We start from the raw sequence: 109,428 nt of genomic DNA on the forward strand, positions 1-109,428 counted from the left end.
GATTCCACCCAAAGCCTAAAACCACCAAAGTTGTGACAATTGCTACAGGGAAGGCAAGACCTGTAGAGCAGGGGAAATTCCTTCCCGGCTCTGAAAAACAGCAGCCATTGTCCTACCGTAGCAACGCCCATGAACCTAGAAAGGAAATGGTTAGCCTGAAAGAAAAGATACAAGTACGGGGGGGGGGGGCTGGGGGGGTGATGCCACAGCTGCAACGGATAGGGATACACCAGTTTAAAAATGGGTTCTGGTGGGAATCCAAACAAAAAACTCCACAGCAACCATCGGGGGCGGAAACCTCGCCCACCATTTGACCTGGTAAGTGGATATTCCAGTGCATGGAAAGCTGACAAGTCTTAAAGTTTGTAAGAGCCTTTCTCCCTGAGATTAAATTTTTCCATGTGGAGAGGACCTGAGGCAGCAGGTAGGGAGATGCATTCGTTCATAAGCCCCTACCTTGTCCCAAGTGATACACAGCATTGTTCTAGTATTATTTCAGTTGGGGCAGCTGTTGAGAATCTGTAGCCCTTCAGATGATATTGGATTGCAACCGACATCAGCCCCATCTGGCATGGACAATGGGGCTGGGATGATGGGAGGTGTAATCTTAACAACATCTAACACACTATGGCCTCACCTCTGGGCTAAGGCTTGTTCACCCAATCAAGATTTAGATGTTATTACCTTAGGTTATCCTCCTTAGGATAGCATCTCCTTCTAGCTAAATGGATAAGTAATTCCCAGGTAGAAAAAAAGACTGTGCTGATTTTCTTGGGTCATTCACTGTTCGTTGCAAATGTTCTGTGCAAATATGACCCCCAACCACCAGAGCTAAAAACAACAAGACACCCTGCAGTTTGTTTACGGGATCACTTTATCGCAGGCTGAAAGTAAGCCGAGTCAAGAACTGGTTCTGCCAAGGGTGCTGTCTCTCCCTAAGCTCACCCTGACCTGCGCTTCACCCTTCGAATGTAAACAAACCAAGGATTGAAGTTGATTCACTGCGCTGTATCCCAGGATAGTTGATTCTGTAAACAGGATGCTAGAATGCCAAAGTGCCTAATGTGAGCCTTGTTAGCATTCCACACACCAAAATAGTTTAAATTGCTTCAAAATTGGCGACAGATTACTTAAAAGGTCCTTGTTTGTGATAGCTTTCTAATGAATACTGTTGGCTTTTCACATGACAATTTTCCTGTAAATGTTTTTTTTATTTAAAAAATCTCAAAATAATTTTTAAAATGACATTGACCTGCTGACCCTTCTCCACAATTCTTTTTTGAGGGATAAAAGGAATTGCACACCCTGTTTGTGTTTGATCATGTTTCTAGTCACGGGAAGACTCTTCCTGCAAAAAGTGAGGTTCCTTCATATGTACGTACTGTACTGAGGTAGCTATAGAGTGCAGTTCTATATCCACTGATAACTCGGCAGCTGAGGAACTCGGCGAAGCCTGCTTCAAACTTCTCAGCTGTTGACAGGCTTGACTTGCTGAGAACACTGGTTAAATATAGCACAAACGAGCTCAGCTCAACAAAGTCATTGCTCTCTGAACAGTGTGAGAGGAGACCAGGAGAGGGGAAATGCAATCTCAGAACTTGACTGCCAAAGCTTAGCACCACAGAGCAACAGTTGTGGGTGGGGGCAAACCAACAGCAAAAGAGGCTTTCAGACAAAAGCCTGGGGGGGAGAAACATAACTGAGAGGCTGTACCTCCTGTTTCTTCTGCGTGGTATTTCTCTTAACAGGAACTACGTTCCTCTTCTGCTCTCTTCCCTATTTCCTGCATTACTTCAGTCACTGATAGATCTAGAAAGAAAGCGAGGGGAAGCTTCTGTCTCTGTGTTCTTCTGGGCCTGATTAATACCTTCAGTCTTGGTCATGCAAGCTAGATTCCCGAAGCCTTCCAAGAGCAGAGTGTCTTTGTAAAAGGAAGGCAACTCGGTCTTCTCTTCCACCTGGCAGGTAAGACTGAATTGACTTCTCCAGTGGAGTTTTTCATTGAGAATGATTGTTTTTGCTTCTTGTTTGTGAATGTTCCCTTGTTTCTTGTGTGTTTGCTTGCCTTCTGTGCTTAACATTCTGCTTAATGTGGAAAGTTGAGAAGAGAGACACTCTCTTTACAAAAAAAAAAAGAAAAAAAAAGAGAGAAGATAAAAAGACTGTCTTTTTTTGCTTTTATCAGTACAGGAAAATTGTCACGTTCTTTTACGCTATCTGTCAAACTAGCAAGACTAATAGTCACATTCTAAAACCATAATAGGACAGGAGATGGGATATGGAAGCATGGAATATAACAAAGGCATCAGCTATGTTTGTGTAAGCACATGCTGTCAGAAGGCACAATAAGATTGGGGTTTTATTTTAAGAAGACTGGCTGGGGCTAGTATCACAACAGCTATAAAACCTAGTAATGAAGACTGGCTGGTCAGCAGGATGAAGTAGGCATGCTGTGATATTCTGAATTAATTGTGAGGCTCTTGTCTGATGCTTTCTAGCTCATCTATCTATTTTTCACAAGCCTGTAAGTGCTTTTGTACACCTGGTACATTTTGTTCTGCCCTTTTGACAATAGTCCCAAGTCTTGCTGCTGCCATCAAGAATATCTGTCTTATTAAATCACAGTCCGAATGTTTATTCTGTGTGAATAACTCCATGAGCATTCATAAACAGGATATTTTTGGACATAACAATGCCAGGATTTATTTAAGTATAAATATATCTTTACAGAGAACTGACCATTCAAAATATTACCACGTTGCTAGAACACACATTCTATTTTTTACTATGACAAAAAATAATCCAGTTATAAAAACATTACTTCCAGAGTACATGGAACTTATTTCCATGCAACTGATAGTACTCTGTAAAAATATGTTTATCATATTTTATTTTGTGTCTTTGCATTTTATCTTATTTTTGTAAACTACACTGAAAACTTAGTTGAAGGGTTTAAACCATGGAAATAAGTAATGGAGCAATTGTGTTTAAGAACCACAACTTGATAGGATTGTATACCCATATGACCACACCTATCTAACTAGTAACTGCCTAAAACCAGCTAACAACAGAAAAATCAGGCTAACAAATAAATGCAAGAATAATTCATAACTTGTTAGAAAGTGTTATTTTAAAAGAAGCATTCAAGACATTTTGACATTTACCTGAAATACTTCCTGTTTCTTAAAAAAGATTTTTCTAGTAATAAAAGAATACAGTAACAGAATTTTCTGTTGTGTGCCCAATGCAGATCATTTGCTCAGTCCTAAGAATATGATAATTTGTTGCCTTATTTAACTATCTAAAGAAATAAAATGACAATCTGATATTTCAGTCATTAGCACATCTAGTCTGAATTACATCCCAGCAATTAAACGACATCTTAGTGCCATGATCCTAAATTCACTTACTGGGAAGTTTCCAGTAAGTGGACTTAGGATCATGACACTAAGTTATGATGCAAAAGTGGTTATTTTTGTTCATGGGTATAAACAAGAAAACAGTGAGAGAAATGAAACAGTAAGAATGAGACACAGTTCCAAAGAGTCACGAGAAAAGTACTGTGCATTATTTATTTTCCAGAGATGTATCAATTAAATATTTAGAACCAAGATGATCTACAGTGCCTATTCATGGTCTTGGTTTCTCTTCTTGTCAGTATGTTTAGGAAAGCCTGCAGCTGTCTATCTCTTTCTTCTAGTGCATGCCTTAGGCCTGCCCTAATAGGAACTATGACATACCTACTCCCAACCCAATAAATAATCAACTTCCACCCTTCAGCGCCAGGAACAAAACTTTCATCCATCCATATGGAACAGGTCAGCCATGTTGCTCTGTATCTATTCCTTAAAGAATACTGGCTAGCACCTGCAAGGGAAACTTTTTGTTTTCAATACTGCTCTTTTGTGTGAATGCATTTCTCTGCAAAAGAGCTGTTTTAATTGTAAAAATTGAAATACCATAAATGTGCCTTAGAAACTGATTGTGGGAAAAGGCAGACTGCAGCCTTTCCTCATCTGCATGTTTCCACCGGGAGGAGCATAGAAAGAGGATGATGTCAAGGAGGTTTAACAAACTGAAGGACACCCGTCCTCTTTCTGTGCATCTCCTGTACTCCTGTGGAGCTTTTAAAAGGATTTCCTAATGAAAGGTCAACAACTTTGATTTCCTAAAAAAAGCTTAACTTTGGCTGCCCCCCCCCCCCCAAATCCTGGCTACGCCCATGCTAGCAAATATCAACCATGAAGGCTGTCATGAGAGGAGTCCCTTAGTATAACTCATTGAATGTAAATCACTATAATTAGCAGCATTCTTGTTATTATTTTTAGGTGTGTAATGGCTGCTCGCTAAACACATTAAATCAAACTGAACTGAGCTGAATTGACTAGCAGACCCACAAAGTTTCATGTAAGGAAAGCTGCAGGGTCTTATCCTGTGGGATAAAGTACTATAACTCAAAACAAGAGAAAGGTTTGCATAGTCCTGGAATAGTTTGGGTGCTAGAAACTAATTCATTCCACCATTTACCTCTTTATGATAATAAAAAGAGGGGGAGAAGTTGGTGAAGCAACATAAACGAAGAGCTTTGTGGAGTTAACCTTCTCATTTTGTGGGAGGGATCATTTGTTTCCCCTTGTCACAGCAAATAGCTTAATGTGTGCTGGCATTTTTGATGGCTTCATCTTAATATTTTCCAAACAGGAGTCTGTCTGAATAAAATTCACCAGCTGATATGTGTAAGGAGCAAAACAGTGCAATGACCTAGTCACCTCTGTATGTTCCCTTCCCCTCCCTTCTAAAGTGGGCACACTGGCTAAAACTACCCTTCTAAACAGGTGCCCACAAAGGCACTCTGGGGGTTTCCTATCAAATCTATGAAATATGGAACATGGACTTTACAACAGCTGGGCCACAGGGATTGTTAATAGCTGGACTGTTTTTGATGTAGATTTTCATCCCAGGAAAATATATTGACCTAAACACATGTTCTTTCCTCCCTCCTCCTTCTTCCAACACCCCCTGAACCAGTTTTGGGGGGCAAACAGTGGGAGGAGAGTGGGGAAACCCCACTGCCCTATGTGGAAATCCTTGTGTGGGCTCTGCTATTGGGACTCATTATTTGAATCTTGCTCACAGCCATCATGGCTAGTCACCATTGACAGTCTTACCCCTCATGAATTTGTCTAATCCTCTTTTAAAGACATCCCAACTAGGGGCCATTACTCATCTCATGGGATAAAATTCCGTTGTTAAGCTATGCACTATGTGATGAACTATTTCCTCTTGCCTGTCCTGAATCTTCTGATATTCTGCTTCGTTGAATGGCCCTGAGTTCTGCCTCAAAAAACTTTTCCCTATCCACTTTTTCTACATCATGCATGATTTTTAAAGTAAACTCATTCAAAAGGCCTGGATGAACTTGGTGCAAAAATGGACACAAGGATAGCAGCAGCCAAGCTTACCTCTGAAGGCTATTATTCCTTATCTGGGGTGCCACTACTAAAAAGGTTTTCTCCTTTAAGGGGTTGACTGCCTCTCTTCATCTGGTGGGGCACCCAGAACAGGGTCCCCCATGTTTTGGCTAGAAGGTGATATTTCAGGTAGCCTGGTTCTAAACTGCTTCTGGAGTTTGGGACCAAACAAACACGTAAAGGCAGGTGCTGCTTTGGCCTCCTGTGTCATCAGCTAACATATGGAAAGGCTGTTAACTCTGAGCTCCCACAGCTGCCCATGTAGCTGTTGTCCTGGCCTGATCAAGACACATTCCATAGGTTCAGAGAGAAACTTGTCCCGACCACAGCCCCTTGGCAACTGTCCACACCTGCTCACTAATGCCTGCTTCACCATTTTAGGCACAAGAGCACACTGTGTTGGGGATGTAGATGCAATCTGCTAACCGTGTGGAATCCTCTGTCAAGGCTATCATCTAAACACATCACTCACTGGTTACCTCTGCTTATCACCCTTTCCAAAGAACAAATAAAGCAATCTTTGTCATCTACGAATAAGCCTTTTGCTGGCCTCCTCTTCTGTGTTGTTCCCTATTTTCCCATTGTCCACTAAGCTTTCTGCTCCTTAACCCATCAACTTTGCGAGCCCTTCCTTTCTCCTTCAAAGCTCAGCATGCTTTTGTCTTGTATTCCAGTTGTCATTTCCAGCTCCTCTCCCTTCCCATGGGAAAGGCAGCCTACATCTTTCTCTTTCATTTCCTTGCTGTGGCCTTATTTCCTCATGCCAACAGATGGTTTCTACTCCTGGAACAAGCATTTTCTTTTGCTACATAAAATATTAGTAATTTTCAGCTATGCTTTGATCTGGGTTTTTTTTTTAGCAGTTCTAAAAACAAAAACAAAAAAACCCATAAATAGTGGTGTAGTGGTTAAGAGCGATAGAGTCATAATCTGGGGAACCGGGTTCGCTTCCCTGCTCCTCCACATGCAGCTGCTGGGTGACCTTGGGCTAGTCACACTTCTCTGAAGTCTCTCAGTCCCACTCGCCTCATAGAGTGTTTGTTGTGGGGGAGGAAGGGAAAGGAGAATGTTAGCCACTTTGAGACTCCTTCAGGTAGTGATAAAGCGGGATATCAAATCCAAACACTTCTTCTTCACCAAAACAAAGAGAGACTGTGAAGGCCTCCTTGTGGGGTCTGAACTGGCAGTGAAGGACCAGGGATGAGACCTTGGGGTCATAGTAGATAGCTTGATGAAGATGTCAACCCAGTGTGTGGCAATGGTGAAAAGGTAGGGTTGCCATATTTCAAAAAGTAAAATTCCTGACACCTGCGAAATTGTTAAGCTTTTTTGGGGGGAACAAACCCAAATGGGGGAACCTAACCCCCAAAATAGTGATTTTAAGCTTTTTGAGCTGTTTCCACTGCCTTTTCCATCGTGTTTTCCCTGACATTTTGCCGATTTGGTAAAATCCCCCCAATGCCATTTTTACACCCAAAAACTAGGATATGTTGGGAATTTTCCTAACATATGGCAAGCCTATGAAAAAGCAAATTCCATGCTAAGAATCATTAGTAAAGAAATTGATTAGAAAACAGCTGATACAGTATACAAATTTGGAATACTATGTCCAGTTCTGCTCACCTCCCCTCGAAAAGGATACTGTGTAGTTGAAAAGGTTCAACCAAAATGTTCGAGCAGATGGAGCAACTCCCCAATGAAGAAAATCTTGCAATGTTTGGGACATTTTAGTTTCGAGAAATGCCAGGCGAAAGGTGACATGACAGACACTTATAAAATTATGAACGGCACGCAGAAAGTGTTCTTAAAACTAATACAAATCTAGCTAGTTATTGGCTTTCTGTAAGGCTGGTTCTCAGAAGGGATATTTGCAACTAGCAACTTTGGTTTCCAAATGGCACATTTGCAACTGCACCCCCAATTCAGCTGACGTTATTTATGCTTGAGTTCCACTGAAATGGATGGGACTGAATTTGTCACACTGATTCTAGCTGGATTAAAGTCAGCAATTCCAACTGATCAAAGTGGGGATTCTATCTAAACATGGGTAGGGTTGTAATTTTATCCAGATTGAGAGTTACATGCGAGATGAGGGATTGCCATGTGAAAAAGGTGGCATTGATAGTTGTGGAGGAGATAGAATTTTGGCAGGTGTAAGCTACAACCTGCTGAAATCTCATATTCTGCACAAGTATTGACGGCACAGGACAATAGCCCTCTCCTTTTTTTAACCTACCCACCCTGTTCACCAATTTGGGATCTTACCTATTTCCTTTTAAGAACATAGGAACATTAGTCGTTTCATTTTAGGGTTCCTGCTCTCTAATGTGTTACAAAATACTTATTCACTCAAATTTCCTAAAAATCATAGTCAGCCATTAGGATACACAAGAAGTTTCTGTCTTCACTGCTTTTTCCTCAGCTTCTTCCATATTGCTTTTTCTTACAACATGTTCTAAAGTTACAGTGATTTCTTCTTGTGCTGAAGGTCAGGTTGCGTATATACACTAGAGGAAGGCTGTGGAAGAGTTTTGTAGGAAATAACACAACAGAGATTAGATTGCCATCGGCTATTAAATACAAAAGGCTGAACTTACTGAAGTGCCCAGACCCTGATCCAGGATAAATTCCTATGACCCCCAAAAGTGCACTTAAAATGTGGACTTCTGGAAGGCGAGCCAAATCTGTATGAGCAACATAGCAGTTGTGTGACTAGTCTCCAGGAGGATAAGGAACCACACAGATCAGCGGCTGTAGCAAAAGGGATCACAGGGGAGAAAGATGACTACTTTATTTTTTGGAAAGGGTGATAAGGAGAAGCTTCCTGATTTCTCAATGCATATTTACTGAATCACCGCAAAGTCTTCCAAGGGTTTGTCAGTTGCTGGGTTTGTGTATGGAGAATGATGTAGACATCAGAGTCTCCAGGGTTTTCCCACTCTCAAGTTTCCCCCTAAATCTGAATTCTTTCTGAGATAGACATAAACTATTCCATTGCTACATTTCATGGATTTTTAGGTGTGACTCTATCAAGCTTTTATGGATCATAGTTTGAGAGTTTTGAATTGCTTTTGTTCCAAAGATACTGTAACCTGACCTCTTTGGATAAGGGAGCACAGAATCTGGTTAATTTAAGAAATAGCTAGAGGATGGCAGCAAACAGAAAACCTTGCATTTGCCAAAAAAAAAAAAAAAAAGCATTTTTGATGTTGGACAAACTTATAAGGCTACAATCCTATACCCACATATCTGAGAGTAAGCACCATTAAACTTGCTGAGATTTACTTCTGAGTAGCCGCATGACCTGGAAGCTGTCTGCAGACAAACGCTGGCTCCCTTGGTCTATAGAGCAAGATGAGCGCGCAACCTCAGAGTCGTCCGTGACTGGACCTAATGGCAGGGCCAGATTTAGATGAAGAGAGGTCCTAGGCTACTCCACTTGTGAGGCTCCTCCCCATCCCCCACCCTCACAACTAGAAGAAAATGGAAGAGTATTATAAACAAAATTGAGTGAAGCCAAGGATAATGACGGGTATCTAAAATTCTACAATTCACAATTTCTCCTCTAAAGGACATTAGATATTATTGTTAAATACCATGGTGATTTTAAAAAATGCAAAAGATTAACACTGAAAAACTTCTGCAATAACTGAACTTTGTAAACCTTTTGTGGCCTGGGCAGGCCTGGAACTAGTTCCCACGTCTTGTTCCTCTCTAAGGAATCAAGTTCAGCCTTTGTGGCATTTAACCATGGCTCGGCATCCTCTGAGGTTAAACAATGGACCTCTTGGAACCTTAAAGGTTCCCAAACCTTCACTGAGTTACTAACAACAGCTGGATCTACTGTGACTGTTTTAGCAAATTCTTCAGCATACATTTTGGGTGGCTTACCCTTTGTGGCCCTTTCAGATCTGCATACTATACCCAAGTCTTCCATGCTAGGCTTCTTCTATTTAGGGCAGGCCGCAGTATATATATTTTCTGCCTCTGATTAGTTATCATTTAACTCTTAGGGGGAATGATTAGCATCACACATGTGCATGGAAGTTGCCGAACCAATTAACTAACCTGAAGGATTACTGTTAATATCACCAGTTTTCCTATAACCTGATGTTGCTGGATAGTTTTGATGAACTGCAAAAGCATATTTAGTTTGCTTTCTGTTGCCACCCTAGAACTTTTCTTTATTAGTGCCACTTTGTTTTGTTCAATTCCTTGCAAATGAAGGAAAACAACTTTTCTGCTTGTATATGTTGATAATATAATTTTGGTTACTGAGGACAAACAAGATTGTACAAAAACAAGATTAGTGCAGGCCTGGCCAGGACATAGGCATCCTGACTGTAACAAAGGTGACCTGTGTGCTTGCTTGCTTGATTAACAGCTGTTGGGAACTTCAGGGTCCCTGCTCTCCTTTCTTATGGTCTTTTACTGGACCTGGAGACTCCAATAGAGAGCACTCCATGTCAAGAAGGAGGGCAAGTGGGCACTCTATCAAATGGCAGGGCAGGAGTTACATGGAGCAGGGCCTTTTCACTGGCGGTGCCCATTTTATGCCTCACTCTTCCCAGACCTGATCTCTTTTGACCTGTATTTTGGAGCTTTATAATTTAAGAAGACTTTGGAAGAACTGGTTGACAAGTCTTATCAGTTGCTGACGTATGGGCAGATTTTATTTGCTGCTATTATGTGCTTCTGGTGCACCAGGGTTTACACGAGTGTAATAGAGTTGGTCAGGATGCCAGAAGGGCTACAATTTACGAGCTTTCTCTATTATCTGCACAGCAGGGGGTGTTCAGTCAACAGTGCAAAGGCTGAGCTGAAGCATTCCCTGCTGGTTACCTGCATTCAGCAATAGGGGTCGCTGTTTGGTAGCACCCAATTGGTTAGCTGTCAGATTCTAGAGCTCCCTATTGGTGGTAATTCACAAAATACAGAGTCCATTCATAAAACACAGTGTTCATTCATAAAGCAGTAACATAAATCTCCATTGTTACATATTGGGTATATATTTCAGTGGTTGCACGTACAAGTTTATGGCCATGCTGTAGTGTAGTGCTTATGAGACTCTGAATAAAAGGTGGCTGGGCTCATTGTCTCGGGGTTTTTTTTGGGGGGGGGAGAGGTGACAAAACTGATTTCCAATAAGTGCCCCCCTTTATTTCCATAACAATTCCTTGAGTCTGTACTCTAAATGGTGACACCAGGGACCTAGAAGATGCAGGGCCTGTCAGTCCAACCCCTGCACAGTCTCATCAGGGCTGACCTTAAGGCAATTGGAGCAATTGGGCCAAATTGGGCCCCGTGGGCCACTCCTAAGGGGTCCCCTGCACCAGGGCAATCTAGATGGATTTTATTTATATCTATAAGATTTTGCAGACTTTGGCTGTGAACTGGGGCCCTACAAAAAAACAACAACAAGTTGCACCCCACTGCTTCAAATTGGGCCCCACTGGCTAGCCCTGAGTCTAATAGTTGCTGGGCCTGAATTGCCCTGCCCTTGCATGAAGTCTTGGGTTTACAATTTTGGGAGAGGGGAGACTGCGGCACTGGGGAGACTGCCTCTGGGGAGGCCCCCTAGATTTAGAGGCCCTAGGCTTCAGCCTACTTAGCCTATACATAAATCTGGCACTGCCTAACGGTCAGGGGTACCTTTACCTTTACCTAGGCACGTATACCACATTACTGCTTTAGAATTCTTGCTGCCATTTAAGTTACACACACACCACCCTTCTTCCGAGGATTACAGGGCAGTTTACAACATAAAAACACAAAAAAATGCACAACTGTCCTGCACATGCCTACTCATGGCGACCACCATGTATGAGTGGCATGTGTCCAGGGTGCTGGCATAGTCCCTGATTGGTGGGCTTTGGTGTTGTTTCTGGGGATGTGGAAGAGGGAGGAGCATCTGTACCCTTTTTGTGCCATTTGGGAATGTTCCAAGATGTAAATCCTTCTCTCCTCCTGGGCTGAGCAGATACAACATACAGGAGCCTTTGTGTCAGTGTAGCAGTTACAAATCTTTCACTCCCAGTGTAACTGGAGAATAGGATTCCTTTGCCTTTCCTTTTTCAACTGTAGGAATTCACTAGTGGTGCAAATCAGATTTTGCTATCTTTAAAATAGAAATATAAGCGAGGGCGGGGAATCCCAACGAGGAGATCATGTATAAAGTAGACATAACTAGTAAAAGTGTGGTAGACTTGTTGATGTCAGGAAATCATTGAAATCATGCTGTGTAGGATATTGAAGCAAACTCTGCACATCACTGTAGCATCCCAAACAAGAGGCTGTCATGGTCAATGATCAGTTCATGAGATCAAAACCCAGCCCTTTTCATGCAGTAAGTAGTGTATGGTGCTCATTACAGTTGGCCATGTGGCAAAGTGGTAATCTGATTTCTCCACGGTGGAGCCAGTTTGTTGGGACGTATATAATCTTTCACCTCAACTTCAGCACAGGCTGAAAATCAATTCAGCCACGTGACCGAGCAATTAGATGGTGGTGGTGTGGTGGAAGCACACAGAACTCTCCATGAGGCCAGGTTTTTTAGGCTGGAATCTGTCATAGAATCGTAGAATTGTAGAGTTGGGAGGTACCCCAGGGGTCATCTAGTCCAATCCCCTGCAATGCAGGAATCTCAGCTAAAGCAACCATGATAGATGGCCATCCAGCCTCTGCAAGGTCGCTTGTGGTTGCTTTTCAGTGTGGGACAGAAAGTAGCATTGTGAAACAATGCAAGTTTTAATGATACAGACACAGGAAATGCAAAAACACCATTTAAATATAGCTTGTGAAGATGACCTGTATGTGCAAACAGTCCTGAGTATGATTTAAATGTCTCCAGGGTTGAGAGAAACCGCTTGTCTTTCCTTTTTGGGGCAAATTATTACATACGCAGTTAACACTATTCTGAAACTTTGTACTACAGAGACAGATAAAATTATATTCTAAAAGTACGGTCAGTTTTTGTTTTGTTTTTGTACAGAAAGATATGTGAATTCTTTCAGGCTCATGGGAATTAAATGTTTCAGGGTTTATTAGCCTAATTCTTCTGTGGCACATGGGAAGAAAACGATCTTTTCTTCATAAGCAAAGGATCTGGCCTTGAAATAATGGTAAAAAAGTAGCAATGTTAGTTGCATTTGGTTAAATGGTTATCTACTGCTGTATTTTTGTGAACTCTTCTTGTATGTGGGTGGCGTTCTCGCCTTGCTCTCATGGTAGTTGCCATTACAGTTTATCAGACATATTAAATTCCCCCCTTAAAACAACAACAGAAGAAACATGCAAAATAAACAAGGATGTGATTGAAAGCAGTAGTGAACTGACGTCATCCTTTTAAACTGCTGCCAGCTTGCTTTGTTTATTGATGAGATCTTTGTGAAAATAAGGTCTTTTCTATGCCCAGATGAGAAGCAATGGGGCTAAGTAGTCTTTACTTTTGTTTTTCCATTCCCATTTCCCTCTCTGCTTCTAATGCACTTAGGCTAAAAGTAACCTTGTAATGGGCTGAGTTCCGGTAACTGAGTAAGATACAGGCTGAGAGAAGGAAAGAAGCATTGTAGACTTCATGACGAACTATTTCAGCACAGCAACCTGAGTGTTTAAGGAAATGAAGCAATGCCCGTTTATTATATTTGCAGTTACTGTGACAACAAACATATACTCCCCCCTCGCCTCCCCCAAACCCTCATACATCATTCCTGACTCCGTTCAAAGCCTTTGAGTCCGGCAGACAGAATTTTCTCTTAAGCCCTTTTGCATACCTGACAATATAGCTCACATGGTGTTATTATTACCTCCGTTGCAAGGACTGAATTAGGTTGTTTATTCAAGTCGTTTTGGAAGGGTAGCAGTTGTGCTGTCTGTTGACACCTGAGTGCTAAGCCTAGCAACACAGTGCTTAGGTAAGAGAACGGCCATTTCCAACTGCAGGTTCTACAGTCTTGTGGCTTTCAGGATTTTGAGAGCAGCTGCTTTCACCATTATTATTATTATTATTATTATTATTATTATTATTATTATTATTATTCTAAAAACACTGCTACTTTTACCATACTTTTTTTAAAAAATCAAGTGTCTAGGCATCATGGATGTGGAGGGAATTTTGAAACAGTTGGCAGGAAGTATCTATTAAAAGAATTAAAAAGAAGAGATATTTGAGATTTCTCACCCACCACACCATCTCCTGATCATGGAAGTATCACAGAATCATAGACTTGGAAGGGACCACAGGGGTCATCTAGTCCAACACCTATAGTAAAATACCTGCAAACTACAGATTCTATAATCAGTGCAAATACAGTGGTTTAGGTTGTTCTAACTAAGCTTTCACCGGTAAGATTGGTGGGAAATGCCAGTTTATTTTATTGGAGCTCAAAGTTCCCCTCTCTGCATTTTATCCTTACAACAACTCTATGAGGTCAGTTTAGGCTGAGAGATTGTGACTGACCCAAAGTCACCTCGTGATCTTCGTAGCCAAATGGGGATTTGACCTCGGGTCTTCAACACTATCCACTACACCACACTGCTTGGCAGTCATGATAACGTCTGCCTTGAGAATAGATCTGACTTGTGTCACTCTGTTCAACATTTCTTATCACCCAAGTGAAAGAAAGTAGAATGAACAGGCCTTAGTTCTTAATGGGACACACTAGAAGCACACACTGTCTGAATTTCAAATCTGTTTTGAAGCTAGGCTTGCTCCACTCCCCTACTGGTGGTACGAAGCAGCTAATGTTTCTTCAACGTTTATGCTGACAGCTACAGCTGACAGCTACATCTTGGTGAACCGCAGTATAAACCCTGCCTCCAAGCTGTTGCTTTGATTATAAGTGTTTGATTCCTCTCATAACATATTCCCGCAAACGCCGCATGAATCCCCTTCCTTCCCAAGATAATGGTGCTACAATTCCCTAGTGCTGATAGTCATGTCTTTGGAAATAATTGTGCTGATTTCAATTAAACTGCCTTTCATTTAAAGCAGATTAGGATTGTAGCCTTGATCAAAATAACAGTCCAGTGCAGCGTGGACAGTGGATTCACTTAAAGGGTTTGTCGTATAGGAATCAAAAGAGAATGATGCTGATTGAAAATGATATGAGATATAAGCATTCCAAGAAAGGCCGTTTGGTGAAAGACGGCGAAAGAGCCTGTCTCTATGCAGTGCTGGCATTTGCAGGGGGAAACATGTTGATCTGCGTTTGTTCGGAAAACAAAACTTCATCCTCCATCCATATAAATTTTACACTGTAAGGACTAAATGCCACATCTGTTACCGTATAGCAGATGAAACTGAATAATCTCAGTCTATATCCTGCCCTCTCCAACTAGACTTCATGTTGAAGGCTCAAATACAGGATATGCAGCACAATCCTATGAATGTTTACTTAGAAGTTATTCCCATTGAGATCAATCTAAAATGGCCCTAGGGCTATTTGGACTCATAAATATGCCCAGGCAATTTTAACAGACTATTAATGGGAGAGATGGAGATCATCGCACTACACATTCCTTCCGTCACCAGTGTGCCAAGGACCAAGTGATAGGAAGATGAGCATCCATCAGATAGAGCCCCTGAAATTATTGAGACGGTGAAGATGATAAAACAGGAGAGTTCTCGTTGCTCACTAATCTGCATACATCTTCTTTCACTTTATTGGCTCTCCCCCACCTTCACCTTGCCATGAAAACAGAAACAATGAGAGAGAGAGAGAGAGAGAGAGAGAGAGAGAGAGAGAGAGAGAGAGACATGGAGAAAGCGCACAGGCAGGTAAGCAACTGATCCTCCCTATCTAGTCAATTCACCCACCCATTCCTCCCTTGCTTCCAGGAGAAGCAAGAAATGGGCAAAGAGATTGCCAGCAGGCACCCAAGGGGAGTACTCTCCGGAAATAATATGGTAGCAATGAGTGGATGCAGAAGCATGAAGTTCAGGATAGCTGTGGATGTGGTGACCCACATGTGTCATTTTGTCCTGGCTGCACCTGCAGTCCTGCCAGTGAAGTTGTGATGGCCTGGGATTCCGATTCGGAGGATGAAACAGAGGAATCCCAGCCTGCACAGGAGTCCCCGCCTCCAGGGCCGGCTGAACTGGGGCAAGGCCTAGATGCTGAAGAGCCTGCACCTGTGGCAGTGCATCAGGAGCTGGCCCCAGGTGAAGCCCTTCTGGCCCCAGAGAGGCTTGACGACTCAGTGGCCACAGGTGAGCCTCCTCCAGGGCCCAGTAACCCTTCGGCCTCTCCTGATCTGCAGAGGCTTAGAGCAGAGAGGCGAAGGGAACTGGTTGCCCCCAGGAGGAGTGCTCGCCTTAAGGCCAGAGGAGGCGGGGCTCCTGGGGGCCGGGACCGCCCCTGGCCTTAGAAGAGGATAAAAGCCCAGTCAGCCCGGCCCCAGGTTGCGGGAGCAACGTCGTTGTTGGCTTCGGACCTTCCTGCGTTCCTGATCCCTGCTCGGCCTCCTGTTCCTGACTATCCGGTACTCCTGTTCCCTGCTCGGCTTCCTGTTCCTGACTATCCGGTACTCCTGTTCCCTGCTCGGCCTCCTGTTCCCGACCATCCGGTGTTCCTGTTCCCCGCACAGCCTCCTGTTCCAGCGTTCCTGTTCACCGCCCGGCTCTCTGCCTCGGACCTTGCCCCTCTTCGTGTGGACTCTGCTACACCCAAGGTACCTTACCCCCGGGACCAGCACAGTTTGCTCCCGCCACACCCGCACTCCCCCTTCGTAGGGGTGCGTTCGGGAAGAGCCAGAGGCCATGGCTGAACAGGCGGCTGCACTGGTGGCTTTGGCCCAGGAGAACCAGGCCTTGTCTCACACCGTGCAGCAGCTCAGTGACGCGGTTGTGGCACTTCAGCAACGCTTGGAAGCCCTACCGGCTCCTGGGGCCGACGCCCCGGCTCCGGGCAAGTACCCAGTGGCTTTGCCTGAGAAATTTGATGGAGCCCCGGCCAGCTTTCCCATGTTCCTGGCCCAGGCCAAGCTGTATATTCAGGGGCGAGCCCGGAACTTTCCTGACGACCGCACCAAGGTGCACTTTTTGATTAGTTTGTTAAAGGACCAGGCGGCCAAGTGGGCGTTGCCGCTACTCAGGCAAGACTCCCCCTTGCTGGCAGACTATACGGGGTTTTGCAATCGTTTGGAGGCCGCGTTCGGCAATCCCCAGAAAGAGAGTCAAGCCAACCGGGCGATTCGGCATTTGAAACAGGGCAAGTCCACGGTGGCCACATATACCACGGAGTTTCGGCTGTTGGCACAGGACTTGACCTGGAATGACTCGGCACTGCGGGACCAGTATCTCGAAGGGCTTTCGGACGAGGTACTGGACCAGTTGGCCACAATGGAACGCCCCACCACGCTGGACACTCTCATTCAACGGAGTCTACAAATAGACGACCGGTTGGAGGATCGTCGTCAGGCCCGGGGTCGCCGACACTTCCAGTTCACGGCACCAGCTTTTTCCGGCAGCCCCACGGTCACAACTGATTTAACGGAGGAGCCTATGCAGCTCGGGGCAGTGCGGCCACGCCTTTCCCCCGCAGAGAAGGCGCGGCGTCGGGAGGGAAATCTCTGTCTTTACTGTGGCGGAAGTGGACACTTCGCTCGGTCCTGCCCTGAGAAACGCCAGCCGCAGGGAAACCGCCAACCCCAGTAGCTGATGGCCCTAGCTACCGGGGGTCCCAAACCGTACAGAATGGGCCCGCACCAATGGACTTGCAACATCTTATGGTTTCGGTACGTTTATACCCTCCAGGTGGGCCCTGGATCCTCACCCATGCTTTGGTAGATTCAGGGGCAACCCGCTCCTATATGGACGCTGCTTTTGCCGCCCATCATCAGGTGCCACTTCGGAACAAGCCAGTACCGGTCCAGGTGGAAGCGATTGACGGACGACTTCTGCGTTCAGGTGCCGTTACTCAGGAGACCCAGCCCCTGGTCCTGTGTCTCCAGCAGCACCGGGAGTTGCGAACTTTGGACATTGCCTCTATGCCCCGCTTCCCCCTGGTGCTCGGGATGGACTGGCTGGAAGCCCACAACGTTCAGATTGACTGGGTCAAACGGACCGTGCACTTCCCAGACCCATGTTCCCATGCTCAATCCGGAACGCTGGCGGCCGCGCCCTCAGAGGAGGCAGCACCCACGCTCCCAGCCGTGTACCAGGACTACCAGGACGTGTTCGAGGAACGGGGGGCAGACCAGCTGCCGCCGCATCGGCCTTTTGACTGCGGCATAGACCTCCAACCCGGAGCGCCTTTACCAGTGAGTCGCTTATATTCCCTAACAGAGCCAGAGCGCGAGGCTTTGCAGGACTTCTTGCGCAAGAACCTGGAGCGTGGGTTCATTAGGCCTTCCACCTCGCCTACCGCGGCACCAGTGCTTTTCGTTAAGAAGAAATGTGGGGAACTCCGCCCTTGCCATGATTACCGAGCCCTGAACAAAATTACCGTCCCAGACCGGTACCCCTTGCCCCTTATCTCGGAGCTGCTGGAGCGGGTGCAAGGGGCACAGGTGTTCACCAAGCTGGACCTCCGGGGGGCCTACAACTTGATTCGGATCCGAGCCGGGGATGAGTGGAAGACAGCGTTTGGGACCCGGTACGGGCAGTTCGAATATTTGGTTATGCCTTTCGGTTTGTGCAACGCGCCTGCTGTGTTTCAACGCTACATCAACCACGTGTTTCAGGACTTGTTAGACAAGTACGTGGTGGTGTATTTGGATGACATACTGATTTACTCCCGTGACCCGGCTCGCCATGAGGGACATGTCCGGACCGTGCTGCAGCGCTTGCGTGAGCACCGTTTGTACGCAAAGCTCAGCAAGTGCGAGTTCCATCAGCGGACTGTGGACTTCCTTGGTCACCGGCTCTCTCCAGATGGGGTGCAAATGGACCCGGGGAAGGTGACAGCGGTTCAAGAATGGGCGGCACCCCGGAACCGCAAGGACCTACAGCGTTTCCTGGGGTTCGCCAATTACTACCGGACCTTCATCGCTGATTATGCTCATCGCACCACCCCGTTGACCCGGCTACTGCGCCCAAAGACGCCGTTTTCCTGGGACAAGGAGGCAGAGGAGGCGTTTCAGGGGTTGAAGGCCTGTTTCCAGAGGGCACCAATCTTACAACATCCTGACCCCTCTCGACCCTTTGTGGTGGAGACCGACGCTTCCAGTACGGCTCTCGGTGCCGTCTTGTCTCAACAGATTGGTCCTGAAGCGCCACTCTTACCCTGTGCCTTCTATTCCCGCCAGCTCCTACCAGCGGAGCGTAACTATACTGTGTGGGAGCGGGAACTACTGGCCATCAAGGTAGCCTTTGAGGTCTGGCGCCACCATCTTGAGGGGGCACGACATCCGGTGGAGGTGAGAACCGACCACCGGAACCTGGAGTACCTCCAGACCACCCGCAAGCTGAACCAAAGACAGATCCGGTGGGCGTTGTTCTTTTCCCGGTTCCAGTTCCGGATCCGCTACATCCCTAGCTCTCAGAATCAGAAGGCGGATGCCCTGTCCCGGAAACCTGAAGACAACGCAGACACGGTACAGCAAGCAGAACCCACCACGATCCTACCTCCGGCTGCATTCCTGGCCACCCAGGAGGCGCAGCCACTGCAGGTTCGGGTGCGGGAACAGCAGCGGGTCGACGCTTGGGCCCAGGAACGACTCCGGGAGCTGGCTGAAGGGTCCAGCCCACAGTATCCGGGGCTGGTCCTGCATCAGGGCCTTCTGCTGCACCACGGTCGTCTGTACATCCCGCCAGGGCCACTACGGCTGGAGGTTCTCCGGATGGCCCATGATGCCCCAGCAGCGGGGCACTTTGGACGGTATCGGACCACCCATCTGGTCAGTCGAGAGTTTTGGTGGCCCCGCCTGAAGGCTGACGTGGCTCGCTACGTTGCTGGTTGTGATGTCTGCCGGCGCGCCAAGGGACCTACCGGGCGACCCCCCGGCCTACTTCAGCCATTGCCAGTTCCACCGCACCCTTGGCACACGGTTTCGTTGGACTTTGTAGTGGACTTACCCTCGTCTCGTGGCTGTACCTGCCTTCTGGTTTTCTTCGACCATTTCACCAAGATGGTGCACTGCGCTCCCTGTCCATCTGTACCCACAGCCAAGGAAACTGCTCAGCTGTACCTTCAGCATGTCTTCCGCCTGCATGGCCTACCTGAGCGCGTGGTGTCCGACCGGGGCGTTCAGTTCACATCCCGGTTCTGGCGAGCACTACACCAGACCCTCGGGACGGAGGTCTGCCTCTCGTCAGCCTACCACCCACAGACCGATGGCCAGACGGAACGGGCGAACGCGGTGCTGGAGCAGTACCTCCGGTGTTACTGCAGCTACCAGCAGGATGACTGGGTCGACCACCTGGCATTGGCGGAGTTCGCCTACAATAACGCGGTGAATGCGTCCACCCAGCAGACCCCGTTCCAGGCCAGTTATGGTTATCATCCACGGCTGTTTCCAGAGGTGCTGCCGACATCCGCAGTCCCGGCGGTGACGGAGTGGCTTCAAGAGCTCCAGTCCCAGCAACAGCTTTTGGTGGAGCAACTGCACCAGGCCAAGGAAGCGTACAAGGCCCAGGCCGACCGCCACCGCCAGGTGGGGCCGGAACTTCGCGTCGGTGACCTGGTTTGGCTCTCCACTCGCCACCTCCACCCCTCTCGACCTTCGCGGAAGTTGGACGCCCGCTTCACCGGCCCGTTCCCTATCGTAGACCAAGTCTCTCCTGTGGCATTTCGTCTCCGGTTACCCGCAACCCTGAAGGTTCACCCGGTCTTCCACAGGTCCCTTTTGAGTCCGGTGGCCCCACCCGACGAGTTCCACCCGAACCGTCCCCGACCGCAGCCAGTGTTGGTTCGGGGAGAGCCTGAGTACGAGGTGGAACGCATCCTGGACTCCCGATACCGCAGGGGAAAGCTGCAGTATCTCATTGACTGGAAGGGGTACGGACCGGAGGACCGTTCCTGGGAACCAGCGGCCAACGTCCACGCACCTGCCTGCCTCCGCGAGTTCCATGCGACGTACCCCGGCAAGCCGGGTCCGGACCCTCGGTTGAGGGGGGGGCCTGGGAGGGGGGATGATGTGATGGCCTGGGATTCCGATTCGGAGGATGAAACAGAGGAATCCCAGCCTGCACAGGAGTCCCCGCCTCCAGGGCCGGCTGAACTGGGGCAAGGCCTAGATGCTGAAGAGCCTGCACCTGTGGCAGTGCATCAGGAGCTGGCCCCAGGTGAAGCCCTTCTGGCCCCAGAGAGGCTTGACGACTCAGTGGCCACAGGTGAGCCTCCTCCAGGGCCCAGTAACCCTTCGGCCTCTCCTGATCTGCAGAGGCTTAGAGCAGAGAGGCGAAGGGAACTGGTTGCCCCCAGGAGGAGTGCTCGCCTTAAGGCCAGAGGAGGCGGGGCTCCTGGGGGCCGGGACCGCCCCTGGCCTTAGAAGAGGATAAAAGCCCAGTCAGCCCGGCCCCAGGTTGCGGGAGCAACGTCGTTGTTGGCTTCGGACCTTCCTGCGTTCCTGATCCCTGCTCGGCCTCCTGTTCCTGACTATCCGGTACTCCTGTTCCCTGCTCGGCTTCCTGTTCCTGACTATCCGGTACTCCTGTTCCCTGCTCGGCCTCCTGTTCCCGACCATCCGGTGTTCCTGTTCCCCGCACAGCCTCCTGTTCCAGCGTTCCTGTTCACCGCCCGGCTCTCTGCCTCGGACCTTGCCCCTCTTCGTGTGGACTCTGCTACACCCAAGGTACCTTACCCCCGGGACCAGCACAGAAGTGAATTTTGTAGCTCTGTTGTGTTCTGGTCTGATGCCAAAACCCACAGGGAAACCAGTGAGATTGCTTGTCCGTGACAAAGATTGGAAACAGACTAAGGCCTTTTATGCCTCTGTCTCCAGACTCCACCACCTTGAGAGAGCTTTAGAGCCTCGATGGGTCAATCCTCTGGCCTGTAGATGGGTACACCTCCTCCTCCTCCTCCTTTCCATAGTCTCCCTCCTGGTGTGCTCCCCACACTGCTGGACTGGTGGTGTGCAGTGAGAGGCATCTAGTTTTTTGGGCTCAGGGGAAGGTGTGTGTGAGGGGCTAGGCTCTGGCCTGTAGGCCCTGGTGGTCTGGGAGGTTCCTCTGGGAGTCTCGTCCAACCACCTTGGGCACACTGGTCTCCCTATCTTCCGCAGTCTTATCTCTGAGTCCTGACCCAAATTCTGCTCCCTATCTGGTTCCCCTGCAGCCTACAGCATGGGTAGGCAAACTAAAGCCTGGGGGCTGGATCTGGCCCAATCACCTTCTAAATCTGGCCTGTGGACAGTCCGGGAATCAGCGTGTTTTTACATGAGTAGAATGTGTGCTTTTATTTAAAATGCATCTCTGGGTTAGTTGTGGGGCATAGGAATTCGTTCATATTCCCCCCCCCCAAAAAAATATATAGTACGGCCCTCCACAAGGTCTGAGGGACAGTGGACCGGCCCCCTGCTGAAAAAGTTTGCTGACCCCTGGCCTACATCTCTGTGTCCAGATCATTGCTGGTCACAGAGGTCATGACAGTCTGTCCCAGCAAGCACTTCTTTTCCTACTAAACTCCTGTAGCAGTTAAGAAATGTATCTAAAACTGGGGTCCCCACTGTGGGGCTCATTGACACCCGGGCATCTCAGGCACCCCTGACATAAAAATAATGTTGTTTTAAAGGATTGCCTAATTCCACACATACCCTGTCTTTTATTTGTTTAGATGTGTGTAGATGTTTTGCCTGTTTTGAGGGAGTTCCAAGCATTGCTAGTCATTCTTCCATGAAATGGATATTTAGTGGTACCCATAACAGTTTCTCAGATTTTCAAATGTGCCCCCAGGCCAAAAACAGTTGAGGAACTCCTGATCTAGAAGGTAGTTTATGAAATCCAACTTTAGAAAATGGGATATCGGAGCTGGGCTTAAGGCAACGCAAAGCTAGGCCTCTGGAAAATCCCACACCGTGTGTGGGTGAATTGTGTGAACTGCAAATTGGTAGAACAGATTTACACCCCCCCCCCTATAGTTCCTTGAGTTAAAACAACATTTAATATATATGATTGTGAAAATAGCTTTTCTTGATCTTTCTGTGTGGCTGAAACAGGGCTAAAATTCCAGAAGATATAGAAGATAGCAGTGGCTAAGTGTCAAATAAACACATATTTTAAAATGCTATCATAAAACATTACAGGAAGGAAAACAAACTGTAGCTGTTACATTGTTCTTATATGTTTCCAGCACGCTGCCAAAATGAATTCTTTTGGAGGTTAAGAAAGGGGCCAAATTCAAGCAATGTCTGGGTATGTTTTTGCTTAAAGTGGAAATCTATCTTTTGACAGGACGTGAGGTTCTCAACCTTTCTTTTTATAAATTAGCCATTGTAAGTGTCATGAAGAGAAGGTAATGGACAACTTCACAGCAGACAATAGCTTCAGAGTATAAAGGTAAATTAGAGTAAGTAACACTAAAACTGAACTTTATGCATAATAGCTTGGAAAGCTACAGAGTCTTGTTTTATGCACAGAGAGCTTCAGGTCTTCACTGTAAAGTGTTGTGACATTCTAGCATGAGGCTGATTTGAATTCTCAGTGACATTGTTATTGCCCATTTGCTCATCCAGAATCAGCAGCCTTGATGTTGAAGTTAAAGAACCGACAAACACCTCTTATTCCCACCCTTCTTCTTGTAAACACTTAAAACTTCAAAAGTGACAAGTATTTACAAGAAGGAGTTTTTGTGTGCTTGCAGGCATACGGATCAGGCCAGTTTAAATTCCTCAAACATCCCTTGCACCCACTCTGCAAACAGTCATCTGCATACTGCCCCCAAGAAATTTGCAGCAGAGAGAGGCCAATTCTTTAAAAAAAGAGGCTATATGCATGTACATTTAAACATTAAACGTGTGCTAAATATGCTGCCTAATCGGTGCAAATAATGTACACACCCACAATGGAACCACTAAATAGTTAACACTGTAAGAAGTTGCTCACTGTCTTGGAATGTGAGGAATATTTGTGGCAGTTGATAAAGGAGAGGCCACAATCCATACAGGATACATGATGGGTTTCCCCACACTTCCCCTTAAGAACTGAGTCACCGCTGTGGCCGACATTCTGATTGATTGATTGATTATTGATTAAGCATGGATTGATTAAGAGGAAGAACCATTTGCCCTGCTGCCTTTTCTTTCGTTCCCTTGCTCAGCCTGCTTTAAGGAAACACTTGCAGAGTTGGTTCTGTGTGGTTCAATTACCACTTTCTACAAGGCAATCAATGTACAATGCCTTGAATGGTGAGGGTGAAAAATGCAAATATAGTAAACAAAGAAACAGCATAATTTGTAAAATACAGAATGTTGGGTAGTATTCAATGAAGTTTCGCTGAGAGTAAAGGTAAAAGTTAAGGGACCCCTGACCATTAGGTCCAGTCGTGACTGACTCTGGGGTTGCGGTGCTCATCTCGCTTTACTGGCCAAGGGAGCCGGCGTACAGCTTCTGGGTCATGTGGCCAGCATGACTAAGCCGCTTCTGGCGAACTAGAGCAGCGCACGGAAACACCATTTACCTTCCCGCCGGAGTGGTACCTATTTATCTACTTGCAGTTCGACGTGCTTTTGAACTGCTAGGTGGGCAGGAGCAGGGACCAAACAGGAGCTCACCCCGTCGTAGGGGTTCGAACCGCCAACCTTCTGATCAGCAAGTCCTAGGCTCTGTGGTTTAACCCACAGCACCACCTGCGTCCCTTCCCTGAGAGTAGGCAACTTCAAATTAATGAACATGGCTAAGTTAGGACCATTCATTTCAACAGGTTTACTTTGAGTAAAACTTAGTTAAATTCCACCTGAAGTGTTTAATTTACTCTAGTCATTACCTGGGTTATCTGGAAGTATGCAATGGATGGAGGTTACATGCCTTGTAATACAATATATTGATGTCTACTTCGTTCTGATTCACCTACTGCAGGTTCAATGCAGAAGTTCATTTTTTTTTTTTAGTCATCGTTTAATAATTACATTAGTATGTTCAAGATACTTGGTGTATAGAATGAAGGAGACAGGCAAACATATCTTGCTGTTGCTTTATAACCTTGAAAACAAAAGAAAAATTGAGTGTGGCCCAGATACAGCCTTTACCACATCTTGGCCCAATAAAATAGACGGTTCGTGACACAGGCTAAGCCTTTAATGGATCGCGGCTTTAATGACAGCATAATTTTATTCAAGCTCTCTCTTTGATCATGGAATTGAGAAAGTATTTATTTAGCATGCTATTTCATCTCACGTAATAAGACACAGGTTTACTTTTCTGGTACCCAGTCCAGGCCAGATGCAAAAATAAAGATCCATTCAGATTCAGATTCAGATAAAGATCCATAAAGATTCATAAGAAATTCTAGGGGAATGTTGTAGACAGTTTAAAAAATGATAGATAGATGATGATAGATAGATGATAGATAGATAGATAGATAGATGATAGATAGATAGATAGATAGATAGATATAGATAGATAGATAGATCCATCATCTATCTGATGATAGATAGATAGATAGATACCATATTTTTCCGTGTATAAGACAATGCTTTTTTATTTTTAAAAAATGTTAAAAATGGGGCGTCGTCTTATACACGGATAGTGCGGGGGGCGGGCAATTGGTAGCTGCCACGAGCAGGAGTTTGTCAGCTGCGATTGGGTGGGTGAGTGGTGGCTGTGGCAAGGCCTGCTGGTGTTTGGCTGCTATAGTGGCAGCAATTGGGCGGGTGATTGGTGGCTTCAACAAGCCCTGCTGGTGATTGGCTGCTGCTGGCAGCTAGCGGGCAGACAATTGGTGGCTTTGGTGAAGTGTGTGATTGGCAGTGGCGGTCAGGCAGGTGAGCAATTGTTTGCAACGCCCCCCAAAAAAGCTTAACAACTTTGGGCAATCTCCCCCCATTACCTTAATTTGGGGTCCCATAAATTAGGGGTCGTCTTATACATAGGGGCGTGTTATACATGGAAAAATATGGTAGATAAAAAAGTGAAGTGTGTGCCGTGTGTGTGTGTGTGTGTGAGAGAGAGAGAGAGAGAGAGAGAGAGAGTGCAGAGCAGGCCTTCAGGCAGACCAGTGAATAGTATTCTCTTTTGTAGGGTACCACTCCTTCTTTCTATCAGCAAAAGACAAACAAATAAAATACATGGGGGGAAAAACAAATAACAGCAACAATAATGTATTAACTAACTAACCATTGGTGGCCTTTTCATGACATCTGAAATCAGGTACCTGAGGTTGCCTCCCTCACTTTACCTAATGGTAGGGTCTGCCCTCAGTTGTGTATAGTCCCAGATACAGAAATTGCATACGTATAATTTCAAATGAGTGAATGTTCATTTCGCTAAATATTTCAGAATCGTGAAACAGCTCTTCCTCTCTGTTTAACAGAAGTTGAGGCACAATGATATGACCCATTTCAACCCACCCTGGGACCTGCTGTTGAAGGGTGGGCATTGGGTAATAAATGGGATGATGACGACAGACATTGTCGTGGCTCAGCCTGTGTGTTGCTGGCTCTCTCCATGTCCACACTGCACTGAGAGTCACAACGACAGTCCCTTTGGGGTGAAATGTGATGGCATTCCCTGGGACGACTTTGATGTGTCTTTCAAATTTTATTTTGTTTATTTTTGTATTTTTTGCTGTTGTGTGCCTCCCTCCACCCCCACCCCACCCTGCCCCCCATCCTGGTACTGGGCACACCTTGGGTATTTCAGCCATTTTGTCAGTGGCTTATATCTCCAATCCTGGCACAATGTGATTGCATTAATGCTCTGTGAGGCAGGTATTGGGTGATGAAAGAGCATAGAAAGAAAAGCTTCGGAACTGGACAATTGGAGACCAGGCAATGTATTATTTAAAAGTAGACAGAGCAGCTTCTGGATCCAAATAATGTCAGGAAGTCAAAGGTCTGAAGTGGTTCCCCTTGGTTTCCTGTTGCTGCAGGTTTCTATTATCCAATGGTGTTGTCTGCTGTAGTCAGACAACACCAAGAGCCATGCTAGAAATCTTTCAGGAGCAGAGCAGCTGCTACTTCATGTGCCAGGAAAGCAGCTCCAAATATCTACTGCCCTGTGGTGGCAAGAGGAATTGAAACTTGGGATTTTGGGGACTTCTAAACCACATGACCATATTTCCCATATTCCCCCCATTTCCCTGCCACAAGTGACATTGACTGCTTTAACTGGTTTGCTTCACAGCGCAGCGGGAGCAACATTAATAATTCATATCCTGAAGAGCAAAAGCTTATGGAGAAAGTGTTTTGGCTCTGCAAGGGGATGTGTGTGAGAGAAAAATTGGTTTGATTCCTCTTTTCTTTCTGTCAGTCTCATTCTGCTACGTCAGGTCTCTTGGGCTGGCAACATAGAAAGAGGCCTGATACTTCATACTTGAGGATGAGAGACCATAACAACACAGGCTGAAGTGGCTACAGAGACACGCAGTGATAAATAGCAGCAATTAATAATATATAATTAAGTAACACCCACACCCCATTTGTTAAGCAAACTGAGAAAAACTTATGACTTGTGGAAAACAGTTTTGGAAATAATTTTTGGTGAAAATAGTGAACTGAAGAGTTTCTAGGCAAGATAACTTTATCAAGAGCCACATGCATATCATATGCATGTGTTAATCGATGGAACACAGGTTCCACCATAATGTTTAATGAATTAAAACAACAACTTCATTTGTGAGGTAGACATATCCTTAGGCCAATCTGGAGTTTTAGGATGGCAGACCCAATACTGACCTTTTCATACCTTCCAACATTTCTCCGATGAAAATAGGGACATCCCATTCCATAATGATAATTTTACTATTTATGCCCCACACATCTTACTGGGTTGTCCCAGCCACTCTGGGCAGCTTCCAACATATATAATAACATAATTAAACATTTTAAAAACCCTTCCTTGTACAGAATTGCCTTCAGTTGGCTCTGGTGTCGGATAACTCCATACCCTCTAACATTTTCCCAATGAAAATAGGGACACCCTGAGGAAAATTGGGACATTCTGGGATCAAATCAGAAACCAGGACAACTTCTCTAAATCAGGGACGTCTCTGGAAAATAGGGACACTTGGAGGGTCTGTCTTTTTGCCAGATTCTATCACAAGATATATATTTAGCATAAACAGCAATGGTGTTGCAGAAAACAAAACATTATGTCATAGTAGCTGTGACTGATGCCTGAAACTTTTCACCAAAATGCACAGAATAAAAAGGTTAAGTTAGCCTCTCTTCTAGTTCACTCTGCACAGGGGTAAACTTAATGAAAAGCAGGGCCTATGGATCTGCTGAACAAGACTGTGGAGTGCCAGAGAGTGAGTAAAATATCATTACATCATCATGGTATTTTTGGCCAGCTCACATCCCCATGGAACCTGCTTGTTTGTATTGGGGGCCTTTACGTAAATGTCTGTGACAGGTTTTAATTAATGCATTTATATATATATATATTTTTGCGTGACCCTGAGCATTATTCTCCGCGTGTACAAAATACGCTGAATCCTTTACACTGTGAAGAAAAGGGATTTGGGGTTTCCTTATCACTTCTGTTCTTATACTGACTCGCCTTTGTAAGACTGTGTGTTGCTTCTTCTCTTCACTAGAGGATGTGGGAAAATGGAGGAGGGAAGGAAGAGAATATTCCTCGAAATTACCTTCGTAGGTGGAAAAGAGGACCACCCACTTCTTAAAATATCTCTGCGCCTCTGGACAAGCTGTTAGGAAGTTTCAGAAATGCTGCTGCAATGGGTGGGGCGTGTAAGAAAATGTTGCTGCATTAGTACAAATCCTTGCGTGTACCTAAATGGGTTTTTTTAAGACCACGGCCTGGCTTAGCCCATCACAATCTCCTTATAACCACTCGGACCATTTGCCCATCTAGGCTAGTGTTGTCTGCTCTGGCAGTGGTTTGCCATGATCTTAGGCAGTGCTTTTCCTCATCACCTGCTATTTGGTCCTTTTATCTGAAGATGCTTGGGGTTGAACCAATGCCTTTCTGCGTGCTCCACCACTGTGCTCTCTCTCCCCTGCTCTCAGATGCAAGCCAATGTCTCTGGCATAACTGGTCCTTGCAGCAATGGCAACTGCCCCACTGAGTATGCTGGACTCCAGCTCCATCAGTCCCAGCCAGCACAGCCCATGATCAAGGATGATGGGAGTTGTAGTCCAACATTTGGAGGGCCATAGGGTTGCCCCTGCCCTGGACACAATCTTATTTTTCTGCTATTGATGAAATCATCATAATCAAGTTATATCAGCTGAGTTTGAGGTTTACATTTCATCAAGATTTTAATAAAAAGCATATGGCAAGATATGTAACAGCCATTGTATGATCTCAGAGGTATCAGAAACATAATGGCCAAAACTGAACTATGGTGAGATGGAAAATATGGGTTGCATCCAATTAAGTTCTAATCGGACTAGACCCTCTGTAATGAATAGACCTAAGTTAGTCATGTCAATTAATTTCAATGGATCTACTCTGAGTAGGCTTAACATTGGCTATAACCCAATGCATTAAAAAAAACCACAGTTCCTTACCATTTATCCTTGGACATAGTAATAACAAATATTTTTTATACTTATATTCCCAGATCCAAAGAAGTTTCTGTGGAGCATTGTGCCAAGTTAAAATTGCTCTGAGATCAGATTTTGCACTATTGCCATTGCTGTTCAATCAGAGTATCTGTGTACTCTCTGGAGTGCTCACATGGTGGTATAGAACAGTACTTCTGGGATGTATTTCAGAGATGTATATGTTTTCTTTTAAAGTATGGTGTGCTTTCCCCCCTGGTTCTTCCATTGTTAAGCATGTCCAGAACACGCACAATGTCTGTTAACAACAGTGTTCCCACTCCAGGCACAGTTTCGCACAATAATGCAAGCTTGAAACAATGCCTGGGGGTTGTTGTGCCATTTTCTTTGCAAACTCTAATGTGCTAAAGAGCTAAAGAGCGCCACACTAGATGTGTTTGGTAATACATCCAGATGTACATTCATATACAGCCTGTGTCAGGCAAAGGAATTTGCAAACAAAACCAGTCTCTGCCTTTGTATCTCCCTTCCTCGGAATTATGGCAGAGAGATCCCTTCCTGGAAACAGTGAACATTTAAATATCTAGTTCAATAGACAGAGAGCAAAATAAGAGACCCAAGTTCAGTTTGTAAGGGTTATGAAGTCCGTTACTCAGAGTACTTTCCCAAATGAAAAGAATGCACAACTCAGTGGGAATTGCAACAAGGAGATACAGATAGGATTGGGTTCCCAAAGGCATATTTTGCATTTACTGTACCACATCTGCCAGGCAAATGAAAAGCCCAAAGTGGTTTTCAAAATAACTTTCTTTCATTTAGCATACCTCACAAGCATAGACACCAATAGCATAGGACCTCTAATGAACTAGTAACTAGTTAAGGAAGAGGAAGCTGGGAATAGGAATAAATGGACAGTTTTCACAGTGGAGTAAGGTATGCATTGGGGTCCTTGAAAGATCTATATTTGGATTGGTGCCCTGCAGTCTGGAGTGAGCAGTGAGGTAGTCAGGTTTGTGGATACTAATGTATTTATGATGGTGAAATCCAAAGCAAACTGCAAAGAACTCCAGGGGGTTCTCTGCAAACTATGGAATCTGATCTTTGCCAATTCCAGTATAAATCAATCTGATCTGTATCTCCTAGTCCAGCAGGTTAGACTTCTGCTCTCCATCAATTTTCATACTTCCTGAATGCTCCAATGTATTTCTTGGCTTAAAAAAAAATGAATCGAAATGTATATTTGGAGAGAAAGTAACACACACACACATGCAAAATTTAAATGTGTAGATTTCCTTTATCACTTCCTAGTGATTGAGGCTGCAGTCCTATGTTCCCTGGAGAAGTATCCCAAAAGCCATAGGATATTATCAGGGAATCTGAAGGAGATCTGAGTCTCCCATTCCCAAACCATTGGCCCAACTGACCAAGGGCCAAAAGGGGGGGGAGGTTCTGGGGGTGTGCTGGTGAGACTAGGCAGCACATGCACTAGCCACTCAGCCAGATATATGTTGGCATCCTTCAGGGGCCGAGATTCTATCTGGCTAGCCCCCAGCTGGATCATGCCCTTCCAGCCGTGACGAACCCCCAACCTCTGGTCCGATGTAAATCAGCAACTCAGACTTCAAAAGCCTGAGGACGCTATATCAGCAGAGCATACTGCACAAACAGAACAGGCATGAGGCTTGTGGAAACATACTAACAAGCTACGGATTTATTAAGCATAAATCAGGACAAAAGAAACATGTTGTCTCGCTTTCTTCTCCTCAGAGAGACAGTCAAAATCAAAGGCTATACACACAACGGAAGTTCCCAGCAAGCTGTGCTGGTATGTAAACAGACATGTGACATGCAACAGTTCCATGTCTGCAACTAAAGGTGGAATGGAATTTTCCAACGATATATTGCTTTTGAAGCTTTATAGGGGATTATGGGGAGGAGGGACCAAGGCAGCTGTCAGGGAGCTGCCATCGGTTCAGGAGGGAGAGAGGAAAAGCCGGATGGATTATAGAGAGCCCCCAAAGATCGATTATAGAGAGCCCCCAAAGATCGTGGGAAGCAGCTCCTCCTCAGTGGAGGAGAGTAACCACGCCTCCAGTGGAGAGGAGCTGCAGGGCTCGGAGGAGGCGAGGCAGTGCCAGGACACCTTGCCTGGGCAAAGCGGGGAGGAGAGAGGTCCTCCGTTACCCACACCCTCCTTGCGCAGTAAGCTTTCGCGCCAAGAGGGGAGGCGCAGACTGGGCGTCAAGAAATTACTTTGCTGGGGAAGGTTTAAGGACTGCCCATTCACGGATTCTGTCAGTGAATGAGCCAGCCACGGGAGAGTGGCGCTCTGGACAGATAAAGTTTATTTTGGCATCAAAAGCAAGGCTTCATGGCCGAGCAGGGAGGTATTTGTCGGCTTGCTCTCGAGCAACCCCTTGGAAGCCTAACAGCAGCATACAGCCCCCACACCACCTTGCAAAGGAATCTGCTGGACTGCAGATTCTGAAGTGGACAGTGATCCCCTTTAGCCTAGCTAAAGGAAACTGCTAGGCCTAAAAGGCTCCCTTTTAAAAAATAATAGCCCATCCCAAGACAGTGGGGCCTGCTTTCAAGTAAACATGCATGGGACAGCATTGTGGGATAGCAACTCCAGCTGGTGGTGGTGTGGGTCTAAGACCAAGGCTTGTAACAAAGGACTCAAATTCCAGGGAGTGGGGAGGGAAGCTGACACCCTAAAGACCAGCAAATGGATTTTACAAGTACTGTACTACAGTTCTAAGTCAAATCTTCCTGTTGAATAGTTCACCACTGTCAACTATGTCCAGTCTTTAGACTGCCACACAACTGTTGTTTTTATTTAGAAACAGGGTTCTGGAAGTAGAGAAGTTGGCTTTTAAATAAATCATGCCTCGGTTTTGTTCCTTATGAGGTTAGATATCAGGCAGACTCTGAAAAGCAAAACGTATTACAAAACCACCCAGGAGTTCATTCCCTAGGTACTCACATTATCCGTCTCCTGTACTGTCTCTTTTAAACCATCACATTCAGCTGAAGGCAGATTTTGAGTTATACCTTTAAAGTAATAGATGGACTTGGCGGGGGGAAAATAGTGTCTTTTATGAAATATATGCACTGTTTTATTCTGGAACTGGTCATGCAGGATTGAAGTTTCCTGCTTAAACGTTCCAAAATGAAAATTTTTATTTCATTATCTGTGAAATGCTCTGCTTTCATCCGCGGCCAATATCTTCCTCTTTCTTACAGTGTTGCAAGCCTTCTGGTTTCAGTAAATCTTGAGTTTGGCTTGGATTTTACCATGGCTCTCTCTCTCCCCCACCCCTCTGCTTTTCAATTACCCTTCAACACAGACTTTTTTGAGCGTGCTCTTAGATTACATGTTGATTGTGTTGACTGTAAATGTCAAGTTGTTTTTCAGCTCTTTCCTAGCACTATACAGCTTTCCCCAGCCCCTCCTCTTTCCTTTCCTTTTTTGTTTTGTTTTGTAGCAAGGATGCACAAACAATTCATTTAGAAAGGACATGGGGGAAATGTGTCTTGTGCTATTATAACTGCTACTAGCCTGGGTGGCTATCCATTATCCCCAGGGCTATTACTTAAATGGTGACTTCATTTGATATGACCTTGCCACTGTTAAGCAAAATAACATTCTCTAGAGGTGAACAAACAGTGCAGGTCCTGTTAGCCAGTGCAGAGACAGCTGGCACTGAGTTTGCGATTGGAGTCAATGGACTTGACTCTCGTTATGCTTCCAGGCAGAATGTCTGGAGCCAGTCACCATCCAAGAAAGTTAATCTTGAGGGCTTGTGTACATTCATTTTTAGCACTGCTGTTATTGTATCAAGCCTGGTTGGGTAGCATTAGTGAGACAACTGTTCAGACAAAATGGAGACAGAAGGCTGCCAAAGGGGCTTGCCTTGTTCTTCTCCAGGAAATGTCTGCTCACACTAGAGGTGGGCACAGCCCTGAAGGGGTGGAGGGCATCTCCTTATTTATTTATTTTTAAAGCAAGGAGGGGAAGCCACTTCATGCACTAGAACAGAGAGGCATGCTTTTTCCCTATTAACACTCATCTCTCATTGCATGTTAATGTATATTGTGTATCACGGTGTTATATAGGAGCATAGGAAGTTGCCTTTGGTCCATCTAGCTCAGTATTGTTTACGGTGACTGGAACATGTGCAGATGAGGGCAACCAAGATGACAAAGGGGTCTGGAAACCAAGCCCTATGAGGAACAGTTGAGGGAGCTGGGTGTGTTGAGGAAGAGGTGATTTGATAGCCTTCTTCAAATATCTGAAGAGCCATCACATGGAAGATGGAACCAGCTTGTTTTTTGCTTCTCCAGAGGTTAAGACCTGAACCAATGGATTCAAATGACAAAAAAGGAGCTTCTAAATACAGTGGTACCTCGGGTTACATACGCTTCAGGTTACAGACTCCGCTAACCCAGAAATAGTATCTCGGGTTAAGAACTTTGATTCAGGATGAGAACAGAAATTGGGCGGCGGCGGTGTGGTAGCAGTGGGAGGCCCCATTAGCTAAAGTGGTGTCTCAGGTTAAGAACAATTTCAGGTTAAGAACGGACCTCCAGAATGAATTAAGTACGTAACCAGAGGTACCACTGTATTAGGGATAGCTTTCTGGTGGTAAGAGCTGCTCAACAGTGGAACGGGCTGCCTCCAAAAGGTGGTTGACTCTTCTTCATCGGAGGTTTCTGAGCAGAGGTTGGATGGCCATCTGTCAGGGATTCTTTTGCTATGATTCCTGCAACGCAGAAAGTTGGACTAGATGACCCTTAGAATCCTTTCCAAGCCTACAACTCTACTATTCTATGAGCAGCAGTAGCTCGCCAGGGTTTCAGAAGGTGTTGCTGAATCCAAGGCTGCATACATGCTATGCTTAAAGCACATTTAAAGTGCATCCCCCCAAAGAACCCAAAGAACCATAGCTCAAATCCCCACAGAGCTACAGTTCCCTGTTACATAGGGATTCGTCTGTTTTTCCAAGCAGCCCTCCGGAATCTGCCTTGCAATTCATAAGTTCACTGGAGGCAAGGTTGCTTGGACTGGATATTCATACAAAATGTGGCTTGGATGTTCATACAGATGTTTGCAGAAGACTCAGCTCATGCCAGAATCAGCATGGTGGTGAAGTCCTCTTCTGTGAATTAAAATGGCCCCATGTTGCAGAAAACATAGTGGATTAGTCACATTCCAAGGAACAGCAATTGTGCCCCAGGGATGCCTGTCTCATACTCATTTGCCCCTTCAGACCAAAAGCACTTCCTACCAGCATGATAAGGCAACCAGCTTTATCAATATCTAGCAAATTGGGGATCTTTAAAGAACATTCCTATCTGAGCAGATAGGGATCCCTTCTTTCACTGACACACTTGGCAATTGCTTCAAAAGTAAAGGTAGCTGTGCTGGCCCATAAGGAAAATTCCAAAATCCATATCAGGGAAATACCAAATGTCGGTTTTGCAGTTAGTAATTAACAATATACCCGAAAGGGTTTGCTTCCAGCTACCTTCCTCCTTTGTTGTTGTTTAGTCATTTAGTCGTGTCCAACTCTTCGTGACCCCATGGACCAGAGCACGCCAGGCACTCCATTCTTCCACTGCCTCCCACAGTTTGCTCAAAACCTTCCTCCTTAGCTGAGCCCAAATTCATGATATTTCACCTTGGCCCCCAGGCTCAGTTGACCTAGGTGATATGAAAGCTCTGTTTATAGTGGTTGCTGAGTGATCACTGTTTCAACACATGCAGATTATCACAATGGTTGCAGGTAGAATTTGTGAATGCTCCATAATTACCTTATGTCAGCCTTCCCCAGTGTGGTGCCCTCAGAATGTTTTGGGGTTGTATTCAAAGTAGCACCATGGAGATTGTTTCATCGGGCAAGCATTTCTGCTTCCAGATAGGATGAGATCTCCCCTCTCCTTCTCACAACCCATGCTCTTCTCGGAGTTCTCCCGAACCCCTGGAACAGATTTGGGGAGGATGCAGAGGGTGTGTAGGGGGAGAAGAGGGGGTAAAGTCCCATTACTGCAGTGTGACACATTGTGCAGGCTTCTGCTAGTGCAGCAAGTTAATCAAATATTGCCCATTGACTACAACTCCCATGATCCTTGACAATTGGCCATGCTGGCTGGGACCAATGGGAGTTGTAGCCCAAGCCCTCTGAAGGACAGTAGTGTTAGAATTCCTGCTCCATGATTGCAGTCATGGGATTTTTGTCTATCACATGACGGTGCATATTTTGACTCCACAAAGTGGGAAGTGACGGAGACAGGAAGCTTCCGAACGATCGACCAGGAGGGAGAGAACATGCCAGTCGGGCATGTTTCTCTGCCAGGGTCCTACTCGAGAGTAGGATGAGCGGCTGACAAGTAGGTAGGGGATGGCCACCCAGCCTTCCAGCTTTGGAACCTTTGGGGTACATTTCATTTGTACAATTGTACAATTAATTGGCTTCAGGCACACATCAGTAAAATACTGCTGTAATTAGTTGAGCCGGTAAGAGATGAGTGAGTCTTGTATTTTAAAATATAGACTTTGATAAGCTGCATTACGTAGGTGCAATAGGTGACCAGATGGAAAAGGAAAAATGTAAAAACAGAGCATGTGCCAAGGTTTGAACACAGTCCAGAAATTTGCATTGACATTACGCTTCCTACAAGATATGGACATTTGAAACCACAAAATCTGTGAAGGGACTCAAAAAGAGGGAACCTCATAGGAGTTCTTGCTCTCCTGGTAGTTTAAGAAATATAGCAGTTACAAATATAACATCTAATAAACTATGGCTCCATGGACCGATCTTGAGGATCAGTTTCTTTAAGAAGACATTCATACAGAACCATTATGTCAAAATGTGATTAGCACTGATTAGTGTGTTAATCTATTTCAATGTGTCCTAAGAAGGGCTGGAACTCTGCAGCAACTGAATGGCTGAGTTATGAATTAAGAATTCTCTGGCTCATGTCTCACTTCTGCCATGACCTCAGTAAATGGCTTGAGACAAATCACTGTTTCTTATGCTATGTAAACATTCCCAACTTAAAAAGCAGCAAGGTTGTTCTTTTATCGCTGCGTTTCAAACCACATTTTCAGGTTGTTGCACACATCAGCAAGGTGTGATGTAGAGTGTTACAAAGGTTGCACGCTACTCCCAACCTCTGCCAAGAGGTATCAAAATTCAGGTGGGGTTCCAGTTGCTCACCCAGGATTATTTTTCCGTTGGGAAATCAAGGCACAGCAGAGGCTAGTGTCTTTTAAGAAATATGGTATATTGTACACATATTTACACCTGGGTCTACTTTGGAGTTCAGAGCATTGGATCTCAAGAGGGGCTTGTTCCCCCAGCATTCCAGCCCTGGATTGTTGAGCCATCCTGACCGCCATATCTGACTCTGCCCCAGCCTGCCAAACTGGTTCCGGCCTCCACAGCAGCTCATGAAGTCCTGCCCGCTTCCTTTCATCTTCCCAAAAACCCCTGCTCCAAGCAACTCCTCCCCATCTGTCTTCTCGCCTCCTTCATCCAGACCTCTGGTTTTAAAAAGGACGGCATTTTTTCTGTGTGACATCCCGCCCTCTCCCGTCACCTAGGCAACCTCTTCCTCTCACCTGCAGAGCCTCCTGCCTGGTTGACGGTTTCTATTGATGGCTTAATGAATTGTTTCCAGAACCTTTTCTTAAGGACTTCTGTCTCAGGTCCTCACCCTGGCTTGAAAGAGAAGCTTAGCCTGTATTTTTTCACTGGCTTGGCATCTTCCCTTCAATACTCCAGATATTAACTAAATTCTACCATTTATTATTTTCTAACATTCACTAACCCTAGCAGTTATGGGTGCCTTTGCACCCCCCCTCCAAACTCTGTTACCCCAGATCTGTAACAATAAGCTTAGTTTCATCCTCACATCTGCAGTATGCAGATAATACTGACGTGTTACCAGGTTTACTGAGCTACAGTGTGGGATATGCTTGGAACTCTGCTATAGAAATGATAAGTTAAGAAGCAATGTTATGCGATTGGAAATCTGGCTCTCGTTTAGCCATTTCAGTAAGAGCTGTGTGCTGTCGAGAATTTGGCTCTAAAAGTGTTATTCCCACTTCCTGCTTTTTTATCTGTCATACAGAATGCTGATACATTTGTGGTTTGCTTGGGCGTGCTAATAGGGCATATGGTTTTGTAACACCTGCATCCACTTTGTAGCAGGTTCCTCTAATGCTTTTCATAATTTAGGAGTATAATTAGTTCTGATAAAACATTATTTTTTTTTAAAAAAAACAAGACCAAACCATATGCTAGGGAATGAAAGAAACATACCCTTGTTTATAAGATTGAAAACAAACTAGCATGTGTACATGGTGCCTGGATCATTGTGCTGTGTAATGTTTCTTCATTATTTTCATGCCTGGAAGCCAGTTTTGTTTTATCTTTGTTGGTGGCTGATTCATTTCTGAGTACCGTTCGAAGTGCTAGTTCTTATCTTCAAAGCTCCTGATGGTCTACACTAGACTATCTGATGAACTGCCTTCTCCAGTATATACTCTAGCCCACATGGTCTGCTGAACATCAGAAGGCCTGTTCTGGGTCTGCCCATAGACTGAAGGGCATGTTTGGTGGTGGCACCTGTGCTGGGGAATGTCCCTTCCTAGGCAGACCCCTATGACTTTGTCAGGAGCAGGTCAGCAATAAACCACACGGAGTAAGTGAAGTTAACTCTTTATTAGACAAAACAAGGTATGCTCAGGAGTGCCTGGCCTAAAGAGCACAGGAGCTCTTCTCAGTAGGTCCTGCCCCTATGAAGCAATTGTGGAGACTGAAGGTCTCCACAGCTTTCCACCACTGCCTAAGTCTCCTCCCCACCCCCGGGTCCTTACCAAGCAATCTGAAACTATGCCGGCATGCCTGTATTTGCTCCTCCTTCTTCATTCCTCTCCTGGTCCTGGGAGACCAAGGGGGAAGGGGAGCTTGTTGTAGCAAGAGGGCAAGACACCCTGGCTTTTTCACCAGCCTGATTCATCCATGCCTGTGGGCCTCCCTCCTCTCCTGCTTCTGCTTCTGGACTTCTCTCTGCCACAAACTCTCCCTGCTCACCAAGTCCTGTTACCGCTTCAGCTTCTGACGCCTCCCCCCCCCCAATTTCCTTCTTCCCTTCGGGGTTCCCCCATTGCTCCCTCCCACCATTCACAGAATCACAGAATGGTAGAGTTGGAAAGGACCACAAGGACAACCTCCTGCAGTGCAGGAAATTTTTTTACCCAACAAGGACTCGAACCCACAACCCTGGGGTTAAGAGTCTCATGCTGTACCACTCCTTTGCATCCACCCAGCCCATGACAGACTTCTTCACTATAAGAGGCCAGATATACAGTGTCATGAAGTCTGCTAGAAGTTCACTTAAGGCCAACTCAAAGACACGTGGCTTTGCCCTTGTGTTGGTTTGTACAACTACAGCTTTTCACATAAGGAATTATTTGTTGGAAAGTGCCCCACATGAATTCAGTCCTTCTCAGTAACCTGAACACTAAGTGCAGTTGCTAGGAAATATAAGTTTGTGTCCTGTATACTGAGACTTATCACAAGTTTTCTCTAGAAGGTAGGATGTTCTTGTTGTATGATTGGTATCTATTTGGCAGTGTGGGCTCACCCACAATTCTGCTAGGCACATGTCATAGCAGTTTTCCGTTTGTCCTGCTGCTCCCCCCACCCAAGAAAACCTGCTCTTTAGCGTTAAATTGGAACAAATAGCAATCCGCATACAACCCAATTACTGTTTGTTCCAATTCAGCACTTAAGATTGGGTTCCGCTGGGGGAAAGTGGTGGGGCGAACAGGTATGGCTAAGCCCTATGTCAGGCCTCAAATCCACTGCGGATCCTGAACCCAGAACCTGGCAGACTACTGGAAAGGATTTAGCCATGAGTTTGATCAAACTGTGGGAGGCAGTGGAAGACAGGAGTGCCTGGCGTGCTGTGGTCCATGGGGTCACGAAGAGTCAGACATGACTAAATGACTAAACAACAACAACAATGCTATTACCAGGCTCTGACCTAAATAAGAACATGAGAAGAGCCTGTTGCATCAGGTCAATGTCCCATCTGGTCCAGCACCCTGGTCTCATGTCTTTGCCTCTGTCTTACCCTTCTCAGCTTAAACAAGCGCTGGTGTATCAGTTCTCACAGAGGAATACAGTTATTTCCTGTGGAAGAAGGTGGGTCTCTGCAAGAGGTGTTGAACATTACCTTACTGGGGTTGGAGAATTAGAATTAAGTTTCTGCACAAAGTGTGGCAATGATATAATATTTTGATGGGGAAGTTGAAGGATAGGGCAGTGGAGCCAGAAATTAGAGCCAACAGCTGTGTATATTCCCAGCATGTTGTGCTGACCACATAAGGTGACATCAGCAAGTTCTTGCCATATTGAACCAAGACAAGACATTACTGTGGGAAGAGTAATGACCATTAAAAGCTGTTTGAGAGTACAGTGAACAAATGCATGGTACACTTGGATGACAGTACAGAGTCAGTTTCCTACTGACAATAGACAAAATGGCAAAAGTTTCCTAATACTGAGGATAAGCCATTTCAAGAGCAAAGGAAGCCTTTTGTAGGCAAGCTAATCTATCTGGTAACTTGCCAGATACATTCCTGCTGCTGATGTCATCCTTCTTTACTGACGATGAAGCAAATTTTGGAGCAAAATACAGTTTGTTCATATGAAGCTAAACTTCAGGAGCTGTGCTCACAGATGAATGTGATGACATAAAGGAGAGAAAAAGTAAGAAACATCTTTCATATACAGAGCTACGTTAAAGTGGCTTTCCTGTTATTCTGCTCCATGCCTCTTTGGTAGTGTGGAAACTTGAATTATCAGGTTAGCCCTAACCATGTCCATCATTCATCCCTGCGTCAGTGACCAAATGGTTGTCAGTTAAGCTGATTGCATGTGACTTGAACATTCCTTGCCAGGCAGGAATTGTGCTTTTCAGTGGGTACCATGCTGCCATGATACTGTAAGACCCAGCCTGGAAAATGTTGGACTAAGACCTGAGAGTCCAGGGTTCACTCCCTGGGTAACCTTGGACAACTCACAGTCTCTCAGCCTAACCTACCTCACAGAGTTATTGTGAGGATAAAATGGGGAGGAGGAGAACCACGAGCTCCTTGGCGGAAAGATGGGATATACAGTGGTACCTCGGGTTAAGAACTTAATTCATTCTGGAGGTCCGTTCGTAACCTGAAACTGTTCTTAACCTGAGGTACTACTTTAGCTAATGGGGCCTCGCGTCACCGCCGCACGATTTCTGATCTCATCCTGAGGTAAAGTTCTTAACCCAAAGTACTATTTATGGGTTAGTGGAGTCTGTAACCTGAAGTGTCTGTAACCCGAGGTACCACTGTAAATGTAACAATCAGTGCTATTTTTCTAGAGAAAGATGTGCCGGGACTCATCATGAACTTGTTCCCGTATAATGGCAATGGTGCTCACTTGAGAGTTGCTAGAACTGAATTTCAGAGAGCATCAGCTGGGAAAAAAAGCCCTGGTAACAATAAAATTAAAAAAATAAGACTTCAGCCTCTGTTGATCTGTAGGAAAAATGTGCTACCACTGGTGAATTGGTACAGATTTTTTCATCTGATCAATTTCATCTGAAATCAATTTCAGCTATGGACACTTCTCTCATATGAGCATATTTGCATTCTATTAAAGCAGAAGAATTGGTAGCTATTTCGATGTCAATGAAAACAGGAGATGGGAACAAGGGGTTATTACTTACACCACTGTTAGGTTAAGCCAATTCATAGAAATGAGGTGCTAGTCAAAGCCAGCTTGTCTAACTGACATGTGCCTCTCCGCTGGCTTCCTATCTACATGTAATTCCGACCAGCCTCTTTATCTGATTCTACAAATATTACTGATGCCGCAGCATTATCTGATTTGGCCTGTTTTCCCTAGAGCTCTGATGAGTATATATCTTACACTAGATGAAAGAAAACAAGATTAGGTTGATCCTCTTCTGACATCCTCCGTGTCAGCAAATTCCATGGAAATATTTCTTTCTGATCTCCGCAAAACCAATGTAGAAGTCATGTAATTAAAAGCACACATGTTGATAATTATTGAAAATTGAAGCACTGTTTCCCAGAACAACAAAGGTTTAAGTAAATAACCAGAACACTCATGTACCTACCACATAAAATGAGACAAAAATTCACTGCCTTGAAGAGTTACACAATATTTTCTTCATACTGTTGAAAACAACGTAAACACTAACTTTTTAATTTTTAATTTTCCCCTTTACTTTTATCATCTTGGATGTACGATATATATCCAAATTTACATATGAGAGTGGCTTTTGGTGGTTTGTGCATACTGTATGCAAAAGGCATGCAAAAGGATGCTGAGGTAGTGTGGTGGTGGTAAAATTATTATTGCCAGGCTCATTTAGTCATGAATTTGCAGCATTTGCCAAATGAGATGCTTTAAAGCAATGTAGTTATTTGGCTGCTTAAAAAAAAGTGCGAACTGCTTACTGTTAATAATGCTGGTTGGGTATATGTTTTGTTCTGGAACAACTTTTATTAGCCACATCAATGAAGAAACTAGGTTTTGTTTGTCCTGTTCTGTTTTCATGCTTGGAACACCATGAAATCAGTGTTCTTGTAATATTTCCCCTCGCCCCCTTTTTGCATCTAATCTCTCCTGGTTCCACTTTACTGGAATTCTGCACAGATTTCCTTGTGGGGGGGATGAAGAATTTGAAGCAGTACAAGTCAAAAATCCATTCTGTGTGCCAAACCAGCAAATTCCATTTGTTTATTTCTCATACTTCTTTCATTTCACTCGTATGCAAATATCTAAAATAGCAAGTTTGCTATGTTGTTTTCCCTCTCATCTTTTGTTACCAAGTTAGCACAATCTACCATAATTTTTGAACTCTCAGTTAAATAATGTGGAACAGAGATGGGAAGATTTCAGGCTTGTAGGATCTACTTTGCTTTTCTACTACAAACCCTGTGGCACATGTATTTAGGAGAGTGTGTGTACTTAACACATGACTCTAAAACATGAGTATGAGAGGTGAAAACTTTCCCAGAGAAGCAGTCAAGCATCATCCTATTGTGTGCCTAAACAGGTTGTTCACATCACACCGATGGTTTATTTGGGACAACCAATAAAGCATCCATTTACAACAAAACAAAACAAAAAGAATAATAAGTCATATGTTGGCTAATATGGTGCAGCATAAACATAAAATCACAGGTGCATTTAAACTCACAACTTAACACATTTATACTCCCAGCCTAAAGAAATCAGAGATGCTAATCTCCAATATAAATAAAGCAGTGGAATTATGAAATTCCTAGAAAACAGAGGAAGATCGCAAAGTGCAATCTCCTGTGCTTGGAGAGGCTCTTGAAGCTTTTGATTATGATATGCATGTGAAATAGCATGCATGGAAGTGCAAAAGTATTTGCCTGTGTATGTGCAAACCCGAGAAAAGTCAGGTCAAGCGTTCTCCCATTACACCCCAAATACCACTGTTCAGAGCCAGGTGTACTCTAGTGGCTCTGGAGGGTCAACCTCCTCGTAGGATTAAGAGACAGGCTGCCTCTCAGCACATGCTCAGTTCAGGAATTGGGCCCAGTTACAAAATGAAGCTTAAAGACATTCCTTACATAAACCCACTCCTGGTTTTACCCCCAAGCTTTTTTGTGTTAGAGCATTCATTCTGTTGTAGTCAACGGAATAGAGCTATTGGTCATGTTGGGAGCGTGTGGTGCCCATAACAATTTCTCCTGTTTGCAAATGTGACATCAGGCCCCAGCAAGTTGGCAATCTTTGTACTAGGAGATCCTGCTCAGCCTTCCCCCAAGAACTGCTCACCAATAAAAATGTACTGCTCATCAATAAAAAGCATGTTCTACAATCATTAAGTAATTGGCCGACCCACCCTTAAACTATGTGAAATCTCCAAATAGGTTATTATGTGATGTTCATGTCACTTACTGATGGGGTGGAGTGAGATCCCACAAAACATCTGAGTCACCATGAGAGCCAAGTACTTTTTCCTGAAAAGGAAGTAGACTGAAATGCTCATGACCCATTACAGTTCAGTAGCAAATTGAATTGGCCTGAAAGGAAACATTGGCCAATGTTTATTTTTCCACCACAATCCTGAGACACCAAGTGTTTCCTAAACCCCACAGGTATTGTTCACGTTCATAATAGATATTTATTTTTAGAGTGGGGGCACAGATCTTCTAAGAGAGAAAAATGCCACTGGTTGAGTGAGGATATTCTGCTTAGGTATTCAAGAGCCTAGGAGCCAGTGGGTTGGATTTCAGTGGGACCAACTTAGTCTGAACCCATAAACCTTCATATGATCATTTCCCTAATGGAAATAAGGCTACAAAGAAGAATTCTGTGCTTGATTTTTCTCCTTCAACTGGGGCAAATAAAATGGTGAAGCAGCTACAGAGCTTAAGGATGGCAATGGAGAAGGAACCAGGGTATTGGAAACTACAATAGTACATGGTAAGCTGCCTTATCACAAGATAGACCTTGGTTCATCCAGGCTATCTCAGTATTGTGTATAATAAATGGCCACAAACTAGTTTCAGGTGAGGTCTTTTTTAGCTGCCTCTGGAGATGCAGGGTGGGGATTGATCCAGAACCTTCTGCATGCAAAGCATCTGTTCTGCCACTGAGTTAATGCCCTTCCAGCAATAATGCTTCACAGTTGCATGGCACATACTGAGAGCTCAAAGTGCTACGCACATGCTTTATATCCGTAATCCTTATTCAAACAGCTCTGTTAGGAAAGACAACAGCATTAGCCTTGTATTGCAGATGTGAGGCTCAGGATGGAGAAAGAGTGGTTTTCTGTGGCTCACAGCTACTTCTACTGGGGAAAGCTTACTGAATTCATTTAAACTACAGCACTGTGATAATGATGGAAATTTGAGAAGTAATAAGACCTATGTTTAGGAGACAAGCATAGCACTGGCTAACTGCAAGCCCTTCTCTGCTCTGTTGTTGTTTAGTCATTTAGTCGTGTCCGACTCTTCATGACCCCATGGACCAGAGCGCACCAGGCACTCCTGTCTTCCACTGCCTCCCGCAGTTTGGTCAGACTCATGTTTGTAGCTTCAAGAACACTGTCCAACCATCTTGTCCTCTGTCATCCCCTTCTCCTTGTGCCCTCAATCTTTCCCAACATCAGGGTCTTTTCCAGGGAGTCTTCTCTTCTCATGAGGTGGCCAAAGTATTGGAGCCTCAGCTTCACGATCTGTCCTTCCAGTGAGCACTCAGGGCTGATTTCCTTCAGAATGGATAAGTCTGATCTTCTTGCAGTCCATGGGATTCTCAAGAGTCTCCTCCAGCACCATAATTCAAAAGCATCAATTCTTCGGCGATCAGCCTTCTTTATGGTCCAGCTCTCACTTCCATACATCACATCTCTGCTCTGTAGTTTCCCCCAAACAGATTTGTTAAAGTGCCTTAGGATTTACAATGTCACTATTAATCTGGCCTTATTAAATTCCTCATGGAGACTAGATGGTCAGTTGCACCAAACCATGTTGTCCTGTGTATGGTTGACAAGTCAGATAAGATTGCAAGCATCAAACTGAACATTAAATTCAGAGGAAGAGGTTATTAAGAAAAGATCAAAATAATATTATTTTCACTATGCATTTGCATGTTTTTGGTCTTCATAATCACTGTAATTAGATTAAGTGCCTAATTAATATTACAGACAGAGGGGTTTTTTTTCCCTTGCGAAAAACGTTGCAAGAACAGAGACAGAAGAGGATAACATGGTGAGATTTTAAGCCACAGAGGATAATGGTCTTTGCTGATTAGTTCAAGAGAGGAGCTTCTACATCTTACAATAGTTTAGGAGAGGCTGAGAGGTGCAGTTGGAGAGAAACTGGTAATGTTTAGGTGGATGAAAGCCTTTTCTGAGGGCAGGAAAGCTACATAGGAAAATGGAAACTATGAAGGGAGGGAAGGAGAGAAGTATGAAATTGTGACAAATGTTGCATGTGAGAATGAAAGCCAGAAACTGAAAATATTTGAATGGACAAAAATACTAAATATTCTGCTGTGAGAAACTTGGGGGGAAGTTACAGTTTTGTATGGTCTTGCCAAGTCCTTTTAGTGACTGAGGAACTTGTTGAAGAGCTAAGCATTTACCAATTGTTGCCAAAACTGAATATGGCCCTGTTATTGGAGGCTGCAATCTGGTACCAACTTACCTGGGAGGAAGTTACACCAAACTTAATGTGGCTTACATCTGAGTAGACTTAGGACTGCAGCAATAGTTTTGCCATCTTCCTCCTTCACTTTTAAAATGGTTGCCTCTCATAAAGTTTGCCAAAGTTCTGTTTTATTGTGTATGGCTGACTGACAACTGCAGTGAACCTGCCTGGATGCTTAAATGAGATACCAAAGTATTTTCTGCCAAATTTCATCGAAAAAGGTGTTGTTTATAATTATTATGAAAGTATCTTACTTTAAAAAAAAAAGATTAATACATTGTTACTGGTTTGGAAGTTCCTGTGCAGATGGCGTAAAAATAAACAAATATTTTCCCACATGTTTTCAAATTTTCAAATAAAACTAAAAACCCTAGCTTTCAATTTTATTTTATTTTTGGTTTTGTTTTATCCAGGTCAGGATGAGATCCCGAAATCAAGGTGGAGAAAGCTCATCTAATGGGCATTTCTCCAAGTCAAAGACCATTATAAGCAACACAGAAAACCAAAACCTTCCGGAAGATGCAAAGAAAAAGAACAAATCTAACCGGAAAGAAGATGAAGGCTCAGGCTCAAGCAACGTCAAGCAACACAGCAGACTGCCAGGTCCTAGTGAGCGGAAAAGCAAGAAATCAATAGATCTGTCTAAAGAGGACCTGATTCGTCTCCTTAGTATAATGGAAGGAGAACTACAGGTATATCAGAAATTCTCTGCCCCTCTATTTTTTTGAAATATTTTTTGCTTCTGTGCTATAGAAGACATTTGTGCCTTGACATATATAATGCAGAGTTCCTGTGAACATGTGCCGTATAATCCAACCATTTTGAAGACATATGCCTGGGCTCCTTTGGGAGGAAGGCCTTATAAAAAATTAATAATGAATGAATGAATGATCTTAGGGAGAACACTTGGACTCTCCTTCAAAGGCATAAAGTCCCAGTTGACTTGGAAGAAAGGAGAAGCTGAGTCTCCTCTCTGAGGTCAAGAAAGATTGAAGGCCAAACTACATCCCTGTGATCTCTGTAAAGGAAATGAGAGCCCAGTTAGTCAGCATCTAAGTCTGTATGACTCCATCTGTCTCATAACAGCATCCAAAAATCACTAATTAGGAAAGAAAGAAAAAAATCCCATTGTACAAGACAGCATCACACAAACAGAACAGGGAAGCCTTTTGCCAGAAAATACACAGAAACATATAATACTTCTCCGCCCAACAAAAGCAGTACTGAAACTCAGCACCTATTATACCAGCATTTGTTGAAGCTATTGAAATGAATAGACTGAATGATCCACAGGGTGGTTGTGTGTCTGTTTTAAAGAAACTATTGCCCCCCAAACCTTCCTCCCCCCCCTTGATGACTCCATGGTGTCAAATCAATGGATAGAGTGGCCCAGATGATAATAAGCTAAAGGTGGAGAGTCTGGCAGGACTGCCCAACTATTACAGTGACCTAATACAGTGGTATCTTGGGTTACAAACTTAATTCGTTCCGGAGGTCCGTTCTTAACCTGAAACCATTCTTAACCTGAGGTACCAGTTGAGCTAATGGGGCCTCCTGCTGCCGCTGCACTGCCGGCAAGCAATTTCTGTTCTCATCCTGAGGTAAAGTTCTTAACCCAAGGTACTACTTCCAGGTTAGCGGAGTCTGTAACCCAAAGTGTTTATAACCCAAAGTGTTTGTAACCCAAGGTACCACTGTACATTGTAGCATGTTATATATGCTTTTCTTTTCCTTTGTTGTATGCAGTCAACTCCTTGCTCGGTGTTTTGAATCATGGAGCTTTAACCATAGTCTTCTCTCTCTGGGTCTTCCTATACGAAGAGCCAACGGCTGACTAGCCCTGCAGCTGTTTTTAGTGTTACACTAATGCCAGGCATCTGCAAACAAATCTTTATATATTTTGCGGTGATGAAACAGGGAGGGGCTAGCTTTGCTATCAGAGTTTATCCTGTTGTGGAAGAAGGCAGCTGGATTTTTATGACGTGGTTGAAAAATCCACTGAAATGCTTGACAGACTGGGTGAGGGGAGGTAGGAGGCAGGAAGAAGCACCACCTGACCAAAATAGATAAGGAAAGGACCTTTCGAACACATGAGGCAGGAGATAGGAGAGGAACCTCCTGTTAACAACACTAGCGCCACCCAGATACCTCTTCAGATATCATAGGGCTCCAATTCCCATCAGCCCCAGCCAGCACAGCCAATAGTAGTCCAGCAGCATCTGGTTGAACTAGCTACCTCATTCCCCTTCCAAAACAAATGAAACCAGGCTAATCGACAGCAGGGATTTTTCTTTGCTAGCAGCTACAAATGGAAGGATAGTTTTGCATTAAACAGCCATCATGTCACAACAGAAGCACTTGCTGGGCAATGCACACAATGTGACTGATTTAGTCATAATCAGGGGTGCCTGGTAGGAGGGTGGGGGCAACCCCCCAAATATTTTAAATGAAGGGGCCAGGCCCCTTCAAAGTTCTGTGGTGGTTTCTTGCAGCCCTACCTGGTAATGCCAGTGATTTAACACTATTCCATTGGCCTATGGCCCTTTCCTACGGTATAATCGCTATGCCATAGTGGAGACCTCTGCTTCCTTTGCTGTGTGAGGGAACACGTGTCTGTGTGAGCTCAGAATAAAGGAAGTCTGACACAATAATGCCATTCATCACATACCTCTGTGTTCTTGCATTGCCTAGATTATCAATAGATATCAATAGATTATCAATAGACTGGGATCTCTTGGTCTTCTTTTCAGGTGCAGGCCACACGGCTTTTGCAAAATATATGCCTTCTTAATGAGAACAAATGCAAAACAGCCAACTTCAAAAGGGTTTGCCTTTCTAGTTTTGTGTGTATCTGGTTTAAAGGCTCCACCTGTTGGCCAGCTCAAATGGAACAAGTGCTGCACATCAAAGTATTGCTGTTCCTGTCTTTTGCTCAGTAGGCATTTAACTTGACCTTCTTTTAAAAAAATATAATAATACCAGGTGCCTGAACAATTGACATCTTAAAAAATGCCATTAGATTCTTGCCAAAATATCAAAAAAGTGTGTCGTTGGGCATCAGATATCAACACTTTGCAAATAACTTTGCAAATTAAATACAGTATGTGACAATAAAGAATGAGGGGCAATTTGCATTCTTAGTTATGAGACTGCCACCAAAATTATGCGGGAACTAACTTAAGTCCAAAACCCATTTTATTGATCCATCTGTTTGCTGCAAAATAGACACTTGTGCTGCTCTTCTTAAGTGATTAGTCAGGACTTTACAATAGCTCAGGCATAGGAAACCTGTAAGCCTCTGGATGTTCTTGAACTCCCAATTCCTGTCAGCCCCAACCAGCATGGGCAATAATCTGGAATAATGGGACCTGTAAATTAACAACATCTGGAGGACCACAATTTGCCATTCCTGCTGTAGATGAAACTAGGGCTGGATGGTGTGGAGGGGAGAGATTTTACAAAGGGGAAGGCTCCCCCACTGGGAAGGCTCTCTCACATGACACCATATTGCGAGCAGCAAGCCACAGCCAGAGGTTGTAGAGCCAAGAAAGCACAGCCAGTTTTATGGGGAGCTGGGCCTTATTAAACCAATACAAGTACCTTGAAGTGGGCTTCTCTGCGCTATGACTTGTGAACGCTCCTTGCACATATAAACAGTGGAATAACTCAGTTGGTAGAGCATGAGACTCTTAATCTCAGTTTCATGGGTTTGAGCCCCACGTTGGGCAAAAGAGTTCTGTGTTGCAGGGGGTCGGGCTACATGACCCTCATGGTCTCTTCCAACTCTACAATTCTATGTTTCAAAATACAACAGGCCCAATCCTTTTCTGGTTACTACTTTTTTGCAACTCAGTATGACCTCTTGGTACTTGTACACTATTTGTGTCTTCTACTCTGGTATCTGTATCCAAGAAAGACATGGACCACCCAAAGCTTGCCTTTTTTCCTGTCTCCTGTGTGTGTTTATTCAGTGATTCATTTAGGTAACACTGGCTTGGATCCAAGGAAGCATTTGAGAGAGTGGATGGCGCTTTCACTTGCGCAAAGGGGTGGTGGTCTTGGATTTCTGCCGTTTCCTCCACACAGCTGCAGCCCCCAGGCCACATCAAATGCTATTCTGGAGTATGGGCCTAACTCTCAAGAGAAGCTTCTTTTTCGGGTGGCGGGGAGGGGATGAGGCTGCAGGAAAGCCTCTTTCCATGAGCAGAGCAGAACTCACAGTTCCCAGGCTCCACACCTCTCTGTGAGAAATTTGATTCTTAATCTAAGGGCAAAGCTAGACCTGACTATGCTAGATGTGATCAATTTGACAATGCATGTCTGTGATTTTTGATTAGCAAAAATGTAAGCAGGGATGGTGACTCTGTCAATTTCAGTTTCTCTCAGTTTCTCAGTCTTAAGTTCCTTTATCCACCTCTTTTTATTTTAATATCTTTGTGAAAATTCACCAGCATTTTAGTGCAAATTTCTCCTTATAAACACATTTGCATTCAGTTTCCTCTAATACAAAAATGCATTGCAAAAAATGTGTATCTTATTTTCAGTAATACGTGATTTTTTAAAAATGCATACTTTACCCCCAGTACATGCTTTTTTGAACATGACTTGGCTGCAGAAATGTATTGCAAAATTCAGAGATGTGCAAATTTTGAACGGAAGGTTGCATTTTGGTTCCCATGCGCTTTTGGGAAGTATGAGTTTGGTAGATTCACCTTTCAGTGAGAGATGAATCGATTTTTTCCACCATCCCAACACAAGGGGCCCTGAGCTGAAACGCGACCAGAGTGTGGAGGAGGGGGGCTTTAACCCTTTGCGCCTGCTGCAGTCCTGGTTGGAATCAACACACACACACTTGCAGGTCACAAAGGGAGGAAAGCTCCTGGTGCCAATGGGAGCTTTTCTCCCATTGCAAATTTATTTTGTTTAAAGCATTTCCAAACCACTTAATATTTCAAAATTTCTAAATAGTAAGTTCTATGTACAATATAAAAACGATGCCTTTTAAAACCACAGTACAGCTTAAATCCAAGGAAACAGTGTGACAACATATAGAAGAAACTAAAACAGAAATTCAAGGGATTCATACATGGAAGTCAGGTTGCTCAGAAGGGAAGGTGGCCCTCAAGCTACAGAATCTTCCCCATCCTTGCTCTATCCACACCTCCTGAACTTCACAGCTGTTCCCCCACCAGTTTTCCATGTTCACTGTGGGAATTGTGTCCTCCCCCTAACCCAATGGGATGGCAAAGAAGCTGCACTGCTGCAGGAAGCTGGATAATCTGAAGGACAAAACAGGCAATATATTAAGCTTTCAATGTGTAGTGTTTTTTTTCTTTTAACAATGCCAGTTCCCTGGGATTGGAAACTCAGGATTAGAGAATTGCCCCAGAGCCTTGTTCTTCTTTCCTCCTTCTTCTTTCTTTGGTCTTGGTCAAATGGCTGCAGGCTTTACTCAGCATCATAACACAGTTACTCGACTTGAGCACAACCAACAGATGCCCATGGGCGTCCTTTCGTCTTCATGAGAGCCTCCAGCAATCGCTGGAAAAGAGAATAACACTGCTCTGGTTCCCCTCAGCAACTCCAGCCACTGATAAACCTGATGGACACAATATCTGCAGATGGCTAAATTTGGCCATGAGAGCATTTACAATAACCGGAGAGGGCAAACCGCGAGTCAGCTGGTTTGTCCATTGTGATGCCTTAATTCCTGAAGCATGTAAGACATATCGCAACACACTTTGATCTGTGTACATAATCTACATTGACCTTTTGATTTTGCTTCTTGTAATGCCAAGGATCATGGAACCGTAGGCTTGCGACTAACCTTCCCCTTTGGTGCGATAATACAGAACAAGGCTCCCTTTCAGTGTCAACAAAACAAGAAATGATATCTTTCAGCCCTTAAAAAGTCTGACAACATCAAGCAGTGTATATAGTTAATTCCTGGTCATGGGAATTTGCTGTCCCCAGGCCAGACTACAGATAATGAATTATGTCAGTGAAAAGGCTCTGGTGGCCGGTTCTTTTCACAGAAAAAGTGACATCATCTGTGCAGCTCTCTGGCAATAAAGCCGAACCAAAAGCTATATGGCAGGAAATAACAGACAGATGTCTTCCAGGGTGCATTTGATCTGTTTCAAAGCCTGATGTAAGAAGTAACAAAGTGGGGCTCTGCTGCATCGCCGCAGTTCTCGCCTCCTCATTTTGTCTTCTGAACATTTGGGGGCAAAGCCCCCATCCCCATTGGAAGTGTAGTTTATATATATAGTTGCTTTCGTAGATTTTCACGGGTACAGGAATGCAGGTTTTGGTGTCCTCGGGTGTCTTCCCGTGTAAAAGTTGGGGTGTCTAGGCGACGTTTCGACGAGGTCTCACTCGTCATCTTCAGGCTGGTGCTTTCGGCTTCTTGTTACTGGAACAGAGCAGGATCTCAGTGTTTGAGTTCCTATAAATACTGTTGAAGGTGTGGTGTATAGCCTCCAATGTTCTGGGCAGAGAGGAGGTTCCCAGGCTAGTGTGCCTTTTCTTCTTTTGTTCCTTAATTACTTGAGGGATATCTTGAGTGATTTCTTGAGTGATATCCTGAATCCCACTTAGGTGGGTCATTAGGTGTGGATTAGTTGCTCAAGCCTTTGTGTCTTGAACTCTTGAACTTTGTGAAGAGTTTTTCTGAGAAGATGGCTGTACTGCATTTGGTTGTGCTCTGGCTTGGCTTCGTGTATAGGGGCGAGCTGTGGTTTTGTGGCCTGTGCCAGCCAGATCTGTGTAGGGGTTGCGGGGGGGTGCAGCATCCGGAGGTGCCACCATGGTTTGGCTACTGGATGGTGTCTGTAATTTATCTGTGGAGAGGGTCTGGGTTTGGGTCTGGTGTGGTTGATTGGTGATGGCGTTCTGTGTGCCTCTGGATCTGGTGTCAGATTTTGTGGGGAGGGCTAATTTCCAGATGTCTGGCAAGCGGGATGTGTCGTCACGCTTGTTCATGTTGTGAGGGTGTTTCTCTATCTCGATGGCTTCCATGATTATTCTCTTGTGGTGATGTTCCATGTTAAAGAGCAATTTGGAATCTGCAAAATTAATTTCGTGTCCTGTTTCTTTCATGTGTTGGAAAAGAGAGGAAGTTTTTTCTTCTTTTTTGACGGCATTCTTGTGTTCTGCGATACGTGCATTTATTCGTCTGTTTGTTTGTCCAATGTACGTGGCTGGGCAGACTTTGCAGGGTATTTCATAGACCCCTTGGTTTTCCAACTGGATTTTATCCTTGGGGTTTCTGAGGATATTGGCTATTTTTTGGTTGGTGCAAAAGGCTGTTTTGATATTGTGTTTATGGAGGATTTTGCTAATTTTATCTGTAGTGCCCTTGATATAAGGAAGGAGGGCCATGCCATTGTTTTCTTCTGTGTCTTGGTTTTTGGGGGGTGTTTCTTTTTGGATTAGCTTCGTAACCCTGTTTTGCTGGTATCCATTGGCAATTAACACATTTGAGAGATTCTGTAACTCAGTTGTCAAGTGGTCTTCGTCAGCCAGGCGTTTGGTTCTGGAGATGAGAGTCTTGGCTACGGAGTTTATTTGTGCAGGGTGGTGGTGTGATTGTGCATGTAAGTAGCGGTTGGTGTGTGTTTTTTTCCGGTAGATAGTGTGTCCTAGGGAGCCATCAGGTTTTTTGTAGATTAGGACGTCAAGGAAGGGAAGTTGGTTGTTGGCTTCTATTTCCATAGTGAATTGTATTTTGGGGTGTAGGCTGTTGAGATGTGTGAGGAAGCTATCCAGTTTTTCCTTCCCGTGTGGCCAAATTACAAAGGTGTCGTCAACATATCTGAGCCAAAGTTTGGGTTTGTGTTCTGACTTGTCTAAAGCATTGGTTTCAAAGTGTTCCATGTACAGGTTAGCGATGACCGGTGAGAGGGGTGATCCCATAGGTGCTCCTTCTATCTGTTTGTATCTTTGTCCATTGTGGATGAAGTACGTGTTGGTTAGGCAGTGGTTGGTCAGGTCCAAGATGTATTCGGGGGGATTGTATTTGTTTTGAATGGCTGTCAAGGCTTCATTAATGGGCACTTGTGTGAAGAGAGATACAACATCGAAGCTCACAAGTAGGTCATTGGGTTGTAGGTTTTGCTTCTTTATTGTTTCTATGAACTGGAAGGAGTTTGGAACGTGTGAAGAGATGGATTCTGCATAGGGCTGAAGTTGCTTGGCGAGAAATTTAGCGAGATTTTGTAGAGGTGAGCCTATGGAGCTGACTATTGGTCTGAGTGGTGTTCCTTCTTTGTGTATCTTGGGGAGGCCGTAGAGTTTGGGGCATCTGGATGATTTTTCTCTGGGGATGATTCTTAGCTGGATTTCTTCACTGATAGGAGAGGCTTTTATTTTGGATTTGGTGGTTTTTTCCAGATAGGTGGTGGGATCTGTTTTTATAGGTTGGTAGGTAGGGTCTTGGAGTAGATTTGATAGTTTTGCTTGGTAGTCCGATGTGTTCATCACAACAGTGGCATTACCTTTGTCTGCTGGGAGAATGATTATGTTGTTGTCTTTCCTCAGGTTGGTGAGTGCTTTCTGTTCTTCTTTGTGTAAATTGCTTCTGGGTGGTTTGCTGGAGCAGAGGATGTTGGTGACTTCAAGTCTGATTTTATTGGCTTCATCTGGGTTGATTTTGGTTAGGCTAGCTTCGACTCCGCATATGATGTTTTCCGTGGGGATGCGTCTCGGGGCGACTGCAAAGTTGAAGCCTTTGGAGAGTACTTTGGTTTCAGTTGAGGTGAGGATCCTGTCTGATATGTTATGTACTGTTTGTTTCATGGGTTGTTGTGGAGGGTGGCTGGGCTTCTGGCGTTTCTCTAGTTTGTGGAGTTTGTTGGTGTGTGTGTCTGTCTTGTGTGAGGTCTCCGTTTCAGCTCTCCAGACGGCTAGTTGTTTGCATTTGTCCCAGAGTGCAGGGTGGATTTTGTTACAGAGTTTGAGGTGAAGAGTGAGCAGATCTTTGTTGGTTTGGTTTAGTAGGTATCTTTTCTTGTGTAGTTCGTTTCTGATTAGAGATAGTTCAGTTCGTTTCAGGATCCTTTCGGTAGCTGGGGTTTTAGAGTGGAATTTAAGTTGGAAGCATGTGGGAATTAAGTTGTTGTCTCGGCAGTTGCGTAGGAACAAGAGATCACATAAGATGGTGGCTCTTCGGATTTCTAGTTTCTCGTAGGTTCTTGTCAGCTGGAAGGTTTCCTCCCCGTAGAGGTGAGATATTTGCTTTCGTAGATTTTCACGGGTACAGGAATGCAGGTTTTGGTGTCCTCGGGTGTCTTCCCGTGTAAAAGTTGGGGTGTCTAGGCGACGTTTCGACGAGGTCTCACTCGTCATCTTCAGGCTGGTGCTTTCGGCTTCTTGTTACTGGAACAGAGCAGGATCTCAGTGTTTGAGTTCCTATAAATACTGTTGAAGGTGTGGTGTATAGCCTCCAATGTTCTGGGCAGAGAGGAGGTTCCCAGGCTAGTGTGCCTTTTCTTCTTTTGTTCCTTAATTACTTGAGGGATATCTTGAGTGATTTCTTGAGTGATATCCTGAATCCCACTTAGGTGGGTCATTAGGTGTGGATTAGTTGCTCAAGCCTTTGTGTCTTGAACTCTTGAACTTTGTGAAGAGTTTTTCTGAGAAGATGGCTGTACTGCATTTGGTTGTGCTCTGGCTTGGCTTCGTGTATAGGGGCGAGCTGTGGTTTTGTGGCCTGTGCCAGCCAGATCTGTGTAGGGGTTGCGGGGGGGTGCAGCATCCGGAGGTGCCACCATGGTTTGGCTACTGGATGGTGTCTGTAATTTATCTGTGGAGAGGGTCTGGGTTTGGGTCTGGTGTGGTTGATTGGTGATGGCGTTCTGTGTGCCTCTGGATCTGGTGTCAGATTTTGTGGGGAGGGCTAATTTCCAGATGTCTGGCAAGCGGGATGTGTCGTCACGCTTGTTCATGTTGTGAGGGTGTTTCTCTATCTCGATGGCTTCCATGATTATTCTCTTGTGGTGATGTTCCATGTTAAAGAGCAATTTGGAATCTGCAAAATTAATTTCGTGTCCTGTTTCTTTCATGTGTTGGAAAAGAGAGGAAGTTTTTTCTTCTTTTTTGACGGCATTCTTGTGTTCTGCGATACGTGCATTTATTCGTCTGTTTGTTTGTCCAATGTACGTGGCTGGGCAGACTTTGCAGGGTATTTCATAGACCCCTTGGTTTTCCAACTGGATTTTATCCTTGGGGTTTCTGAGGATATTGGCTATTTTTTGGTTGGTGCAAAAGGCTGTTTTGATATTGTGTTTATGGAGGATTTTGCTAATTTTATCTGTAGTGCCCTTGATATAAGGAAGGAGGGCCATGCCATTGTTTTCTTCTGTGTCTTGGTTTTTGGGGGGTGTTTGCATACACATGCACACACAGAGAGAGAGAGAGAGAGAGAATGAGAATAATATAATAGGCTCACTGGTTTAGATCAGCGGTCTGTCTGGCCCAATATCCTGCCTTTGACATCAGACTTTATTAGTTGCTTGAGGGTGTGTGCAAGCCAGCACAGCATTATTATGTAACAGAGTTAGTCCATTCATTGAATTGGTATAACTGGTACTTCACTGGGCTATTCATTTGTCTCTCCTGAATAAGGGATGTTGTTGTGTTGCTGATACATGGGAAAAAGTTTTAACTGTATATTTTATCTTTTAAAAAGTCATCTAAGTAGTGGGGTGTGCCTGGTGCTGCCTGGGAATCTGTAGAAACTTTTTTTTTTAATGGATTGTGTAATTCGTGAGTTTGGATATGTCACACCAAAAACTGGGCAAAGTCACAACTCAGTTTGGTCCTCCATCTTGATTAAAAATGGTGCCCAGCACCCAAACTTTGATGAAGACTATGCCCCCCGCACCTCGTGAACCTTCATGCTGAGTTTGGTGACAATATCTTGAGAGGCACCCACCAAATGGACAAAGTCACATTTTTGTCCACTATCTTGATTCAAAATGGCACCCAGAAACCAAACAGTGACAAAGTCTGCCACCCCCACCTCAGAAACCTTGGTGCCAAACTTGGCATTGTCATCTCGAGAGGTGGGTGGACAGACAAGCAAACCACTTTCCAAATTTATAGTACAGTACTTAACCTGAGGTACCACTGTAGATGCAAGTGGAGAACCTCGAGCCTAGTGGCTGAATGTGAGCCTCGAGACCTCTTCATCTGGCCCTTGAAACTCTCCCCAGGTCACATCCCTCACAGGCCTTGCTCCATACCCAGAATGTTTGTGACTGGCTGGAATATGTCCTTGAGGCCTTATAATGCCTCATGACTAGATGGAGGATGGAAAGCGGCCTTTGTGAGTGTGTGTGGAAACTCACATACTGTAGAAAAGAAACATTTGCATGTTTTTCTCAGCCTGCATTTGCTTCTGGCAGACCCCAGGTCTTTGCCTGGGCAAAGCATAATCTAGTGGGCCTTCTGTTGTGTTGATGGGCTCCTCCGATTTTCTTGGTGGCGGCAGCACTCCAAAGGTGGAAGCCGCCACTTAAATTTCCCACAAAGCCCTGGGATCCCCAAAATATTGTCATTCTAGTGTATTGTGAGAAATTAAAATGGAGACTCATGGTCCCAGTTTCCCATTGTGAAGTGTGTAGGACAGGTTTTGGTGGTGGTGGGGTGGTGGTGGACAACCCTGTGGGGAATCCAGAGGCCCTAGCAGCTGCCCCAGGATGCTGATGCCGGGCCTGTATTGCATGTAGATATGTTGTCAACCAGGATGATGAACGTCTGAAAGACACATGCCGTACTATCCTAAATTGCCAGAAACTGAAGAGAACTTTTCTTTTGGCTGTGAGAGATAACTTTTGCAGCTGCCTGAGAACAGGCACCTGAAATTCTTTAATGGGCTACCTTGTGAGTTTTTATTTATGTTCTTTGTCAGGCCCAGTGCACAGAGTCCTTTAAAATTTAGAAAATGTACCACTGGTATGACCACAACACTGCACTGGGGATCCATGACCTTATCTTATTTCTGATCCTAGTACGCAGCAGCTGTTACACTATTAATAAACTGAATGAGGACTACAGAGTGCTCATGTCCAGAGTTTGACAGTTACGGGTGTAGCATAATCAGAAGAAAAAGTCTGGACTTAGTAAACTTTGATCCCCTGTTTCATGGTGCCTGTAGTCATGTACCCCAAGCTGTGCACCATAAAGGCTCGAAGAGCCTTCTTGGGAAGTTAATAATATCCAATAAATCTCAAAAGATTTCATGAAGAACTTTATTTATGAGTGGTGCTATTTGTCTTTAGCATTGCTAAGCTCCTTCCATGTGCAATGGGCATTATATAATTGAAGTAACAGATCTCTTTTAACAGCAGAGTTCAGTTATTATCTTACACGGCACATCAATCAGCTAGGAAACAAAGTTGTTGGTGGCTAAGAGGCAATGATGCTTTATGCTTCATGAGCATCTTATACTGAACCTAAAATTAACTAGCTAATGGGGTGTTGCTTCCACCCAGGGAATGCTCAGATTGCTGATGGTTAAACAATTCTGGATGTGTTGTGAATCAGTACTTTTAACCCAAATAATTACTACAGCAGCATCCTATGCAAAGCAGGCATGCCAGAGCTTTGAAGACAACATGCTAGGGACTATGAATGCCCCAGAAGTATTTGCTTTCCTGGATCAGACCAGAGGCCCATCTAACCCAACATTCTCTTTCTAACAACAATTAGTAAACCTTCTCTGGAAGCCCAGCACGCCCAGGTTCTTTCAACTAGACTACTATCATGTGTTCAGTGTGGGGCTGCTCTTGAAAGCTGTTTGGAAGGCACAATTAGTTCAGAATGCAGCAGCTGGATAAATAGCTATAGGGAGTATATAATTTCAGTTCCTTGTGAGCTCTACTGGTTGCTGATCTCCCCTAAGCTTCCTCTTTCTCTGGGGCCTTCTGAGGCTTGAAAGACATCAGCCTGAGTCTGGAAGCTTGAAACATCGTCCAAGCCACACCCTTACTTAGCTGAAACCAATCCTGGCTGACAGGGCTACTCATGAGTAAGCCATGGGTTTAACAGCTTCTTCCCCACAGCATGGCAAAACGGGGATAGCCATTCCTTGTTGCTTGTTCCCAGCTTCTGGTTTTCTGAGGTAAACTACACCCAGAAATGGAGGTTTCATACGTCTATTATGGCAGTCAGTAGATATGACCACTACAAATATGTTAAATCCCGTTTTCCAAAGCCTTGAAGCTGGCATCAGTGATCAGCCCTTGGGTCTGCAGGCTTCTCAGATGAGGAGCAAGAATGGGAAGTGGCTCATTGTATGGGCTCTCCTGTGTAAACTGCTTCGAGACTGCTGTCATTAAGCTTTATACAAATTGTTGAAATAAAATGAATGAATGAAAGGAGTGGGACCCTTCCCACACTAATGATCCTTTTGGAACTGGACATCCCTGCCCCACCACTGGAGGTCCCCACAGCAGCTGCCTTGGTTCCTAGAGGGCCCTCAGATGCCTGCCTACCACCCACAGGGCCTCAGATGAGGAATTCAGAACTGCCCCCAAAGTGCCCAGCTTACACATGGACACCATTGGATACAGCCCATAGTACGTCAGCAGTCGAGAATGCTGCTATTTCATTGTTTTAGTAATTAAATAATAGTAGTAGTAATATTAATAATATTGTCAATTTGCAGGCTCGAGAAGACGTGATCCATATGCTGAAAACAGAGAAAATAAAGCCTGAAATTCTGGAGGCGCACTATGGCTCTTCAGCTCCAGAGAATGTCCTCAGGATATTGCACAGGGATGCTACCCTTGCCCATGAGAAATCAACAGGGGAAGATGTATATGAGAAGCCAATTTCAGAGGTAAGCACCTTTCAAATTACTTTAGGAACCTTGAGTCAGGATGTCCTATTCATTTTGACTTGCATTTGCAATTTGCTTTACAAAATACCATGACTGAAGGCATGGGCACACCCCCAACCTTGCATGTCTATGTTTTCATCTCTTGCACAACATGTGGCAGTGGCAACACTTGCGTACATAGATACCTAATCTGATCCTCTACAGTGATAGTGTGTTAGCGCTCAACACATTGCATGTTTGCAAAGTTTCCGAGAATTAAAATTCTAGAAAGCAGACTTTGAGACTGTGATTGGAGAAACACATGCCTTTGAGTAAGGGAACACTGTGAGAATTACCTCTGAGGAAACATGCATGTTCTGAATGTGGAACCAAGGGCAACAGTATGTTACCATTTGCAAATTTCCACAGCAGCACAACACACCAGTGACCAAGCCACTGTGATATCTGTATGTAGTCCTGTGAAGTTGACTGTGTTTTCTCTCAAACAGGGATGGAGAACACCAAGCCCAGGAGCCAAATGTGGCCTGTTGGTCTTGAAAGCATAAGCCCCAGGGATACTGTGGGGTTTGGGGTGTGTGAATCACCCTGTGTTCCAAATCCCATTTAGTTATTCCACAGAAACTTCTAGACTTCTGATTAACTTGCTGACTCTATATAATGGATGGCGATTATTACAGAATGGGTCTCTGTGCTAGGCATAGATGCCAAAGGAAGACTCCCCCCCTTTTTTTTTTTTAAAAAAAAGAGAGGAGTAACTGTTAGCTGTCATTGAGAACATTGCTATAGTGATCATGAAGTATAAAAGGGCAATCACAACTAATCTTCTTAAACTGTTCTGTACAGTTTAATTCTGAAGAGATTTAAGAGTGAGCCTTTAAACCTCACTGAGAATCTTCCCTTCCTTCACACTGAAATTTCTTTTCTCCTTCCAATGAAATCTGAAATAGTAAGCCGAATAATCAGTCCCTTCCTTCAATCTAAGCTCTCATCAAAATCAAAATGTCAGTAGCTCATTGCTGAAGCAGTTTGGTATGGTCTACAATTTTAACTGTCGTCCTCCTCTACATTTGATCTGTCGTGGGCAAAGCTAATGGGAATCCGTGGTGTTTATTACTAGTGACTGCTTATAGGCAATGAAAGAGGCCATGCCACGTTTACAGTAATGCAACATCCTTGTTCAGCAGATGTACCAATGTCAGCCAACAATGTAGTTAACACAGTCCATTTTATATTTCACCCAACCAGCTGGACAGACTGGAAGAGAAGCAGAAGGACACATACCGGCGCATGCTCGAGCAGCTCCTCCTGGCAGAGAAATGCCATCGGCGCACAGTTTACGAGCTGGAAAATGAGAAGCATAAACATACAGATTACATGAATAAGAGCGATGACTTTACCAATCTCTTGGAGCAGGAGCGTGAAAGGTGAGCATTAAGAGACAGCCTGTTGAATAAACTCTGCATTTCAGGGGTTATTCTGATGGGAAACAACGGGTTTTTCAAAGACATTTTTCAGCAGAACTGCAGATATCAGAGATATTGTAAAGGGGGAATTAACATTTTTAATCCTAGCCTCCCATATACTGTTTCTCACCACTTATTGAACTTTTCTGCCCAACCAAAACCTATTGTCAGCTCTCTTGTACTGTTGAATCCATATTACAGATATGGGAATAATTCGTTCAAGGCTGCAGACTTTAAAAAAAAGGGGGAAACAAATATACAATCAATTAGAGTTCCTCTCTGTTGCTGCCACACAAACCCTATGTCCAGCTGTAGTAGTAGTAGTAATAAAAAGAAACCATTAATTCAACCACTGCTCATTTAAGAAGTGCACCAGTTTCCTGTGGGTCTGGGGTGGTCTATATTAATGTTCTTTCTTTGTTTCAAATGAAATAAAAGTGGACCACATAGTCCAACACTTTTTCACGTCTGAGGCAGAGTGGCAAGTGGCACCCCCTACTTCTTCAATAGTTTCCACAGCCAGCCAAATTATTTTGGCACCCAAGAAAAGAAAATCCCACATATGCCTCTCCCCCCCCCCCCCGACAATAAAAATACAATAATAAATTAAAGAACTAACAACTGGGTGCCCTTTCATGACACCTAAAATCAGATGCCTGAAGCAGCTGCCTCACTTTGCCTAATATTAGGACCGGCCCTACACATATTTTTATATAATGAATCCAAGCCTCACTGATTCGCTCTGTGATTTCAGTGTGAATGTTTCAACATGCAAAGATACCCTTGGAGAAATAGTTTGGATTGGTATGTGCTAAATCATGATCTGGACATATGTTTAGTCATTGAAAAAAATAGTTCAGGATGCACACTGGAAACATCAAGCAGTGTCAATTTCAATATATAAAGAGCAGCAATCTGAATAATCTCTAGGATAACCAGTAAAAGAAACTGACTGGTTTATCCTAGTTTATCTGCTGTTTTGGTAGTGGTGATGGTACTCCATAGGGAATATATAACCCAATGGACTTATATCAGTTTTATAGCACAGTCAGTCATGGTTTCACCGAAAGAATGCTGAAAATTGTATTTCGATGAACTACTGAACATTTTATGGGGCATCTTCATGACATCATGAGAAAAACATCCTTCTCCTATGTTTTCCCTGTTCAGCTTCTATTCCCCATCCATAGCTCAGAAGATTTTACTTTTTTGAAGACAATAGGACAGCTGCACACTTTCCCCAGGCATAGATGACCAATCAGACAGCTGTCCACATGTTTGGGCTGGTTATAGCCTGTATAAGATGTTCTAGTGATTCTCTCCTCTGAGATCTGTCTCTCCTTTCTAGGAATCATCTCTATTGCTTTCATCTCTCCCAATTCCAAATAGCAGTGCTTTTATATCAGTTTCCATTAGAGTTTCCCCTGATGGGAGTCTACTTAGCTTGACTACCACGGCTTTCTCTAATTGCTTTGCAGTGGCACCAAGATTATGGGTCAGGGACAAAGCAAAAACAGACACATAATTCCAAAGTACGTGCAGAGTTCAAGTGGAACTAAGCTAGCAAGTGTTTCTATGTGTTCACATATTCAACGTTTGATTTTGATTTTTTCATAGTCTCTTACAGAGGGACTGTCCTGATTGGTTAAAGCAAATCACTGAAAATACAGGCAATTGATGAAATATATGACATCAGTTTTCCTGTGTAAACTACAGTTCCCATAATTCTTCAAGGGAAGTCATGTGCTTTAAATGTGCAGGGCCAGTGTGGATGTGATGGCTAGGGAGGAACAAATACACAATGCTCACTCTCCAGCCTCGCAGTTGTGAGAGAATGTCCCCAAAGGGCCTGAAAGTGGAAACACTGGCTTGCAGTTCTTGGAGCCGCTGTTTCGGAGGCCTTGGAAAACAAAACCAATGGAGCAACACTCTTCCTTATATTTCCCTGTATACAAACTGCTGGAGTTATTTAGCCTAGCGTAATCAGTTAGCTTTTACGTAAGGCTTCTTTGTAGGTTAAACCGCTGATAGTGATTGGATGTTTGAATTTTCTTAGCTCAGTATCCTCAAAGTTCTTTTCTCCAGTTGAAACAGTAGGGCCCAGGTATAGAGAAACGCTGATTAATTTATTCCAATACAGAGTACACACACACACACACACACACACACACACACACACGTTATCCTGCTTCAGTGCTAGCGTCACAAATATGGTCTTTGTTAATGCTCCTGGTTCCACCCCCTCTGAAAATGCAAGGCTATAATTGTAGATATACGCAGGGGATCCTCGGACCCCCGGATCTTCCTCCTATGAAAACTTTCGCTCTTCTAATGACATTTTCTGCTCTCCATCCCAGCACCCCCAGCAAAGAAAGAACTGGCGAGTTTCTCAGTAGCCTGTGATAATACATTCCTCTCTGCTTCAGTCATCCTGGCACTGAGATGCTCCTTGGCTGCTCTTCTGGTGATGTAATGCTGGGACCGCATCACCTGCAAAGGAAACTGATCTGCATCTAATAAAGAGCGCAGGCCTCTTGAATCAGAAACGGGAGCACTGATGTTAGCGGATTTCAAACATCTCTCTCGTACCCCCCACCCCCCCTTTGTGCTTTTGTTATTCAGGTTTCCTTCTCTTCCCTTTCCCATGAGAAGCCAGCCCCAAGCCTTTCTTCCCAAAAGGTTTTCATTTTGCTCCACTTTATTTCATATACATGAGATGCAGAGCGACTGTGGAGGTCTAAATTCAGAGAAAGGCCTTCTCCTATGATGCGCTTAAAATCTGCAGACTTCTCTCTCTGGGTTTGTGTGTTAAACAGAACGGTTGCTTTAAAAAAATTACAGCAACAGAGAATAAAAGGGCTACACTAGCGTCATTTTGCTGTCGACCAGTTGAAGCTTTGTCAGAGCATGTAGGCCGAGATATAAACCACTGCTTAGACTCGCGCAAGTGTGTTAACCCAGGAATAGAGACAGATTGTGTGTTAGCCCAGATGGAGGTGGGTGCCAACTCCCATCAGCCCCAGACAGCACGGCCAACAGTAGCTGACCCTGATCCCTGATCAAGCAGCTTTTGAAAGTTTGGTTCCACATAGGCAGTGCCTAGCGGGGGGAAGGTAGCTCCTCATACAAACAGCTCCCCACACCCCATTGCCGGACTCATGTTGCTTCTTGACAGAAAGCCGTTTTTCATAGGATTGTTTCATACAGATAGAGAAATGCCGTCCTGTGTGGGCTGAAGGCTTCATTCCAAGCCACTAGAGTTCCGCTCTCTCCTCCTTTTCTGGGGAGGGTTCTGTAGCAGTTCCTCCCTAACACTTGTCTTTGGCTCTCACCTTGCAGCCCCTTTTTGGAGGGTTCCACCTTGGCCTGCACCCCCTCCTCTGTTGCAGGAACCACGCACCTGGCCTGTGAGTCAAACCAATTGGTTTTACTTTAGAGAAACCTAAAGTGGCGCAAAATTCACCTTCACATAATATACCTGCCCCTTTCTGTTGCCCCCCTTTTTTTCTAGTGCCTCCACTGCTTTTTAAAAGCATTGCTGGGAGGCAATAGAGGCAGAAGGTGCTGTTCTTCAAGAAAAACAAGTATAGAGTCCCCTTGGGCCCAAGAAGCTAATTTTATGGTTCTTTGTAATCTGATCATAATTGGTAATTTCTAATAGCAATACACCTATAACAATATTTGAAGACCAAAAGCCAGAAGGTTGTTTCTTATATTAGGCCTACTCAGAGTAAACCCATTGGCTTTAATGGATGTGACTAACTTGGGTCCATTTATTTCAGTGGTCTACTTTGAGTACAACCTAGTAATTTGGATATAATCCAGAATTTTCATTTCATACAACATGATGGATTATATGTAAACATAAAATCGGTCACTTTAATTGTGCATGGTGGGTTTTTTTAATGTTCAGATACATTTTCTGAAGCTTTCAAACGTTCTGTTCATTAGCTATGATCCAGAGCAGGGGTGGGGGGTGAGGGTGAGCAGGACAGCACTATTGGGTGTTTGGAGAATTTATCATTGCAATTATTACTCCTCTCACTGTACAGTGATTAAAATCTGCAAGAACAAAAGAGCAGGAGAATCAGTGTAATATTCTGAGAGTTCTGGCATAACAAATCCTCTTTCATAACTGCTGCATATCACTGTTATATCTACAACACTGATATATATATTTTCTACTTTTCTCAGGGATACCGTCGATATGCTGAATTTGTTGGATTAAAAGACAATAATTTAAATGAAAGGGATGATCTTGGAAAAGACAGCCACTAATTTCATTCAAATGTTTTCTAATTTCCATAATGAATATTTAGAAACTGGTAAATGAAAGGAAAACAACAACTCCTGATCCAGTTGTTCTTACTTCCAGCTGATCTTTAAGACAGCAGTTTATAGACGCTACTAAGACTGGATGGAAATGGTTTCGAGCTTCTGTATGGGTTGAACAGCTTTTAAGATTAAGGAGGGATAACTAGATCAGTGTTTCCCAACCGGTGTTCCGCGGCACACGAGTGTGCCGTGAGACGTTGCCTCGTGTGCCGCGAGATGCCTGGAGGGAGGCGGGCGAGTCGGGCGGCGAGAGGCGGGGCGGCGGCGGCGAGGAGAGGCCGCGCCTCCTGCTGTTGCCTGGCGCTCCTCCTCGCATCCGGAAGCGCTGCCTGGGCGCCTCCGCGCGACTCTGCCTCGCTGGGTTTGGTCTCCCAGCAGAGACGGGTCACACGCGCCCCTCCCTCCCTCCCTCAGCCTGCGCGGAGGGAAAGCCAGAGAGAGGCATCGCTCCTGCGCGGCGGGAGAGGGAGCAGCCGGAGCGATGCCCCAAACGAACGCATGGGACCGGAGGGGAAATCCTCTCCGAGGCGGATTGAGCGCAGCTGAGAGAAGCCTTTCGAGGAGCTGCCGTGTCCCCTGGAAACCCCCTTCCCAGCTCTGCCTCAGCCGCCGCTGCCTCAGTTGCCGCCGTCCCTCAGTCCCTCGCTCTGCTGCCTCCTCCCACCCCCAAAGCTTGGAGGTTCCCCAGCAAGGGGGAGGGAAAAAACTTTCACTTTTGTGCGTCCCTCCCGGCGTGACGCTGCGCGCTGACGTCACGGGGCGGGGCTTTAATGGTGGTGTGCCGCGAGATTTTTTTTCAGTAAACAGGTGTGCCGTTGCCCAAAAACATTTGGGAAACACTGAACTAGATAATTGTAGCCACAAGATAACTAGACAGGGAGAAAGGAGGATGTCAGGACACTGCCTCAAAATAGTTTTGCAGGAGGGGACCACAACTCAGCAGGACAGCACATTCTTTGCATTAAGAATTCCCAGTTGCCAGGTTCAATGGCAGGCATCTCCAGATAAAAGGATAAAGTGATGGGAAATACTCTCATCTAAGAACTTGGAGAGCTGCTGCCAGTCAGAGAGTACAATATTAGTCTAGGTGGACAAATGTCTGATTTGGTATAAGTCAGCTTCTTGTGTAGTGAGAATTATGGCCTGCCTGATACTGTTCTCATGCTGAAAATAAAATCTATTGAGCTTCCATTGGGTTATAAATTACAGCTGATTCATCTAATATTGTGAATGTTGTGAACATTTCTCTAGTGGAGAGTGAGTTGATGGCTTTAACAGGAGCTGAGAGTAGCCCAAGGATATTGCACTACAAGTTCCATTGACCTCAGTATGACTTACCGGTACTTCTGAGTAAACATGCCTAAGATTGCCTGGTAAGAGTGTGATGTATGATTTTGCAAAATAAGTATAGAAAGGAAATGGATTTAGGCAGTTTCAGAACACCACAATTATTTCTCTGTGTGTTTAGCATAAGGATTGATTTAGTGCCAAGTAACATAAAAGCGCATGCAATGTGGCTGACATTTGAAAAGGTAAAACAGCTTTGATTTTATCTAGAACCAGACAGATCATGCAGCTTACAAAAATAAATAAATACATTGGTAGGGTTCTGTCATATTATGATTTGTAACTAACAGGGGCAGCTGTGGACATTGCAGGGGGCTAAACTAAATGACCCTCACACTGGTGGAGGAACAGGGGTGTGGGGGAAAGCAGCACAATCCTGGTTGGGTACCATTGCGGCAGCGCCCCCCCCCCTTGCGCTGGGCACCATGCCCTGCAGGTCACACCCCCAGGACACAGGACACTCCCCCGGGATGCACGCCAGCCACGCCCCCGCCTGCTCTCCGCCCCACCCCCCACTGGAGCTTGAAGCTCCACCACTGGACCCTCCAGGTCCTTTCCAATTCTACAGTTCTATGAAATGTCTGCCATAAGCTATAGTTTATGGTTTGCTCTTTTTGAAACTGAAGTTTTGAGTCAGGCATGTGACTGACAGTGCAGTTCTCTAAACAGAAGTAAGCCCAACTGGGTTCAGTGCGAGATATTCTCAGGTAACTGTGTAGAGTTTGGTATTGCAACCTATGCTTTCAAAGAGACCGGCCCTGTATCATTCAAGCAAATGGAAGCCATGCATTGATGGAGGAAGAGGAATGGGACAGGATCAACCCCAGGGCTTTCCACCCCACCATCTGGTCATATGCTTTGAGAAAAGCCTGAATTCTCCCCAGTCAAACAGAAATGCTTTTAAATAAAAAGTGTCTAAGGTCATTATGTTTAGTTCATGAATCATACTCCATAAAAGGCAATAAATGCATAACAGGGAGATATAGAACAATTCACGGCGTGATTTAAAGAAGAAGAAAAAACAGCGCCTCAGCCCATCAATTCAGAGGGAGAAAAAAGCCTCAAGAGAATAATATAATGTTTTATAACATCTGCCTGGAATGACCTGTTTTAAATAAAAGCACGGCTGGTGACTACAGCCAGTTGTTCAGCTTAAGTTTACTAAGTGAGGGGTTTTTAGGGAATATGATGTAAGTAATATAAAATGTATAGCCCAGAATCAGCACAGCTTGCAATCCTCTTCCCTCTTCCAGCATTCTTTTTTCAAGGATATGTTTTATTTCTCTTTATTGAATACTTTCCCAAGAGGCACAACATGAGTAATGCAATATATTTATATTAAAAACAGCCAGCTTTCCTTTTTCCCATGATTAAAAAAACCCACCCTTCCCTCCACCAAATGGGTTCTAGGAACTCATTAACATGCATTAAGCACTGCACAGGTGGAAATCTGCAGGTTTGCATAGAAATATGATCATTATCTAGAAGCCTCACCTCTGAGCATACAGTAACCTGGAGCGTCATTAAGATACGGCTTCTTTAAGGATGGTGATTCCTTGTTTGCAGTGCACTTTTCATGGCAGCAAGTAAATGGGAATCCTGGGGAATAGTTGTTTGTTCTTTTGCAACAAGCATCTGGCTTTGTTTGTAGAGGATTTAAGCAATGTAGCCAAGGAATCTAGGAGTTCTGTGGGTGTTACCTTTACTACATTGCATGAGTTCCATCACATGAGATAAGAAGCATGAAGAGAGAAGCCAAAGCAGAGTTTAATTGATGCAAAAGCACAGTCCTGAAATCTATGTTTAAAAGGGGGCTCATTCCTGGAACTTAAGCAGCATGGTTGCAAGAAGAAGCTACTGCTTCTGAGTATGGAACTCAAAACTGGTGGCCGTCATCTCCTCATTTAATTAATGCAGACCATAAGGCACAATGCAACATACCGCATTTATGATACCAAGGTAGTTTTATGGAGAGGGTGGATCTAAAACACCTGGCTTCAGTCAAACACAGTTGAAAAGATCTTATCAAGATCACAGCCACACCATACATTTGAAGTATTCGGATGCTACTTCAACAGCCATGGTTTCCCTCAAAGAATTATGGAAACTGTAGTTTGTTAAGGGTGCTGAGAGTTAGCAGAACTGGGAATTACAAAACCACTTTTTAGCGCTCAGTCGGAGCAAACAGCAATCTTCCAGATTGACATTTGCTCTAATTTAGCATTGAAGAATGGGTTTCCCCTGGGAAAGGAGTGGGTCAAGGGGAAAACTGCTTGGACTCACTCTTTTTTAGTCATGGGACAAGTGGAAGTGGGGACAAGCCCTAAGTATTGCAGTAGTAAGTCCTTGGGGTTTGGCCAACCAAGTCTGCACTTTTGAGCAGCATGAAATACAGCTTAGGAGGATAAATAGGTGTTTGGTTGCTACTGATCTAGTTCTTAATTATTTAATTATTGTTTATACAGTAATACGTGATTTGTTTTTACTACTGCAATCTGCTTAGCGTTCTCACAGGAAGGTAGGGGGAAAATAAGGAATCAAATCTGTCAATAAAAATACCTCTGGCGGAAATTAAACAGATGAAAACTGATAACTCACTCAGTAGAGCACAGGACTCTTGAGCTCGAGGTTGTGGGTTCGAGTCCCATGTTGGGCAAAAGATTCCTGCATTGCAGGGAGTTGGACTAGATGACCCTTGTGGTCCCTTCCAACTATACGATTCTATGATTCTGTGAAGTTTTTGCTAGCATAAAGATGCACTGATGGGGGGGAAGCGCTGACCTGATTCGTCTTCTAAACTGCAGCTGCTATAAATAAGGGTGTGTGGAAAAGTTTGATTTCAGAGGATGCTACCAAACTTCCAGAAAGGTAGCACACCCACCTTCAGCCTAGCTTGGGGAAAATGCATATCAGCATGTCTTTCTTCACTGGTCATGTGAATGTACACCAAATGACATTTAATTCAATGACAGTGTAACCCAGATTTAGCTGCCGTAGGATGACCCCCTGGAGACTCATAAAGTGGCTGATTCTATATAAATCAGGACTTGTTTGTAGAGTGATGCTGTTAGTCCAACAGCAATCTCATACCCTCAAGCATTATGTCACAGCTGTCTCTTAAATACACAACAATTGCAGACTGGATTTTCAGTGTTGTTTTTTAAAATTGCAACCCAGTTTTTTCTGAGTTACAAGCAGACTTTGGGCATGTAAATTCCTAAGTTAACCTAGTGTCTATTTAGGAGATGTATAGCAACTATAATAAACAGTCTCTAGAAGAGAGCATACCCTTCCTGTAATTTTTAGGTGGAGGGGGTCATTTCAGCTTCCATTGTCCTTTGTGCTGCATTTAGGATGGGAATCCATAATGGATAAATAATGGTTTTACTTTACTTTCATGCTGTGTGATTTCAGCTCCTTAGGCTGATTCTGAAAGGATTGCAATTGCAGCTTGAACACATGTTTGAATGGAACTGGCTGGAGTTCAATTAGTTTGGAAGAGGGGGGGATTTGGGGGAGAGGATGAGAATACACTTCTATTGTACCTACCTTCCCCCTACTTCCCCCCAAGCCTTTCTCTAGCCACTGTTTTCCTTTGCTTTCTGAAGTAGTGAGGCTCCACCCCCCCTCACTGCCCAAAGTTAAATCTGCACAATAATGAACCATATAAGGGAGGGATGACATCATCAGTGAGTGGTCCCAAGCTGTTTTGCACAACATTCACCTTTCATTGTTCTGATGACATGGCTGGAATGTGATGGCTAATTCCCTGTAGAGCAGGGGCTAAGCAGGGCCTGCAGACTAGCAAACTCTTGCAAAGAGAGGCAGGGAGGGGGAATCGAAAGTGCTCCTCATTAGGAGAAGGTAAGAAAACCACACTCTGCTGTTTTGTTTGTTTCCAAAATGTTGCTTCTTGTGTATGCACATTTTTCAGTACTTGCGCTAATGGATTTGCTTGGCAAGAAGACTCTGCTAAGAGCCTGTTGCATGTAACAGGGAAGTACAGACATGTGCTTCGTTACAGCGGCAAATTAACTGCAGCTTTTAAAACTAGAACAGCTCGGATCTCCCTGTTGACTGACTTGGGGAGGGAAAGCTCTACCTTGCATCAAAACACAGCCTGACTTTCAAGGTATGGCATGTTCTGACCTTGTAAATAGAGAGATGCTATGAAACTGAATCTTTCCTTGGAGTTACTTTGTGGTTCGGTTTTCATTTCATTGTGCAGAAGACAATTCACAAGTTCTTAAGGGAAGGATAACCTAGACCAAATACAGCCTTGGCAGAGCTTTAAATCTTTTGCTTCACATTGGCATAGATCTTTTTTTGTTGAACTCTGTACTGATAATTGCTTATTATGTAACCAAGACATTGAATTGTTTGGTCCTATAAGCATTCTGTGTTGTGAGTACTCTTTAGGTTGTAATCCTGTGTTTACTTACCTCGGATTAGGGCCCACTGAGCTCAGTGGGTCTTACTTCTGAGTAGGCTTGTGCTGTTAATGTGATTGCTACAAAACAGTGTGTTGGGAAAGCCTTCAGGGCATTTGAAACAAGTGAGATATCCCACTGCTCTAAAACAGGGGGAATTTGTCTTGCACTGTATTCAACAAAAGCAGTTGGTGTTCATGCTGGATTAATCTTTAACTACTTTGTAAAATGATTTTCTAGTTCCAGTGAACTGGAATTGTTTATTTCTTTGGCATAATTTTTAATAGGGCAAATCCCAAGGCATGTTCTGAAATCACGTGGTGGCAGCCACCTTAAAAAGGTCAATAGCCTGGATCGGAGTCCACCTTGGAACCTCATTATTGCATCTTGAGTTTATTAATGGAAGAAAGGTGACATATAAGTAAAGGTAAAGGGACCCCTGACCGTTAAGTCCAGTCGTGGCCGACTCTGGGGTTGCAGCGCTCATCTCGCTTTAGTGGCTGAGGGAGCCAGTGTATAGCTTCCGGGTCATGTGGCCAGCATGACTAAGCCGCTTCTGGCGAATCAGAGCAGTGCACAGAAACGCTGTTCACCTTCCCGCCAGAGTGGTACCTATTTATCTACTTGCACTATGACGTGCTTTTGAACTCCTAGGTGGGCAGGAGCTGGGACCAAACAGCAGCTCATCCTGTCGCGGGGATTCAAAACGCCAACCTTCCAATCAGCAAGCCCTAGGCTCTGTGGTTTAGACTTTAACAAACAAGGTTATTTTCAATGCTACCTTCTTTATCTGACCAGTCAAAAAACCTGAGTGGTGAATTGGGCAGATCATGCTTGCTTACTGTGTGTGTGTGTGTGTGTGTGTGTGTGTGTGTGTGTATAGACACACACGTATGCACACACACACGTGATAGAGGTAGCATGTCGTACGTCACATGATGTCACATAAGCCATCTTAATCTTTACAGCAACTACATAAGTTAGAGCAATACAATTATTTCCATGTTATAGAGTACTGGGGGCTCAGGTTGAGGGCTAGCCTAAAACAGCATGCCTTAGCCTTGTTTTTGGGCTACAACTTCCATCAGCCCCAGCTAGAATAGCCAATGGCCAGAGAGGACGGCAGCTGAAGTTCATCATTATCTGGAGGGCCACAGGTTTCCCACCACTGCCATTTCTCATACTTATGTGCATTTCATTTACTTGCTGTGCAGTCTCAAACATGTCTCCTCAAAGGTCTCATGCATGTTAGAATGTGCATTTGTCATTGTATGGCTGCAGTCTATCCACACCAGGCTGCTTTCAGCTGGATGCGCAGCTCTGTCCACATTATGGTACAGATAGTCATGCAGACATTATCTTATTTAAAGCGTGACAATGGCTGGATCGGAGCACCTGAGTTCCCCCCTACATATGGTGTCAGAAATAAACTTGTTCACATAGCCATGTGTGCAGATCATGCAAGCCCTTGTTTTCTTGTGGAGCCCACATCCCAGATTGTGGTTTTTCAGGGAATCCACACTATCCTTGCGTGGGGAGAAGAAATGTACACCTTTGTAAAAACACAATGTGGGCCTGAACCTTTTCATAGATTATAAGCATATGAGCAAGGATTGTGAATTCCTATTTACGGTCGACTGCTTAAAAGCTCTTGAAGTAACAGATGATGTTGATGATGCACAGCTACTAAATATGATAGCTTTTGCACAGAAACAAGAGGCAACTAGGACACAACCAGGGTTTGTTGTGCATTTCACAATAAGCTGTTGAAATATATTTACATTCAGCAAGACAGCCCTTAAGAGCAAATGCTGGATAGCTCCCTGAGGAAGTTTACTAACTTTAAGGCTGGCTGAGTTGAGGGCCATCATGTTTTTCTTAAATGGAGAACTCTTCCATATGGGACAAGGTGAGGGCTGCATTATCACTCTGAAAGTTGTTGGAGGCTGTATTCCAGTAGTGAGCGGGCTAGATCCACCACAACCCCTCACAACAGATTCCCAAGAGGAAACTCTACTCAGTATTGAGCTTTCATTTTCTCTATTGACTTTTTGGGAAAAGAAAAGAGAGAGAAAAGTTTTAAAATTAATTAATTGATTGATTGATAAGACTGCTCTTCAATAGAACTGCCTTGTCTGGGGGGGGGGGGGAGCCAAAAAGAATTCTGTAATCCCAACAGAAGAATGCAAATAATGCCAAACCACAGCTGTATTGCAAGCTATGTCACATTGCTATTCAGTGCCTCCATCTTCAAAATCCAACTGCAGTCCCCAAACTTGCAGGCATTCAGTTGCAAAAATGCATGGATGGCTTTTTGCATATCTGCAGGAAATCCAATCTCTCTTTACACAGACACTTTCCCCTCTGCTTTCATCTCCTTGTAGCAGATAATTGCAGAGGAAAGAGCTGCAATTGTACACTTTTCACAACATCAGAGCCCTTTCTCCTCTCAGCTGTTCATTGGGGAGCAGCTGTTGCTGAGGAGGGGACCCAGAGGGTGGGTGCTTGTGCAGCTAGGAGTTCCTTACTTCATTGTAAGAAAATACATGCAGTCCAGAAGTAGATTATTTTGGGTTTTGCATGCTTAGCCTCCATGAAAGTGCTTTCCATGTCTGAAAATTCATAGTAACCTGAATTGTTTTGTGTAATCCTTAATAAGGGGACCGGCTGAACAGTTTCCTCAGTGATTCTTTAGGCAATAGTTTTACACATGCTTTAGATATGTGTCAATTATTATTATTTTTAAATCCATGACTGCTTGGTTTGTAGGTTGTAAAAGCAGAGTTATAAAAACATCTTATTACTTTCTGGAAATTTCTTTAAATATTTCTGGTAAGAGGAAACATGAAAATATTATGTGAACTTGAACTTTAAATAGCTTTATAGAGAAGTATTTGCTTCTACTCTAAATAGTAGTAAAGTTGGCTGTTTAAGGAGAAAACTTCATTGAATCTGGAATGTTCTAAAGCCTGCAGTGACGTACCCACGGATGGCAGTTAATACAAGTGGAACAGTAATAATAGCACTGGTTCTGTTCTCTTCCTGCAATAATATAGGTTTATACTAGTGAAAATATTGCTCTACGTTTGGGTTCTCCTTTTCAGAACCCTTATTCTTGACCAACTCAAAGCATGATAAAAGGAACTCAGATCTCTAGAGAAATATCGATCTATAGTTCATTTCAGAGAAGCGATAAACTCTGGGCTAATCTGGAAATTTCTGAATATTCCAAATTTAGTGTGACTCTTTTGGTTTTTTATATTCTTCTAATTAAATGACAAGGTCTGGCTAGTTGAGACTTTGAGCTTGAGATAACCTCTGAGTGTTAGAATTCCAGAAGCAAGGAACGCTTTGATCAAGCCAGGCTTACAAATATTTTAGTCTGAACCAGTAGTTGCTAGTAGGGTGGTGTTTGTCACCGGCCTTCTGAACACTGAGCATCCCTGGTGGTTCTTGAGAAAGGTTGCGTTCAGCATGGGGCAGGTGTGATGGCAGGAGTGCCAGATTTGCTTCACCACTGAGTTGCACCGCACTCTCTCTGTCTCAGGAACTAGCAGTGATGCTCAGTGTTTAGAAGGCAAGTGAGCAACGCTACACTCCCTGCCCCACTCCACTAACTGGTGCTGATCTCAGCTTACTACCTTCAGTGAAGGAGAGCATTCTACCTCCCTAGACAGTCTTTGCCACTGTCACAAGGTCACAATATGACCAAGGCACAAATAACTGGCCTATGTGGATTTGATACACTGACTTCTACTTTAAGCTATGCTCTCAGCCATTGAACAGCATTAGCAAGCCAGTGCAACATTATCCTGGGCCAGAGATGCCTGATGTGCCAATGTTGCATGTGAAATTGAAGACATCCTCCATGAATTTGCCTAACCCTCTTAAAACCCCGTTTAAGGTTGTTACTAATGGCACTTATTCTGCTTCTTCAAAATAATGATGTGCTTCCTGAACCTACTGCCAATCAACCCCATAGCATGTCTCTTGAGTCTCGGGTAGGAGAACAGATTGTGACAAACTACCTCAGGGAAGATGGGAGCAGGCCAAGGTGACAGAGTCTGTTTCTTAACCTCGGTCACTCCATGTCTATTAACAACTGATAATTCAGAAATTCTCAAAATGTGGCAGCATATAATATAAATATGCAGCAAGAACTATCAATATTGGGGTTCCCGTGACAGTTTACTGGGCATAAATTAAAGCTGGGGCACAATGGAAACGAAAACTATATTTTTATGAACAAACACTCAATGGAAGATAAAGCTTGATAGTTTCACTATTAAACAAGATTTTTTAAAAATCCCCAGCAAGAGAACTGCTTCTATGAAATCTTATTTCATCCCAGAATGGCTATCTGCTTTTACTCTGCCTGTAAAACACCCCTAGCCCCTTTGTAAGCCCCCCCCCTTCCCCTGAGGAAATTAATCAGGTTTATCCTTCCTGATAAACCCCCTTTGCACCATAAGCTGCTTCTGTTGCCATGCCCTTTCCTGCTGGTTAAACCGTCAAATTATCCCTTTACCATCCTCACTCTCTCCTGATTGGCCATTTCTCCTCCCTGCCATGATTGGCTAAGGGTCGCCAGGACGGATAACACAATGGTTTGTCAGCTGCACAAGCATCTCTAAATGTGTTCTTCCTAGTTCAAGGATGGGGAACGTCCATGAGATGGCCCTTCAGATGATGTTGAACTCAGGCTCCCATCAGCCCCAGCCTACATGACCAGTAGTAGTGACAGATAATGGGAGTTGTAGTCCAGCAACCCCTGGGAGCCACAGGTTCCCATTCCTGTTCTAATCATGCATACTTTTATAAATCTCTGTGATGTTCCCTCTTAGCACACACTCTCTGAAGCTCCATGTTCTTGAGCCTTTCCAGGGAAACTGTTCCAAGCTTTTGACCATTGTAGTTTCTTTTCTGTGCCTTTTCCAGCTCTACGGCATTCTGTTTGGGTAACCAGAATTGCACACAGTATTCTAAATCTGGGCACAGATTTGTATAATGGGATTATACTTTCTCTGTTTCTTACAGCTGGGGGGCAGGGGGCAGGATGAGCTAAGCCTCTGTCCACTGTTCCTACTATGCTCATCAATGTGGAAAGAACATTTGGGGACTGAAATTCATTCTGTTGTAGCCAGCAAATATGACTTATAGTTATAGATGAAGTTTGGGGAACTGGCATATTAGAAATCTTTTATTTTAAAAAATTATTTAGTAAAGTATCTTTGAATTGATACACTGCAATAGTAAGAGTGAGATAATAATTTGTATTCTTTGGGTTTGAAGTTACTGATCCACGTTAGTGTCTGAACTGGAACTAAGCCAGAGTTTTCACTTATATATACACACAACTGCCTGCTAATGAACATGAACTCTAACCAAACCCAGTTTTTTTGTAGTTTAAGCCTTGGCTTTCAATACATAGAAGACCAGGCATCAGATGTGTAGTCATGTAATCATTGGTACAAGATGTCTCTAAAGAGGCAGAGAGGCATAGAAAATGTTTCAACTTTATAGTGATGGAAAAGGGTAAATGTAAACCTTTGGTCTGATCCATAAGAGATTTTATGTTCTAATGTTACCCAAGCTTTGGATAACATTAGAACAGAAGAGGATCCTGGTTGGACTAGACCAATGACTTACATATAGTACAGATAGATGCCATCTATAGGGAAGGTAGTACATGTTTCAATGACAGTATGTACATTCACCAGAAATTTTCTGGTGAAAAAAATCTGGTGGCTGGGGAAAGAGAGGATCAAAAGGAGAATTTCCTTCCTGCCCTTTCTTGTTAAAAGTTGTGCAACATTATGCACAACAGCTCCCAAGGAATGTACTTTTAAAAGAACCCTTAATGTACTCACCCCTTAAAGGAATAGCATGCTGCACATTTTGGCAATTTTGGGTGTACTCATATGTACAAGCACCTAGAGAAGGGATGGGGAACTTGTAGGGATGGGGAACCTATAGCCATCCAATTGTTGCTTGACTCCAACTCCCATCATCCCTGACCATTGGCCATGCTGCCTGGTGCTGATGGGAGTTGGAATCCAGCAACATCTGAAGCCCTACATGTACCCCCCCTTGCTTAGAGATATGCATAGTTTAGGTAGTAGGAATTATTATTGTGTTCTTTTTAAAAGAAGCTTATAACACTGTGTGTTTTCCCCTTCCTCAGACTAAAGAAGCTTCTTGAACAGGAAAAGATCTACCAAGCCCGAAAGGAAAAAGAGCATGCAAAAAGGCTCAACAAGCTAAGAGAAGAATTGGTCAAACTCAAGTCATTTGCACTCATGCTTGTGGATGAAAGACAGATGCACATTGAACAACTGGATCAGCAAACCCAGAAAATACAAGATCTAACTCAAAAACTAAGGGAAGAAGAAGAGAAACTTAAGATTCTGGGTACCAAAGGAAAAGAGGATGGGCAGAAGCTAATGAAGCTAGAGGCAGAACTTGAACACAAGACATCCTCCTTTTCCCAAGAGCATGAGGAGATGACTGCCAAACTGGCTAGCCAAGAGTCGCACAATAAACAGCTCAGGCTGAAACTGGCTGGTTTAACCCGGAGAATTGAGGAGCTGGAAGAAACCAACAAAAACCTTCAGAAGACTGAAGAAGAGCTTCGGGAACTGAGAGACAAAATAGCCAAAGGGGAATGCGGCAACTCCAGCTTGATGGCTGAGGTGGAAAACCTCCGCAAGCGGGTGCTTGAGATGGAAGGCAAAGACGAGGAGATCACAAAGACTGAATCTCAGTGTAAGGAGCTTAAAAAGAAACTACAAGAAGAGGAGCATCACAGCAAAGAACTGAGGCTTGAGGTGGAGAAACTGCAGAAGAGAATGTCTGAACTGGAAAGGTTGGAGGAGGCTTTCAACAAAAGCAAATCTGAATGCACTCACCTGCGTTTGAACCTGGAGAAAGAAAAGAACTTAACCAAAGACTTGATCAATGAGTTGGAAGTGGTGAAGACGCGAGTGAAGGATCTTGAGTCTTCAGAGAGTAAGTTGGAGAAAGCTGAATTAAACTTGAAAGATGACCTGACAAAGCTGAAGTCTTTTACTGTCATGCTGGTTGATGAGAGAAAGAGCATGGTGGATAAGATAAAGCAGGAAGAGAGAAAAGTTGAAAGCTTGAATAAGAACTTCAAGGTGGAGCAAGGCAAAGTTATGGAAGTGACTGAGAAACTAATAGATGAGAGCAAAAAACTGTTGAAGCTGAAATCTGAAATGGAGGAGAAAGTGTCCAGCTTGACAAAGGAAAGGGATGAGTTAATTGGCAAGCTGAAGAGCGAGGAAGAAAAGTCTGCTGAGCTGAACTGCAAAGTGGATCTGCTGAAGAAAAGGATTGATGGCATAGAGGAGGTAGAAAGGGAAATAGCCAGAGGCCGTGTTAAAAAAGGGACTGGGCTTTCTGGACAAGAGGACAACAAAATTAAAGAGCTAACAGTTGAAATTGAAAGACTGAAGAAGCGTCTCAAGCAATTGGAAGTTGTTGAAGGAGACTTGATGAAGACGGAGGATGAATATGATCAGCTGGAGCAAAAATTTAGGACTGAGCAGGATAAAGCTAACTGTCTTTCTCAGCAGCTGGAAGAAATGAAGCTCCAGATTGCAAAAAACAAAGCAATAGAGAAGGGAGAGGCTGTGACTCAGGAGGCAGAGCTGAGGCAAAGGTTTCGACTGGAAGAGGCAAAAAGCAGAGACTTAAAAGCAGAAGTGCAGGCTCTCAAAGAGAAAATTCATGAGCTGATGAACAAAGAAGACCAGCTTTCTCAGCTCCAAGTGGATTACTCAGTCCTTCAGCAAAGGTTTCTGGAAGAAGAAAATAAGAACAAAGCCATGGGCCAGGAGGTGCTGAATCTGACGAAAGAGCTTGAGCTGTCTAAACGCTACAGCCGTGCCCTGAGACCCAGTATGAATGGGAGAAGGATGGTAGATGTGCCTGTTACATCCACCGGAGTACAAACTGATGCAGTAAACAGCGAGACAGCAGAAGAGGAGACACCTGCTGTGTTCATAAGGAAATCCTTCCAGGAGGAGAACCACATTATGAGCAATCTTCGACAGGTTGGGCTCAAAAAGCCCAGCGAGAGGTCATCTGTGCTTGACAGATATCCTCCCGCGGCAAATGACCTTACCATGAGAAAATCCTGGATCCCATGGATGAAAAAAAGAGAAAATGGCTCTCAGGTGACTCCAGAAAAAGGAGCCAGAATACAAACCAGTCCAGAGCGTCCTGGGGAGGTTGTCCTTTCTCCGAAGCAAGGGCAGCCTCTCCACATTCGGGTAACTCCAGATCACGAGAACAGCACAGCTACTCTGGAGATTACTAGTCCAACAGCTGAAGATTTCTTCTCCAGCACCACCGTTATCCCAACCTTGGGGAATCAGAAACCACGGATTACCATCATTCCCTCTCCTAACGTCATGTCCCAAAAAGGAAAAGGGGGTGAGAGCCCAGCGGGCCCAGAGCGAGCCATGTCTCCTGTAACTATAACTACTTTCTCCAGAGAGAAATCTTCAGAGAGCCCAAAGTCTCCATTCATGGAAAGACCTGTATCACCAATTCAGATAATGACAGTGTCTACCTCGGCAGCACCTGCAGACATTACCATGTCTCCAGAATCGCAGGACATGACCATGGGGAGGGCTGTGTTTAGAGTGACGCCAGAAAAACAAACTGTCCCAACTCCCGTCCGAAAGTACAATGCCAACACGAACATTATAACGACCGAGGACAACAAAATTCACATCCACTTAGGGTCTCAGTTTAAACGCTCGCCTGGCACTTCTCAAGAAGGAGCAAGCCCTGTGATAACGGTCAGGCCTATGAATGTAGCAGCAGAGAAGGAGGTGATGACTGGGACTGTCCTCCGTTCCCCCAGGAATAACATATCCTCAAGGCCTGGAGCAAGCAAAGTGACAAGTACCATCACTATAACTCCAGTTACTACGTCATCCACACGAGGAACACAATCCATGGTAAGCAATAGGGAATCTTGTGGAATATGTTTGCATGCAATATGGTAGGGGGAAATATGATTTTTGAGAGTTGGGCTTGGATCTGAGAGATCTGGGCTCATCCTCAACTTGGCTTAGGAATTTGGTGGCCTGACTCAAGATGACATGGAAAACCGCTGTTGCTTTTTTTTATGAATGGCTGCAGCAAATCTTGACGTCACTCTCCTCCTTCACCTCCTCTTTTTCATGCCAGAGGGAGAGATTAGAAGTACCTTTGTTGAGTGTTTTGGGCAGGGTTGGAGAATCTTTCTCCTCCCTAAGGGCCAAATTCCCTTTGGGAAAAGTCATGGGGGCACAAGCTCCCAAAGAATGGGGTGGGGAAAGGGATGTCTTAGGGCAGGCATCCCCAAACTCAGCCCTCCGGCTGTTTTGGGACTACAATTCTCATCATCCCTGATCACTGGTCCTGTTAGCTAGGGATGATGGGAGTTGTAGTCCCAAAACAGCTGGAGGGCTGAATTTGGGGATACCTGTCTTAGAACCCCAACTGTTTATGAGAACTGATGGCCCAGAGATTTCCTATGCTTGCTTTTTAGGGCATAGCACTTAGCATAAAGTAAAGGTAAAGGGGACCCCTGACCATTAGGTCCAGTCATGACCGACTCTGGGGTTGCGGTGCTCATCTTGCTTTATTGGCCGAGGGAGCCGGCGTTTGTCTGCAGACAGCTTCCGGGTCATGTGGCCAGCATGACTAAGCCGCTTCTGGCGAACCAGAGCAGCGCACGGAAACGCTGTTCACCTTCCCGCCGGAGCGGTACCTATTTATCTACTTGCACTTTGACGTGCATTCGAACTGCTAGGTGGGCAGGAGCAGGGACCGAGCAACGGGAGCTCACCCCGTCGTGGGGATTCAACTGCCGACCTTCTGATCGGCAAGTCCTAGGCTCTGGAGTTTAACCCACAGCGCTACCCGCGTCCCTATAGCACTTAGCATATATCCCTTTAAAACTCTAATCTTCACACACACACACCCTGTTGCCTATTTTGAGACTCCTTGGGAAACATCTGGGAGAGGAGGAGCCATAGAAAGGGTGGATGGCAGGGACCTTCAGTCCTGGCAACTGCTCTGTAGGGACAAGGGTTGCTGAGTTGTATGCCATTTCCTTGAATAAAGAGTTAACACTCTGGCAACTTACTCTGCTTCTTCATGCTGACGTGCATCTGACTCCAGCCCTGGCAGTGGGTGGTGAGTCCACTTGTTTCTTCCTGTCCTTTGAGCACTGAGATACTAGGAGGATTATAAAAAGACTGGGGCAAATTTTTACTTTATATGAAAGAAAACTGTAAACAGTTGAAAACGCTTGTAGGTTTGAGTTGAAATGTTTGGCAATGGGAAATTAAGGAGCTGATTTACATATAAGAAGGTGATTGCTAAAAGATTGATATAGGGTAAAAAAGTGGATATAGGTATGCAAAGAAATTGGTAATGGTGTGTGGAAGTCTGTCAGAGGGAGGGAAGGAAGTTGATGCTTTATTTAAGCAATGCTTTAAGTTATGGATTTTAATTTTTTTTATATGTAATGAAATATAGAAAACTTAATAAAAATTATATATTTTTTTTTTAAAAAAGAGATACTAGGAGGATTACTGTTCTCTCCTTTTCCTCACAGAAGGCATCTCAGATGACACCGGGGGCACAAACAGGAAACTTGACCAAAATCTGTCTTTATTCCACTGCTATGTTTTTTCTTCCTTGTCTTGCAGACGGGACAGGATGGGTTATCCCAGAGACCTACACCCACCCGAATCCCTGTATCTAAAGGTATGAAAGCCGGGAAGCCAGTAGTGACAGCCCCAGGATCAGGAAATCAGACCAAATTCGAGCCTCGAGCCGAGACTCAGTCTATGAAAATAGAACTGAAGAAGTCTTCAGCCAGTAGCTCTGCCTCCCTTGGTGGGGGGAAGGGCTGAGGGCAGTGGCTAAGGGGGTATGTTCTGCAGGTTTTACTGCTACCATGGAAATAAGCCCCCTGTCCTGTTTAGTTGTTAGTGTTTGCACATACTAATTAAGTCTGCTGAAGCTGTCACTTCTACTAATGCATGCATGTCTTACCTATTGAATGTAATAATCCCCTCTTCCTTTCCTCTCTGCTGAGTAAAAAAAGAAACCCCTCTTTCTTTTTTAAAAAATGGTCTAGTTCAGCAAGTTTTAAAATGGGGCTGCTGTTTAGATTTACCTCTTTCAAGCAGCTGACCTTATTTTGCTGCACATTATCATCTTAGTCAGTAGTTTGCCAGTAAAGTTGAGCACTTTACTGCTGCTCCTTTCCAAAGCCACATCTATCTAGTTCGAACTGTTCTGAGATAGCAACAGGCAACATACAAGTTCCTCATTTAAATGCAACAGGTATCATTCCTGCACTGCAGGAAGGGTTAGGAGTGTATTCTAGGTGTAGATCATTAGGGTTTTTGATCTTGCAGATCTTTTTATTCCCAAACTCAGGTTGGACCTAACTGAAGGCTCAGCAAACTCAATTAAATCATTCTTGTTCATGCCAATGGTTAAAATCTGCAGCAAGTGAACAACCTTATATTTATGCCATCTACCTTTTGATCTGGGATGGTCCTAATGAAAGCATGTTGGCAGGAGTGAGAGAGAGGTCCTGCTGGCAGACTTTAGTTAGAAAGAGAGATGATATCTAAAACAATGAATATGTTGGTGCCTCAAGATCACACCTGTATTGATCTTGTCAACACCTGGACTTAGGAACATCTGGCCAAACTGTGTGTCTTCTGCCTGCATTGGAGTGCTTTGCTTTTATTTCTGAAAGCATGCTTTGAGAGTGGAATTTCGTGTGAATATGACTGGCTGCCATTATAACTGTGTTTGTCTATTAGAATCCCAACTGTTTATGAGCATTTCTGTTGAAGGAAGTAAACAGCTACAACCAAAACCTTTAACCTCTGGCAGAGGTGACGTGACATGCAAAATCTTCTGCCAAGCTGCACTTTCCCCTTTCTTTTCTTCCTTTTTGTTTTGTAACGATCTAGTTGAATGACCTGCGGAAATTCAGCAACAAATTCCTCAATGGCTCCATTCTGGAGGAAAGGGGGAAAGTATGCACAGTACCAAAAAGGACCTCTGTGCAACCAGTGACAATAAAAAGGGTGAAGTGCTTAAAGCAGAGTGAATGGATTTGTCCATTAGGAGACGAAACTGAACTGCAGAGAGATTGTGTAGTTTAAAAGTAGTCTGAGGTAGAAGTCTATAAAAGGAAGACTGCCATCAATGGCTGTAAGTAAAATATGAATGCCTGAGTTTGGGAATTAACTATACCTTGGTCTGCTAAGAGCCACAAGTATTGATTTTTTTAAACAACAACTCTAGTGCAAGGACAGTGCAAGGCTCTCCTCTCCAGATGTTGGTGAACTCCCCACTCCCCAACCAGCATGGGAGAATAGGCCAAGGTTATGGCAGTTGTAGTCTGACAACATCTGGAAGGCTGCAGGTCCCTCATCCCTATCTAGTGGAAAAGAATTTTCTTCTTCTTCACTAGTGTGTTTATGGGCTGCAGTGTTTTGCTGGCATTTCAGATTCCAGGTGGGCAGCTGGATTAGTTTGTTGCAGCCCCGAGGCACCTTTATCTATGGCGGACGCTTTCATGGGCCAGGCAGACACTACTTCATCAAATTGTGCTCTGACCTACAAAAAGCTTATGCCACAATAAATGTTTGGGGGTTTTTTTTGTCTTTGAGGTGCCACAGATCTTTGCTGACATTTTGGTTTACTCGTCTAGCCTTTACCTACATCAATAGCAAATGCTCGTTATGAGAAGGAGTGAGGGATGTGAGGCTTGTATATTACAATGACACAACTTGCCCTAGCCAGCACCAACCAAGTGCCAAGCTTGGAGGGGGTTTTCTCTCTATTTTCTCTGCCTTCCCTCCTCACGGGTGCACACAATAGCTGACTTAACAATGCTTTCCACTTTTCCCTTCTGTGGTAAGGCTGTGGCAGAGCCAGCTGCTTTTCTGTCTCTCCAGCCAGGAGCAGAGAGAATGCTGCTTTATGCCAGAATTTTCTTAATGCAATGAATGGAAGGAATGACAAAGTGTGTACAAATGATTAATGCAATCCTTCCTCCTCCTCCTCCTCCTCAAAAAGGGGGGGAATAACTCACTTCTACCTCCATCTTCCCCTCTCCTCCCACCTTCATGTTTGTTTCTGGTTCAGGGGGGAAAAGTGTGACAGAGTGAAAGGATCCAGGAACAGGCTTTTACCTACATCAGCAGCAAAATGCCCCTTATTAGAACGAGTCAGGTATATGTGGCTTGTATATTACAATGACACATCCTGTCCCAGGCAGTGTCAAGCTCAAGCAAAGCTTTTCTTTATCCATAGGAGTGAATGGCAGCCATTCACTTGCATGGGAAATAGGAAAGAAGTGCATTCCGGTGGTGACTAAACCCTGCCTCCTACACCCAGTCATTTGAAAACTTTCTATCCATGTCGCCGCTCCTAGGATCTGTTTCTGGCTTGCACGTTGACACAGTGTGGGAGCTGACTTTTCATGAAGCAAGAGCAGGGAACTTGTGGCCCACCAGATGTTGTGGGACTCCCCATCAGCCCCAACTAGCATGGCCAGCAGTCGAGGTGATGGGAGTTGTAGTCCAATAATATCTGGTAGTCTGCAGGTTCCCTATCCCTGTTAGAGAAAGAGGGATGCTGATTATAAAGGACCAGATCGTGCCAGGCTGAGAAGCCTGAACACTATTCTCCCATGACTTTGCTTCTTAGCCACCTATATTCACTGCTCCTGCACAGCCTATGGTGGTGCTGTGCAAATAGGAGATAGCTATTCTCCTGCTTTGAGGAGGGAAGATTGCATGATTTCATGTAGAGAAAAGCCTGCCCGCATAAGGAGGAGGAAACTGAGCATGCAGTCACTAAATATTTCACTGGGTGCCAAAACAATGCATATTATTTCTGCTTTCAGGGTTACATAAACTGGCAAGAGCCATCTGAGCAAAATCAGACTGCTTTAAATGGAAATTTGGTCACCGGACACTGTCCATTGATGCAATTAAACTGCTTGCTGCTGCTGCAGTAGCCTAGATCATTTTTGCAGCTATTGCTGTTACTTCAGTACTCTCAGTGCCTTATATTAACTTGAGGATCTCCGTGTGGGTATTGGTGATGGACTAAATACATTGCTCATCCACTGGGGTACTCTTTTGAGATTATCAGAGTTTGGGGTCATTTTGATTACAATGTAAGAACATCACACTTGCATTGTAAACTAACACGCTCCTGTGTTTTAACTGGCTTGCAGCACAGGCTACTACAGTAAGGGTTATTTTAAAAAGACCTCTTACATGCTTTTTATTGCTTATCTGCTGCTGATGTTCCTGGGTTTGATTGGAGCTGCCATTTGGAGCTGGATCTTCTTCTGGGGCTTATTTTCATTGGGAATAATGTTCTTTCTTTCCCAGATCAGTGTGAGTCCCTTAATCTTGACTGATCTTTAAGAGGAGCTTGAGCGAATAGTTTGCACTTGTAAAAGTTGACGTCATTTTAAAATCATCTTATTATTTTATCTATGTTCAGTTTTGGGGATACATAAAATTTCCAAATGAGTAGTAGTCAACAATTTACAAAGCCAAACAGCAGTTCATTTGGATTTAATTTTGCCTGTTTACAGGAAGGGTGGAGGGAGATATGCTCTACAAAGGTTCTAGTCAGATAAGGATTTTAGTTAAACAAACTGAGTGGTAGCCAAAATATTATGCATTTTGTCACAGGGCCCTACAAATATATCGCCTTTTGCACGCAGTAATCTCAGTTGTAAAGAGAACTAATTTAAAATTATAATTTAATCACTAGGATTTAATGATACTTAAGCCTTATGCAAACTGTTTAGTATGAGCCTTATTGTGTGTGATCTCAAGGCTATTACTTATTATAATTGGATACTGAACAATTGTGTGCTATTGTATCTGTTATAAAAGAGCAAATACAGGTATAAATTGTAGGCTCCTTTTTTCAAAACACTCAGTAATGGCAACCTGGTAAATAACCTTCATGATTTTTTATGGCTATTTCCAAGCATGCTAGGGACCAATTGCTGTTTAAGTTAAATTAGAGTAGTGCCATCTAGTGATAGTATTCTAGAATAGCTCATTCTTTTAAAGACCATGATTGGTTTGTTTATTTATTTCTGTTGTTGCTGTGATTTAACTAATACACATTTTGGCTTGTGCAGATAGGTAGCTTATTTTTTAAAAAATAAGTAAATACGAAGAAGCATAGCCAGGGTAGGATTGGGGATTATATGCAAGCAAAAAATGGCTGCAAATTTATACATTTGCAAATCAGTTTAATAAGTTCTCAGAATTAAACTAGGGGAAACAATGAACAGAATGGGGACTATCAATGCATCCCTGTAATTTGATTCCTTGAGTATTTCAGGTTATAGAGCCTTTGTTCAGTGGAATATTTAGCATCAAATGTAGCTACCTGAAAAGGAGAAATATTCAGATACATGTGTCTGGTTTTATGAAGCTTCTTGACTTTGATCTAAAGAACCAAAACTCTGCATGTTTATTCAGAAGTTTCCTCTGTTTAACGGGGCTTACTTTCCTAGTACTTAAGGATCAGAATCTGTTGTGCCTGTTCAAATATCCGTACCCTGTGGCTATATTTGGTACTAAATAGTTTTTTCTGTAGAAGGCTCGTAGAACTTGAAATTAGTTTTTGGCTTATTCACTGTTTTGAAGCAGTCAATTTCTATCATCCCTTTTATAGTCTTCTTTGCATCCAACAAAATATCGCCCTTCTTAGGGAGAGAGACCTACACTAGAATGCACAGATGACTTACTATATTTGAATTAGCTTTTTAAAAAGGTTATATAGAAGAAAAATTGCCATATAGAGAACTAAACCCCCTTCCCCAATCGAAACTGTATATAGCATCATGATAAAGCTAATTATCTTGTATAAAGACACAAGTTGGAAAACCTTAAATTTGCTATTACCAACTGCAGTTTGGAACTGCAGAAAGGACCAAACTCTCAGTCCCTGCTAAGTTTTTAAAAAGAAAACTATATGGGTTGGAACTAGACGGACAATGCAGTTTTCATTACTCAGAAGTAAGTACCATTGAATTTAAGGGAGCTTACGCCCAGGTAAGTGGATACAAGATTGCACCCAATATTAGTTCTCATTTATTTCAATGGGACTTCATGTTGGTCACAGCTAATCTTTCATGTTAAATATCAGTAGGACCTAAGTGTAATTAAAAGAAATGTTATGATATAGGGATAGTACACTTCCAACTAAAGATATGTAAGTAAGTGCTGGAAGTATTTGAAGAAGAGGTTTGTTTGCTTTTTAATAATAATGATGATGATGATGATGATGATGATGATAAATTTTATTTATACCCCGCCCTCCCCAGCCAAGGTCGGGCTCAGGGTGGCTAACAACTAATAATAAAAACGAGCTGAATGAATACAACTTAAAAACAAGATTAAAATACAGCAGTAAAACATTATCTTTTAAAAAAATAAGTGAGGAGTTCTCAAAATGGAAGCATACTGGGAAAAGAGAATGCATAAGATAATTTTTTTAAATAACTACTTTTAGATACAGGAGTGTTTCTTTTCCTAAGGAAAAGGAAGTGTTTCCTTTTTATGTAACTCCCACTACAAGTAATATTAGCCTGCTGGTGGCAAAAGATGATTTCTGAAGCTCAAGAGTGGATGGCAGTTATTGGCATTTTTGAGCATCACAATAAATAATTTCCAAGAAAATCGATGTGTTAATGGATTGGACTCTGCTTTCAAGATGTCCACAACAGAAAGTGTTTTCACTTTAAAGTGAAAAGGGGGGCTTTATATCTGTGATGTAAATAAGATCTGAAATTGTATGAATTTCCAAATTAAAATTTATTTTAAAAGCTAAAGACACGATCCCATCCTCTCTAGGTGTGGTGCCTAAATATGGAGGATCCCAGTTAAGTCTCAGTAGAGATGTTTCCTACTCCCATTTCCTATATGGTAAAACTGGTGCAAGGGACCAATGGAAGGATGGGAGGTTTGTCCTTTGCCCAATACAATTTACATGTGACCATGAGGAACTTATGCTGAGTAAAGGGAACAGATGGCTGGGGATATGGGAACCTTCAGTTCATATTCATTGGCTCCCTCACTGGTTGAGTGCACAGATGGTGGAGAGAGGAGGGAAAGCTGTACAGTGCTCTGGAGAAATACTCTTGAGAATGAGTGGGCTGGATTATGCTCCTTCCATTTACATATGACAAGCAGCCTCATACCCAGCAGTGCTCAGGAATTCTAAGAAATCAATTAAATCAGTGTGGCTTTGAAATTAGTGGTTGAAATCCGTGCAGTTTTGAAAGGTTCAGTCCCATCATCTTGATTCAAAATGGCGTCCAGTTGAATCCAAACATAGGCGAAAACCTGTTCCTTGATCTCAAGGAACATCATGCAAAATTTGTTTGCGATATCTTAAGAGGCATGCAACAGCATGGCAAGCAAACAGCTTTCCAAAATGTATTGTAGATAGGGATAGAGTGCCCTCAGTTATACTGCTAATTCTAATCTCTTCTTTGGCCATCTTGATATGAGTAGTTCTGTTCTGTCTTTCTTGTTTGAAGTGGCACTTTGAAGTTTCTGTAATGTAGCTAAGCTGTTGATGGGATTAAAGATTTAACAGTGTGGGTCCTCATAGACCTTTCATGTATTCTCATGGTAACAGCCTATGCTTTGCTATGTTTCTTTTCCCCTTTAGAGAGCATCATCATCCATCAGTTACGCATGAACTCAAGATGAGATGCCATGCAAGCTCCATCCTATATACTTGCACTTCTCCTCCACATCACTTGGTTGGATCACTGCTGAAGCGCCACCTCATTCAATCTTCCCTGCTACTGATTGCTTGTGGAAGTATTTTATTCCTTCCATCAGAATCTGGCTTTTTGTGCGTGCAGATCCATTAAAAAAATGTTTGGCCTTTGGAAATTAGGTGGAAAGAGAACGTCTTCTGTGCCAATTTTACTCTTTAATTTTGCAAAGCCTTTGAATCATGTGTGCTTTTTGTTTGGTGTTTCCTACGTAATTTATTTTTATAATACAATTTGTAATGAAAGACATTTTGTGGTTGTTTTTTGGTTTTTTTGCCAAATCTGACTTTGGTGGTCTGCGGCACATTTGGTAGTAAAATACACTGTCAAAGATTTCAGAGTGCCGGTTTGTATATTTTTTATTGGAGTTTATAAAGATGTTGACTTGACCTCAATAATGGCACCTTTTAGAAAACTTTGCCACGTTTCCTAGCCATAATGTGACTGTGAGATTAATTGCCCTAAAGACTGCTCTGTGGGATAGTATTATAGTAATTTTTTGTTTTTGTTTTTGCACTGTGCTGTGGTTTTAATACAAAACTGAACACCAACAAACCAAAGCCTTGAAACAGTATTAGACTGAAGAATTGTTTTAAAATGTTGTACGCTGATTTCTATTATGCCATGCTCATATACTGTGTGTTTTTACATATGTCTGTACCAAAAAGGTTCGTTTTTAATTACACTGTAACAAATAAATTTTCACAAGTGTGCAACAGTAATATGGTGTTCCAATTCTAACCCTAGTGTTAGAAAAGGGTGCTAATACTGAAACTTACTGATCATTCACATTGGTTTTTATGCTTGTTTCCTTGTGAACCAAACACTGATCCGGTTAATCCTGTGCACCCAAAGCCTTTTAATTTCACTGCGCTCAAGCACACCTAACTCTGCATTGTATCAGGCTGCAGATCATTTACCAACTGCTTCACCAGTTGAATCACAAGTTTGCAGCACACAAGTTGGGAGCATAAAACCTAGCCTTGTTTGACTGTGCTCCTCTATACCTCAATACTATATTCTAGATGGAACACAAAATTAGTACAATTTTTCTGAGTCAACAACACTGGTGAAACATTGTGGGAATTGCATGGAGATCCTGTGATATCTGCATCATTTTTTTTAATGATCCATTTTTAAACATGCCTTTCCACCGAGATATAAACCCTACATTATTAAACTACTTCTAAAAATAGTTCTGGTTTCAAATTGTTCCCATATTTGCAGACTTTCTATGTTGCTGTATAATGAATGTGAAATTGTATATAGCTGCAATAAGGAGTGTGTTGATAGAAAGAATATTTGAACAGATGGGTATCAATACTAATTTGCAACTGTACTGTTCAGAACACCGAAGACATGTGATTTAGGGGCTTCTAGACAGAACAGCCTGGGTAGTGTAAGGCACATTGAATTGGTGCATGTGGTACTCACAAACAGCTGGGTATTCCTCCATTATGTGCTAATCAATGCTACTCCAGATGCACTAGCAAGGTGAGGGCAGTTGGTATAATTCATATTTAGCAACTATCAACCCCTCTTATGGTACCAGCCAGCATGGAGAGCTAGACACACTGTTATCAAGGGAGAGAGGGTGTAAGCAAAAGGGGAGGGAAAGATTTTGATATAAGCAGTAGTGAATGAGGGTAAAGAAAGGGTTACCTGTTGACATCAAGAGATAGAAGCTGTGACGACATGAGGGGGAAAAGGAAGTAGGAGGAAGTTTGTGGCAAAGAAGGATTTTTGTTCATTTATAAAATGCAGGGAAAGGGAAAGGAGCTCACCACAATGAACAAAAAGTTCCAGACATGGAGAAATGGTATGAGGGCAGACACTGAGGTGTACTGTACGTTAGATCATACAAAGAGATGGAATTGAATTGCGGTACAAGTACGTTGCCAGGATATTTCTGCAAAGTACCCAACAGGTAATATTTAAGCAGCAGGAAACCCAGGTTTGCCAGCAAGTGTACATTTGAAAAGGAGCTGTGTGACAATATGATTCACACTTCACATTCTTAGGTGTACACCTAAAAATTTTTTTAGATATATAATATGTGAAGTCAGTGGCCCTGTAGTTAACGTCTGTGAAAGTAAACGCCAATGAAACGAGGAAGACTTAGTTCCCCCTAACGAAAAAGGACAAGCCAGGAGGAGGACAACAGGCAAGTTTGTTGTAGAATTCAACTTCCTAGTGAGATAAATAATCCAACCTGCCTGCCTTGAAATTCCTACTTCAGGTTCCAGGTAGACTTCAGAAGTGTTTGGATTTGTACATAACGAGTTGTTTGTAATTTTCTGTTCCTTTGAAAATCATAAACATTAAAAAAAATCTCTTTGCGTGTACACTTTGTTTTCCAGTAATCTTTTGATGCTGAGGCAATAACTGCTATTCTTGTCCACACATTCATAGTCCCTCCATCCCTGTGATTCAGTTGCTTTGGATTTTTATTAATGATGTCGTCGTCTTCTTGTGCCACAATATTTTCCTGAAAAGATAACAAAGCATGAATATTCTAACAGCAGTGTGTTTACACCTGGAGCCAATGAGCTAGTGCCATTCCCTGAACTATAATGCTGAGGGAGGATGTGGACTGAGCTGTATATCCCAACTTAGCCCATGGACAGCGGCTATACTGTGCTGGTCTTTCTCCCCATAGTGTGCCTTAAGGCACCTGTGCCCTAAGATGCTGATAAGGGTCACTTTAACAAGGACACGTGCATGTCTATTTCATCACCAAGATGAGCGTTTTTTCTTCAGGCTGTGCGAGTTGTTAGTGAAACAGATTCCTATCTGGTTATTATTTGGTGACTTCGACCAGCATCTTACAGCAAGCGCGGCTTGGGGTTATCTATAACGTCTTGCATTGGAAACAGCCCTAATTTTATACGGTATGATGCAAGATAGCTGAAGACTAATCAGATGTAGCAGGCCAGTGTAACTTTCCATCCTTTCAAAAAAGCTGGTGGCTTTGTTGTTGTTGTTTAGTCGTTTAGTCGTGTCCGACTCTTCGTGACCCTATGGACCAGAGCACGCCAGGCACTCCTGTCTTCCACTGCCTCCCACAAGTAAAGCCAGTTACGGCTTTACTGATTTCCAATAAAGTGCCTCTGAATCCACTTTAGAAAGAAGATACAAAGGAAATTGAGGAGGAATGCTTTCCTTGTCCTGCATCATTTAAACTGCATGTGCTTCACCTATAGTGGGGGAGATGAAAATAGACAAAGCAGACCTGGGGTGGGGAGCACCTTTGTTCCTTCTCTCTGCAAAATTCAGCATGATAGAAAAGCAAACTCACTGTAACACAGTAAATTAGGAGAAGGAAGAGGACAGAAATTAGAATGAGAGTGGGGTTGGGGTGGGGATGGCCTATGGGACTCTAGCTCCCCTCAGCCCCAGCCAGGAAGGCCAATGGTCAGGAGTAATGGAAGTTGTAGTCCAACAATATCTGAATGCCACAGGTTTCCCACCCCTGAATTAGAGGAGTTAGAGGGAATGGACAAGGTTGAAAAAGAAAGACTGGTGGTCAAGACAGAGGAAGTAGATAGGTATGTTGAGTCACTAGTTCGAGTAGAAACATTTCCTGTTCTTTATTGAATGGCTGCATGTTAACAAATTGATTCATTTGGAGTTGTGTCTAAATGGTTGTTTTACGTACCGGATATATTCTGCTGTGAGAGAATCCTAGAGTAATAGATTTCAATCTACAAACACAGTCAAGCATAAAGGGAGGTTTCTCAAATGTTGAGTGGTTTGCTGGGAAAGGCTGCTCTTCATCGCATTATTTTCTCTGCCATTAAGATGTACTGGGAGCATTGATTAAAAAAGAACTGTATTACAGTATGTTCTGCACCAATTCATGCTTCATAACCAAAACTAATCCAGCCTTCCATAAGAGCCATAAATCTGTCCTGACAAATTTTGCCTAACTTCAGTTCATCCCAAAGTGATAAGCATAGGATCACAGAACTGCAGTGTTGGAAGGGACCCTGCGATGCCAGAATATGCAGCCGCCCAGAGTGGCTGGGGAAACCCAGCCAGATGGGCGGGATATAAATAATCTATTATTATTATTATTATTATTATTATTATTATTATTATTAGGGGATCGAACCTACAACCTTGGCGTTATCAGCACACTCTAACCAACTGAGCTATCCAGGCTAAAATACCAGGTTCTTCATACATTTCTACATCTGTGGCGTGTATACCGTCTGATAGCTTGTTTTGCATCATCAGCCCTATGTTTCCAAGATCTTAAAGTCAAGTGTTTCGACAATCAGGTCCTTCTCTATGACCGCACCAACGCTATGTTTGGAAGGGCCATTCACTTCCCTCTTTTATGGGGTTTTCCCATGCCTTTCTGTTTAAGCAGCTGTTTTGTTTTATCCCGTGGCTTTTTGAAATCTGCACTAATCTCCGTTCGCCAAAAGTTAGTGAAATTTAAAAGGTGACAGCTACCGGCTAGCGACAAGATGATTGACAAGATGGCTTCTCCACACTCACTATTCCCCCCTAACCGCCGAAGGCTTCATTTTATATTTCCAATATGTTATTATTAATATATGCTTCCTACATAGATCACTTGCACGACACAGTAATCATACTTTTATTCAATTTGAAAAACAGTAGATAAAATAATGTAAAACTATCCAAAAATAGTTAAAAGCAAACTGCAAACAACACTATTGATGCAAACAAGGCGTTTCTGCTTGCGCACTATGATCCTCAAGCACAATTATGCTCCATGCGGGTCCGCTCCTTTTTTCCACCCAGTCGACACTTACTACGCAGGCGCGTCTCCGGCATCGCTCCCGGCCGTCCGACTTGTTAAGCCGCTCCCACTGGTTCTTTAACCCTATCAAGACCCGGGCGGAGGAGGAGCTGGAACCAGACTCCGTTCCGGAGTCGAGAGTTACGCGGCAAGTTCGCGTCATCGCTCGGCGCATGCGCAGGGAGCCTTCGTGCGGGCGATGCGGGAGAGGGCATGCCCAGAAGGAGTCGCTGGCGGCGGCGGCGGCGTTCGGCATTCCACCCCTCCCCACTTTGTTTTGACGTCGCCGGCGTGCTTGCGCAAGCGCAGTCCGAGCTGCTCTTATACCGAGCGAGTGGAGGTTCCGTAGTGCCAGTTCCTGCCGCCTCCTCCTCGCCTCCTTTTAGCGCTCGACCCAGAAGCCCGGACTCTCCATGGCGATGAACTTCAACGCGAAGGAGGAGGTGGACGGGCAGGTTCCCGGGAGCAGCGGCGTGGGGGGAGCCGGGGTCGGGGTCAGCGTGGCCGGTGGGGCCGGAGTCAAGAGCCGAAAGCCCGACAACACCGCCTTCAAGCAGCAGCGCCTGCCGGCCTGGCAGCCCATCCTCACGGCCGGCACCGTCCTGCCCGCCTTCTTCGTCATCGGCCTCATCTTCATCCCCATCGGCATCGGCATCTTCGTCACCTCCAACAACATCCGCGAGTACGAGGTAGGCGGGGGCGGGGGCAGGCAATGAGGGGGTGACCCCCACTTTTGGGGGGCATGCCCCCTCTTGTCAGAGGGGGAAGGGGGCAGCCCCCCACTTCTTGGGAGCAAGCGCCGTGGGTGGAACATTATAAGCCAGTGAGTGGCATGGCAACAAGGAAACGAACACACTTTGATTTGGGCTTATATAGAAGCCTTAAAAAAAGGGGGGGGGGAATCCTTTAAATGTCTTTCAACTTTATCCCTTTCGACGTGGAAGAAATATGCCGCCCAACTGGATAGGGCAGGTTTTTTCATCATCATCACAGGTATGGCACCGTCAAGCACCTTGAAAGAAATAATAAGCGCTTGTGGTGGTGATGATGCAGAGAATTTGAGGATGGCGAGGGCACCAAGTAGCGCATCTGTCTCCAACCTGGTGGTCTCTGGGTGGTGTTGGGATACAGCATCTGTCAGTGCCGAGATATTATAGACAAGAACCTCCGGGTGGTGCCTGGTTTGTGGATGCAGTGTCTGTGGGAACTTGGGGCCGATTCACGTTTTCTGTCATTTTGGGCTGACTTGTCCAGGGTGTAGGTAAAGCTGTTACCTGGGCAGGCATATCATGTGTGCTGTTCCACACCTGTGATGTGTTGGCGCACTAGCAGTGCAAGCACCTTGGGCACTGATGAGTTTTATATTACATGGGCATGGGTCAGTGCATGTGTACTCTAAACACAAAGAGGCGTGTGGGGAACACTTACACAAATAAAGCCTTTACTAACAACCTAAGGCCTGTCTAATTCGTGGCTCCTAGTTGTTTTATGGATTTGAGAAGTGTGTGAGGTGCATAGGAACTGTCAACTATAGCAACTTCCTGTGGAACAGGGAACCTCCATAAAATTCCATAAAAACTGTTATGGTTGTACTGTCCCCGCCCCCGGCTGTTACTCTGAAGAAGAGTTTCAAAGGAAAATGGGTTTTTGAGGATTAAGTTGGATAGTTTGTAACCATTGTTTGCAGTTCTGGTTTAAGGAAACATTGGTGGTGTTTCAGAGACTATTTCCAAAATGTAATTGATCCAAGGGATGCAAAAGAACAGAAGTGTTTCCATAAAGCGCATATTGAAGATGGACAAAATGCATACAAATAGAAATGAGCAACAATGTACATAACTGGTGTATTAAGTAGAATGCAAAACAAGAGAAAATAAAAACTGCTTCTGCAATTGTAACTTTTTATAAAGGAGAAGTTGTTTCCCCCCCCCTGCCTTTTCCCCAAACAGGGGAATCTTTGAACTTGCTGAAGCTGCTGAACTACAGCTATGATCAGCCCCAGCAAGCATGACCAGGAATGATGAGAATTATAGTTCAGCAACATCTGGAGGACCAAATATTCCCTACACCTTCTACAGTTTGTTGCCAGTTGTTGTCTGAAAGACTAGTAAGCACTGTACCTGTTTGTCGGTTTATCACAGAGGTGGGGAACCTCTGACTCACCAGATGTTGATGTACTACAGCTCCCAGCATCTCTCACCATTGGCTATGTTGGCTAGGGCTAGTGAGAGCTGGAGTCTGACAATAGGTGCCACAGGTTCGCCAAGCCCTGGGTTATCAACTTAGGAGTTTTTCCTACTTTACTTTTCCTACACCAGCTTCTATTCAGTTGTGAGTGGTCATTATTTTTGGAGTCTACATGTACACTTTAAGTGTATTTTGGTGGAGACTGTTGTTGTGTATTGAGTAAAGTTCACGGAGTATTTTTCCTACTTTTTAATGTTTAAATGCATTGTGTTATTCATTCTATGTCATTTCATTTTGGTTAAGCTCTGGCTTTGCCGTTTACTGCCAAGTTCCCGGTGTTTTGAAATGCTGATTTGGCAAGCTCTGTTGTAGATAAAGCTTGGCTGATGCAGGAGGAAGATGATGCAGGTTAAGCGAGAAAGAAGTACTGAAGATTTGTGTGGGAGATGGAGGGAGAGGAGAAGCAAGAAGTAGCCAGGGACTGGAAAAAAACATTGGGAAATGCAGGGATGAATAGGGAGAATTAAGGCCTGGCTGTGAGAGGACAAAGGGGTGAGAGGGTAAAACCAACAGTGCAAAAGAACTGATGTCAGGAGAGTGCACTCTTTGAAATAAGGGGGGGGGGGGATACAATTAAGAGGAATTAAAGCCACTCTTAAGGGCCACTTAAGACAGACGCTCTTTGTATGTTGATGCAAGTTGAGAAGGAAGGTTTGCCCCCCACAAATAGACACCCAAGAGTGCAAAGTTAAACTATGGAATTTGCTTCCACAAGATATGGGATGTAGTTGGCTTGAAGAGAAGATTCAACAAAATCATGGAGGATAGTTGCTACTAGCAACTTTGGCTATGTTCTCCCTCCACTGTCGGAGGTAGTATACTGTTGTGGTCACGTCCTGCTTTTGGACTTCTTGTAGGCATCTAGTTGGCCATTATGAAAAGAGGACCTTGGACTAGATGGGCCTTGGCCTGATCCAGCAGGACTATTCATACGTTCCTGTCCAAACACAAAGCCGCACCTTTGGCCCCAATAAAGCTGAAATATTGTGGGCCAGATGCAGACAGCTGACCAGAACTGTGTCCTAGACCCGCACAAAACCTTTTACGTATTACGATAATGGGTGCAGGGCTCCCCACCTTTTTATTTGGGGGGGGGTGTGTAGGTATAATTGAGGGAGAAATGCACAGTGAATGTCTTGGCAAATACCTCCTGATTCTATTCAACAGGCATAGAAACCTATAGGAGTCTTATTTTGTCTTGGATGTAGCTGATCAGTGTATAGTAACGACAACTACATCATTCTGTTTGATCATCCCAAGAACTCACAAACAGTTGCAGTTCTTCCTACTTCTTCCACCCCGTTTTCTATGTGTGTTACTATGTCAGTGGGTACAACAATTAGGCAGGTAGCCCCTATGCACCCAGCATTATTTCTGCACACTGACATAATTGCAGCCTGAGAAAGGCATTGACAGGTACCTCCTTTTCTGGCTGCACACAGTAATGTTAATTAGTTTTCTGATCTTCTGATTGGAGAGTCTTGTTGTGGGCCTCAAATGGACAGCAATGTCTTGAGAAATTAGCCCTTGGGCAAACTCCAGCCCGCCCAGTGGCTTGCTTTGTGGCTCTTGATTTGGATGCATTTCATCCCATCTCCAGTATTTCCTGCCTGTAGCAATTCATGGGAAAATGTAGAGCTTAGGGGAAGTGGCCTTGCCGCAAAACGGGCACCAACGCTTCTACTTTTAGAATTGCGAAGGTGACTTGAAATGCAAGAAATGTTCAGGAAAGGGAAGCAAGACTCTTAAAACCAAACTTGGCATATTGCTTGAAAAAATTGGATGATGGAGAATGCCTCATGAGCTAAAAATACATGGTCCGGAGGACGGTGGGGTGAAGGTACTATCGGTTCTGTTTTCCATTGGATTGTTGCAAAAAAAAAATATTTGGTTTGCTTTCAAGTGACTCCCCCCCAAAAGAATCCTTTATCATAAGATGGGGAAGTGGATTTAAACAAAATTCCTTTGGTGTGAGGGGCAGTTCAGGTATGAATGTAGACATGCTTGCTTGTATAATGGCATTCTTCTCTGCAAGCTCCCCACCCCCACCCCACTCCAAGTATCCTCAAAATCTGCTTCTGAAGGCCGAGACACCTTCTGGAGCAGATCTGAGCTGTGCACAGGGATAGGAGAGGGTAGCTGACATGTGCAGTGCATGATACAGCCCATAATGAATATGCCAAAGTTGAAGAAAAATATATACAGATGTAGTGGTAGTTTTCTGTTAGTGCAGACTTCAAGTATTGTAATTAATCCAGTCTTTAGAGCTTGGGCCAAAACCTGGATACATTGCTAAATGTGCTTTTTTTTTTTGTTGCTGCAGCAAGCATACATTATTGCTGTGGCAAACAAACATTTAAAGGGGGAGCATTGCTATAGTACATTGATGGTTTGTGTGTTAAGAGAGACTATGGAACAACAGTCTCAAAATTCTTTTTTGTAAATTTACCATTCTTTAGGACTAAATACACAGTTGTTTTGCTTCAAACTGAATACATATATAGAAAACAAATGGGGACAGATCTCATGTGATGTAAGTTCATAATGGTAATCCTGAACAAATACTCTGTATTGGTCTCTAATTAAGGGAGATATTCGTCTTTAAACTCTGAACTTCTTTAATACCAAAGACAAGGTTGACATGTACTTAATGTCCTCCCTTACTCACTGTGCACTGTTAATAGCTTTCTAAAAATAAGCACCTTTGTTTCCATGTTTAAGGATACAAAGCAAATCTGTCAATATTGAGATGTTGCTAGCTCCAGTATGGTTACTAAAATGAGACCTTGTTTTAGATTTGCTTTAGGACAAAAATATAATGGACCATAATCTTGTGTCCAGTACAGCACAGGTTTTCTCCCCTCTCTTAGTATCATCATTTAAGCAGAATATCAGTCAATGTTTCTGAAAATATTAAAAACCCACTGCAAATATTTTAAGAGTTTAAGGTGTTAAGGACAAAACTTCGGAAGTACCATTGACTTGCTGTTGTATATTGTCCTCTTTTGGTAAAACCTGTTTGTGTAGTTCCTTATTTTCCACTAATAATCTAGCCCTGATATTATCCACACCAGAAAACAAAAGCGAAGCTTTCATTTTAAATAAATTATGAAATGGTGAGATTTTGTCAGTATTTCCAAGTCTGCATGTGTGTCGGCTTCCCAGAGAGAAGCATCTTGGGATAAGCGTGAAAATGAGACTTCTTTAAGCCAGGAGTGGGCAACTTGTTCCGCATCTTTTCCCTCAAGCTCAGATGCTCCTGTAAAGTCATGAGGTCTGGGAGTTATTCCACTTAAAACATGGAACTGTTTTGAAGATTTAGACAAGAGGCAGTGAACTGCACCAAAGATCATCCCATTATGAAGTGCCAGCTAAACTGTCTTCCCCAAACTGGGCAGCTATTGAAGTTCCTGCCAAAAACTTTGTGGCATTCCCAGGACCAGATAGATAGATGGATGGATGGATGGATGGATGGATGGATGGATAGATAGATAGATATAAAACACCTACATTTTCTTATACAGCATATAAACCTTGCTTTCTCATAGAAATCTAAAGGGTGGGGTTGGCTCAAAGCAGGCATCTTTCTGGACGTCTGCAGTTTGGTCATGTAGAAACTTAGATTTCTTGTAGTGCCTTCAAGTGTGCTACGGCCTAGATGCCACCACCATAAAATGTCTGCATAGCCAGCCCTCAAACCATGATCCACATTTGATGCATTATCTGATTACCGTAGTCAACAACTTTGGCTTCAGCAGTGAATCAGCTTTCGTTATGTTTGTGGTTTGGTGCTCTTGTATTTTATAGTAAACTTTTTTTCTTCTTTTTATTTTTATCTGTCCTTTCTCTGCAGATTGATTATACAGGAACAGAGCCAGGTAGTCCCTGCAACAAGTGTTTAAATGTGTCCTGGAACAATACACCTTCTTGCACGTGCACCATACACTTTACACTGGATCAGCCATTTGAGGTATGTTACCTTAAATGTGTGTATATATGACAAAATAACTGTTTGACTGTCTGTGCTCATGTAAAACTCTTAATTGGAATTCTTTCATACCGGCCTCTTTCCACATTGCAGACTTTCTGCAATACGATATATATATGGGACATCCTAAAGGTTTTGGGTGGTATTCAGCTAAGTTTTACTCACGGTAGTCCCATTGAATTTGATGACCATGACTAAGTTAGGTTCCTTAATTTCACTTTCTGCTCTGAGTAAAACTTAGTTAAATACTATTCATGGTAAATGAGAATGGTTTGGAAAAAATCTCAACAGCTGGTTTAGTAGTAAGAAGAAATTCAAAATCAAATAAACTAGTGGACATACTGGAGTGGTACTGGAATGTACAGGATACAGCATTATTAACAAAACTTGCTGTAAGACAGTGGTTTTCAGCCAGTGTGCTGTGGCACCCTGGGGTGCCTTGAATGATGGTCAGGCAACACTGGCCTCTGTCATTCTTTCTTTCCCTGCCTCCTCTGATGCCCTCTCACGTCTCTGCCTCCCAAAGGCTTGCACAGCCGTTTAGTGCAGCAGCCCTGGCTATAAGCTCTGCAGGCAAATGGTGCCTCTGGGAAGCACCACTTTTTGGGTGGGGGCAGCTCAGAGACCAGGGACAGCAGCAGCTGCTGCCCAGAGGACTCCCAAGGAGAGGAGAGAGGAGAGGAGGCTGAGGGAACACTCCACAAGCGAAGGTGTTTGAAAAAAGTGTGAGAAGCTGCCAGCTCTGCAGGCAAGGGGTGACATAACTGGGCTCCTGTGCCCCACAGGGGGTGCCGCAGAAAGCAAGTAGTTGGTTAAGGGAGCTGTGGACTCAAAAAGGTTGAAAACCTCTGCTCTAAGAGATTGAAGGTGTAATCCTGTCCCACAATCTCCTCCCGCAACCAGATATTCGTTGTAGCATTTGAAAAAGGCTTTTTGTTTCATCTGAAGCCACCATTAACTGTGCACATTGGTGAAGAATCTTAATTTGTGTATTGCAGAGCAACGTGTTTATGTACTATGGACTGTCCAACTTTTACCAAAACCATCGTCGCTATGTGAAGTCTCGGGATGACAGCCAGCTAAATGGAGATAACAATTCTTTACATGTAAGTGAAACTCTTTGCATAGAATGACATCGTTTCTGGCTTCTGATACTTAAAACACAATAGCTTTTTAAATGTTAAAGGGAAAATGCACAGATTGTCATTTGGTGTCTTTTTTATGTAGTCATAATTGAACGCTACGTAGGCTTCGCTATTTGACTCCTGTCCACCATCCATTCCCTCTCTCTGTGTTAAATAAGCCTGCACAAGGTCCCACTTATATCACTGAGAAAGCTTAAGAGCTGCAGGTGGGGAAAAACCTGATGGAAGGCAACATTGTCATTCACTCCTGTGCTCTCCAGTGAAATCTTGAACTGTAGTGGGCGAAGAGCCCCCTTCCACTGAGAATCCATATGATGGGAACCATCTCTGTGTGTTCAATTGATCCCTTGAGGGGTTTTTAAAATCATTTTCAGTTGACCTTAAATAACAAGTTAGGCTGTTTTGGGGCGCTGTATCTGTCTGTTGCCTAGTATACTATACCTGATGTGTAGAAACTACTTCATAGCGCTTACTTTTACATTAATTACAGCAGTCCAGACTCCCTCTATCTTAAGGCATACCCTGTTAGCTTCTTATTGGGCAAACTCTTCCTTATTGGTCTTTGAAAGTATTTCCATGCACTCTTTCTTGGAGTGTGCTTGAGAGAACCTCTTACCGCTGGGTGCTAAGGCTGGCTGCTACTGTAACTCCTTGTTTCCTTTGGCATCTGATGAAAAGGAAATGGGAGCAATCTAAGCCTCACTGACTGTCCAAGCTGTTATTTTATTCAATAAGCTGATGATAGATTTATAGAAGCAGTTGGCTATAAGAATTTTATATCTACTTTAAAGATTTTCAGAGTGGATAGTTTGTTTTACTACCGTTTGAATGTTAGTTTTTAAAGTTTTATTTATATATTGTCTTGTGATTGATGTTTATCATAGCTAGGCAAGATACAAATGTCCAAATAAAGAAATTGCTTGCTGGGTGTGGGCTGGAAATCGTGCTATTTTTTAATGAGTGTCCAGATACTATTCTTCCTTCTTGGTAGTGAGTAGCTACAGCAAAGGACACTTGGGAGAGTGTTCACTCACTCTCTCTCTCTCTCTCTCTCTCTCTCTCTCTCTCTCTCTCTCTCTAACTGTGATGAGATTGTAGGCTACTCAATGTGCCCTTCACAGAGCAAGAATTACGTGTGATTAGATAGCTATAAAAAGATTAGGCAAAGGGGGGAACAATGCACTTGCATGACCTCATTCTGCCATGCCGACTGAAGCCGATGTGGGCTGTGTGTGCTTTGGGTGTGTTTAGAAGTGGAGCACCCTCTTTTAAGATGTCATGTTACAGCCACAATTCAGAGAGATTACATTCTCAGATTAGAAGACAAATGTCTGTTTTCTCTTATTTACTAGAAACAAATAGCTCAAATTAAAATTGGTCATTACCTCTGTAGTCATTATTTTGGTTACTTGTAGTCAAGCAGCAAGATGTGAATTCACTGAAAGTGTAAACTTTGTTCAGCTTTTAGTGTTTGATATACTAGTAGTGTGTCCAACTGCTTTCTCTGTAACTTGTGGTTACATTAATTTCTTTCCACCTTGCATCCAAGAATCGCAGGGCAGTTTACAATATAAAAACACAAAAAGCTTGCCTTCCCAATTACAATACCCTTCCTAGTCTTCCTTCCAGATCTATCCTTAAATCACCAACGATGAAACCCTATTGCACCACATTGGCTTTCTCTTTTGTAACTTTATTTATCTTGCAGAACTGGGACTTGTAGCGTTAATTGCAGGCAACTGCTGACTGAATGCTTTATAGTTGTTGGCGTGTTTGCCAAAGCATTTCGTCCTGTAACTTGAAACCGTATTTTTTATTTTATTTTTTTTGCAATGGAAAGTAGGTGGAAGGGTTGTTGTGGTATCGGTTAGGCAGCCTGATGTGTCGATTATATTTCTGACTAGTGTGTAATCAAGACTGACTTTTCTTTTCTTTTTTACCAATTAGCACCCCAGTAAGGAATGTGAGCCTTACCGCACCAGTGGGGACAAGCCTATTGCTCCTTGTGGCGCTATTGCCAACAGCATGTTTAATGGTATGATTTTGTGTTGGATTTTGAATAAAAGCAAGGAGATATCTATTAAGCTGTCACACTTTCTATCAACATTGTATGCACATAGATGCACCTGAAGGGAGCACTGTACATTCCCCCAATCCAGTAGTACTCCTAGAAGCCTTGTCCACAGCAGTTAGATTTCTTAAGCGTTTACACATCTTACGGCAGGAGCGGTCATAGCTCCATGCGCCTTATCCCAGGTCCAGTGCCTGACACCTCCAGGTTGGGTTGGGTAAGGCTCCTGACCGAAGCCCTAGAGTGCTGCTGCCAATCACTGCAGACAGTGCTGAGCTAGCTGGACCAATGCTCTGACTTGCTATAAGGCAGCTTCCTAAAAATGGCTGCCATGCCAATTTCAGTAAACCAGTTGGCTCAGTTATGTGTCACACTGAGGCTTTTGGGACACGTCAGCAGCCCATGATGAGGGAGGGCCTTTAGACTGGGCTGACAGTCTATTTTAGCTTTAAGTTATGAGTGTGTGTGTATGTGTAAATAAAGACATGCCATTGCTGCTTGTTGTTGTTTTACAAAGTTGTATATTCTGTGCTTATGCACCTTGAAATAGCATCTACATGCAGAATTTGATGTCTTATCTGAACACTTAGGTCTTGTATATGATGCATTGAAGCTTTTGGATACAGCAGGCATGGAATGTGAAAATGAACCTTGAAAGTGATGCATGTCTATTTGTGTTTCCTTCTAGATACGTTGACACTGTTTCGTATTGACCGTAATGAAACCAAATATATACGTATTCCTTTGACTAAACAAGGCATTGCTTGGTGGACAGACAAAAATGTGAAATTCAGGAATCCTACTGGACCTACAAAGGATTTGGCAATACTTTTCCAAGGTAAAATGATAACACAATGAATTGACCCATGTATGAGAGAACATAAAGACTCCAATCTGGATCAAGACCTTCCTAGGAAGGTATTGTGGAGGCTGAAGTAGAAATTGAATTATTTTTCCAGAAAAATAATAAAAGAGCCAATTCTCAGTTTATGTGGGGGTTACAATCCAAAAATAGAGCATAAAGCCAAAATTGCATATAGTCAAAACACATTAGGTTCAGTTGTGGGTGGGATTGCCAAAGTCTTTTTTCCTCCAGGTGATGGTCCCCTTTCTGCCCCCTTCTTAATTTTTAAAAGAAAATTTCCTGAGCTCGTAAAGCTGAAGGCACACAAATTAAATGCATCCAAGTTGTGAGTTATCTGTAATGTTTTGAATGGGATACACTGTATTGATTAGTACAAGTTGTTGGGGTAACTGTAAACAAAAGTTAGGTGTACATTCTTTTGTGCCAGCTCATTTATGGGTTTGCTTTGCTTGATTCTCTCTCCTTCCAAATGTCCAAAATTTCTATTCAAACAATTTGTTACTAGCTTTCTTACTGTTCTGCTAATATATTCATGCCTCTTGTCTCTCTCCACCCCACTCCCAAATTATTTCTTAGCAACTATGCTTGCGTTTGATTGCTTGGCTGTGTTCCCCAAGATGCATGTTTTCTAAGAAAAATCATAATCTCATATTAGTGCTTTGCATTTTTGTTTTTAAGGCACAGCAAAACCTGTCAACTGGCCCAAACCAGTGTATGAGCTAGACAAGGATGCAGACAACAATGGATTCATCAATGAAGACTTCATTGTGTGGATGCGTACTGCAGCGCTGCCTACATTTCGGAAGCTATATCGCCTTATAGAGAGACCAGATAACTTACGGCCTACTCTACCAGCTGGGAATTATTCCTTGGAAATAGAATACAGTATCCTTTTATTAAAAGGTCTAAGAAATTGCAGTCAGTAAACCTTGTACAGTCATATCTCAGGTTGAAGTTGCTTCAGGTTGAGCGCTTTTGGGTTACGCTCCGCAGCGACCCGGAAGTAACGGAACGCGTTACTTCTGGGTTTTGCCACTCGTGCAGACGCTCAAAATGACGTCACACGCGGAAGCGGCAAATCACAACCTGCGCAGACGTGCAGTGAGGTACCACTGTAATCGTCTTTTATTGAATTTTCTTGTAAACCTTGAAGTCATTAAATAGGTAACTGTTGGTAGCATAGCAGGCTGATAAGAATCATTTTAGGGCTGAATGAAAAATCTACAAAGGTCACAGTAGGAGCATGCACAAAATTGTCTCAGTCTGCTTATTATTATTTTTAAAAGGTGCATTGACTGTTGGGTTGGCTGATCTGTGGCCCTTGCCTTCATGTCAGACATCCCCTGCAAGTGATCAGTTCAGACCTCTGGCCAGAAGCACCTGTCCCTCCCTCGGCATCCTGCGTGGAGAGGGGAGAGAAGGATGTGCCCCCTGCACTCACTTTTTTTACTTCTGGTCCCATCCCCCCCAAGGGAATATAGTTTTCTACACACCCCAAATAGAATGCAGTCGCTGTGTATAATTCTCACACCTTGTGATATTTACCAAGAATTAGGTCAAACGTAAGGTCCTTTTGGGGGGATCTCCATGGCAGACTTCTGCTTCTCAACACCCTCTCCTGGAGTAGAAAACAGGGTCCTCGGTAGGGCAAAGGGGCCAACTTACTGAGGCCTGCTATTCTTTGTGTCAGCTTCATTCACTCTTTGCCACTGTTACTTAATTCTGCAATGCTGGTGTTCCGGACTTTTGAGTAGCAAAATTTGCTCTTTCCTCAGCATTTGCAGCTCATGCAGAGTTGGAATAGAAGGTGGTGACTTTTTTGGCTTGTAGGAAAAGGAACACTTTGATATTTAGGCTGACTGGATGAGGAGGGGTGTTTGAGAGGTATTTGGAGGGACAGCATGACCTGGTGAGGAGGAGAGAGCTCTAAGGTTTTGCTCAGCCCAGTGGTGGTGCTGATGCAGTTTTAGCAGGTAAGCTATGGCTGAATAGTACAAGGCTATGGAATGGAGAAGGGTGGGTGTACTGAGTAGCTAATTACTGGTTCTTGTGCTGGTTTCCTACCAAGTCAAAACCCATGGGGGTTTTCTTTGATAAATTCTGCAGGTGGCTTTTGGAATAGGAGGTCTGGCCATCTATCTTCATGCAAAAAACAACAGCAATAAAAAACCTTCAAAAGTAAAGAGACACATAGCTTCATTGCTGCTTTAACAATAGTCATGGTTCGGATATTATCTACATCTTTGGTAGCCCCCTCTGCCCGTTGGTTTCCTTGTCTTGAAACTTCTTCAGCCAGTAGCCTTGTCTCTGAGTAATTTGCTTCCCAGGTTTTTTTTGTTGTTGGCTCATATTTCGAGTAATAAAGTGTCCCCTGACTATCAAGCCTTGACTACGATACAGCATGTTCTTCAGAACACTTGCTGTTTGTTTGTTTTTAAGTAACGCAATCTCCTTCCTTTGTGCCGATACGAAGCTTTCTTGTTAGCACTGTGACTCCAGCCAGTCATTGTTGGCGAATGTTTTTCCTATACCCGAATCAGATTATCCTGTGCATAGCTTTGACGGGCGAAAACGGATGATCTTGAGCACCATTTCGTGGATGGGGGGCAAGAATCCGTTTCTGGGAATCGCCTACATCACCGTCGGCTCCATTTGCTTTTTCCTCGGAGTAGTGCTGCTAATCATTCATCACAAGTACGGGAACCGGAACAACAGCGCAGACATTCCCAATTAATCCCGCCTCTCCAAACCACATGTACTGTATGTGCATCAAGGCCAGTCCAGAACGGACACAGCTTTTGAAAGCTCTATCCCTGGTATATATATATATATAAAAGTTGCTTCTGACACAGAATGCATAAGTATATATGAAGCCTTTTGTTTTCCCTTACGGTGGATTAACTTGAAGATAATGGCTATAAAAAGTTACCTATGTAAAACAGTGCTGCCTAGAGGACTTTTTGAGGCTTGGCCTCTGGCTGGACAGGTGCCATGATGCGCATTTAGTCTTTCCTCACCTAATGCATCCGCTGCTTGTGTGCTTTGTAACATGTCCATACCGTGTATAGACTGCCTGGCGAGAACGTGTTTAGGATAGAGTAGCTTCACGTTTCAAGGATGTCAGGTGTGCTGGTGCTTTTGGAAGGAGAAGAGGCCTGCCTGGTTTGTTGTTTGGTTTTTTTTGTCACGCATGGTGCGCATGGGCTTTTGTGTTCGCGGCTGAAATGTTTGCTGTATTCAACCTGTGCAATTTGTTCTCTGAGCCCAGCTTCACGTTCAAGCTTCACCGTACGTTCCAACAGGTGTGCTTGCCATGTGAACGTGTGCAGCAGCAAAAGGCTTCTTCATTACATTAAAGCCGCTTTTTCCCCACACGGAAACAACCGCTGCCTGTGCAAGTCTTGCTTTAAATTCTTCCGCGTGCAGCTCTGTTCTGTGCCCAGCACCTAGTGTGGTCCAAAACTCATAGCGTGGCTCCTACAGAAATGAAGAGCTTCTGTCTCAAAGGCAGGAACAGCTGTCTGTATCGGTACAGAAATGTCCATCTCTGGTTAAAAGCAAGGGTTCGACCCCGTTTAACATTCCTAATGGGGGAAGAAGCATTAAATTTAATTCAGAAGGTGCTTGAGCTCCTGAATTCAAGTACTTGAGGGTCAGCGAAAGAAACTTGAAGTGTCCTGCAAGTCTGTTACAGCTTGCTTGCGGTGGGGTGTGGGGGACGTCCCCTTCTTGCAAAATTTCACTGAAGTCTTTCCAGATTGTAAGAACCCAGCCCGTTGATCTTAAATTATTAAATTGCTATGTATATGGAAGTTGTTTTACGTGAAACTGATTTGTCGATCTGAATATTTGCTATTGAATAAATGCTGTCATTTGTTTTATGAAACAATCTTTTAGCAGAAGTGTCTCAGTTTTGGGTGGCAGTCATGAAAACTTTCAAGAGGACTTGAAAAGGGATAATGCAAAAACCTCATGCCTTTGATCCTTTTGGGAACCAGAAAAATACAGGAACGTTAAGTGCAGAAATAATTCTGTAGAAGAATTTTGAAAGCTGAGATCACTCCGTTGGAGGCACAGTAGAATTCATTTCCTAGAAAACCAAGTGATTCACAAATATGTAGTCAGTTGTGTTAGTTTACACTACTTCTTTCCTTAAATACACACACTTCCTTGCCAAATTGAATCTTATATACACCAGACTTGTATGTTTGCTATAATGTGTAAATTGGATGCCAGATTTGCTGTAAATACTTGGCAGTGGCTGCCTATGAACTTAATTGTCTAGAACATGCATTCCAATTACTGTAGGGATTTAATATGAATTGGTTTAATCTGAACCAGAACTAAAACACCCTTGAATTCAGTTGATTTAGATCACATTATGAAAAGCTATCTGAGACTTTTTTAACCAGAGGGGTTTTCCCTGTTCCAAACTCAACACTCCTTAATGAGATGCCTATTTTATTTATTTAAGCATTTGCTATTTGCCCATCAACCATCTCCTCAACATTGTTTACCCTCTGCCCATTTAAAAACATTTAACAATCCAAAGTTAGAACAGTGAGATCAATACAAATTACCACTTAAAAATCAATACAAGCAACATAATTCCTTCTAAAAATGAGTTTTAAAAACAGCTGACAATTGGTTTATTTTAGCCCTTGGAACAAACATAGTCCTAAAAAGCCTGGGAAAATAAAAAGGTCATCTGGCACTGCAAATAATTTGGTGTAGGCATTAGACAAACCTTGCTAGTGAGAGCATTCCATAACTGGGGCTGCCACCACCAAAAAGGGTATCTTCTTGGTAGATACCTGCCTCACCTCATTTGATGGGAGGTGCTGGAGAAGGGCCTCTGGTAAACATCTGAAGGTCCAGAGAGGTATGTATGAAAGACAATCCTTCAGAAAACCTGACTCTAAGCTGTATCTCAGGTCTGTTCTCCTTGAAAACAGTGATGTAGACAGAGCGTGTCTACCCAGTTTGCACCAGTTTACCCCAGTGCCTTAAAACTTGCTGTCATGTTAATATAATCTCAGCTTCAGTGTTGGATCATGCCTAACTCCAGTGATCCTTTTCTGTACCTGTCAAAATCTGCAGCTGTCTCAAACATCCCTACGGAAAAGCTACTGGCTGGCTTAACCCAGTAATAATAGCAATGGCAAAGCTCACCTGGGGTAGCTCAGTTGGTAGTGCAGGAGATGCTTAATCTCAGGGTCGTGGGTTTAGTCTCACGTTGGGCAAAAAGATTCCTGTGTTGGGGGTGGACTATCCTTATGGTCCCTTCCAACTCTACAGTTCCAGGAAGGCAAATTCTGAGACATATTATACATAAAGTGGTTTGGAATATAGATCAAGAGCTTTTTAGCTCTAGAACAAGGCTGTAAGATGAACTGCTAAATTTGGCAAAGAAAAACCTCATTGGAACGAATTTGCTAGCAGCTGACTTTCCTATTTCATGTTGACTACATCTGACTACAGCCACCTCCTGAGAGTTATTCCTAGACAAAGCTGGGAAGGGTTAGGGTTCTTCTGCTGTCAGCTGTCCAACAAGAACAGGGCTTGGTTAAACAGGTACGGTGATTTGGCTTCTGTTTCTCCATAACTGGTGTACTTTGTCACCTGCTTCCTGTTTAACCACATGCCACTGTTAAAGCAGATTTAACTTGGGTTATCCAGTTAGTCTTTTACAGAGCAGAATTACTGTGT

The 109,428-nt window shown here is 43.8% G+C and overlaps 2 protein-coding genes and 1 long non-coding RNA gene across 10 annotated transcripts; 2 read left to right on the forward strand and 1 right to left on the reverse strand.

Annotated features, from left to right (window-relative positions):
- The first annotated feature begins 1,541 nt into the window (after positions 1-1,541).
- FILIP1 (filamin A interacting protein 1) lies at positions 1,542-90,974 on the forward strand. 7 transcript variants are annotated; one of them, XM_028722794.2, is made up of 8 exons: positions 1,542-1,965; positions 15,173-15,249; positions 45,732-46,010; positions 58,991-59,164; positions 60,410-60,588; positions 76,924-79,729; positions 81,473-81,696; positions 88,518-90,974. In XM_028722794.2, exons 2-7 carry the CDS (start codon positions 15,178-15,180, stop codon positions 81,677-81,679), a joined length of 3,717 nt encoding a protein of 1,238 aa, XP_028578627.2. In that variant the 5' UTR covers positions 1,542-1,965; positions 15,173-15,177; the 3' UTR covers positions 81,680-81,696; positions 88,518-90,974. The 7 variants fall into 7 exon arrangements, with proteins under 7 accessions (XP_028578627.2, XP_028578632.2, XP_028578631.2 ...); XM_028722799.2 differs by lacking the exon at positions 15,173-15,249 and adding an exon at positions 30,807-30,864; XM_028722798.2 differs by lacking the exon at positions 15,173-15,249.
- Positions 90,892-93,566, reverse strand: LOC114593885 (uncharacterized). Of its 2 annotated transcripts, XR_003705811.2 has the most exons (3): positions 93,417-93,566; positions 92,288-92,435; positions 90,892-91,117 (listed from the first exon to the last, which is right to left on the reverse strand). It is a non-coding gene; the product is annotated as an uncharacterized LOC114593885 (long non-coding RNA). The 2 variants fall into 2 exon arrangements; XR_013392308.1 differs by lacking the exon at positions 92,288-92,435.
- A 129-nt stretch (positions 93,567-93,695) lies between these two features.
- TMEM30A (transmembrane protein 30A) lies at positions 93,696-107,608 on the forward strand. The gene is made up of 7 exons (XM_028722804.2): positions 93,696-94,092; positions 99,504-99,620; positions 100,637-100,744; positions 102,731-102,818; positions 103,543-103,692; positions 104,398-104,604; positions 106,260-107,608. Exons 1-7 carry the CDS (start codon positions 93,817-93,819, stop codon positions 106,451-106,453), a joined length of 1,140 nt encoding a protein of 379 aa, XP_028578637.1. The 5' UTR covers positions 93,696-93,816; the 3' UTR covers positions 106,454-107,608.
- The last annotated feature ends 1,820 nt before the right edge of the window (positions 107,609-109,428 follow it).

Source organism: Podarcis muralis, chromosome 3 (genome assembly GCF_964188315.1).
Source record: "Podarcis muralis chromosome 3, rPodMur119.hap1.1, whole genome shotgun sequence".
NCBI classification, from domain to species: Eukaryota; Metazoa; Chordata; class Lepidosauria; order Squamata; family Lacertidae; genus Podarcis; species Podarcis muralis.

Excerpts from the sequence above, each read along its gene's own strand:
- FILIP1 (XM_028722794.2), top strand. The coding sequence starts at position 15,178 with ATGAGAGAGAGAGAGAGAGAGAGAGAGAGAGAGAGAGAGAGAGAGAGA. Across the intron at positions 59,165-60,409 it reads ATGAGAAGCCAATTTCAGAG|CTGGACAGACTGGAAGAGAA; the intron begins GTAAGCACCTTT and ends TCACCCAACCAG. Across the intron at positions 60,589-76,923 it reads TTGGAGCAGGAGCGTGAAAG|ACTAAAGAAGCTTCTTGAAC; the intron begins GTGAGCATTAAG and ends CCCCTTCCTCAG.
- TMEM30A (XM_028722804.2), top strand. The coding sequence starts at position 93,817 with ATGGCGATGAACTTCAACGCGAAGGAGGAGGTGGACGGGCAGGTTCCC. Across the intron at positions 99,621-100,636 it reads CACTGGATCAGCCATTTGAG|AGCAACGTGTTTATGTACTA; the intron begins GTATGTTACCTT and ends TGTGTATTGCAG. Across the intron at positions 100,745-102,730 it reads GAGATAACAATTCTTTACAT|CACCCCAGTAAGGAATGTGA; the intron begins GTAAGTGAAACT and ends TTTACCAATTAG.